This window comes from Hesperophylax consimilis, chromosome 14 (genome assembly GCF_061612785.1).
Source record: "Hesperophylax consimilis isolate HC1 chromosome 14, BYU_Hcon_1.0, whole genome shotgun sequence".
NCBI lineage: Eukaryota > Metazoa > Arthropoda > Insecta > Trichoptera > Limnephilidae > Hesperophylax > Hesperophylax consimilis.
In genome coordinates, this window is record NC_142849.1 from 706,359 (window position 1) to 810,136 (window position 103,778).

Sequence of the window (103,778 nt, forward strand, 5' to 3'; positions counted from 1 at the left end):
CGAGCTAGTTAGTAAGTCAAATAAGTATCAATTTAATGACAATTTCATCGTGCATGTTAAAAATAATAATAATATTTATTATACCTGCTTTGAAAACGGTCGATGCTATCGGCCCCCGCAGGAATATGACAAGCCACTGTGATTTTTTTCGATTTGTCTCTACCGGGCTTGACATTTCAATTCGTGCTATCATCACAACGTCATTAATTTTATTATTTTATAAATAAAAAACAATGATTGTCATCTGTCAAACCACATATTGTCTCTCGCGAGCCACGCTTTATCTCCCTCGCTCTGAACGAATCTCCACTGCTGAAGTGTGAAGAGTGCATTTGTCTTCACTGTAATTCAAAGATTCTTTATACATTTGTAGCGATTCTTATTTATTCCTGGCCAGATGCTTTTTAGCTTTAGATGATAAATATTACTTTTCTAATGTTTATAATTATTTAATATTGAGTTCATTTATAATATTTGGGGCATATCTGTAAAGCTTTTATTGGTCGTACTTTTTTTGTATTTTCGTTCAGTTTTTATGCTATTTCTTTTATATACGCAACTATTTTTTACCGCAGTGGTTTGACGCTGGAAACATTATTGATTTATTAAACTACTGGAAAGTGATAAATTAAATGTATATAAGACAAATTAAACCATGTGTTGCTCTGAAATACAAAGATTTGTTATTTAGTAAAATACTAATTAAATTATCGTAACGTTACAAACATTACCTGAAATACAATAAAACGACATTTAAAGTTTATTTGTCGATCTTTTTATAATAAACAAATTGAATATTTCAATCACTCAAAAGTCAGCCACATAGCGAGTAAACAATAATGCTGTTTAATGTGTAACCAAGACAACACATCAATGACATTTGAAAAGCGCATAAAATAAAATTAAAATTCTTAATTCAAACACAAAGAAATCCTAGGCATTTCTAGGTAGGTACTTATTAGTACCTACTTATTCGTTTACATGTATTTTACAACAACTTTGATGATATTATAATTCCAATTTTGAAAAAGACAATAATAAATGTAATTTTCTATTAAAATATTATATTCTACGTAAGAACTTACTTAATCGCATGTCTGGACTATTCTTCAATAATCAGTTTCGATTTTGAAAATGAAACTTATATCCAAAGCAAATTTGAGTTGATGCAAGGAGATTTCACGTAGAAATGACTAACGCCCATCACAGACAACCGAAATTAGTATGTTTTATGACATGATGGATAGTATTACAGTCGGGTTGTAGAGTATTAGGTTTGTAGGTTTTTCTACTCTTTCTGTTTGTTGCGCTATGTTTTCAAAATATATTTTCAATTCAATTGAATCACTTTATTCATTTTAAGAACATCACAAAATAAAATTTCATTTTGTTTAAAAAGATAAACAAGGGCCTTAGTAATACACGCGCTCTAAATCTTAACAAAAATGACAAACAACCATTAATGTATAAGGTAGTTTTTCAGACGTATGATAATAGACGAAAAATAATGTACTAAATAATAATTTTTTTTTTACACTAATCTAACACAAGAGGATTCCCTCAGGGCCTATGTTATCTTTTCGGATGCTGTGTGGAGGGGCTGTTTTAAGGAAAGGAAGAAGAAGAAGTTCTTAAGGCGATAGTTTGAGAGGCCAGTTGAGGAGATCAAAGGGTCTCCCTAAACTAGCCCCTCTCGATCTGGCACGCCACACAGCTGGCGGCCAGACGCATCCTGAACACACCTCACCCGATGAACCCCCGCACCCTTACTAAATCACCAAACGTAGCAAACCACTTGGGGTGACCTATTGCAGAGGTGTTGGTTATCCAATACACGGTTCTCGGGGCGGCGGTACACAAACCCGCCTCCCAAATGTAAGCCGCCAAGGAATTTTAAGTTTTTTAATGTCATTTCAGAAAAATTCTCCCGTCCTAAGGAGTTATAAGAGAAATAAATATCAATTCTACTTTTGCCTTATATTATTTGCCTTATTATTCTATAATAAATGAAATATCAATACGGAGGGTAAAATAGCAAATGTATAATCATTAAATGTTTAGTGTTTTGAAAGTCGTATCTTCTCCAAACTATATATATATACAGAGATCATAAAAAATTTCTACGTTTCTTATTTTTACGCCTGAATAAATATGGAACATATCCATATTTATATCCATCGAGATTTATTCTAGGTATGACTAACTACCATTCTCTAGAAACTCGTAGATGTTTTGCGTTGCTAAAATATTTCTTTCAATTAATCAATGGCCTCGTCTCTAATGGTGAGATTCTGGCGCAAATAAATTTATTTGTCCCAGAGTCTCACTCTCGGGCACGTCACCATAACATATTATATTGCCGATTGAGTCGTACAAATCTGTACCCGAATTCGCCCGTAGGAAGAGCGATACGCTATTTAAATATATTAGATAAAAATTTCGACATATTCTTCGGAAAATTCAATGAGTTTGTAAGGTTTTTGGCACTAAATTCTCACTGTGAAAATGGTGCTTTTACAATTAGTTAGATAAAATATCTGTAATGTTGTAAATTTTTTTGTACACAAATAAAATAAAATAAAATAAATAAAATAAAATATATATTCTAATCAAAATTTATTTATCTGGCAGGTAAGTGTGTTTTCTCTATCTGTAAATGATAAAATTAGATAGAGCCTAGGAACTCATAATAAAATATACTTCGCTACACAAATTATTATTAAATAATTATTTCATCGTGCTACGTCTCGAAGCGGTATTCGGCTCAGAATTCGTATAGCTCGACCTCAAACTTGACTAGCCTCGGAGTGCGGACGGACCGAGCGCCCTCTCGGTTAGGTAGTTGTTATGTTATGTTATAAATGAAGTTATTATTCCTCTCGCGATGTCGCCTTCCGATTACAGCCATTAGCATTAAGTGGGCGATACGTAAAAACAAGCCTCTGTTCTCTGCTTTCATTCATCACACCCCCTTCATTCCTCTGCGCTCCTGGCTCCTGCATAGCTCCTCGCACCGTTAATACACGGATGCTTGGCACCCATCTCATCTCCGTCTCGAAACGTCTCCGGAGTTGCGATGCTGTCTATCCTACAATTAAACGCTGATCGCTTTATTTATTACTGTTGTTGTCATCGACTTTGGATGATGGAGCAGTAGAAATTTATTGCAGTGACGGTTCGTGGCCTATCTCATTGAGAGTTTAAGCGAAGATTAAAAGAGAGAGAAATTTACTCCGATATATGAAAAAATCCTATTCTGGTCTCTTGTTGATTCTCACTACGCCAATGAACCTGAGATTAGCGACCTAGAAACAAAATACAAATCAGCGACTCATTAAGAGGAAGCTACAAGCCGAAAATGTGTATATTCTTGGTATACCTACCTTAGGTATATATATCATAGGTAATAGGCATTAAAACCGCCTGACAAACGGAGTCTAGTAACGTTCGATTTCAAGCAAAAAACTGGTTTTTATTTATTTTGTAAATAATTTTACAAGAAAGCAAAAAAGTTAATCAAGTGAAACTGTCACAGATAATATAAGCTATAATACTGTATTTTTTAAAGTTGTTTCATATATGCGTTCATACATTTCTATTGAAAAAAAATTTTTTTTAGTAGTTTGCATTTATATTTTGTATCGAGTAATTTATTTTTTATATTGTATTCTACTCAAGCGAAGCGATAGGGAAACCTCCAATTTATCTAAAGCATACTTTTTGGTATTCATAATGTACACCAATTTGTTATAAAGATTAATCAAAATAGTGATTTGGTATAAAGCTTCGCCTTAAAACGTCTGGGCTAAATAATATGATTTACACACGAGAATCACAATTTACGCATGAAAATGTTAATTTTTTATATAAAATAACTTCTTTATTAATTAGCTTATTTTGATTACTGTATGTACACGATAGTCCCAGAAAAAACCAGAACAAATTTGGTGTAAAAAAATCTCAAGCACGCGGTCGGATCTAGTAAAAATCCCAGTTTTACACGTCTACCTCTCTGGCGCCATTATAATGTTTTATGTGAATTATTTATTTCTTTGAACTGAAAATCCCACAGTCGCTAACATTCATAACGCGCAAATGGGATTCATTTCGCACTTACTCTTGTGCATTATAATACAAACGGGTGGATTTTTTAATACGGAATTTGAATGGAGCGCTGTTTAAGTGTGGTCAAATTATAATACAGATTTCCTGTTTTTATTATATTTTTATAAGAGTTCACTGTACAAACGTACCTCAGAGAAAACCGCCACTGATTGTAAGAATTTAAAAGTTCCTAATTCGTACCGTGCGTCGTACAGTTTTGCAATTAGATGTCTGTATTTACATGCGAGCTTGTGTAAATGTCGGTCAACGAGACTGAATATATTTTTTTTATTTTTTTTATTTATCGTTTCTTTACGTTGTATAATTTTTTTAGGTTAGAATTTTTAATTTTAATTCAATGTCAGGTATCCGCAAACTCTGAGGCGATTTTGTAGTTTAACATTTTTCGATTCATGCTTTCGTTTTCGAGTAAATCGAGTCGGAAGTTGGAATTTAACAGATCAAATTTGTGGGGTTAATATCGGCTGTTTAACTTGCCTTTTGAGCAGGCACCAAATTTTTTTTTCAATTTTTTTTTCTTAGAATATTTTTTCCTGAATTCGGATTGCGTCTGGGTTCAATTCCACAGCTGGCTAAGTCCTCCATCACGACACAAGCAACATTTTCAGCTTATTGTGGTGGTAGTAGGAGATTTTCAAATTATTGTCGTAGTCTGAATGTAATGTTTGACTTTCTATAAAACAAAGGTATCATTGGTAGCTACAGAATGCAGTGGGATTCTCTTCTTTCTCCTAAAAACTTGTTCCTCATACTTATGGTAGGTACAAGATTTATGGTAGGTACCGGCGTTCTGACAATTTATGCATAATTCGTTTTGAAAATAAAGTAAGTCAGAAACCTCGAGTATGAAAATTATTGCTCCTTTTTAATAATAAAATTTGTTGGAAATATGAAAATAAGTGTAACTTTAATATCCTAGAATCAGAAGTCGATGAAGCACGATGGTAAAACTATTCCAACCCATTTAATAGTGTAAATTATGTCACCAAATGGTCCTCACTGGAAATTTCAGTACCTTCATCTTGACATCGAGAAAATCTGGGTATTTCCTAAAGGTGAAAACACATCAGTATCTAAGTATCTCTCATCTGATTAGAGTTGCCGTTCTTATTTGATAAATAAATATTATTAGTATTATTAATATAATAAAACGTGACATCCGACTCAATCCAGACCGCACCACAGCCGACCAGTTCGCTATCAGATCGAGATACGAATTAATTATTTATTATTGGTGAATTACGTCACTTGCTGATAAAGACTCAGTAGGCTCCTGTATCTGTCGTTTTGGGGAGATCTGATTTCGGATAGTGATGTAAGCACGTGAATAGTCAAATAAATACATTGTGCAATGAGATTACACCAAATCAAAGTACAGCTGTGTGAGATTGCTAAACACGTGTACATAGATTAGTATTTATATTCAACAATAGACACTAATTTGCTAAATAATATAAGTCTGGTGTAATTTTATTCAGATCTCTTTATAAAATCATATAGGTAATAAAAAAAAATAGTTCAGTTTAAAAAAAATTATTTCAGAGATCACCTACTTAGTAATATTTATCCTACAAAATTTATATAATTATACGAATATGCTCAAAATTGTCAGACAGAAGAATTTTCACTGACTTGGTATTTCTATATAAAATTCTAAATGATTTAGTTGATAGTTCGGTATTGCTAGAATTGATAAGCTTCCGGATTCCACAAAGTAATACTAGAAGTCAGGATTTATTTCAGTGCAGAAATTCTGGGACTAACTACCATACATATTCCTCTTTGCCCAGAATACTAATGGAGGGAAACAATTATACCAAGTCAGTGGACATCTTCAATTTATCTTTAAACAAATATAAAATGTTGTTAATGAAGCAATTCAGTTATGTTTAATAAATAATTTATGTTTCTTAATATTCATATAAAAGCCCGAAAAAGGGCGTTAATTAATAAATAAATCTGCTTCGTAAATTTTATTTCACGTCTTCTTGACGGATGCCTAACATTTTACACAACAGGCACATACGCACTTCACCACATTCCCTCTAAAAGTATAATCCACCTCGGTGAAAAACATATATTTTCTTTGATAAATATTTTCAGAAAATAATACATTTATTTATACATCGTTTATCTTTATCTTTAACTGAAATTAGACGACTGGTAAAATGTATATAACACTCCCAGATATTTCATAGAGTCGTGTCATTGATAATTATTTATAAAACCTTGTAATCTGTTTATCACTGATTTTATCTATGTACTGTTTGTTTCTAAAATAATAAATAATAAAATAACACGTATTCTATGTCCTCGTGTTCCTTCTAATTTTACCCAAGATATTTTTACCAGTTTCGCAATAAGGACTTCAATGGTTCAATAAGCATGAATATTTATATTCCCGGAATAGAAAAAAGCAGTGTGAGATAATTTATTGTAGGTAATAAGAGAGGTTTGCAATTTACAAATAGTCTTGTATTATTTATTTTGACAAAAACGTAGAAATATATTTTTTTAAATTTCTGTGAATGTTATTCATTTTACCAAATTCAGTGACTATGTTAATTGGGTACCTATATGATTCTCTCGGGTATTTGAACCCGGGTTTCTTTATCAATGAACGTCGCAACCTTCAAAATATTATTAGCTGTCTAATGACAAAGCTGTCACTTTACCAAAGGCTCATGGGAACTGTCCATGTCAAGCCCACCACAACCACGAGACAAATTTACCGTTACAGTAACCAATAATACACACCCACCTAGTCAAGAGGAAAACCTTGTGTATTTATTAAGTAACTTGGTGTTTAGGGGAGGGTGAAACATTTCTACCTCCTGCCGCTGAAAGGTAACATGGATATTTGCATCGTACCTGACAGAGGTAGTGGACCTATATCAAAGCAGAGAGAGGTATCTACCTACCAACAGCCAACATCCCGAGGGACCTACTCGCCTTTATCACGTCAAGGTGGACATCGAGTCCTCAAGAATGTCGTGTGACCACTCAGGAATATAAATATATAAATCAAATAATGCTTAGTATGAACGTAATTTCTACGTACATTTTGACGACCTCTGTGGTCGAGCGGTAAGGCTCTCGACTAGGAAGCCAGAGGTCGGCGGCTCATTTAATTTGTCCGGTGAATTTTATTTGATTAATTTGTATTATTTTACAATTGACTAATTAAAAATATTACATAGCATATTCCTGAGTGGAAGATACTATCAGTATCGCCCTGGTGTAAGAGCACCATTCAGAATTGAAACGTTGCTTGAAATGGCTTTGGCCGTGCTAGGTGACCAGATCTGAATAACCCACATTCCTCTCTAACATATCCTGTTTAACGATAAAGCAGTTTTTTTTAAATACCGGTTGCTATATAGTGTTGACATTTTAAGAATATTTTCTTATTCCTACTCACTAAGAGATCCTGTGTTGAGGCCAACTAGTCCTCTTCACTAGCAGATCTTGTGCTGAGGACAACTAGTCGTCCTCATTAGGAGATACTGTGCTGAGCCCAACTAGTCCTTCTGACTAGGAGATCATGTGCTGAGCCAAACTAGTCCTCCTCACTAGGAGATCCTGTGCTGAGCCAACTAGTCCTCCTCACTAGGAGATCCTGTACTGAGGCCAACTAGTCCTCCTCACTGGGAGATCCCGCGCTGAGCCCAACTAGTCTTCCTTACTAGGAGATCCTGTGCCTAGATCAACTAGTATTCTTCACCAGGAGATCCTGTGCTGAGGCCAATTAGTCCTCCTCTGAGGCCAAATAGGTTTTGGTTAGAGAGTTTTCAGTGACTCCAATAGTTAAATTTCAAAGTTTGGGTAGATTATTTTCACTAACTTCAATGACTAAGTTCTTTAAAAATACTGATCATATATTTCCTGATAATCCCTTTAGTCAAGATTTGCTGTATGATTTATGAATGAATTTAATTTGATTGGTAGTCAAGTGGGGGTAACAGTGCGCAATTTTTACATTAGAATTTTTGTATTAAAAAGCTTAAGATTATTTTAAATTTTTTTTGTATTTATTAGTAAGATTGGATATTACGGGTTCATATGTCAAAATAGCATACCGTAGTGTAGTGTTCGTACTCTGCTTGTAATTTGCTCTTGGATGTAAAATGACATATCCGTATGCTTCCTGACTCGGCAATATTTCACAATAAGAATTAAAACATATTTGTACTTTGAAAATCATTTTTATTTATATTGCACACTTACCCCGCACACTTGCCCCATTACACAAACATAAAATTAACATAAACAAACAGATGAATGGTTACCTTTATCAGAATATCTTTTTTGTACCTGTGAAACTAACACTATTTGACTAAAAATTGTCACGGACCAACACAATTGCTTACACAACACCACACATTGGCAACAGAGGCGAAAAAAATAATAACATTATAATAAAAATATTTGTAATTATGATTGAAAATCGCTTCTAAAGGAAACCGAATGTTCTGTTATTTATTTAAAAATTAAAAATTATTTTGATGACTTGTACAAAAACAGCACGATTGAAATTAGCAAAAAATCTAAAAGCAGACCTCATGCCATAAATGACTGGATATCTACGGATGCACTATATAAAATTAAAAAAAGAGATTATTTATATAAACGTTGGAAAAATGCTCCAACAAACAAATATTATGAAAAAGAATATAAGTGTTACCGAAATGTTTTAAATAAATTGTTACTTAAATTAAAAATCACATACTATAATGATAAATTCAAAAACCTTTTTCAAGATTAAAAAAAAACATGGGACGAGTGTAATCAAATTTTAGGAAAGAAATGTAAAAATAATTGTGACCAAGTTGCCTGCAAATATTTGATGAAAGATCAGACCAAAGAAAATGTAAATAATGATTTTATTAATTATTTCTCTGATAGTGTTTGCAATATGTTACATAAATGTAATTACAGGACAACTGGGTTTGAACCAGAGGAGATGCCTCAAAGTATGTACCTACCAAGGGCCAAAATTGCTGATATAGAAAGCATTGTAAGACAACTTAAGAACTCTTCTCCTGGAATTGATAATATCAGAATGAGCGATATTAAAAAACACATATCTACCTTAGGTCCAATTATAACCCATTTTGTTAATAGAATCATATTTGAGTCAAAAATTCCAGATGACTTAAAATGTAGTATCATCCGACCTATTTATAAAGGCGTTGATCACACTGTATTGGGTAATTATAGACCGATTAGTATTTTGCCATCACTCGAAAAAATCCTTGAAAAATACATTCAGCTGAAATTGATTCAATATTTAGAAGATTTTTCTATTATTGATACAAATCAATACGGCTTCCAGAAAAAAAAGGGCACTGAAATGATAATTCAGAAGTTTGCCAGCCTAATAAATAATGAATTAAATAGTAAAAATCATGTATTAGTCTTATTTATAGATTATTCCAAGGCATTTGACACTATTGATCATAAAAAATTATTGAAAATATTAGAAATCATAGGAATAAGAGGGAAACTTTTAAAACTCTTTGAAAATTACTTGAGCAACCGATGCATGAAAATAAAACTTTTGAACACCTTAAGTAAACAAAGGAAAATATTAGCAGGCGTTCCTCAAGGTTCCATATTAGGTCCAATTTTATATATTATTTATGTATCTTTTATTAAGTACATTTTTAAACATGTAAAACACTTTGTATATGCGGACGATACTGCATTGGTGATTTCTCGCAGTGATTTGCAATTATGTATTGAGCTATTACAAAAAGATTACATTGAACTTTTGAAATGGTCTCACGACTCTGGTTTAATTATAAATGCCAAAAAAACTAAATTGATACATATTAGATCACCCAATGCTAAGGCAAATAGTATTACACCTGAAATAAAGACACACACTTCAAATTGCTTACATGTTGGTATTCCTGCAATATGTACATGTGAAAATATTGAACTGGTCACAGAGTATGTATATTTAGGTATTATTATTGATTGTTTTTTCAAATGGGACTTACAAATAAATAAAGTCTGTGAACGTCTGAGATCTATTGTTAATAGATTATATCAATTAAAATTCTATGTTCCAATACGTACACTTAGAATAATTTATTTATCACTAGCTGAATCTATTATAAGGTATGGAATCACAGCTTGGGGACTTTTATGTAAAACAAAAAATATAAACCATGTTCAATCAGTTCAAAATGGACTAGTTAAATTATTAGCTCATAAAAGTTTATACGAACAAAGGCATAATGTTCCATACCTTTATCAGAATCTTAAATTTTCTCTGTAAGATCAATTCTGTGGTATAAAATTATATTTCAGCATATGAATAGCCCTATATACATAAATAGACTGGACCACACTTACAATACTCGTTTTACGATAAATGGAGGACTATTGTACCTAAGCATTTAAACAAATATGGAAATTGCTTAAAAATGTACAAATGTAAAAACAAATATTTTGTTGAAAAATTGCCTCGCTGAAAGAAATAGTTTGTATTAGAGTCTAATACAAACTATAGGTAGATACTATCACTGTTGTGTATATGTTTTTATATTTTTAAAACAAATTGTTATTTTTTATTGTTATCACTGTTGTCATTAAGTAAAATAAGTTTTTATCTTTTTTTGATATTTTTATGTGAAAAGTTGCCATCGACAAACTACTGAAAAGTAGTTTATTGGAACTTTTCTGTATTTTATTTTATTATTTACTGTAATATATATTTTTTGTCTTGCTTTCTTTAAATTAAAAAAAAAATAAATAAATAAAAAAATAAATGAGAAATTTACCCGTCAATTTTTTTTTACGTAGTACTTATTGTTTACTGTTAAAATTATGGTTTGGGTACTTATGCCGCGGGAACCATTTATAGGGTACGTTTGGTGATTTAGCACGGGTTCATCGATTGAGGTGTGTCCAGAATGCGCTTGCCCACCAGCTGCGTGGCGTGCCAGATCGAGGAAAGCTAGTTTGAGGAGATCCTTTGACTTTTGATTGAATTATATATAACACCGTTATGTATAATCTTTCCTACAAGTTGGTGCATATCTTACATGTCTGTTATCAGTTATTAGAATCAAAACCAGTCCCTTGTAATGCATTATGCATCGTGTGGTCGCCCCAGCGCCTGGTCACTGCCACAAATATTGGCTCATTATTTTTCATAAAGAATTATCAAACTCAGGATGATACGGAAAGTGACACCTACATCGTGTCTCGGAAAACCTGCCCGTGTCATTTCAAACTCAATCAAGTGTAAGCGCTTCGCCAAGGAAATATGATCCGTATTCAAAGCGGGTAGGGATCGAAATCGATTGTTTGACTTTTTTATTACGATATATTCTGATACTGACGTTTCGATAGAATACATAATGACATCTGTGAAACATTTTTGAAGTAACATGGATAAATTTATTCATATCTACATTCTTGACTAATTTCTGATAACTGTGCATTATGCTTGTACCCGAGTTAAAGTTAACACATTTTTGACAAAGTTGTCGAAAGGTTCAAAACCTGAAAAAAGTTTTAACGGTAATAATCAGTTTTTTGATTGCACATCAAGGAAACTTAAAAATGTGTAAAATTTCTAAAAATGCAATAAAAATATATTACTATTCTGCTTATAACAAGACTTACGGCTAACGGCCTCCGTGGTCGAGGAACAAGTCTCTCGACTAGCAAGCTGGCGTGCGCAAGTAAATTTTATTTGATCAAATTGTATTATTTCACAATTTATTCATTTAAAATAATATAAAGTATGAGTACATTTGCGGCACCTTCCAGATTGGAAGATACTCTGAGTATCGCCCTGATGTAAGACCACCATTCAAAATTGACACATTGCTTGAAATGGCTTTAGCCGTGTTTGGTGACCAGATCTTAATAGCCAGATACTTCCCCTATATTCCTCTTTCCCATCTCCTTCCCCTCCCCAATACCTTCATCCTCACAACATACCCCAAATTGGGATGACATAATCTTACTTGCTCCAAACGGTTGGGAGTAGTTGGGACGGGAGCCAGTGTTCAACAAAATAAAAAAATGGCTTTATATGAAATGAATGAAAATTAGTATTTACAGACATATGGTTGCTCTAAATTGGTTCGGACTCTCTAGATAAACTTTCTAAATATCTAATACTTGCTTACATAAATTTAAAGAGACGGAATAATCAAATTTGGTTATGAATTTAGTTAGTAGGTACTAAAGGCTAGCTTAAAAATATGGTTTCCAATTAATTTTATGAACTAGATCATTATTCTCCCTTCACTTCATGATACTATTTAGCAATGTTCTCCTGAAGCTCCTAATAAAAGTGTTCCAAGATTGCCCCTTACTTTCTTGCTAAAATTCAAGTGACAGTAATAGTGTCGATGTTTCCATAATGAAACCCAATTCTATCGGTGTCGTCGTTTTTTCTGATCCTGTGCCCTTTAACTGTAGCCTTGTGGTCGCTGTTTACCCGATTTTGTGGTCAATGTTTGTCTCTTTTTAGAATTTCCCCGGGAACTAAAAGGGACTTTGTAGTTGAAATAAATACAAATATGTCACTTACAAGAAGATTTATAATATATTGATGGTGGCATATTGTTTCTTTTGTCAGGTAAAAATCAACATTCGTATTGACGAGTTAAAATTACGAAATTGCTTGACTTATTTTCACTGTGGAAATATCACTTCAAGGGCATTTTGCATAATATTATACAGTAATTAAAAATAAATTATCAATTTTAGTAAAAATAGATCCATTGTAAGTTTACAATAGACTGTGAATGGGTTCAAAGTATTCAGACTTGCTGGATACGATATCGCGGACTGTGAATGGGTTCAAACAGTTCGGACCTGCTGGATAGGATATCGCGAATTGTGAATGGGTTCAAACTGTTCAGACCCGCTGGATAGGATATCGCGGACTGTGAATGGGTTCAAACAGTTCAAACCTGCTGGATAGGATATCACAAATTGTGAATGGGTTCAAACTGTTCAAACCTGCTGCATAGGATATCGCGGACTGTGAATGGGTTCAAACAGTTCAAACCTGCTGCATAGGATATCGCGGACTGTGAATGGGTTCAAACACTTCAGACCTGCTGGATAGGATATCACAAATTGTGAATGGGTTTAAACTGTTCAAACCTACTGCATAGGATATCGCGAATTGTGAATGGGTTCAAACTGTTCAGACCAGCTGGATAGGATATCGCGGACTGTGAATGGGTTCAAACAGTTCAAACCTGCTGGATAGGATATCACAAATTGTGAATGGGTTCAAACTGTTCAGACCCGCTGGATAGGATATCGCGGACTGTGAATGGGTTCAAACAGTTCAAACCTGCTGGATAGGATTTCGCGGACTGTGAATGGGTTCAAACAGTTCAGACCTGCTGGATAGGATATCACAAATTTTGAATGGGTTCAAACTGTTCAAACCTGCTGCATAGGATATCGCGGACTGTGAATGGGTTCAAACAGTTTAGACCTGCTGGATAGGATATCACAAATTGTGAATGGGTTCAAACTGTTCAAACCTGCTGCATAGGATATCGCGGACTGTGAATGGGTTCAAACAGTTCAGACCTGCTGGATAGGATATCACAAATTGTGAATGGGTTCAAACTGTTCAAACCTGCTGCATAGGATTTCACGGACTGTGAATGGGTTCAGACTGTCTAGACTTGCTGGATACGATATCGCGGACTTGTGAATGGGTTCAAACAGTTCGGACCTGCTGGATAGGATATCGCGAATTGTGAATGGGTTCAAACTGTTTAGACCCGCTGGATAGGATATCGCAGACTGTGAATGGGTTAAAACAGTTCAAACCTGCTGGATAGGATTTCGCGGACTGTGAATGGGTTTAAACAGTTCAGACCTGCTGGATAGGATATCACAAATTGTGAATGGGTTCAAACTGTTCAAACCTGCTGCATAGGATATCGCGGACTGTGAATGGGTTCAAACAGTTCAGACCTGCTGGATAGGATATCACAAATTGTGAATGGGTTCAAACTGTTTAGACCTGCTGGATGACAAACCGAATTAGATGACAGACAGCACGAGAATATATTTTTTTAATTTGTGTTGTTTATTGGTCAATGATATTAGGTCATGTAGGTACCTGATAGTTTCTTCCAAGGTTTAGGGAGTGATTACTACTCTGAAAGCCCGATCTCAAAACTCGCGCTTTGGTTTCATCAACTTTCTGATTGTTGATGACCCTGATGACAAGTTTGCATTTTAAGAAATTTGCAGGTATAGCCATGTTGTGTGCTTTTAATGTGTGACTACCATCAAAGCTGTAACTTTTACGGCAGTTGGCCCATGCTTTAAGTATGTTAAGTTTTTTGTGCTGTAACCACTCAAGCTAATTTGTTCGGTTATGGGAACAAACAAATATTTCCCGTAGAGTTAATTTGTTCCATTTTGAGAAGAGTTCATATGATCTCCTCGAAATCTATGTATCTCAGAGAATAAGAGATACATCCAAACCACGCTTTATACTCAAATCAAGAAGTCATACAAAAAATAGTTAAAATGAACACCTCTATAAAACCAAAGGCTACGACCGCACTGAGAAAAAAAATAAACTATGAACCTGAATTATTAATTAATTATTTTCATGTAAATCGACAAAAAATGATGTTACAGTAATTTTATTTAAATATTTGAGTATATTTAGGACACAAATAGTTATACTAGTGAATTAATTCATACATTCTAAAATATTTTACTTAAAAAACTATTTTAATACACGCAAATTCTTCAGGGTCTTTAAGAAATATAACTATCAAAATGCCAGAGGCCTGAGTGGTTAAGTATGAGAATATTTAGTTACGTGCGCTGGTGAACTTATTGGTTGTTGATATAATATGTCAATATCAGTACTTACGGTAATATTATTACAACGTATAATGTTCAGGGTACCTTCCCTGCGTGAACATAAACAGTAAACACACCAGGCAATATTTTGTTGTTCTGTCAAGATTATCTAAAATCTAAAGCTTATTCGGGGCTTACAAAAATTAAAGCAGGTACTTTAATACTAATATGTGGATTTCAAATTCCCATGTAAGTTGCTTAAGTATTGGTAAGTATGAATAACGTGGGAAATTATTGGTGGCCTTATGATCTTATAGAATGATACTCGCGTATTTTATTAAAATTTTAATATCACAAAATTGTTAGAGCAAGTTGGAATGGACAGTGACAAGCAAATGATTTGAGACTGATTGTGGAGAATATTTAATTTATTTTAAAGAAAGACAAACATTCCCGAATTACAAATAACCCGACAAATTTTTTTATTTTCCTATTACTATCATAGTAAGCAGAAAATGTTGCTTGTGATGGAGGACTTGGCCAGCCGAGGAATTGAAATGTACAAAGGAAGTATGGAAACACCATGTATCGAAGATCCTTTTACGAACACATATTGTTGACCATTTTAATTTTAATTTGTAGTCTTTCACCAGGATAATACAAACTGAAAGGAACCTGTGTATATATTATATACCTACAAAATATATCGGATTTAATTAAACCACAATAATTTTGATACTATGAACTTACACAATTCTTGTTCTGACCAAGGGTTTTTCCGATATACAACGCGAGTGGAAATAATATATTTTATGATATCAGTTCAACTCAATCTATTTATGGCAAACCCCAATGTGACTTTTGAAGTATTTACATTTGAGGTCTTTTTGCCATGAGCCAATAATCTCTATTTGATTCGGGATGAGAATATCTGGACCCCGGTAATAAGGAGAATAGAGGAGATAGAAAGAGAGAGAAATACTGTGGGTACTATAATAATGGTGACAGTGTGATGTTATAGGAATTGACAGGTACAAGGGCGAGCGTCTGCGTCTGCCAGCTATCTCCTGCATTCCTTTGCTCTCTGCTCTCCTGGGATCAAACCCGACAATGGCTCAAGTCAGTCGGGCCTTCCAGCCCTATCTAGCCCATGGGAACTGTTCTTTTAGATACGGAGAAGAAAGTTTACAAGCGAATTATTTATTTATGTGCATAAGTATTATTAAAACAAAAGATTCAACCAGCAACTTTTTTTGTAAGTTTCAGAATTCTTGTTAATACCTTCCTACGTTGATTAAACAACTTTATTCACATTTCTAAATTAACTCGGTTGAGCACATCCTTACATAAGTAGGTTAAAATATACAAATTCAACAATATCAGTTTATACCAAACAGGTTTCACTAGCATTTATCTTTGTCTGTTGATACTTAGATAGGAACATCAATATATTCATTGATAAAAACCAATTCTACTCACTTCCGTGAAGAGTAACAAATAGATCTTCCCAAACAAATGTGAATCCCGCACAATACACCCATCAGACGCACAATATAACTCTGACAGTTCCTTTATGGTCCAACTTATTATAAGATGATGGCTGTCTTGTCACATGGAGAAAAGGTTCGATGTAACTCCAGCGTTCTGGACCTCGGATAATGTTGGTATAATATCGGGCTAGAATCTAAACCCTGCGGAACACCCGTACTCCGGGGTCCGGCTACCGAGCCACAAATGTCAGATATTATTATATCCCCGTCCAGGTGTGTCAAAAGAACGTATCATTCCGAATAAGATAATTGTTTTAATTGACTTGGGTCCAGCCATTGACGAGGCCATCTGCGAGAGACAAACGTCAGATGGGAGATTAATTATTCACACTCCAGTGTCAATGAGTCGAAGAGCGGAGCATCAATATCAATTATAAAATCCAATGAGCGGCCAATTATTTATTGCTTGTGGTCTATTTACATACGAGACTTTGTTAACATTCGTTTTACAATTAAGGCTTCCGAAGTCCGTACCGTAGCCCCGCGGGCAGGTGATCGCCACTGTACCTACATACCTACCTACATCTTCATTTTGTGTTCGTACCTACCTATGCAAAGAGGCTAATTAAATTATGTTGTTCAATGGCGCGGATAAATATGCATTAGTTTTAAAATAATTTCGGTTGCATGTTCACAACATATTATTAATGTAGGTAGGTAATGTTTCAAAATGATAACATATTAATCTAAGAATTTCACAACAAGAAATATCTACTATTTTTTGTATATATGAAACATTTTGTTTTGTTTTTTTTGGGATAGTTTTATTTCTGCAAAATATATGGCAAATGTCCATTAACAAATAAAACTCTTCTAAAACGAAATGTCGAGAAATAAAAATAATAGTAAAAAAAAATTACCCAATGTCAAAGTAAAAAGGAACGTTATTTTGAAAAGTTAGTTTGATTAATCTTAAAATTAGTTTGTTCTTCTGAAATTTCATTGAAACGGGTTTTGACTTGGATTGTTTTCCTTTCGTTTTCGTATGTAGGTAGTCTTAGTTCAATGTAGGGAAAAATCTTTACTAATTATATAATTTTTAGCATGGAAAATGCATCTTTCGAAGAGCGTATAATAATCAAGTTAATACCTGACATTCCTCAGCCACTGTGCGCAGTGGACTTGAAATGGTACCGGTTCTGCCCCCTGCAGTGCCTGCCGCCTTTGTTAGCCAATCAAGTAAATCCTTTCTGTTTGTACCAACACATATTTCCAATCCAGATTCGGACGGCAAACGGCACATTGTTCCGTTTTTTTCTCTCTTTGGACAACTGTCACGCGTTGTTCTGCTGTGCCCCCGATGCAGATATTATCACACTGGTCCCGGGAACGAGAGGAGATAGATAATGCCAATTGATCCTTCTTTGCCTCGCAACGAGAGTGTCAGATTTGTCACTCAAAAGTTCGAATCAAAGATAATATTATTATGACAGTACATTTTAATTGATACAAAGTAAATCTTATGAGCTGATTGAAAATGATGAATGATTGAGAGTTGTAACAGTAGGAAGGTGACGATTGTGACTAGATGATTGACTTCGTCTGTCAACTCCGACTACTGGTTTTGTAGTATTACTTCTTGCTTAGACGCATAGTATTTAAGCGCAAAATCAATACGCTGTTGACGCTCCCAGGCGATCATTATAAATAATCACTAAATTTAATACAGTGGACAGTTGTGACAATTTCAATCTGGCGGAATTGTATTAATTGTCGGTCTTCTACAGAAAGCTACTAGAAATTCGAATGGTTTGTTATTTTTTATAAATTGATTTTGTATTAATTTAATGAAACCAGTTTGCTGGTGTTTTATCTGTCAAAATATCAAAATAAATAAATATTTTAATTGATTAGTTTATTTGGGGTTTTGCTAATTAGATATTCTTGTACCTATTTATTAATACGCATGGTAGCTGTTTCGAATTAGCGCTCAGTCTACTATAATGGCTGAAAAGCTGAGCCTATTTCTAAGTAGAACGAACCATAGAAAATAAAATAAATTTCTAAATATTTTTTATTTATTTATTCATGCATTGAAGGTTTTTACATGTATACATTATAATGGGTAAGTTTTACAGAGGAGTAGATATAATAATAAACAAATAACATAAGAATGAAATATATAAGTAGGAAGAATATAGTTAGTATGTGGTTTCATTATTGTAGAAAGTTGTACAAATGTGTTTAATAAGTGTTTATATATAATAACAAAATTACATATAAAATAAGCAAGTAGGTACTGTGAAAATAGTTACAGGGCAATGTGTAGTAAGTAGGAACTGTGAAAATCGTTACAGAGCAATGTGTAGTAAATAAGTAGGGACTGTTTTTTTTTTTTTTTTACAGTGAATGCCTCACAAGAGTCCCAACTGCTCCCGTCTGGAGCCAGTGAGACTATGGCATCCCCAATTGGGGGATGTTGTGAGGCTGAAGGTAAGTGGGGAAGGGAAAGAGGAAGGTGGGGAAGTACCTGGCTATTCAGATCTAGTCACTAAACACGGCTAAAGCCATTTGGAGCAACGTTTCAATTCTGAATGGTGGTCTTACACCAGGGCGATACTGGTAGTATCTTCCACTGTGAAAGCAGTTACAGAGCAATGTGTAGTAAATAAGTAGGGACTGTGAAAGCAGTTACAGAGCAATGTGTAGTAAATAAGTAGGGACTGTGAAAGCAGTTACAGAGCAATGTGTAGTAAATAAGTAGGGACTGTGAAAGCAGTTACAGAGCAATGTGTAGTAAATAAGTAGGGACTGTGAAAGCAGTTACAGAGAAATGTGTAGTAAATAAGTAGGAACTGTGAAAATCGTTACAGAGCAATGTGTAGTAAGTGTGTACTGTGAAAGTAGTTACAGAGCAATGCGTAGTAAGTTTGTGGTTATTATCATAAAAGTTAACAAGAACATTAAAAATGTCCCCGATTCCCATTGTTTAAGACGCCATAGCATGTTTCACCGGAATGCACTCAAAAATAAAATCGCTTATTTTAGCCCTCTGACTCAAATGTGTACACTATATGTATAATAAGATAGAGTGTGATGAAGTAGACGTTCTCGTCGAAAAGTTATACAAATTTAGAAAAAATGTTCTGCTGTTGCTAAAGAATATATCACGCTGATTATATTATGTGTCTCTTTCTTTTTGTTCTGTCATTTAAGTGAATTTTCATATAATTTTGTATAATTATTTTAATCTTTATTTATATATATGATAGTTAATGTATTCTCTGTCTGAGTAGATTTTTGTACCTATTTGTGTATTAAGTGAGTTTTTATAAGTGGATTCTCACGTAAGTGAGATCATATGTAAAAACCCGGTATAAATAAATAAATTAAGTTGCATTGTTACATTTTACTCTTTTTAGTAAGAGAGTAAAATATCATTTTTTAAATATTCTATGCACAATAAATTCTTACCTGAACTTGAAAACTACACACAGCCTACACAGGTCAATGTACGCAACAAATTTTAGTGATCTTTGATTATGTTGGAGCAACGGCTTGACAATACATTCCAAAGGCGAAATAGTTGTCAGGCGTAAAAGTTAAAATACTTGCCATTTTCTACTTAAAATTATCATTACATATTATTGTGTAATGGAGTAGGTACCCGCCTACTTACCTGTTCAACTATTATTCTAAAAGTAACAAAATGATCTTTAAAGGGGACATTTGGTGTGACTCCTGCGTAGAAGTCATTGGCAGCCTCGACCCACGGAGATAAATGACATCTCGCCTTGGATATCTGAATTCTAAAGCATGTTGATCTCCGGATCTCCTTACGCCAGCTTCTGCTGCATCAGATATGAGACATTAAAATGCCGGCGTCGTCTTATACGATCTGTCCATTCATTCCGCCCTGTCAGCTGGAAATATTATACATATATTACGGAATGCCCCGTACACATTGTAATTCAGAGATGCCTGTAAAATACGAACAATTTTTTGTTTTTTTGCTGGTGCAATCAATCAATGAAAAATAATTGTAATTTTTTTTGCAATGAAGAAATGTTTTAAAAAGACGCTTATCTATTTGCTGTAATCATCTCATGTTTTAGCCAATATTGCATTTCATTACCCACAGCCAGGGGCGTCGTCAGCTTCCAAGTTATAGTGGGGGGGGAGGTGCAGTTAATTTTTTTATAGAGTGACATCGTACAAGCAAGGAAGTAGTCAGAATAAACGACAAACATTTTTAAACAAGCGTTGTGTACCCGGCGATGCTCGGGATTATGAACACATGAACAGGGCCTTCTTAAGCCGTGAAAGAGCCCATGGGCATACCGAGTTTGGGGGCCCCCTTTGAAAGCCGTAAACATACAGGAAAACAACAAACAACTTTTTTTCTATAATTTTATTAAAGCGGGTCGTGCAAGACAGTGCTACGCCACCTGATAGTGATTTGGAGATCTTTGAGCTTTTAAAAGTTAAAAAAAATAATTGTAAATACTCATAGACTTTGATTGTAAATATTGCTATTATCATGTTAAATTGTGTATTACACAATTTATTTTTTTAAATTTTTTTATTATTTTAATATAGACCATAGTTACATTAATACATACATATTTTGCAAAATATAATATTTAGGTACATAATTGGTCATGTATACCTTATCAGAAAAGAGGAGCTCTTGTGCCTGATAAGGGAGCCACGATTCTTACTTAGATTCAATGTTATAATATTATGTTATGTGTAATATATAAATATAATATATTATTATATATATACATATATATTTTTTTAATATAAGTTTTTTTGGAAAGAAATTTTGATTTTATTTATTTGTTCTTGTTGGTTCGTAATACAGCGCAATTCGGAAGGGAGATTATTTTAGTTTTTTATGGCTTGGTAAATATAATGGTTTTGCATTTGAGTTGTTTTAAAGATTGGCGTAATAAATTGATTTCCATTTCTCATCAGTTTGTAAAATTCTTGATATTCTGTGTTATTTTTTTCTTTACACATTTTTATAATTGAAGTTTGCTTAAATATATCATCAATATTTGGTACTGGAAACAATTTAAAAAGCAATTTTGTTGGGAAAGTTGAGTTTTTTTTAAGTATTACCTTTATAATAATTTTTTGCGAGACTTTTACTGAGTTTAGGTTGTTTTTATAAGATCCTCCCCAACCTATGATTCCGTAAATAAGCAGGGAGTGGACAAGAGCATAATATACATTTTTTAGTATTTTCACATTTAAAATATTTCTTAACCTAACAAATATATATGTACATTTCCTTATTCTCTTTACTAACTCCGTAATATGGCTTTTCCATTTCAAATTTTCATCGATGATCACATCAAGATATTTAATTTCAGAAGAAGAGTTGATTACAGTACAAATAGGATTAAGTAGTTTACAGTTGACATTGTCACAATTTTCATCATGGATTATGATATTTACTTTGTGCTTAGGTATTTTTTGTAGTGAAAATAATACATAGGTATGTTGTTTTTTTGGCATTAAGTATGAGTAGGTTATTATCAAACCATGATTTTAAGATATTAATACATTCAATTGCAAGTTTGTTAACTAGTTCCCATGTTTGATAACATTTTTTATTTGGAAAAGTCGTATTAAAATTATATATTTTTTATATATTAAAAAAAGACTTCGGAAATAATTGCGAATACTGCACGATAGTCCCAATTCCTCAATAACCTTAGAGCCTGTGAAAGGCAATACAGCATCCACAGCCGGAATAAGTAGCGAGAGCGAAGGAAGTGGAAAAGGAAATACCTAGTCTCCCCAACTTGGATAGATTCCTATGTGGTGTGGTGTGGTGAAGAAGTTCAATGCGATTAAACATATTTACAAACACACGGAAAAAGCTCGGTTGAGAAGGAAACCAATAAAAGCTTTTGATGGAAATATATATATTCTATAATTTCTAGGTCAACACAACTATTTTCAGAGAACTTCTTTTTTATTATCAAAATATGACAATACGCCATGTCATTTGTTCCGTGTTTTTTCACGAATGAAGTCCGGTCCTTAAATCACCGGAAAGGAACCAAAAGCCAGCGAATCTTTGTCAGAGATCCAATAAACAGTTCCGCAGTTAACTGTAGGTAGGTGGGTAATACAATATCCAGATAAGACCAAGGTGCTCACTTGTCCAAACATCTCTCCATTAATTAAGTTGTGACACCGAATAGAAAACAAAACAAAAAAGATTCATTTAACATGGCTACTGGATCAAATTAAACTCGTTGGACTTGTACCAACGGTGATTAGAGTCCGGCTGCTACAGACGTCTCGCGGATAGCTCCATTGTAACCTCTCGCTCTTCCACACACACGATTCCCGTGAGCAGAAAGAGAGGCTGCGACGGGGCTTTCAGTGGCAGGAACATGTAGACGCGTGTAGCCACGGCCTATAGGCTGGCTGTGTTGCGCAGTGTAGTTTGTTTGGCTGGCTCACTGCTCGCTGCTCACTGCCACCGCATACCCCCTCGGAGAAGGGGATGATTGATGGATCGGGGGGACACTTATCGACTGGGCTGCCGGTAGCGTCTTATCTCTCTGAGGATCCGGTCCACGCAGGACTTCAGTATCCCCGTTTAATCTGCTTATTAGCTTGTATGCATAGGTATGTAATGATAATGTGCACCTACATACATTAAAAAAAAAACATCTGTAAAAAATTAATATAATACGTAAATATATATTGATCTATTTGGGAAATATCACCTGAAAGGAACATTTGATACCTAGGAAAATAATAAAAACTATATATATAGGTGTTTGAAAATTTTTGGGACGTGTAATTTGTAGGTAATCTTAATTTTGATTGATTTGTTTACAATTACATTTTTCTGTTGAACTACGGCTTTATCATGAACTGCGCATGAACTGTCCGGCCACTCTATTAAGCTTTTTGCGAAAAGGTTCCACCGATCGCCTCACTGGAGATAGATAGCTTTCGGGAAAACAGAACAGTTAATTAGAAAAATAATTAAATAACTTTTTACTCTCTACTATTACGTAACTACAGTATAATGCAAAATAAAACATTATTTCTAAGAATGTAGGTATGTGAGCACTGAGCATGCACTAGGTGGCTAGAAAGTAGCAATGAATATAAGGTTTTCATCTCCCTATGTATGTATCGAAGGACATTGGGTTTACTTAACGCACACAGGTACACGGAGAAAAATAACTATTGTTAATTTATTAAGAATCTCTTCAAATTATTGGTATTCCGTTTAAACAATGGACAGGCCGTTTTCTGAAAAACTTTTAGTAAATTACAAATATGTTCATAAACCTGCATTTGTCTTGATATCAAGGAATATATACCTACTGACGAAATGCGAAAATATCAGGAATTTTATGAACACATTGAGGTGATTTTTCACAAAAACGGCGCTCTACAAATTATCCAATTATTATTATTATTATTATTATTACGACATCGTGATAAAACAATCGTATTTTACTAACATTTTACAAGGATACCTATCAATTCGTTCGTTAAGGGCCTTCAATCCCGTTTTTAACCAGATTACGAATAATTTGAAGAGATTCTTAATAAATCAGCAATACTCATTTTTCTCCGTGCAGTACCTACCTAATATCTGTGGCTTTCTGAAGAGATTCGTTTGGATTTATGTTCTGAATTCCAATGCCTTGTTTAATGTAGGAGGTACTTCCTTCCAAGCTTTCATCTGTTAGGTTAGGTACCTTAAATCTACTTTAAAAGCTTCACCTCAGAATTTTGCAAAATATGATATGTGCGCTTTGAATCAATTCCCAAAGCAATGAAGTTATACCCTACGTTTAATCTTATCTATTATATAGCTATCTATTTTCTCCTAATAACTATGTTTTTTTTATTAATTAATGATAATGCAAAAACACTTTACATCATGGCCTTTTGTACTTAGTCTCAGAACAATGAATTTTTATCTTACCTGCCTTTGTGTATGACGTAGGTGGGTATGTACCTAGATTGACTACGCAGCACTTTTCAGCATACCGAGATGCATTATTTCTGATATTGCATATGCAAAAAATTAAAATAATCAGCACATAGATGTTTTTAAAAGCCATAATGTGGTGAGATTTAATATTTCAGGACACTCTTTGAAAAATAAATACCTACCCACATTTTTTTTTGGTTAGTCTACTTACATTCCTTTGCATGAATGAACATTTATTACCTATTTACCTGAATTTTGTTGGAATATCTATGTATTAAATATCTACCTACCCAATTATTCCAATCAATAAAGGACATACATGGGTACGTAGGTACCTACCTAATATTATCGCATTACAGGTGACAGTATTTCACAACGAACAAATTAACAACCAAAAACAATGATTCAGGTTAAATTCGTGTTATTGTAACTAGTTATTATAATTTAAAATGTTAAAGTATCCGATAAAGGTTGCTATTAATCGAGAGAAAAGCATTGGTACCTAATATTAACTGTTTGATAATGCATAGGTACCTAATTTAACTGTTTGATAATGCATAGGTACCTAATATCAACTGTTAGATAATGCATAGGTACCTAATATTAACTGTTTGATAATGCATAGGTACCTAATATTAACTGTTGGATAATGCATAGGTACCTAATATTAACTGTTTGATAATGCATAGGTACCTAATATTAACTGTTTGATAATGCATAGCTACTTAATATTAACTGTTTGATAATTCGTAGGTACCTAATATTAACAGTTTGATAATGCATAGGTAGCTAACGATCATGTAACAAGCGAAGTGAAGTGAAGGTCAATTATATGATGGAGAGTTACTTGCATAAAATATTATGCCTCTGGTTTAAATTATAAAATTTCTTTATTAAGATTATTTCCAAGACCACAATTTAACTGATTCAAATCAAAGCGATAACTCGCTTATAGACACATTTGGATGGTGGAGTTAATTGTTTTGATTGATTAGTGGGAAAACTGGCGTATCTATTAAAAGATAAACAAAGGTTAGTTTGGTATCTTTTAATGGAAGGTATCAGATGATAATACACATATCCATATCCGTGTATCATTGATAAGTGATAAATAAATCTTTTCACTTCTAAAGTAACGAGTGACCTTCCATTCGGAGGGACTGGATACAATTCGCACTGGATACCTAGATCCAAATTCTATAGGATTATTTCTTGTAGGTTATAGGTGCAGGCAAGAATAACACTAGTTTAGTTCAGTTTTAGAATGACGGCCGGCATAGTCCAGTGGTAACGCATTGGACTGCCATTCCGAAGGTCGCGGGTTCGAACCCGGCGTGCGCAAATAAATTTTATTTGATCAATTTGTGTTATTTCACAATTAATTAATTAAAATAATATATAGTATATTTGCGGCACGTTCCAGAGTGGAAGATACTACCAGTATCGCCCTGGTGTAAGACCACCACTCAGAATTGAAACGTTGCTCCAAATGGCTTTAGCCGTGTTTAGTGACTAGATCTGAATAGCCAGGTACTTCCCCACCATCCTCTTTCCCTTCCCCACTTACCTTCAGCCTCACAACATCCCCCGATTGGGGATGCCATAGTCTCACTGGCTCCAGACGGGAGCAGTTGGGACTCTTGTGAGGTATTCACTATAAAAAAAATAAAAAAATAAAAACTATGTTAGTTAGGTTTCCCGTCCTCACAGTGGCGGTTTGCGATGTTGAAAATTGGGGAGGCACATACATTTTTTTAAAAGTATTATCTATATTTATACACACACCTCAGTATACTAAAAAAAACCTACAGTATTGCCTACCTCAAACTATAATTATAATAATGAAAAAACATGGTTAAGTTAAAAGGCACACACACAAGATAGACCCCGTCAACAACAAATTCGCCGTACTAAATTAATTCAAACAATAGCCTTACTCCGTGGACACTGCCGCGTATATCAGAAAACGAAAAACATCTTTGTCAATAGAGCTAATCGTAAATGATCGATTGCACTTCGGAAGAATTCATTGCTTGAGGCGCGCCTCGAACTAAACAACGCGCGACCATGTCGGCCACAGTTTCATGTAACTTCTCCACCCCCTCCGCCTAAGTGAAATCTACATGGCTTTCTGAGGCGGACCCTATCTCTGCCTCACTAGGGTATTATTGTGTTGTGTTTTGTGTTGTAGTGTGCAGTAGTTGGACGAGCGGAAATCCACGTGTGGCCGGCCGCGTCACATAAGTATGATGATTTACAACCAGTCATAGAAAAATGAATGGGTAATATTTAAATTGGCTTAAGTAATTGGCTTGTACAATAAAACAATTGGTAATATTTAAATTGAATTTATGTTATATTTTGGATGAATGGATACTTTTTATATAAATATATATTTTTTTCCTTTTCTCGCATATTTTTTATGGAGGCATAACCTTCCCTGCCTCATGGAACGAACCTCCACTGGGATATGGTTATTACTATAAGTAGATATATAAACTAAGACAGTTATCTACATATATACATATTTGTAGTAAGTAGGTAGGTAAATCTAGGTAAGTAAGTCTGAAAAAAAGATTATCAAGTTATTTTTGCATCAATGGGTACCAATTAGGTCAATCGATCATATTACAAGACCCACTGGCCTCGTGAGCGGGTATTACACATGGAAAAATCTTTGGTCACTCTTCTCACCATAATGGCACTGGGTACCCGGGTCGTGAGATTGAGTTGCGAGACAAGTACTGACGAAAAAAATAACCCGCTCACGAGCCACCAGAGTGAGCGGGTTCAATGAGCGGGTCATAGGTACCAAGTTATTGAAAGTTAAGCGACATAGATTATCAGGAAGGTTATATGATGTAGGGACCTATATAATATAGGTAGGTACCCATAATTATGAGGCAGTTAAATTTTATCAAGATAATTAAAAAATACGTGTCTACAGGTTAATAGACATATTATTATTTAAGAGTTTAATTTATCCAGGATACAAATATCAGTGAAAAGTCTGAATTAAAGAGAGTTGGAAAAGGATCATCACAAATAGTGTTAGGTACTTAGGTACCTACTTCTGTAGGTGATAACATAGTGTTTTATCTCCGACTATATACTACCTAATGTATGAAAGTTTTGGTAGGTATAGATACGAGAAAAGCTGAAGATTTTCCACACAAAAAATAAAACCTCTTCTCAGTATTTATTTCTACAGACGGATATTTTTCCTATTCAGATATACCTAATCCAACTGGACGGCTCTTTGAGGGTAGATATATATTGGGGCTCGAACTTATATTTACTGGAACTAATCCTGCCATTCTAGGGAGCAGGGAGCAGGGAGCAGGGAGTAGATGACAACAACGCCAGCTGAGAGATATCTCTAGGAGCTTTCAGCGCGCCCAATACAAGATGGGTACTAGTAGCTATTCCCAGTACCGCCTTCCCATTGGCCGCTATGGCTCCGCCCTCCAAAGCTCCGCCCCACGCTATCGGTAGCGCATTTTCCTCCGTCCTTTTTCCTCGTCCGATTTCCCGACCTAACCGCCGAGACGGCGTATCCAAAAAAACTGACGTGTTTATAAGCCAAGATTCGCCGTATCTCTACAGCTCCGTTTCATGTCCCAAAGCGGCTTTTCAGTGGTTCGAGGGCGACGGGAGACTGAAAGGTTTGCCCGACACGAGTGCTGAGAAGTCGCGAGACGCTTTGTGATTTAGTATTCTCCGTGTCTCGGCAGAGTGAGCACTATGCAGGGGTGTCACTCGCCACGGGTTTCTAATTGTTTACGTGCGAACATTGTTTCTTATCACCAGCTGTCAAGTCTCTAACTTGTGTGCGACGTGCGTGTCTGTCAGCTGCAGACCGACTCTGCAAACCTCCGCTGCGTCGCGAGCCTTCTGCAATCTGCAATCAACTCTAACTCTCGCGACTGCTTTTATTACACTTAGTCAGTCCGTGTCAAGTTTACGCGTGAATAATTAGGTAGTGCTTTTATTCAGTTGACCTTTCAGTTAAAATCAAGTAGACAAGTAGAATTTCCTGAATCTGCCAAGAGCGCCAAGTATTGTTGGCGCGAGACTGCCGAACGGCCGGTGATGTTGGAGAGTTAACCCGGAGAGCGGGAAGAAGGAAGCAGAAAGAAGAGAACAGAGGCCATGATGACCATGGACGTCAGCATGTACGGCAACCAGCACCAACACCAGCACCAGCACGCGCACCAGCACGCGCACGGGCAGCACGCACAGAGCGAGGGCTTCGCGCAGGGCGGAGAATACCCCGAGCACTATTACCCCGAGGGCGGCGAGCTGCACTACTACCCCGACATGGTGGCCAACTGTCCGCAGCTAGAGCAGCAGGCAGACCACATCATCAGCGCGGACAACGGGCTGAGCTACACCAACCTGGACTACGGCTACCAGCAGTACGGGCACCCCTACCAGGCCGACATGCCCTACCAGCCGTACAAGCCCGAGCTGCCCTACCTGCAGTACGGCGAGGAGGGGCCCGGCTGGGCGGGGGGCCCCGGCTGTCTGGAGTACCCCGGGGGCTACAAGGGCGAGGGGCCGGGCCAGGCGGAGGAGTGCTACCGGCCCGACGCGGGGGCCCGGGGCTCCGCGCAGCAAGGGGGCTCGCACCACCACGGAGTGCCGACCTATAAGTGGATGCAGGTCAAGAGGAATGTTCCCAAGCCAGCTGGTGAGTTCCACTTTACTACCCGTATCTACTTAGTGGTCACTTTATATACCTATCAACTTATTATTAGTGTCTCCATTACCGCATAGCTATGTTTTTTGTGAAATATCAATCGCATCAAAGAAAAAGGTTGGTCTAGAAAAAAGTTTTTTTAAAAATATTTTGATAACGTAGATAAAGGATTAAAAACTTAAATAGCTACACCTAATGAAAAAAATGTTTTAATTAAGACAGGTAGGTATAATGCAAACATAGGCAGGATAATTTCATGTTTTAACGGTGGCTTATCCAAAGTTATAATTTCTTAACTCAAACTTCATACATATTTTGAACGGTGACCGAATAAATCATCAAAATGATAATTCATCACATCTTTAAAAAGTTATATAAAGTCATGGAAAGTGATGAAACAAAAACTTTATTAACTGGGTTAAGTACGTTAGGTTAGGTTTAAATTATTATTTTCTCATCGTTTCTAATGACTTTATATCACTTTTTAAAAGTGTTTTGAATTGTCACTGTGTTGAGTAATCATGGAACCATTTTGAACATCCTTTCTAACAGTTCATCATACTACGTACCTACCTATCTACAAAATTTAAAATTTGAGAACAGAGATATGAAGTAGGTACCCGGGTAACGTCCTACCTAACTATAAAATAACTTAATTTTGGCTAAACAACGCATAAAATATTAAAGAAAAATATGTAGGTTCTACAGACCTATTGTAAAGGTATTCGTATACAAGTCTGATGTCAAAAAAATAAATTTTCAATTTGGATTTTGCAAATAATTGAACTCTTCACTAAAATATAATACTATTACTCGAACTCGAATAATAGTAAGCCCTTCGGTAAATTAGTAAAATTGTAGGACTGTACTATTTATTTTTCATCGGGTAATATTTAGAAGCCAGTTTGTCAAAATTTTAAAGTTATCACCCAGTCAGCACTCTCAGCACCCTTAGCACTGAAGCCGCACCAAGCGTTGGCACTAAGGGGAAGTAGTTAGGAAGAAGAGGGTGGAGAACTTTATATTCAAATATATTCACCTCCCTAAATTTCACATCAACAGGTTAAATCTACATCCCTTTAAAGTTCCTATTGAGTCATAACCGTGTCAACTGAAACTAATATTGTTTGGGTAATATAATTTTAGCTTGAACTCCTATAATATGAAACCTTTCGATTTAAATGTTAGCTTCATATTTGGTAAATCGGGGATCCTCGGCGGCATGATAAAACGAATCTTTACTTGTGATTTACAGCCCCAACTTTCTGGTTTCAGGCTGATGTTTGTTTATAACTATACACCTACTGAAAATTAAAAGCAGCACACCTAAATCCTTAAATTCATAAATAATCTTGAAAACTACCAAATTGAATAATAACTAACTAATTTTCAATTACGATATCTTCGAAATGGGCTGTATAAAATTATGTTAATTTAGTGGAATCGTAAACTGTAATTAGGTAGGTAGGTAGTACCTACGTACATAGAGAAAAATGACTATTGCTACTTTATCTCTTCAAATTCCGGTTAAAATCGGGATCGCAAATGAATTAACAAGTTTTCTGATAAACTTTTAGTAAATCTAGAATATATAATCACGTAAATTACCAATAAAAAATAAGGCCTGCTTGTCTTTGTACAAATTCATCTCATTAGATCGATGCGAATCAGATGCTTTGTTCCTAAAAATCCTAAAAAGTACGTACCTTCTTTTATGTAACAGTTGACCAAAAAAATAATAATGTTAGTAACGTTTCTTTCTTTCAATTACCATCCGATTAGTATTATGATACCGCTATTACAATTACTATCCGCTTAGTACTGTGATACCGCTATTACCATTACTCTCCGCTTAGTATTGTGATACCGCTATTAAAATTACTATCCTCTTGGCATTATGATAACGCTATTCCAATTACTACCCGCTTAGTACTGTGATACCGCTATTAAAATTACTTTCCGCTCAGTACTTATTGTGATACCGCTATTAAAATTACTAGTATTGTGATAACGCTATTACAATGATTAATATATTATTTGATCTGTCGGTCCCATGGTGTTCTGTTCCTGACCTCTGTTTCTGTTGACAAACTCTCCAGACTGTGTAATGCTAAGATGCTACGCCAGCATCTGCAAGTCATGGTGACTGGAGTCAACCATAACAATGCCCAGCACAAAGGGAACAACTCAATGATCCCATCGGTATTATTATTGTGTTTGGAGATTCCGCGCCGTAGCGCCATCATGTTCAAATACTTATAATGCTGCTTCTTCAATCTAAATTTTATATCTTTTTCATATTCAACTATCACGAGTACCTACCCAAATATCGGTGACTCTCATTGATCTTTTACTATGACCAAAATTAGGCTGTGTGTGTAGAGTATGAATAAGTTATAGTGCATGCCGTATTTTAAGGACGGGTTATTTCCGAGAATTTGAACAATTCTTCAAATTTCATAGATAATTTTCAAGTTCTGTGAAATATTTTTTCAAGTTCTGTTATTATTTCAGTTCTGTCAAGCAACTAGCCTATAATAATATAATAACAGAACTTGAATAAGATTTTCACAGAATCCGAAAATGAACGTTGAAATTTGATGAGTTGTTCGTATTCTCCGAAACAACCCATTCTTAATGACCGTTTTATTATCTTAGTATAAAGTGTAAAATTGGCCTAGGTATATAAAACCAATTTATCGATGTAGAACAATTGTAACAAGTATGTATAGAAAACATCAATTGAAATTGATCATTTTATATAAATAAAAAATAACCATTTTAATTAGTTACGTTATTTTTCTTTACAACCTACCAGTGTTGTGTCGTGAATTTTTTTGACTGGTTGTAAAACTTTTTCATGAAAATTGTCTTATGGACATTAATCCTTAGAAAATACGTATTAAAATGGAGTTCAGAATACGATTTGATAAAATGCATTGAGAACCGGTTTCCACGATGTAATTTCAATAACATTTAAACAAAAATATTTTTTTTTGTTTAAATATTAATAAATTTTGCTAGAAATAGAAGATTAAATAAGGTTTCTTTCACAGTTGTTAAATCGTTTAACATAGTCTATTGAGTGAAAAGAGACGTTGAAGTATTTACCTACCTACCTCAAAAGTATAATTTCTCCACTAAACTGTAGTGTAGGTACATTATATGATTAAATTGATTCAAATTGAAATACCTACGTTTTAATCGCAAATTATTTTATATTTATTTATTTATTTATTTATGTCTATTCTTGAATACACATTTTACAATTTTTTACAGTGGTTTATATTGTAGTACAGAAAAATAGGTATAAAAAATAAAGAACATAGGTTGATGTAGGTAAAACTGTGTGTGGTTGATATTGTATGTTACGTGAACACCTCACTAGGAGAACCTGTGCTGAGGTGTTTACGTGTTTGTGATTAAGTGTGACAGGTATTTATGTGTTGTAGTAGAAAGTTTTTTTTTTTTTTTTTCACAGACATATTGAAACATGAAAACACACATATATATGTGCGTGTATGTAATTTTTGGATAATTCTTAAAGAACGTGTATAATATTTAATTTTATTTATCATATTTTGGTTATGTTTGGTTTGGAATTATAATCTTTTGAATAAAGTGAATATCTTGATTTTTTATCCAGGCTACGATATGTTTTTTGAGAAAGTTTGTAGATGTATTTGTAGTCATTAGTTGTTTCAAAGTAATGGGCATACTGTTAAAAAGTTTGGTTGCGTAGTATTGAAAGTGTCTTTGTCCGTGTGTGGAGTGTGTTATCGGAATGTTCAGTGTTTTATTTGTTGATGACCTGGTTTTTATTATGGCTTTTGGTTGATTTGTAATATGAAGATTATTATGGATGAGATGTAGGAGAGCAGTTTTGGCGTAAAGTTGTCTTATTGACATATATCCTCTGATAGTTCGTTTTTCTTATGGTAGGCACAGCTTTTCAGCTTTTATGGACTGCATGCCATTGCTAAGTCGGTATATTCCTACGAAAATTTAATAATAATAATAATAATTGGCCGTTTTTGTAAAAAATCAGCTCAATGGCGCTGTATGTACAAATAATACTTGCAAAGATTTATACTAAAATGTACACACACATAAATAAACATACCTGCTTACCCGTTACATTAACAAAGATTCTAAATTTATTATCAGTAATAATAGTTTACAATTACACATTTAATAGTTCATAATATTGAAATTCTCACATTGACTGTGAAAGCTTTTGGACTTTTGTATGGTTAAATAACAGTAGAGCGACGCATTTGTGCATTCAATAATATATGTGTGACTGAATAAGCACCCTTTTTGGGGGTTTTGTCACTGTTTTGTGCTTACATTAGGGTGTCCCAGGACATAAGGAAGAATTTTTTTTTCATGAATTTAAATATGCATACCCTCTTATTTTATTTCATTTGATCCCAATAACTCATATAATAAATATTATTTTGATTAAACACCGGCAACCCGTGCCGACTTGATGCCAAACATATGGTACAGAGTTAATATGGAAGGATTTTCAACTTTCATTTTTGTCGGATAAATAAAATTTAAAAATGCACAAATGTTCAATTATGTAGTATTTTATATTTAAAAATGGTTTATTGATTAAATTTTTTCTTCATAGTTTGTTTTTTACAGTCAGGATAAATCTTCCGGTGGTCCTGAAAACGAGGAAACAAAAATTATTTTTGTTTCCTCTTCGACCGTGAGATTAAGCCATAAAAATCTTGCATTAACTTAACAGTTATTTCAGCTGTATCATTCACTACCTCAGCGGCGACACCTTCTTTCTGACTTTTTGATACGAAGCATTATTTGACCACATCGTAGGGAATTCGTTAAAAAAACTTGCTGTTGACTGAAATGAAGTCGTAAATATTTTTCTCTGAAACAAAAGTCACTAAATTATGATATGAACAAAAACCTCAATACAAAACATAAATTAAACTACTTAATAAACTTACCATACAATTTACCATCAAGATCTTCCTTCAATGGGATGTAACGTTTGTCATGGGTTGATAAATTATTTTTTTTGATATTTCGAGCATTTTTATTTTTGTTTTTTGATCCACAGCGTCGTCAAACAGCGATAAAATAGATCTTTCATCGGTCAAATACCATAACTGCTTACTGAAGAGAAATAAAGCTGCCATAGAGATGTTTTCATCAATTTTTTCTTAAGCTTTCATCGATTTCAAAAAGCACAAGTCCTGGTAAGGTGCTTTAACTGCTATAATACATTGTAACCATGGTTTGACATAAGATGTTACTATGAACAGGCAAACGTCTAAAAGTGCCGCCTTATCCTTACCGGTAATTTTAAATTGCGCACAAATTAATGATAGTTTCAAAGAATAAAGCGCATTTGTCATCCATCAAGCACCTGGAGGCCGAATCTTAAATTTTCTCGCTGTATCTCCTCCTAAAACTATCACACAGAGCTCTAAAAACTCTCAATAGTCATCTCCAAGTATTTTTGTTAAAAGTCAAGCAAATCATCGATTTCGGAAGCGGTTAGGTGCAATGTGAAATTTTCTGTGTAGCACTGAATTTTATCGGGATCAACATTTTTACAGTTATCTTGAAACTTTTTGAATAGTGGTATGTCAGGGCTTGTAGTCACTTGACTGATTTTTACTTCAAACACAGCTTTTAATACCAACTATGGCTATATTTGGTATATATTGACAGTTAAATTCACTTTCCGGATATTGTCGAACAAAACTTCAAGAACTTGTCCATTAGATGGCAGTTTAGAACCCGATATTTGGTGTTTTACGACTCCTATTAAAAATATACTCTTTTTAGAAGTGCGTAAATCTAACAACATCTTGCCTGAACGAGTGATTTTCGTTTACTAACAAAATAGCAAGTTACTACAAGCTCATCAACACGATTGCTCGCTGGCGTCTTAATGTACAAGTACTGACATCTTTCGATGCAAGTCGGCACGGGTTGCAGTTGTCCAAAGAAAACGAAAAAAAAATTATAAGTGTTTTGTCATTATTAAAACAAAATTAGAGGGTATGCGTTCAAAAATAACAACTTTAATTTTTTTGGGACACCCTAGCTTACATGTATATTGCCTAGCAAAAAATAATAATAAAAGGTATATAAATGATGTCTGTAGAGAGTAACCGACTAGCTTAGCAAGTTAAATAGGTTTGCAACTGTTATAATTAAGATATTCTGAACATATGAATGTTTAAACTTTGTTCTAAATAATTATTGTTCTATAATGTCGGTGGCGGTCCGTGACTATTCATGTTTGATGTTTTGACGACATTATTGACGTTGTTGAAGCTGAAAAAAGGTTTTTTTTATGAAGTTTCCATTTCCATTTTTTGTATGAAGTCTTACATGATCAAAAATCTTTATACAAAACATAATAAAAAAATTTTTAAATATATAAATCTGCCGCAATATTTTTTTTATGCACACTTATGTAAAAAAATGTTAACCTCCCCGACATAACATAATATAATGCTGTTTATGTCCCATAACGATACAGTTTGCAGTCAAAATATTAGATAGGTATTATTTTTACAAACGTCCTTATGAAATAAATATCTTTACAGGGTTGAACATTTTCACACTAATGCATGTCAATTATTAGAATCATAAATAATAACAAATTTATTTTAAATCTTTGATGGGCGGACATAACAGTATAACTGCATTTTTGACCATTTAACGATTTATATGAGAAAATGTGTCTTGTGTATGCCGGCATCAATGGTATTAACAGTATAGTTACACCAGTACTCAAAATATATTATGATAGGTGTGTTAGCCCGAGATAGTTGCTTTTACAAATTACTTTTTTTATATATTTGTTCACCACTATCCCGTGTGTTGTAGGTAGGTACTTCCGACCTGTGTTATTAATGGTTTATCTAAATACACTTCAGTGACAGATTGCAGAGATATATCTCTATGGGATCCACTTCTTGCCTTTTCATATTCTATACTCCATAGCGGCATAGCCCAAAGACGTGACGCGGGACTTTTCACTGGAATGTCAGTTCCCATAAAGTTCCATGCACTAAACAAAAAAACATAAGTTAGACTTAAAGTAATAACAGTTAGAAAATAGTAAATAATCAATTTTACAATTTAATCACTGCTCTGAAGTGAGAAGCTAACGGTAATTAAACGAAATATAAAAATAATTATTGTTTAAGACAGAAAAAAAACCTTACAGCATACTAATTACTAATTGTTTAGGTTCATAAAACGTAACAATCAACAACAAACTAAGTACCTACCCATGTCAGACTGGTAGCGCAAGAATGTATATATACACATATGCTTTGCTACGGGAATAGATGTGACTCTATCTATCGATATACACATCACATATCTATATATCATATGTATATTTTTTTTAATTAATTTTAAAAAAAGACAAACATTCCCTGTAACGAAAAACCTGTTAATATTTTAAAATCTCCTACCGCCATCAAAATATTGCTTGTGACTTGATAGAGGCCAGCTGAGAACTCACTACGCCTGGGCGTAAACCGGAAGCGAATCCAGCTCAGCCATTAACCGGTCTATATTTAAGTATTTCTGGTATCAATGTATTTTAAATTTTCCATTGACATTTTCAAATAGTTGAAGAGTCGAAAGACTGCACGACTAGCAAATATTGCTAGAGCTCAGTTTTCAGAGATAATTGTCAATTCTCGGAAAAACTTCAAAACAGTGTAGCAACATTTAATTTAGTTACAGTGAAGAAAGAAGACCCGTTATGCAGTTTTATTAACCCTTCTAGAGTTATGTAATTTAGTTACAGTGAAGAAAGAAGACCCGTTATGCAGTTTTATTAACCCTTCTAGAGTTATGTAATTTAGTTACAGTGAAGAAAGAAGACCCGTTATGCAGTTTTATTAACCCTTCTAGAGTTATGTAATTTAGTTACAGTGAAGAAAGAAGACCCGTTATGCAGTTTTATTAACCCTTCTAGAGTTATGTAATTTAGTTACAGTGAAGAACGAAGACCCGTTATGCAGTTTTATTAACCCTTCTAGAGTTATGTAATTTAGTTACAGTGAAGAAAGAAGACCCGTTATGCAGTTTTATTAACCCTTCTAGAGTTATTTAATTTATCCATTACATTATCAATTATTCCATTATCTAACTGAGTGTTTTATAATGGAAAACTATGTAATGTAATGCATTGAGATTTTTTAATTATGGTTCTCACCCCTTGCTTTTATTTAAATTACCCAAGTAAAGATACAGAATAAGATAGAATAGACCATCTCCAAAACGTTTCTCAGAACACTTTAGAACGTGCAAACACATGTGGTCATTGAGTCAAATCGGCAATTGCCGAGCACTTTGATGGCCTTAAGTGTTGGAACGGCGTAAGGAGCATCAAGCGCACCTAGTCATGGAAGCAATTGAAAGCCACAATAGTGTAGGTAGGTACCTACGTAATTTATTTAAAACGAAGAAGAAAATATAAGGGACTTCGTATAACTTTTGCGATACATTCACATCATATAAATAATATCCCCTACACTAGAATATGAACAACATCGTTGTCTCAGCCCAGTCCATAAAATGGTAATATTTTTATGAACTGCCAAATCCCTTAAGCTATCTATATCAGAGAACGTGTTACAAATCAGAGCGCGATGACGATAATAATATTATATTTATTATTTAGTCGCCGAGTTCAACTTTAGTCGGAGCTGCAGATAAGATTAGCAGTGACATTGCAACAAGACTAGAATAATACTTTATTTTTGGGGATCAAATCTGGCAAGTTTGGTCGCGCGGCTTAGCGCGATTTAGAAAACACCTATTGTTATTAATTTGCCAAGAAATCAATCAATTTCACACTCTGTTTTACAAATCGGTGTATAGAATATACCTCCATGATTAGGCATCTTGTTTTAGTACCTTCTTGTGTATCTTATCTATTCCTGTTGCCCAACACCGATAGCATGATTTGAAGCGATATGTTGAGGATATTTTTATTTTATTACTTTACCTACGTTTAGTAGGAGAGTAGGTATTATATTTTCGTATATGGAGAAGGAGGTGCCCACGAAAAACAAACCATATAACCGAAAAAAAAATATAAAAGCAATTTGTTGAGCTATAAAAGGATATTTAAAGGTCACCGAATTTTTAGATAAGGTCCTAACTAATAAGTGACAATATTTCTAATTTGGTAAAACTTTATTATTCTTTACTGTATTTTAATAATACTACATTTCTTTAATCCCTTATCACATCTTAAATCTTAACGTAATTAATAAAGATAATTATCATTTATTTGCACAAATTCTTTAATAATTTGTATTCATTAATATGGCACAAATTTATAAAATTTAATTCTTTAAAAAGAGAAGATATCAATTTGTTATCATCTACTATCTTATCGACAGCAAAAATCCAATACTCTTTCTGGAGATACGCGCCTTAAAAATGTGTCTACGTGAGATATTTCAAAGTTGATAATTGGACGTAAATAAAATAACTACAACTTGTTATTTCGATTTTTAGTTTCGTGTTTTAGTTTCGTTGGTTTCCAATCAATCAGGTAATTAAAATGATTTGTACCTCACAACTTTCCTCGGTACGTGCCCAACTCTTCATATTACCATCCGATGAATTTCGACATCCATTGTAAATAGTGGTCGAAGGACCATCAAAAATGTTCGTTTCTTCACCGTATTGTAGGTAGGTAGGTACTTTAAATAAATCGTGTAATTTTTTAAAACGATAGGTTTTTATGTCAAATTTTATCGGGGTCCTACTACTGCACATATTCATGCAATTAGATAAGATGTTGCTAATCTTTCAATCGAACGTTCTAGGTCAAATCGAGCCGTCTACTATGTTTTTCGGGTAAAATTCTGCTTTAAGGTGTGGAAAAAGGGGGTGGGGTGGTATTTAGAAATTTCTTGTAGACAGTGACCTTCCTTCTGTTATGAAGGTCAAGTGTGCAAAATTTCATCCATCTAAAAATAAGAATGTAGATTTGTTTAAAAAACAAACCCACACTTGGACTTTATATATAATACATAATATATGTAAACTAAAGATGTTTCTTTTCTTGTTGAATTTAAACTGACTAAAGTATGTTTATATATTATTTTTAATTTATCATAATAAAACGCACTTCAAGCTGCGTTTCGAATTTATTAATTATTATACACATTTTACTATTACAATTAGTACTCAGATCATAATTATCTATTGTATGATCTGAGTTGACATTACTACGTTCCTCTTTTAAGCAATGTTTGGAGAGAAAAGCGGGATTTTATGTTATTAATCCGATAAATCCACTGAGAGAAATGAGCCTCTAGTCCTGTTTTAAACAGGAAAACGAATAATTTGACCAGATTTTCATTAAATTAACAATATTTGTATGAAAACAAAGTAAATTTGTAACAAAGTCTTGTATAAAAATGAAACGGAGAGTTTTCACGTTATTTCATTTCTTTGGCAGCTCAGTAAGACAGCTTACATGAAGGCGATGACCTCGTGTTGATTCAAGCTTCGGTATATCTTCTCTGATAATCATTTCCCCACAAACTAATTGATATATCAATTCATAAGGTGTTGGGTTCAGATGGCAAAAGCAATCGCGATTTCCACGGATATTTGAGATTACCACCAATAATCTTATCTTCAATATGTACGAGTATAACAAACATTCACATTCAACCATCGTCAAACTTGAATAAATAAAACTAATCCAAAACACATTTAAGTGCACAGATGGTGAAAGTGATTTGCTTTGGATTTGGATGAACTTAATACAAAGGAATAATCCTTACTTTACTCTTATACTGGATTTTTTGTACAAATACTTTTTAATACTGATAAATTCCCCTTTTGATTTTCTTTTTGGAACCAGAACATGTCCATCTGAATTTCTCAATATTAAAGAAAAGTTATTTGCTGATCGTTCCAAGTTTGACTTGAATCTCAAAATGTTAACGAAAAAAGCATGTTTTTATTAGTATTATCTCCTTCTTCAATTATTTAAGTTTAAAAAAGCTCTCCTGAAATATTCCTAAAATTAATTTAGACTAGTTCTTTAATAAGAAGAAGAATGTATCATCCTGGTTGTCATCTCATTAATTTTTGATGTCCTTTTAAAAATAATTTTCATTAATAACATTAAATAAAGTTTTCTTCAAAATCACAAAAGCGTTTCTGTTCAATATATTTTTTTTAACATAATTTATTATTAATTGTTATTGTAAAATACATATTTTAGCTAGTTAATATTTCAAATATTTTATAATGCCTCACACAATTGGTTTTCTAAATAAATCGCTTTTTACTGAAAACATTAATGAATCATTTAAATAAAAATATACTTAAGGGATAAATAAAATCATATAAATAAGTTGTCTAAATGTAGCATAAACACACGTTGAATACCAAAACAACCGTCACAATAATGAAAACTTAAATACTCGCAGAACTAAAATAACGCTGATAAGTGTACATTCAATATCTGTTTTTTTAAATATTGATTTGATTAAATTTCCACTCCAATAATCTTTACCTTTTTAATGTTACTAAATAATAATTTATACCAACAACAAACATTCTTACTTTTTTTCATGTATATTTTTTTAATATCTCCATTTTGTTCATACCTATTATACTAACATACACTTTTCAGTTATTTTATACTTTATTCAATTTACAGGTGTAACTTTATACTTATATTGATGACACATGTTCTTCAAAAGAATTTAGACAAATAAATAATCACCATAAAATTTGATAAATAAAAGCAGAGGAAATAATATGTACCAACCAAAGTAAAAATCGTGTCCTCTCATCAACCAAAAGTGCTTCTTAAATGTTTGAAAATCGAATATATTGTAAAATAAATGCGTGAAACTCATATTTTTATATTACAATTTATTTTTAAATATTGAAAAATATTTATACTTACATATGTTTCGTATGAAAATAATTGCCAGACGTTCTTCTTATAAGCCTTCTGGCGTCCAGCTTTGGACGTAATACAAGTATTAAGGCCTCCCTCAAATATCTCTAGTTTTTCTTATTATTTAGGTTTAGGTCCTTCTCACCATGCTTTCAGACCTAATCTCGCCACGGATGCTGGGTCGGCCCTGAGTTAAATGGCGCCCGGCGCTAATAAAAACCTCAAGGACTCTATGTTAGTCGTTGTTGTGGACGGATGAAGAGTGAATAGACCTACATATTTTGTATTAGCTTAGACTGTTCAATATTAGAAATATTATTTAAACTCGAGTAGTAACCGTTTTTGTAAGATAATACCACTAAAATGGATTCGTAAAAATTCGTAAAAACTTAAACATTTTGACGTTATTTAATTTTTACACCAAAACTTTGACACTCACCGACATGGAAAGTTTGGTACAAGTAAGCGCTGAAAGCTCTTGGCAACCCCCGCCACCCCTATTCAAATGAATCTCCTGCGGAGTTCCTAAGTAACACTACAATCTACTCTCGGCTTTACTAAATAACACTTAACAAATTAACCGGAGCTAATTACGGGGTAGAAGGCGGAAGGAGGAAGGCGTGAAAGGATGCGGGGAAGGGGTGGCTCAGCTTGGAGCCAGGGTAGGAAGGTAGGAAAGCAATAAGGTTAGAAAGGAGGAAGGAAGGAAGGCACCGCTGAAATTAATCGAGCTGAAAGTTGACATGTGCTAAGCGAGGTTGTCACGGTAATTAAAATGATGTTTAACCGCGGATCAAGTCTGTTGGAAGTGAGTGTCGACTTGTCGCATGTCTGGGTGGATTGATTCGGTTGACGGAGATCTGAATTAGGGTTTATTTATTACTGGTTGCAAGTTTAACATCATTAATTGTTTAAAACGGTCTTACTGATTTTACGTAGCACAATTAGGTAAGCACCTACACGGAGAAAATTTATTACAATCTCTAATTATTGGTAATCTTGTTAAAAACGGGATTACAGGCCTAAGGAATGAATAAAAAGTTTTTCTGGTAAACTTTTAGTAAATTATTCATACACTATCACGATGTCGTAACACGTGTTCATGAAAAACCGAATCTTTTCGCATTTCTTATTACATTCCTTTGACATGATTAGTATCGTGCCAAATTCAGATGTTTCGACATCGGAACGTGTATGTATCTTCAAATTCACTATCAGTATATTTATATGGGCTTGTAAACTAGATATCTACCTAGGTATACAGGTATATCAACCAGAGGGTGCATCACACAGCTTTGAAATAATTTAATCAACTCAAAAAAACATCATTCCATAAAATAACTTCAGACACGCTTTTTAAATTGATGTGCATATGTGTATTCATTTGCTTGTGAGTTTTTATAAATTTCCTGTTTTTTTAATACTAGGTAGGTACCTACCGTGAACCGTGTTAATTTTGGTGAGTTTGAACTTCAAACCTTCCTTTTTTCCCGTAAATTGTCACGACTCCAATTATTCTTTTGACAAATTTATCCCCCCCCCCCAACTTATTATTTTCTAACATTGACCGGTGATTGCATTTTTCCATGTTTTGTACCTATGTTTAGTGGGCAAGTACCTATACTTTCATAATGCATGTAAACTATTGTTTAGAATTTTCTACTGTATTACCTACCTGTAATTTGGGAAACAACGTACGTGACGTGATCGTTCTAGTATCTTCTTTATTTTTCTTTTTCAAATGAGACGCGTGAGAAGGAAGGTGAAGATCGTACGAGCTCTCGCTGGAACTAGTTTACCAATTTAGGTGCCATTGGTTTTATCAAAAGTTTTTTGTACCTATCATATTGTTGCCCCAAGCGCAGGCTCAGGGGTTACTAAAAATAAAGTGTTTCGTTCGTAATATAATGTTATTTTTAGACCTTAAAATTGTTAATTTTTATAATAGTTTGAAAAGTCTGTAATATTTAAGGAAATATATATAAATTCATTATAGTGAATAACTGAAAATTATAACTTCTAGAACATATTACCTACGTATGATAAAAAATAAAATAGCAGTGTCAATATTTACCTACAGTTCTTGGGAAAATTGCGTAAATATAAGTTTGAAAAAATAATTTGCGAAGACTGGGTAATATTTTTTCGGACTTTTCTTAATTCCTTAAAACGATGTTAATGGAATATGTTTTTCACACTATGTCGGTGAACGGAAAATATAACGTTATTGTGTTTGTGAGTAATGTCAATATTATCGACTTCTCTAATTTTGTATAAAACAATTGTATTTCTATTTATTCCTAAATTCATGTAAAGCTGCCAATAAACTAGCAACCTTCATTACTATCTGCATATATTTATTACACAATAGCTGCCGTACAGGAGCTGTAAAGAAGAGCCAACTGCTATATCTATATTATACGCACACCAGGAGCACAGAATATAATGCGGGTATTTCTATGTATACATAACGTACAATAGTACATCAGTAGGTACTCAGAATATATAACACCCCGCTCCAACAATGGCGGCCCGGATAAAGCCGAAAGCCCGCCGAGAGAAAACAACTTTATTCGAATTCCGAACAATACTCGTATAACACAGAAAGTAAAATGGCCGAGCTGTCATGTCGGCGTTGAATAGGGGCCGGCTGTCACTTTTCTTTTCAGGGATACCAAATCAAGTGGCGGAATAATTGTATTAGACCCTCCCATTCGGATACGCATCTGTGGATAATTCCATACCAACCCGAACCAGAAGACTACCAACATAATCATTCTAAAACTGAAAGCTACCCGAAGTAAATATCATGTATTTATTCAAAGTGCTGTAGATTTTATAACATGAATTGAAATGAAGACATTTGTTCCGCGTTAACCTACATAGGTTAGGGAGAAGTTTTTGAAGTGAATTGACAACAGCTGCTCTACCTGGGTTAGTACCATAAGAACTTTACTTTTGTGAACACAGGTTTTTTTAAATGGATCTGGTGATTCAGAATCAAATGATTTCATTATTATACTACATATGTATTTACGGAAAATCAGTACTAAAACTATACCGCTAGCTACTGCTAAGCCGTCACTATATAGGAATGAAGGCAGTATAAAGATTTTATGTGTAAAGTGGTTGTACGAAAATTTTATAGCCACTGATTGATTTTTCACACAAACTATAAACGGTCAAAGAATAAAAGAGTTTAATGCATTACTATAATTTTATATCGTACCTACCTGTATACAGGGTGTTATAGGACGTACCTGTGATACCTTATCTTAACCAGTGATTCCTGACATTATTATGAACTTTAAATTAAATTTTTCAAAAATAAATTTTAAAATATTATTTCATGCAGTCACTGGTCACTCAGGCGAGTAACCGCCCACAAGGAGAGAAATGACTATGGCTAATTTATTAAGAATCTCTAGAAATTATTGATAATCCGGATAAAAACGAGATTGCGGGCCTTAACGAATAAATTAACAGGTTTCCTGATAAACTTTAAAAATTGATAATTATATAATTAAGGCAAATGCACGTTTATGAACACGCGTTTCGATATATTAGGAAAAAACTAAAAGTTTATATCGTTCTTTAATTTATATACTAATGGCCTGCAATCCCGTTTTATCCGGATTACCAATAATTTGAAGGCATTCATAATAAATTAGGAATATTCATTTTTCTCCGTGCAATCCCTCACATCGACAGGAGCTGTCCAATACCTGATTTTCGATGATACCATAATAATAGTTGAAAAAAAAACATCAAAAATATTACCGGAGACTGAAATTTCGTTTGCATTTTTACTCCAAATGATTTCAGAAATCACTGGTTAAAGTAAGTCAAGTACCTACCTAAGTCCTTTAATATCCTGAATACAATTTTTTGGAGTATCAGGAGTGGTAAACAATGATAGATAGATATATAAAGTTAACAAAACTAAGATAGGTAGGTAGTGTAGGTACCTACATATATAATGTCATAATATTATTTAGTAAATTGCAAATATCTTAAACCCTATAATTAATGATATAATGATTAATATAATTTAAATAAAATCATTGTTACCATACCTCGAAAGTTATATACATAGGATTATATAAAATACGGAAAATACACGGAATAACCCAGTGGCGAAAACATTGTTTATTTATTCTGGGCTTTTACAGATGCTCTCACTTACCAGAGAACAATCCAGTTATAAAAACTCACTTAACACAAAATTTATACATACAATTACAAACATATACTTAGCCATAGGATTTATTTATTAAGAAATATAATTATGTCAATACGTACCTACGTATCGCAGAAAAAATGTACCACTCTGAAGATGGCTGTAATGTGCTGAAACCAGTAGCAGTTGTAAATAAAACGTAGATAATAGTTTTAAATTGTTTTTATAAATCATTTTATTGGAATTCTACAACGAATTTTCAGTGCCAAACATTATTATATTGATATTATGTGTTTTTGTGGGAAAACACTTTTATTTTGCACATTTCAAAATAAATGGTATCTCTGATTTGAGTCGCTACAGCCGGCCTTGTTAGTGGCAGCATTTTTGAAGAATGTACCCACCCATATATATTGCACAATGAACGCTGTTCAATACACAATGTTAGAGTGTCCAATACTTTGCCATATTTCTTAGGGTAGGTATGAATGGGGTGTCTATACAATGCCACCCCTCCACGTCCCTGCTCCGTGCAGCAGCCTGTAGCCAGTAGCCTGTAGCCAGTAGGTATGTACTGCAGGGGGTGGAGATGTGCCTGGACTGTTCCGCCCAACCAGGGAGCGGAGGCTGGGCGGGACTTAGGGGTATGATTCTCTAAGCTCAGTTCAGTTCAGGGGTTGATATAGTATTATCATAAAATCATTTTTATATTTTACGAAGCCTTTTTAAATTTTAATTAAATTTTATTCCCTATACCTACCCACATATATATCATATATCTACCACGTAATGAGATACCTGAAATAAAACCAATTTCAATTTTCTTTCTGTTTTCATCCATTTTTGTAGTGATCATTCAGCAAAAACCTTTGGTAGGTAGGAATACTTATGGAGAAATAAATGATAAATTAATGCTGGATATAGGAATACTGCAGTTTAGTACCTACTCAATATTCATTAATTTTTTTTTTTCAACCAATTTTTATTCTAAAATAACATAATTTAATTTTAGTAAAACTAAAACTAAATTTAGTAAAACTATTTGAAATTTCAATATTTTACTTTCATTGGCTTGGTTTGGTGTACCTTTTTTTTTGTAAAATAGAAAGTTACCTATACCATCAAATGAAAGAAATCAATAACAGGTAGGTATATATACATATTGTATGAATATCATTATCTCTACATGATACTAAGGAAAGAAGACAATAAATCATTTTTATTATTATTCAAATAGTTTATCACTAAATTACAATTTTATCATGTATTGATTGAGCGTAGCGAAGTTCTGTTTAAACTCGACCATTTGAAATTTAATTGGTCTATTTACTGTTTCGAAAATCTGCGGAATGACTTTATTATTCAAGCAAGCCTAACTTTGACTGGATGGTTAACTTTGACAGAGCTTTTCAGTATTATGGTGTGCCTACCTCCTTGAAGAAAGTTTGAAAAAATAATTGTCATTGAGATAGTGCCGATTCTTTTGATAAATTGTGTATTTTCTTGTTTGAGAAATTAAAAAAAAAAGTCACTTAAAAATAATATAGTATCGTGGTTTATAATTATTTAGGTAGGCATTAAGTATCTACTTATAAATATCATATCTCATAATGTCAGGATATCTAGGTTTTGATGTATTAAATGAGAAAAAGTTAGAAACATACCTTTTTCGCGAGGTTCTACTGTTTACAGAACTAGTAGCTGAATACTTGCGGGTATTCAACTAAGGCTGGCCGCATACATACGTTTTCCGTATTCGATTTCCGAACTCGTTTTCCGTATTCGGAATTCCGTGAGACTAGCGCAAACGTTCGTTTTTCTTCATTCGGAATGTATAAACGTCAGTACCAGTGTTGCCAACAAGGGCGACATTTAGGCTACTCAGAGCGAGAATCGGCGCCGAAAAAATCTAAAAGGCGACTGGTCGCCAATTAAGCTACTTCAAAAAAAACATCAATTTTAAACATGTCCCGAAATTCTCTAGCCACCCCCCCCCCCATGAAATTTATTTTTCTGGGGACAAATTTTATATTTTCTTGAAATTATCTAGCCACCCCCCCATGAATATTTTTTTTCTGGGGACAAATTTTATTTTTTTGAAATTCTCTAGCCACCCTCCCCCCACGAAATTTTTATTTTTATTTTCACCTAAAAACATTTTTAACATGTCCCACCTAACAGCAAATTCGGCTACGCTACCTTATGTATGAGAAACGGCGATATTAGGTCAAGATCCGTTGGCAACACTGAATTACTGTACGGAAATTTCCGAACGTTTGCGTCGGCTCAACAAAATGTATGCAAGAGCTGCGTTCCACATGACGTCATTAGGTTTTTTCCATTCGGTTTCTCCGAACGCGCCGGCTCGCATTCGGAACGTGCGTAAGGAATTTGTTCCGTTCGGAACTAAAACGAACGTGTGCGGCAGTTAATGTATTTTCTACTGATTCCGGAAAACGAATTCGGAAATCGAATACGGAAAACGTATGTATGCGGCCAGCCTTAGACTGTGGCTCGCGATCCGCATGAGGCTCTTTGCGTATTCGTTTGCTCTTTCGACATCGACGACATCGACCCCAACAATTTCACCTCCATTCAACCAGCCTTTTGAGATGGAGCTGCCTAACGAACTTTGAATCGAACAGCTTCTCTATTGCCAAGTATTTTAAAGGTTTATGTTATTCAGATATTTCAGCTGATTGTTTTATGCAGATCTCAGAACTTTCATAAGATATGTCCACCCCCTCCCAGTTTCCTTCACAATTTGGTTTCTTATCATTTGAAAGTTTGTCGACCCCTGATATTCATACAACAGCTATTTGATGTACAATCGCATTAGCTAGAAAAATAAGCACTGAGGGGCAGATCCTTGCCCGGAGGGACGAAGAAAAACCTCTCAAGATATGCCAAAATACTATTTGAAAACACTACTCTCAATAGTCTCAATGTGACTCACATTTAAAAAAAAATAAAAAATATTTTTATATTTTATTATTCAAGAAAAAAATTTACAATGTGAGATATACATATATATATTTCACTATTAGATAGTAGTCCTAATAAGATAAAATATATTATGATATGATTAATATTTATTAATTTTCAATGTTCTCCCATAATAAGCAATTGCTTGTGTGTATGGAATGAGGTATTATTTGTTTAGTTTCTTATGGTCGAGAGTTAAGGCTCTCGACTATGAATACGGAGGTCGCTTTTGCAAATCTAGAGCACGAAAGTAAGTTTATTTTATTAATTTATTTTGTTTCACAATCTCAGTATCGCCCTAGTGAAAGATCAGAATTGAAACGTTGCTGGAATGTGACCAGTTCTGAATAGACAGGTACTCAATATACCCTTATTAGGGATGCCATTGTCTTACTGGCTACACGGTTGGGAGTAGTTGTGACTATTGTGGAGTATATATTCACTAAAATAAATAAAATACTGTTTATGCTGGTTGGTAAATTCAAAAAAGCTCCTTAGTGGACATACTTATTTGCGACAGGAACGGTTTCACCTTACTACGGGCATCTTCAGACTTAAAATAGAATACTTACAGACGAAGGGAGAGTAGGTACGTAAGGCTGTGTACAAATAGGAAAAAAATGCTTCATTTATTGTTATTAAGTTTAATTTGTAGAACTCCATTTTATTTTTTTATTTTTTATATATACAATAATATTATTATTGGGTTTATAAAAACAGTTTATTTTTAAACAAGTTCTGCTGTGTAATTATTATTACGCGTGACAGCTGTTTGTGTTACGCGTGACAATCTTTACATCCATGGTCACATAAATTATCTGCCTACCACTCAATGGTGCATAGGCTTACTAACATCCCACTCGAAAAGAAAGCATACGAGAAGGAAAAAAATACAATCCTAACTATTGCTAAAAATAATGGCTTCAAGGGTAGAGACATCGAAAAAATAATTAATAATAATAAACACAAAAATAACCTTAAATTAATTTACCCAACGACTAATAATAAGACGAATAATAAATTCGGGTGTTTAGAATTCATCGGACAGACATCTAATAAAATTGCCAAAGTCCTCAAAAAATGTGGCTTAGATATTGCCTTCCGCACAAAAAACAACTTAGGATCATCTCTTAAAAACTCAAAAAGTAAGGTACTCAAATTACAAAATAGTGGCATTTATAAACTCCAGTGTGACGAATGCAACGCTGTTTATGTTGGACAAACGGGCCGGTCCTTTAACACTAGGTTCAAAGAACATATAAGATCTTTTAAAAATAATAATAAAATACAATCTCAATTTGCCGAACATCTCCTAGATGAAAATCACTCACTTAATGATAATAATAAACCAACTCCGTTACACGTACAAAATAAAGGCCGTAAACTTAATCTTTTAGAGCAGTTAGAAATTAACAAAAATTCTAATAATCCGAAAGCTATTCTAATTAATGAACAAACCAATATAATTCGTTCACCTCTACTAGATATCTTCAAACCTAGTGCAAATACGAGTGCACATTGAAGTACTTAATTATACTATTAAAATAACCCTATGAGTCATCGTTTGGGAATAACTAAAATTAAGACATTCAGTCAAATTTAAACATTACACTAATTGGGGAAACTTTACTAGGGTAATAACCATCAATAATTTCTAACATTTTTACACAGAAATCAATTAAGAAATCAGTAGGTAATTGAAATTAAAATACCTACCTAGAAATAATATAAATGTATCGTCTGTAAGTGGGCTACCCACAGTTTGATAATGCCTTTAGAGGGCGAAACAGCTGTCACGCGTAATAATAATTACACAGCAGAACTTGTTTAAAAATAAACTGTTTTTATAAACCCAATAATAATATTATTGTATATATAAAAAAAAAAAAAAAAAAAAAAAAAAATGCTTCGTTTCTTTTCCATAATTCGTGGGTCGGTTCGCGCATTTTTCTCCTGTTTATACATAAGTAAAATATTGCGCACATCGCACAAAATGGTAAAAATAATAGTTTAGTATTTAATATACCTAAAATAAATTTACAGAGCTATGCGATTCTTTAACCTATTATCATATTTACTTTAGCTGATAGGTATATAAATATTTGCCAAACTAGAATGCATCGTTGCACAAAGCTGCACGGCGCGACCCGCAAAGTGTCATATTCATTATACCTAGTGTTATTGTTGTGGGCCCACCTTAGTTCTGTCAGCCGGCTCTGTTTGTTTGCCCGGCTCTAGTTTCAGAACGAGAAGCCAAAGCTGGCGGCTTTTAGATAATGGAGATATTAGAGATGGGGGATGATGCAACCAACACTGCTCGGGAACGACAGTAATGCTAAACAAATATTATGCCTAGCTTTATAGCACCTCTCCAATTGTTTTAACTACTCGGACAGTGTGGTGCTATATCTGTCACCTTTCCTCGTAAAACTAGTGTCTAAATCTCCTTTCAATTATGTTCAGATGTATAATACAAATTTAGAAAGAGAAAAAGAATACTTACTTAATACTTTGAAAAAATACTCTGCATTTAAAAGTTTGCAATAAACGCTTCAGTATAATTAAAAGTAATTATTTGAAAAGGAAAACTGCCGAACAGTTCACCCAGTCAAGGTTCAATAATTTTTAAATGAAACGAAAAAATGTGAAGTAACAATAAATTGCCTTTGTAATATTTTTGTTAATAGTTAAATGTGTTTTTCCTTTTTGTATTAAGTGATAAATAAAGTCCACAAGTATAAACAATCGGCAAACGATTTCAATAATTTAGTTATATTTGCTTTCAAAATTTCAATAGGTATTTTTAACCCAACTTAAAATTTTAAGTGAAGAGGGAACCTTTAACTGTCAATATTTTTTAATCGAAGCCTGAAGGGTTAATACTAGTTAAATTTTTTAAGAAACTGATCTCCGTCTTATTTCTAACAAATTATTGTTTTTTTTCCCACTGAAGATACTGCCTACTATGGGAAATTTTGTGATTTTTTTCTGAAAATCTCTAGTTGATGGACAAAAAAAAAATTACGTTGATCGATTTGTGACCAAATAGAGCAAAGCGTAGAGATCGCATACGGGCATTACGAGTTCAATACTATGCCCACAGCCATTGTTTTACATTCTAGAATTGGATAATTTATTATGTTTCGCCAATAAGCATAATATGACAAAACATTTAGAAGCATTCTGAGACACCTTCTAATAAATCAAACTGTATAGAAAATGTATAGTAATATATCAACTTACCGGTTAAATTCACTCGTCTCACCCAATCGAGAAAGTTTTTCCAAGAGGTTGATTTTTACGAATGCACTTTTATAATTCCATTAAAATCTATCGTAGAAAACAAACAACATTCCCCCATGTGCATGTGACACGCGATTAATATTAAATATCTGACATTATTTTCAGTAACGCAATAATTATAATAGGAACTCGGAATAATCAGCGAAGGTCATATCAAATGGCTCATTTTAAAATACCGCAAGGAAAGTAGTGAAATCCCACTCGGAGCCGCTAATTGCCGCCTGTGTAAACATTTTTATTCTCCGCTAGTTGGGGGCGGTGGAAAATTCAATAAGAAGTTGTGTTTCCTACAAGTCAGCCTTCAAATCTGTCCCAGCAATCTGCACCCCTCTTTACCCCCGCCCCTATCGGGAGCCAGATCGCACCACTTTACCGTAAAAGCTCGACCACGGAGCGACTTCACCGCCCTCCATAAATACGGAGAATGAAAGTCATGAATTCTGGGCGTTTTAAGAATTATTTTATAAGTCAAATAGTTTTTTCAACCCTACCTCCACACTAATAATATAACATTACAAAGAAAGTCAAATAATATTCCTGAAACTCAACCCTCACCACCTTCTTCTTCTTCTTATTCTGAAATCTACTCTCTCCTGTGGGTCTTTCCTTCATTTCCTTGGACATCAAGTAGGTACCCGCATACAATATAATTTCATAAAAATTTGTCACAATGAATACTCCTTAACTTGGATCACCAGCCAAAACCGAGAAAACGTTGATGCGTGTTTTAAAAATTCTCAGTTTTTTACCGCTCCTATATTAATTGTGAAAAAAAATTTAAATTATAGCTGAATGATTTAGATGTTGATCCATTATTCAAATAATTTATTTGTAAACTTTTGTTTTCACAACTATATTACATATTTAAAGTAACGTCAATTTTTTCTCTAGATACTTGCTTGTAGTATTTAAAAAAAGGAAATCGTGAATTCTGCACCTAGCACTTGTAAATTTTAGAAAATATTTTGGTTCTATTGCACATACGCAGGCAGCGCCTTAGTGGGTTCCCTTCGTTTTTTTTATTTATTTTTAAATAATCATGTGTTAAAGTAAGGGGAAAAATGAAGAGTTGAAAAATTACCAATTGACAGATTAACATTTTTAACATTGCCAGATTAAATTAACGAATTGACTTTTAATTGTAATAATTATTGAGAGGTGTAATGTTGTATCTTGTAATGCTGCGTATACATTTGCGAATCAAAGCCCGAGCCGAGCCACACGGAACGCCGCTTGGGGTTGCTTCGTTCTTTTACCACGGTGTACACAGCATAACATTATATTGTAAACTGCGTCTGACAGCATTCATTTCTTAGCAATATAAGAACAGCACATCACCTACTAATGTTTTAAATCATAATTAATGAAAAGAAAATGTATTATAGATTCTACATAATACCTATATTAAATGAATCAATCACTTCGTTACAACCCCTAACAACTATTACTGTTTTGTTTTTCGTTTATCAGTTTCGATTCACGATTTGATTAAAGTTTATTCTAGCTTTGCTAAATTCGTACATTTTCTTAGAATGGGGTTTTTCACAAACTTTGATATGTGGTAGATATCAAGTTCATTTTTCTGATTGTGATTATAGTACTAAAAATGTGTAATTTTAATGTTTTCATTCATAACAAATTATTTAAAAAACGATATAAAACCGCACATTCCGAAATAGTTCCAACTGGCTACAACGTCAATATGACATAGAAAACGCCACTGGCTGGTAAAACGGCTGTCACCAAGGCCGCCGAATTCATGAATAAAAATGTCATTTGGAGGCTGATCGAAAATAGCAGATTTGAAATCGTGATATATAATTTAAATTATGCAGTTTTCGTATTTGATCTCAGGCCACTGAAATGAAACATCTGTTTGGTACTATTTGTGTGATGTTGGTGATGTTCTCCATACAGATTTGGCCCAACCATGCACCATGGAACTCGCGGGCGGCGGTCACTCTGCCCTTGGGGACTGAAATCGATATTTCAAGGTGTAACAGGTCGAAAACCTGCCTCCTTCCTCGTTCTTCCTTTTTTTCTTTTCTTCTTCCTCCATTCACACAAAACTTAATTTTGTGTGTCCAAACAAAACCAGGTGCATCATCGCTTTATTTGTTTTTGTAAGTGATGACCAAGAAATTTAAGTGGTATTATCACACCCCAAGTATTTTTTTTTGGTTAAGGGAATGGAGGAGGGAAAGGAGAGGTTTAACTGGCGTTTTACACGACGCTTTTTTTCATACCGATCGCGATGCATTTGGAAACTATATCGTGACACAAGAGCGTATATAATATGGGGGATTAAGATTTTAATGAACATTACAAACACACAAACATTACACTTATGTTAAAAAAATGACGGATGACATATTATAAATAATGTCTGCCATCTTAAACAGTACGAAAATCGGTAACAAAATAGAACTTATAAAATTAAGGAGAACTGGTAGACATACCAAGTAAAATGAAGGCCGGATATCTGGTCAATAGACATACGAAGTTAAACGGAGGATAGAGATCTGGTCAATAGACATACCATGTTAAAGGAAGGATGCATATTTGGCCTATAGACATACCAAGTTAAAGGAAGGATGGAGATCTGGTCAATAGACATACCAAGTTAAAAGCAATCGTTAATAAAAGTACTTTCCACTCTGGTAGCAATTGATGCAATAAGTTATCATTATTGATGGAGAGCACATTTCTTTAAATCGACAAAGTTATTCACGCCCTATTTCTATGAATATTGTTTAGCCACCAAGATCCCTCCGATAAGGATATTGCAATGTTACAAAACCACCGAAAAAATTATAATCTTTAAAACAATATGAACAATCACAAACTAAGTATATCGTTAATTGTTACACAATAAATATGTCAAATTGAGTAATTTATTGTCTGTTTGGAAGTCATGATTTGATTAACTGATTAAACTATTTATCTTGTATCATGTTTTACAATAAAATTTATGTTTTAAACAAGAAAGCAAGTTTACTTTGATCAAATACATAGTTACATTTATTTACAAGATTCTGAGAAATACCTCTATTGATCCAAACGGGAATGAAATTCAAACATTTATTTTTTCACTAATTCCCGAGTGATAAAAATGGCAATGCAAACAAATAAAATCAGGTGAACTAAAACTGAATGCCATTTGTTACTAGTTTTATCACATTACTCTGCGATATGATTCAGTAAAACAATATTAGTTTTATTATTATATTTAACCTTATCCAATTTAAAACGCTTCTTTGATTAAAAAAACAAACACGTTTCAATTAGAAAGCTTCAGGAATGAGATTAAAAAAAATCAGTTTTAAATGAAGAAATTAGCACAAAAGTATGAAATCATAACACCAGTTATTTTTAATTCTTTTCAATTTTACGCTCTCCGTTTCATGAAGTGCCCTAATTCGAGCATTTTATTGAATTAACGGCTACCAACTATGTAAGTACTTGAATTTTGTCGCCCCCAATTTAGACAAGAAAAGAGGCAAGCAAAATGAGGCAACTTTACAACAAAGTCACGATATTTGAGCGAGTTTCACACGGATGGTTTTTTTTTTTTCCTCGGGGGTTGATTAATTAGCCGACCGGCCGGGAGTAGTAAGCAGGTAAGGGTGGTTAGAGTTGGGCAGGGTGGTGGTTGCGTGCGGTGAACCGGATGCGACTGTAATGCCGGCCCTGGCTGGTGGGGATTTCTGTAAATATGATTTGAGAGCCCTTTTTTACCCGCCACTGAAGGCACAGAACCGCAAAACAAGGGTATCGCGATACATTTATAATTTTTTTCAAAAGATAAAATAATCAAATCTCTCTATTTTATCCCTCATGAACCTAACGATTTCCTGCATAAACACATTTTGTTCCATTTATTCTCACGGCCAGTGGCGGCCGAATTTGGCGGGGCACATACAGGTATTGATTTTATAATTAAAATTATTATGCAATTTTTATTCTACTGTTTTTTTTATCGTACAAGTTTCATCCTGCTAATGCCATCTTTTCTTTCTGTTGTATACTGCAATTCAACCATTACAAAAAGGGATCATACATATCTAAGCCTAAAAATTAAAGCCATATCAAATTGCATGCATCAACATTGTTAAGTTGGTTGTGCCCTTGAAATATCAAAAGCTAGTATTTGCGGCCTCGCGTTAAATTTAAAAAAGAAGTTAGCTAGGAAGTAAAAATTGTGTTTTTTGACATAAAAAAGTTGGGGTAAAAGTTGGGACTATAGAATTTGAATGGCTGTAGGTTTAGTTCTACCCACCATATTATAAATAGTATTCAATTAATATAAATCGTTGCTGTAGCATTTAATTAAATATCTGACAAATCCTTCCATCGATTAATTTCACCATAACTGAATTTTATATTTATAAAAAAAAAAATCACAGTGCTTGTCCACTTATTCATAGCGATTGACAGTGAGTGCCCACTTTAGTTATTAGAACAAATAATAATAAACCAATCTTAAAATGGTGCATACTTATTGATATTGTTTTATTATCAATGAAAAAAAGATAATATAAGAATATGTTTCTGCCGATATGGAAGTTTGTCGATTTACATTGAAATAAAAGAGATATTTCAACAATCAAAGTATGAGTGGGCAATCACTAGTTGCGGGTAAGCGTGGTCCAGTTTTCCCTAATTTTAAGAAAATAATAGGAAATTAACCGAAGTTATTGAAAATATATAATTGTTGTCACAACCCTGTTTCCTTGTATCGGCTCGCATTAGGGCCCGGCTCTCTCTCTCCATGCACGAAATGTCTCCAAGTCGGTGACATCGACCCCATACAAATAGTCAAATAGGAACCATTATTGCCTTTTACAGCCGGCTCGGGGTTAACTTGACACGACACCCCCCTCCCCCAACTAGCACCTACCTAAACCTAACTTAACTAGGTAGCTACTTACTGCCTACCACCTACTAGCTAGTACCTACCTGCCTGCCTAGGGCTACACAGCTGAGCACGAACCGGGGACAGATTTTAAGGGAGCTACCTAATTAATTTAATCTCAAACTATGCAGGTGGAGAATTTCTTTATTGGCAGGTGCAGTAATTTTTATTATGGAATTTTATTTTTATTACGTTTGTACTTTTCATTACAAACATGGATTTATGCAGAGTGCAAAGTTCTTAGTACTTATGAATATTTATTACTAGTTTTCTGAACCGGCTTCATCCGAAAAATCAATAATCTTTGTATATTTATTGAATTTCATGGAATAAAAAAGCTTTTTTAAATATTCTTGATATTTTTGAGTTATTATGCCGTTTTGAATTTCCTCCTTATTTAGTCAACGTTTCGGACCACTTTACAGAATCCACCATCAGCGCAGACGTCATCATCTGTAACATGTCATCTGTCATGATAAACGTTGGTAGAAGGAGAAAACGCAACACGGCATAATATTTGATAGGACGGTTAAAGGTTTGATAGCACATTTTTTAAATGACGTTTTGAGCTGATAATAATAATTCAAGACAGATCAATCAGATAACATCATAGCTCACTGTTGAATTGTTTAGATGTTTTTGGGAAACAGATTTTCTTTACTGATTGGTTTGAAATTGCTTTAGTCGTATTTATTGACTATCTTTACCTAGGTACCTAACTTCTCCTTTGTTTGTTGCGTGGATATAAAACGACACAATATGAGATATAAAATATATAATATTTAGTATTGATAAATTTTAAGATATCACTCCTTTTAATCAGAAATTTATAGCAAGTTCTACAAGGAACAATAAATAGTTGCTAACTTATAAATGTTACAGTTTTTTCTATTTATTTATTTATTTATCATTGATATTGTGACTATGATGTAATAATTTAAGTGATGATTGATTGAGGATATAGGTTATACTTGCTGTGATATTGCTATCATTATTTCGCAAAAATCAGACATGATTCACAAAGAAAGTCTTCCAGATAATTGAAATAGTTATAAAGCACGAACAGGTAGGTAATATTGTTTGCATGATGTGTGTGTTTGCACTAATTGGCTAACAAACCTTTTATAATCTTAAAGTGACACCAAGGAATTCATGCGGAACAATGGCGTTTAGTTTTGACGGCCTCCGTGGTTAAGTAGTTATGATTTTGGATGTAAATCCAGAGGTCGCGGGTTTAAGTCCCGGTGTAAGTCATTTTTATTTGATTAATGTTGTGTCTCCGAGGTTATCTCGAACTCTAAATAAAAAATCCGGGGTAAACGAAACATTTTGGACTTTATTGTGATGCATTGGCAATGGGCTCAGATATTTTAATTAGCGGTCGGAATAATCCGGCCCCCGACCTTGAAGTTGCCACCTTATTGATTATTTAGTATCATGGATGAGCTCACATACTAATATTAAAGATATCATAATTAGTTTCTGTTGGTTACCAATTTATTCATTTAAAATAGTATGTAGCATATTTGCGGCAGTTCTTTAGTGATGATTTTTGTAAGTATGGTTAGCGATAGTGATATTGTACGAAGACGAACTCGGAAAGCATATTGCTGCTAAATTTGGCACCTCCTCCTGCAATGTAACCGCGTGATCTAAGGTCGAACAAGATCTTCGCACCATAGTCAGGTGCCTCTAGGGATCGGTACTTGCTAGGCTTTCACATTTATCCCAGATCCGCAACCATCTAGTGCTACGATCGAACCTCCCCAGGGTCCAGTACACTCCAAATTCCATCACCTCCGGATCTACGACTACTGAAGCGAACCGGTTTCGTCTTCTGAACAATCATATACTCACGGTCTTTTGTAATTTCTTAGTTTAATTGTAATTTTAAGTTTTCTAGGCTCGCCACCACTCCAAGAAGCGGTGTGACATGACCATCTTAGGCCTAAAACGCCGACTGTAGGCGGGTTCACATCTCTTGAGTTAGTGGATTCTCCTAGTGTTCGAGACTTTCCTTATAGCAAACTATAATTGGAAGCATTGGGGATGTCATAGTCTTACTGTCTCCAGTCGATTGGCAGTGGCAGTTGCTAGGACAATCTGGATTTAGATCTACTCACTAAATATGGCTTTAATCAATTTAAGCAACACAAATAATAAAAACCAAAAAAAACGGTACGGCCTTAAGGCAGTATTTATGTATAACCAGTCTAAGGTAGAGGGATGTAGAAAGGCAATCCCAGTAATGGATATGGGATGTTTGTGCTCCGACAGACCACCCCATACAACCCCCACAACCCCCCACTCTGGTAACTGGGAGGTAATACTCGCATAAAATGTACAACGCGTTTATTTTTAATAATTTCGAAATTCCGCCCCAGCCATGACAGTTTTAATATAAAATTCATGTTCACCGTAATAACCTCCCCGCATCCTTCGTCATGGAATGTTACGATAAGAATTTTTTAGAATATTTTTTTAGATTATTTTTTACTGCATGAACGGAGAAGGCTTTTACTCAGAAACCTGCCGTAAACTTTACCACGATAATAAATTATTATTCACTTACAATATATTAAAACCACCAAATAATCACAAACGAAAAATTAGAATTTCGATTTGGTTTCCATGATTGAATAAATAAATTAGTGAGTATTTTAAAAATAAATATTGGAAGTGGAAATTAATGCGCTTTTTACCCACGCGTTTTTTCTGAAATTGAATGAATTTAGATTTTAAAATTTACAGTAGTTAATATACGAAATAAAATTTGGTACTATGCAATTAGGATTTGGCTTAGATATTAGCGGTGTTGACTCCAGTCCTTGGGGAGGACGGTTCAGCCCTCAGTCAAACCAACTTTTTTTAAGTTTTAAAGGTTCACACCAGTTTAAGAGTCAATCCCTGTGGATGAAGATTCAATCCTCAGTCAAACCAAAAACATTGAATTTGACTACTAGCCGGCCCAAGATATGGCACAATCAGGTCGAAAATTTAAAATAGATCTTTATTTTTCACGAGTTGATTTTTTAAACATCGATTTGAATAGAATTTTGAGCTACCAGATCTATTTCGGATACCTACATGTTATTTCTCCTTGACATACTGCTACGTAAATTACACATTAATATAATTCATGTTATTTCTCCTAGACATAAATTACAGATTAATATACCATATTATAGTGTTTTCATTTTATTTAATGTTCAAATAAATGGATATCAATAAGATGGGTTAGATGGTCGGGCGGTGCAACGTGTTGAGTTCTTATTTGATATCGTCATACAGAGCAATGCATTTGTACTAGCAATATGCATTTTTTTAAAATAGATACCGAATAATTATTGTCATTATCATATTATTTTTTTTCTTTAGAAAAGTAGAAGACATATTTCTTCAGCATTCGTAAAGCGAATCGTTACTAGATGTGGAAATATTGCAATAATATATAAATAATTTAATTAATTATTTATTATAATTAATAAATAATAGTCACTGTTCACTTTCTACAAAACATGAAGGTACTCTGCTTTGCACGGAGAAAAATTAGAATGGATGATTTTTTCAAATCCTGTTAAATACGTAATGGCAATACATTTCCTGATAAAATATTGTTCATGCAGTTGTTTTCCTGATAAATGTAATGACGAAATGCAAAAAACATTAGATTATTATTATTCAAACGTGTTCCGCCGTCCTCATAACACATTCGCTTTTTACTGATACTTTGTTGGGAAATCTGTCAATCCATTCGTTAAACGCATGCACTCCCATTTTTTTACGGGAATACGAATAATTTTCACAAGATTTTTAAAAATTACTTAGCAATATTTTACATCAGTAAGTTTTCTCTGTGTACATTTAACACAGCTTTGGATAATTTCCGATTAATAATTCATCTATCTACCGATCTAATTAGTTTTCTTTTTTAACGGGCATTTTTTTATTGTTGTAAAAATAGAAAAAAAAATTAAAATGATAGTAAAATTACCTCTATTCAAAATGAAAATAATATTTTTCAATTATTATAGAGTGGTGCGACGAGATGTTATTAAATTAAAATCGAAATCGTCGCAGCGCGTGAAAATGTTTCAGATATGATGGTAAAAGTCACTAACGTTCGAATAAGTGGTTCTATATGCTGTCAAGATTTGAAACTGTAGAAAAAATCGTTATGCGTGATACTTCTACTCTGTGATAAAAATTCATCACATTTGTAAATTATATTATGCGTGGTACTTCTACATTCATCCCTTTTGTAAATTCTTTTACCGACATTTTGAAGTATTTCCCTCGGCCAATAGACACAGAGTGTTGAATAAGGGACGCATGTAGGGAGAGGAGGGGGATTATTAAAGGGGAGGGGGGGACAAAAAAGTCCACAAAGAGTTTCCTCCCAGGAATAGGTGATCAATCGTGTCGGACAGCGCTGAGAGATTCCTCTGGTCCTGTTCCATATAACAGGGGGAAACACATTTATTTTATTATTTTTAATGTGAATTCTATACAAGTGTCCCAACTGCTCTCAACCGTCTGGAGCCAGTGAGGCTATGGCATCCCCGATTATTGTATTTGTGAGGCTGTAGGTAGTGGGGAGGTGAAGGAGATGGGGACGATAAAGGTGCGGGTATCTACTAACCTGACTGTTGAGATCTGATCACCAAACATGGATAAAGTTATTTCAAGTCACGTTTCTATTGTGAATGGTGGTTTTTCAACTACGAAGTGGAAGGAAGGAGCCACAAATACATTAAATAGAAACAGCACAAATGAACGAAATTAAGTTTACTTCTGCACGCCGGGATTTCAACCCGCGACTCAAGAGCCTTAGCCCTCGACCACAAATATCTGCTCCGTTACTTGGACTAATGTATTACTTAGATGCCCCACATTCCGCAATGAATATTGATTTTGGTCTTTACACGAAAAAAATAGTTTTCCGTAGTTGGTAAGTTCTGGTAAGTGGATAAGGTAGGTAGTAGGAAGATATTTTTTGTAAAATAAATATATGTACGTATATTCTTATCGTTTTTATGAAACCTTATTTGAGTTATATACCACAATTATACCACAATTTCCTCTGCCTGTAAGCATACTGGTCATGATGGAGTCACTGTCTTCTTTCATAATACTCTGAAAAATGTTGCCACTGAATTTATTGAATTTAAGTCAGCCAATGCAATAAAATTAACCTTTTTTCAAAACAACTATAAATATCATGTACTAGCCATATACAGATCCCCATCATTAAATGATTTTTTTATTTGTAAAAGAATTAAAATCTTTTGTTAGAAATCTTGACAGAAACAATTTTACTTTTTCCATTTTGACAGGTGACATTAATATAAATATATTAATGATAACAATATAAATGTAAATTGTCAAAATGATATTAACTCACCAACTAGAGTAACCTTAAGTAACTCTGCATGTTTAGACCACATATTTGTCAAGTCGCACAAGGCGACCAATATTATCTCTTCAATTTTTGAAACTAATATCACAGATCATTACCCGACCTTTTATGGACACCATTTCAAAAATACACATTTACACCAAAATTCTGTAACTCTAGAAAAAGTAGACATTGATTATAAAACTTTAAACTCTTTACTTCAGTCAGAAAACTGGGAAAATGTAATATCAATAGAAAATCCACATTTAGCATTAGAGAATTTCTATAATACTCTTAGAGATTATATTCTAAAAAGTGAAAGTAAAATAGTTGTCACTAACAGAAAATATAAAAAAATTAAACCTTGGATTACAGTTGGATTAATTATATCAATTAAACAAAGGGATAAATTATATAGAGAAATGATAAAATATCAAATGGATTGCCAAAATAATAATCTCAGAACAATGCCTTATCTGAAAACAAAATATCTAATGTACCGAAATTTACTAAATAGACTGATACGAAACTGCAAAAAGAAATACTATTGTGAACAAATTGAAAATGCTAAAAATAATACTAAAAAAATTTGGAATATTATAAATGAAATTGCCAACAAAAAAATTATTTCTTCAAATATTGTAAATGAGGTTAAAATAAATAATGAAATAATAACTAACAAATCGACCATTGCATAATGTTTTAATAACTTTTTTACGAATATAGTAGACGAGGTACTTGAATCTTCCGGCATTAATGTTAATCATGATTATATGGAGACATCTCCTCAAATAGATTCTTATAACGATTCAATTAACTCTATAGAATATTTTTCTCCTATTAAATTTAAAGAAATTGAAAAATATATTGATAACCTAAAACCATCCAACTCTAAGGGAAATGATGGACTATCATGTGATACATTAAAAAAAATAAAACAACATGTATTAACGCCTTACAACATATTTTTAATATATGCCTCAAAGATGGTCATTTTCCAGAACAATTTAAAATCTCCACTATAATACCTATTCATAAATCTGGGGATACGCATAAATTAGACAATTACAGACCAATATCCTTTGTTTCAAACCTATCAAAAATATTCGAAAAATGCATCAAATTTAGAGTCATTGAACACTTAGAAAAATATAAAATTCTATCGAAAAACCAATACGGCTTTCGTAAAGATCTAAGCACTGAGGATGCCATATATGAATTGACAAAAAATATTTATACATCTATCGATAAAAAAAAGAAATGTCTTGCCATATTCCTAGATTTAAGAAAAGCTTTCGACACCGTTAATCATAATTTACTCATTGAAAAAATAACTCGACTGGGCTTCAAAAAAGACACACTAAAATTACTATCAAACTATCTTAAAGACAGAACACAAAAAACAAAAATTGGGAATAATTATAGTTCAGAGACACAGATAAAAAACGGAGTTCCGCAGGGAACTGTTCTTGGCCCAATTTTATTCTTAATTTATATTAATGATTTATGTAATTTTGTAATCCATGGTAAAATTGTTTCTTACACCGATGACACGGCAATAATAGTGGATGGTAATAATTGGACAGAAACTTTTTCGAAAGCTACTGTATGTATTTCACTTGTTTCAAAATGGTTAAAATACAACAAACTTGTCTTAAACTACAGCAAAACATTTTACTTACCTTTTTATAAAAACATGAAAAACAAACCAAAAGACAACCTTAAAATTAGAATCCATAATACAACTTGCAATCAATAATTGTGCTTCCTGTGCAACGAACTCGCTAATGTCAAAAATATAAAATATTTAGGAGTATCAATAGATATTAATCTTAATTGGAAATCACATATTACTCAAACCACTTCTAAACTAAGATATCTTACCTACATATTTTATAGACTCAAGGAAATTTTAAACGCTGAAAAATTGAAAATGATCTACTTCTCTCTGGTGCAATCTGCAATCACTTATGGCATAATAGGATGGGGTGGTGCACCTGATACATTTATTAAGCCTCTACAAATAATTCAAAAACACATAATTAAAGTCATATATAACAAAAATAAAACATTCTCGACCGACCTATTATACAAGGAATCTAAATTATTTAACATTCGTTAATTATTTATATTACAAACTACGAAATATTTATTTAAAAACAAAAATAATTTCAAAATAAATGAAAACAGAATGAGCAAAAGAACAAATCATATATTTTACACCCCCCAAACCAATACTAAATTAATGTAGACACATAGCAGTTTCATTGGTCCTCGTACATTTAACCTTCTACCACTGCAAACTCAAATGATAAATAAAAAGATAGAATATATTAAAGAGGTAAAATTATGGCTAAATGAGGCAGATATTGAAACGCTTTTACTATAAATTTATTGATCCTTTCTACAACTCACTTGCTGAAACTTTATAAACTATTGTACATAATGTTTTCTCTTTACTTTTTATAATAACTATAAACAAAAAAAACTTTTCTACTAATGTATATTATACTTTAGGTACTTGAAATATAGTAATCGTTTTATATTACCCACACTCAGGCAGTGCCTTAGTGGGTTTTCATTTCTTGTGTATACTATTTGGTATTATATATTGTGTTATTATATACTATCTATTAATATGTATAATATGTGTAAAGAAATGAAAATAAATAAAGTAATAAAAAAATAAAAAAGTCAAGTATGGTGCATAACCTCGTGATTCTGGGTAGCCAAATCATATTATTATTTTTTGTTCTATATTTTATTAAAAGTATCAAACATTCATGATATAAAGAATGGAAATTCTTCGAAAAAATAAAACTAAATACCAACCGTAATAAACCAGATCCGAATGGCCAGGTACGTCCCCACCTTCCTCCTCCCTGTTTCCTTCCCCTCCCACTACCGTCAGTTTCACAACATACCACAATTGGGGATGCCTTAGTCTGACTGGCTTCAGACGATTGGGAGCAATTGGGATTGTGGTATTCAGATCAAAAATAAAAATTAAAAAAGGCACTGTTACATTCAAAACAAGTTTATCAAACTCAATAAGTGGCAAAAGATACAAAATGTAAAATATCTACATCAAGCCTATTTCTCGATCAATGTACAGGTAACCTATCCAATCCACACTCTAGGCTAGGGATGGGGAACTATTTCTCAACCAATGTACATTTAACATATTCAATCCACACTCTAGGCCAGGGGTCTCCAAAATTTTCAGCCGGAGGGCCACATTGACTACTCCAGTGAGTTCAGAGGGCCAAAACCGTTTTAATTTCTAGACACCCATATTTTCTGTCCTAGGGAGGGGGGGGGGGGGGTAGACAATAGAATTTTCAGGGATGAAAATATAGCTTTAGATAACGTAGCTTTGAAGATAATTTTTGATACTCGTTTCTCAGACCTTGATATCATTGCGAATCAAATAAAGATTTTTCAAAAAAATCGTCTCGATATATTCGCGCGATACTTGTGGACGGAATGTATTGGTGCCAAGTACCTCGCCAAGGAGCATATTTATTTATTCGCACGAAAAAATTCGCGGAGTTTTCACCCCTTCTGAGCAAGGTCTTAGCCATTAGCTGTCACGGGTCCTTGATGACACTGGTCATTAGATGTCGCGGGCCGGATGGAAGACACTGGCGGGCCGGATACGGCCCGCGGGCCGTAGTTTGGAGACCCCTGCTCTAGGCTAAGGATGGGGAACTATTTCTCAACCAATGTACAGGTAACCTATCCAATCCACACTCTAGGCTAGGGATGGGGAACTATTTCTCAACCAATGTACATGTAACATATTCAATCCACACTCTAGGCTAGGGATGGGGAACTTTTTCTCAACCAATGTACAGGTAACCTATCCAATCCACACTCTAGGCTAGGGATGGGGAACTATTTCTCAACCAATGTACATGTAACATATTCAATCCACACTCTAGGCTAGGGATGGGGAACTATTTCTCAACCAATGTACATGTAACATATTCAATCCACACTCTAGGCTAGGGATGGGGAACTATTTCTCAACCAATTTACAATTAACATTTCCAATCCACACTCTAGGCCGGGGATGGTGAATTATTTTTCCATGGGGTGCCATTTGGATTTTAATTTTTTGGTTTGTAATATAACCCTCCCGCTTCCTAACCTGTAACCATAACAAATATTTGAAATGAAACTTAACTTATTTATTTTATACTTAACATCTTGATTGCAAAATTAATTCACTTGTATAACTGTATGTTTCCAAAATATACCGATATAATTTATTTTCTTTAAAACCCGCTATCCACACTTAGTTTTTGGTTGGAATCCTCCATGTATTATTATAACATCATTTTACCAAGTATAATAATTTTATTTTATTTTTATGTCACACCTGAAAAGAATAAAAAATGTAAATTGCATTACCTAATAACACGTTCACTAATGAGTCTACTATTAGAAATTTAAAACAGCACCCGCAACGCGAGAACGGTTTCCCTTGAAATGCGTCAGCAGATGAATCTGCAGTTGCAACTTTAACGCAAGACAAAACTGCTTTTATCTTAAGATTGAATCTTTATGCGAATCCACAGCCTTTCATAAAACTTCACCCAGAGAATGGTTTCCTCCGATTTTTCAGCACATAGTCTGCATCTTGGACTTTATAACTGCACTTCGAACACGAGAATGGTTTTCTACGAAATGCACCTGCAGATGAATCCACAACTGTAATTATATAATTACATTTTGAACATAAAACTGTTTTTATTCTGAAGTGTATGAATCCTTGGGCAAGTCCCCAACTTTAATTAAATCTACACCCAGAACACGAAAACAGTTTCCTTTAATTTTTGCAGCATCTTTATTCAGTAGAATTTTAAAAGTTCACTTCAACTACGAGAATCATTATTTGTTTCGAAAGTACTTTCTAGTAACGTATGTGTATACGTAAGTACCTGTCAGCGATATTATACCTTCCCCTGGGTGTTGTAATAATGTCTTAAAAATGAATCTGAAACATCTTTAAGGATAACCGTTCTGATAGATCGTAGAGCCATTTATATAGATTCGTTCTTCAGTTCAACAACTCGGCAGTGGAACGATTTGCCGGCCTTTCTGTTCGTTCCCTCCTTCAAGACCCATGTTCGCTTCTCGATGACATAGTCCTTGAAGAAAATTGTTTTCCTCAAGCCCTTCTATGTGGAGTTATCGTTAAAAATAATTTTATATCATTTTAGATTGACATTAGATTAAGTGTCATTTTTAATTATAGCACAAGCAGAAAAATGTGTCGAAGAAAATATTTCTCTTATATACTATTTATACAGTCCGAAGGTACCTAAACCTACTCGATTTATGCACTCTAAAGTAAAAAAGGCTTATCATTAAGATTCTCGAAAGGCCACCGCTGATTGGAAATTACGATACAAAATAAAGAAAGTTAAATGACTTGTATCTAATCCTAGATTTGATCTCAGATTTTCTGAATGAATCCTTCTTTAATTGGTTTTAATTGTGCGAGAGCGTGTTAGCAACTGTAATTAGAATTAGTAATCTAGACACGACAAGTACGAGTATAAGTGTACCTGAGAGGGGCAGTCACCAGACATCTGGATATATTATTATAAATTCATTTTCATGGTACATTTCCTCCATAATTTATAACATGATTTAGCAAAATCCTACATCGACAATAGTAAATATTGAAAAATAAATTCACATTTCATCCTATCACGTTGGATCCGCTAAAATCCAAAATCTTCACCCCCTCCCCTATATGAACACTCGTACCCCTCCCCCCCTGAGCGATCCGTCATCTCCTGTCACTGCCCATAATGCGCTACTCCCGCCGATGAAATGATTAACATCTCTCACACACTCACAGACACACACGTATACACATACATACACACACACACACAGGACGCCGGCTGCAGCGCCAAATTAAGGCAAATCTGCCAGAATGGAGACTGGCGCAGTATTTACCTTTACATAAGAATTATAATCAATGGCGGTTCGTTTTCTATCTTATTAGGAGTTCAGGCGGAGATTAAAATAGAGAAAAAAATTCCCTCAGATGTATAAAAAAATCTCAAGTCAATCTTTTCCATATTACATAGATATAATTTTCCCTAGACTACAAGAATTTCACAACATCACTTCACCAGAGATTAGCGACCTAGCAACAAATAAAATTCGGCATTTGATTAAAACGTCAGTGGCTAAAAACTATTATGTCGTGGGTTACAAAAAAATAGTTTAAATACGAAAATCACAATAATTTACCGAGATACATTAATGTTCTGATCGAACAGTTACATCTTCATTTATTAACTTATTTTAATAACAACTTGAAAAGCGATAATTACGGAAATTAGTTGATTCTTTCAAAATACTACAAAATACGAATTTGGTGTTACAAATTTCGTAGGTGCTGTGCACTAAGGCAGCTAATAGGCTCCTAAGATTTGCAGGTCTATATCGCTCTGGCGCCACTAGTACGTTATGTACGAACTTAATAAATACGACAGAAGGTCCCATAGATGCTGGTATTCATAACGCACTTTTGGGATTTTGAATTCATTTCGGACTCGCTCGTAGGCAGTGGAAGGATGGACGAGTCATCTTTTTACCACAGACGTCTCATCGTCACATTCCTACCAAAGTTTATTATAATACAGCGTTTTCCAATAAGAGGTGTTATTTTGATATTCAATCGAAAAAGATCAATGGTTTCGTTGCTTGTGTGGCACGTAGCGCCGTCTTGTTGAAAGTAAACGTTTTCCAGATCAATACCATCCAATTCCGGCCATAAAAAATCATTAATCATCTCTCGATAGCGCAATCCATTCACCGTAACTGTTGCTCCAGCCTCATTTTCGAAAAAGTAAGGTCCAATTACTCCGCTGGACCATAAACCGCACCAAACAGTCACACTTTGAGGATAGAGAGGCTTTTCAACAATAACTCTTGGGTTTTCCGAGCCCCAGATGCGACAATTTTGCTTGTTGACGAAGCCACCGAGGTGGAAATGGGCCTCATCCATTTTAATAATTTCAATGCGTTGTTGAAGCGTGTATCTGAAAAGAAACATCTACCGAAATGGCGGGCTATTCAAAATAACACCTCTTATTGGAAAACCCTGTATATAAATTAATTTTGTACGTGTAATTGACAGTACCTGCTGAACTAAATTAATAACGTTCGACGGTCTGAACTCTAAACAATATATATTAAAAAACAGTAAGTTTTTATTTGACCTCGTGTCTTCCAGTGGCGTATCTACACAAATCATCTTATGACCGTAACATGTGAATCCTTGTAGGAGCGGGCGGCGCCACTTAAATATTATTATTTATTATTGACGGTGATAGCAGGTCACACCGCAAAGTGTTTGATATCTTCATGTAAAACTTAAGCAAACCCTTGCGGGATAGCGCGGGATATTATGTTTACCGTTGGTAAACTTGAAAAATTACGAAATCAAATTTGTCAAAAATTTAAACAGTATAATTATTAATTATCTATATTATTATTATATGTAATATACATAAATAAAAATATAACGTTCGTTTGTTCAAAATCCCAAATCTCCGAAAGATTTTCAACGATTGCTTTGAATTTTTGAGATAACGTTGCATTCGAATAAGCGTGTGTTTTTATATACCTATATTATATAAATGTCGCCTGTGATAGGTAAAAATTAAGGTTGTTTTAAAAACAGCACAATCTGTTGGACAAACATGCATTTTTTTAAAAATAGCGCCATCTGTTAGTCGTAAAAGCAACGATTCTTCTTCCATAAGTCCCATTTTTGTAAATGACGCATATTTTAAAAAAAGGTCAAGTTCTAGAGTTCATTGAATCCATAGAACAAAGAATAACACTATAATAAAATAGAATAAGCTCAATTTGGGCCCATATATATTAATAGAAAACTGTGATTAGCCATGATTACAAAATTCAAATAGGATGGCGTTATACAATTTTAGGCAACTGTAAGAGAGACAGATCGCGTGCGAAGTGTCCTAGAACTAAAAGGTACTAAGTATTGTCACATTTGTTTCCATTCAAATCTGCAAGGAAGACACAGGAAGAAACCGGAGTTACACACAGTCAAAACCGAAATTAGTATGTTTAATAACAATACCTATATTTATGATTCATAGCTTAGGATCGCAACCACTCAACTACGAAGGCTGCCAAATATAAATATATCATTAAGTAATCCGTATACATAAAATCCCCCCTTCAAAGTTGATTTGTTTTTAATTTTTTAAAGTTTAGTATACAGTTATTCCAGAAGAAGTGGACATCGTCACCGAAATTTGTTGATGATGTACCAAAAACCTCCAAATACATTTCTTCGAAATTTTTTTTTAGAACTATTCAGTTCTCCTTGAGTTTTAGCTATCTTGGTGATGGTAATATTTTTCTGGCAATCAATGTCTTCCCAGCCTCTCCCAGATCTACCAGAACGTAAACCATCCGTAATTATTAATCTTTCAAGTCCGATAAACACTTTCACGCGGTATTATTTATTTTATTTGGAATTCAATACAAAACTTTAAATATTTTGTTAGGTATGGTAAAATATATATAATAATTTAATCTTTATTAGGTTTTCTCTGACGTTGCTTTAGTAAATTAGTGAATTTAAAAGAAAAAAAGACTAATGGTGATGACGATGATGAGATGGTGGGAGGGAGAGGAATGAGATCGATCTAGTTTGTGTAGAGTAATATGTATTGTGTGTAGTATTATTTATTGATTTTGGATTGAAATTGTGAGGTTCTGAGTTGAAGAAATCAAATTCCCTGTGTGAAATGTTGTTAGAAACTTATCAGACCTACTGCTACATGATAAATATGTAGATATGGGATAGAAAAAAATCACTGACGAAGGCACAGTACCTTCCACATATTATATTTACGTTACCTACTACTACATCGTGTACAATTAACACTGTAGATATATTTAGTATATGTAGTCGAGTTACTATGTAGTTGGTAGGTGGAGTTGAGTTATAACAGTCAGAGTCAGGAATCTGAAGTCCAGTCAGCGTTCGTGTTCATGTCGGTAAGTAAACTGTCGAACTAATTCAAACAGCTGGAATTAACGTCTCATTGACCTTAGTTCCAAAGTCTTCCAGGGGCGGAATGTTATGAGTTAACAAATAATTATATCCATTACCCCAAATAATAAATATTATACATTAAGTAAACAGTATCTATTCTCCACGTTGCTACCTTTAAATTATTTTGTACTGTGATTGTGAAACCTAAGTTATTAGTAGGTACAAATGCCATACGAATATTTCGGCTTACAGTCTGCGGGGTAAAGAATACCGTAATTATATTTATCAACAATTTTCGTAGGATAGGAACTTGTATTGTTTTTTTTCAAATTTTTAAACTTTTATTTCATGGTGGAATTCCATTTTAATATGATTTTTTTATGGATTAATACCAATGAATAAAGAAAATACCCTTAGAGATTAAAACGCTTGTATTACTTTTTTCCACACTATGACAGGCGTCTTCAGACTTTTTCAATTTAGGCTGGCCGCATACATACGTTTTTCGTATTCGATTTCCGAATTCGTTTTCCGTATTCGGACCTCCGAATGCACGGAATCAGTAGAACATACATTAACTGCCGCACACGTTCGTTTTAGTTCCGAACGGAACAAATTCCTTACGCACGTTCCGAATGCGAGCCGGCGCGATCGGAGAAACCGGATGGAAAAAACCTAATGACGTCATGTGGAACGCAGCTATTGCATACAGTTTGTTTGTGCCGACGCAAACGCACGGAAATTTCCGTTCGTAATACAGTGTTGCCAACAGATCTTGACCTAATATCGCCGTTTCTCATACATAAGGTAGCGTAAAGTAGCCGAATTTGCTGTTAAGTGGGACATGTTTAAAATTGATGTTTTTAATTGATGTGAAAATAAAAATTTCGTGGGGGGGGGGGGGGGGGTGGCTAGAGAATTTCGGGACATGTTTAAAATTGATGTTTTTGAAGTGGCTTAATTGGCGACCAGTCGCCTTTTAGATTTTTTCGGCGCCGATTCTCGCTCTGAGTAGCCTAAATGGCGATATATCGCCCTTGTTGGCAACACTGGTACTGACGTTTATACATTCCGAATGAAGAAAAACGAACGTTTGCGCTAGTGTCACGGAATTCCGAATACGGAAAACGAATTCGTAAATCGAATACGGAAAGCGTATGTATGCGGCCAGCCTTAACAAAATGTATTCTTTATAGCACCTACATATGTCAGGAATGACAGTCATTGGCTATATTTAATATTGTCTTCATATATTATGATCTATTTTGTTTTTGGCGTAGAGGTTTTAATGTTTGAACGTAACTTTTATGTTTGTTACCTTCTGAAAGTTAGGTTAAATATGGATTTAAAAAATAAAATTTATACAATACTATTTTTTCAGTTTATTTTTGACAGTTTCTCGATTTTGCATTATTATTCGCAAAATGTCCAATACTATTTGTCAGAAATAAATTAAACGTACTTCACCAGTCCTTTTTAAAGTGGGTAGGAGGCTCCCCTCTTACTTCCACGGTGGGAGTCCAGTAGACTGGTTGGGGGGTTTGCCCCCTCCTAGATGGTGGACAACCTGGTGGCACTTTCTAATATGAGGTTTTCCAATAATATACGTCAAACACTTTTGAAATATCTATCTCTAAGTTGCAACGGATTAATTAATTTATTTATTTATTTATTTAACGCCCAGAGGGCTTTTTCATGTGGGTGGTACAAATTTAATGACAGTTTTGAAACATAAGAAAGAAAAGAAAGAAATAATAAAAATAAAATTACATAAGTATATGCGAGAAACAAAATTAAAAATATCAAGAACATAAATTAAAAAATACAGCGATTTGACTGGTTTACAAAAATATAACTTCCATTTAGGAATAGTATTGAAATAGGTCTTTTACATAATCCACAAAATTCGCAAAGTTAATGTTAAATATATCGACATCACCTAAGTATTGGTTTCCCATAGTGTGAAACCGTTGTATTGGGGAGTTCGCAATGTAATTTCGCTTATGTGTGTTGCAGTGGAATAGTGTATTTTGTCGTGTTGTTATTGTAGGTATTCGTAAGTTTATGAGTTGCAGAAGTTCGCAACAGTCATTAACATTAATACCTACAAGCCATCATAACATTTTATACTACTCGTATCTATAGAAAATCTATCCTGATAAACAACCAGAAAAAGTTTTTTAATTATCTTGAAAGATTTTTGTAGAGATCCAAAAGATTTAACTTGACCTTAATTTTCCCGAATTATTCTAAAATAAAAATAAATAAAATTTTTATACGATAATTTTCGATACCCACAGCAGGTACCACCCATTTATTTCCACTTCACATCATGTTTTGTTTTAAGATAATTATTTTATAATTCGCATATTGTTCCAAATTATCAAAAGTATACTCACCTACTTTTTTACAACTAATCCGTTTCAACATCCCTTCCCATCTTCTTCTCCTTTCCACACTGTAAATAAATGAACTATCGCTGTTACTCGATAATTAGTAAATTATGGTTACCATTCAACTTTTACCAGAATGTCGAGAGTTGTAAACTCAAGATCGCATTGATGATGTTTGTCAGTCGTCATAACGACTAATACACACAATTATTGCGCACAATAAATTAGTATTAGTATTTTTTTAATAAAGTTGATAAGTCCAAGAATTGATTCCGATTTTTTATTGACTTTTTCGAAAACGTTTTCAGGCTTTGATTTAACATTATTTTTGTCATCTCCGTTTTTACATTCGTTTGATGTTATATCCATGAACAATTTGTCCGTAAATAATAAAATTCTTAAAATAAAACTAAATGGATAGACTTTTTTTAAAAGTCAAAAAGCAGAGCCTTTAATATTATTTAGGTACTCGTTCACTCCTGTCTTCCGTCAACCATTCTGAGTAATAATGTAAGACGGACGTAGACACAAATATGGTCAAAGGTAGCCACTCTAGGTTTTCACAAATCAAATCCCTGATCAATAAATAAACATACTTTCCGTACAACACGCGTGAAACGAATTCTTTCAAAAAATATCTCACGATTAGTTCAAAGACGTAATTTTTGTAGAGGTTACCTACCTAATATAACTATATATGTGCTTAACCAAAAAGAAGGGTGAAATAATTGTTTGATATAAATTATCGTTCTGCTAAAACACCCAACGTTATTCGTAGGAATGTAGAAAGGATTCAGAGTTTGATTTATATTATAGAGGGAGCGTTTGGAAACTTTGCGCAAACCTTGACACCCTTTTCTGCAATTTTCTCTGGCTTTTTGTTTTCCGCTGCACGCAGTCTTGTTGCATTTCCCCGGATCATTTGAATTTATTATAAATATAGCTGCTTTAGTCTGAGATTCTAATCTCCCGGTGTGATTGTATCTACCCTCCACTTCTAACTTCTTGTCAAGTCCGACAGTCAAGTGGGCGCACTAGTAGTAGTACACATTAAACAGGGTCGCTTAAATAAGATATTGAAACTAAATATATTTTATCAATTATTAATTATTTTCAAGAATAGATTAAATTTCATCATTGGTAAGCCAAGATGCAATATCTATGTTTGTATTGGTAAGTAAGCCAAGATGTAATTAGGATGCAATATCTATGTGTGTATTTGTGAGTAAGGCAAGATGTAATCAAGATGCAATATCTATGTGTGTATTTGTAAGTAAGCCAAGATGTAATTAGGATGCAATATCTATGTGTGTGTTTGTGAGTAAGGCAAGATGTAGTCAAGATGCAATATCTATGTGGGTATTTATAAGTAAGCCAATATGTAATGAAGATGCAATATCAATGTGTGTATTTGTAAGAATGATAATTTACTGGTCAACTATTATGTGTAATTGTTTTATATTAATATTATGATTAAACGTGTTTTTAATGTTTCTACGGTCGCATGGAAATCGATATTTATCGTACTTGCATATTATTAGGTATATATTTTCCCTCTTTAGAGAAGCTGAACGAGAGGGAAAGACGGAAAATTTAAGTTTTTTTATTGTAATCAATTTTACTTTGTAGAACTCGTTTTAATTTGAATTTTTTAATAACATTATAATATTATAAAATATTTTTTTAAAAATCTGTAAAAAACATGACGCTTTTTTGAATTTATTTATATTTTTGAAAAACGTATCTAAAATTTGATCTTATAGTTTAGCTATACCAGAGTGAATTTCAATTCTGAACAGAACCTTACTCCAACCAACCGGGTGACTACTCTAAATTCCAAAATATAATGTTTATTTTTTAATTGTTTCAATAGATAAAATATGTCTCAATTCTTACTTCCCTGGTCCTTTTCTCCCCGCTGCCCCCTGCTACCCGCTCCCTGGCACAAGGCAACAATCCCCTCCATGTGCCTGGAGCATATCTCTCCATCGTCACGCCACCTCACGCTCTGCTGGGCTGTGGGCTGTGGGCTGTGGGCTGTGGGCTGTGGGCTGTGGGCTGTGGGCTGTGGGCTGTGGGCTGTGCGCTACCGAGGGTCTACTGCTCGCCATACAGTCCAAGCACACGGGCAGTACCCACAACCAGCACCGCAGCACCCCTGCTGTAGCGAGTAGCCGCTTCAGCCGTGCTCACTTGTCACTCTTGTCAACTACACTGACGGCCGCGGCTCCTTTTTCTACCACTTGTTTAGCTTCAATTTACTTAAAACAGAAATAAACTCTTATTTAGATAGGCATAAATTACCCTAATTTCAAACATATTACAGATTATCTAGTAGTAGGTACTGTGGAACAGTATATCTCGCGTCCAAAACCATATTTCCTCTGAAATCAGTGGGTAAGTACCTGCTAAAAATACCATGTATTTTATGTGACTTTTTTTCAAACAAGAAATCACAGAATTTATCCAAAGAAACGTCACTATCTTAATAAAAATTCTATTTTCAAACTTTCTTCAGGCAGGTAGGTACCATACTATTTAAATAATATGAACGAGAAAGTACAAATAAACACGACGATTTCATACTCGAAAAAATAAACTGTATTGAAAAATTAAAATAGCCACCATCTTGAAATGGAAACGAAACGTAGAAACAAATTTGCGAAGAGACGAAATGCAAAACGGTCGAGTTAAAACTCAGCCAACCAATATTTAATTGGAATAAGCCCACGAATTATTCAATTTAAAAAGGTAGATAGCGGAGGTTATTGAATGATTGATTTACCCGCACAGATAGGCAATACAAATACTCAAGCCCAGTCAGGTCAACAACACATTATCAAACTGATGTTTTTCTTCACTCATGACCTACCTTAATCCAACGCATTTGACCTTGAGTCTGGAGGACATGGGATCGATCCCGGTGCACACTGAACGTGCACATGCCACGTGCACAATATTTTCGTTATGGATTTCTAATATGAATTGAATTGAATGGGTAATTGCCAATGTGATTTTAGAGCTTTGGTTGTGTCCTCACAGATTTACACAGGATTTGTTAATTTTCCTGTTCAAACTTATTGCCACTTCCTCTTCTTGATCTGAGAAATGCAGAATAAAGTGCCATAACCTTCTAAATTATTAAATGTACCTATAATTAAAAACTAATTAGGTACCTATTTAATACCATGGTTCCAGCTGCCAATACGCCATTTAGCATGAACTAAGTGTCTATCGATTACTGATTGTTTCAATAATTTCTCGATAGGTCCGAGTATTTCCGTAATTAGTGACTCGATTTCAAGTTGATCAAGATTAGACAGGAAGTTTTAAAAACGTTTCGAGTATTGCGTAATACATCAGATCTTTGTCAGAACTTAACTGGACGGAAAATGTCTCTTTAAATATAATTAGCAGGGATTTCTTAAATTTTTGTTTGAGGTACAGAAAAAGATTTTGTAACGGATATACTAGTACTACAGATTTAAAATTAAAATGGTAGGTACCTTTTAAAAAATTTCGTATTGTGAATAATTGAAAATCGCTTTTTATTGTAAGCAGCCCCAGGCGCCCGGAGATTGGTAGATATTTGCCATTAGTATTTTCAGATGGTGTAATAGGTGCTTGCGAATAGCAATATTTTAAGGTACCGAATAAATTCAGAAAGCGTCGTAGCACCGTAGTTTGCCGCGCCGAGCACTTCTATCCCTTCCGAGCCGTGAACAGCCACCCACCCACCCACCCCCTGCTCTAGGGCGACACGCTGAACAAGTTGTTAACATTCTGCCACTTGACGGACGTGATGGCAGATAAGGCCTGCGCGTTTACTGCTTTTCTAATTTGACGAGGGAAAATTATGAAAAGTGAGCAGGTTAATAATTGAATTAATATATACATTATTACAGAGCTCGTCAGAGATCAAAACTAAACAAACCGGTTTGATTTTGGTGATAAAAATACATAAAAAATTACAATTTAGATTTCTCCCCATTTTGGGAGGTTCCTCGATGCGAAGAGTAGAAAAAAGCAGTTTTAAAACCTAAAAAAATAACAAATTTTTTTATGAATGCTTGAACCATTATTGTATTGATACATTTTTACGACGCGTTTGCTAATATCATTATTTAAACTAATTATATTGAGCCCAGAATAAAGAGAGTGTATTATCTGAGGTTATTAGTTATACCTAACCCTTTCAAGAACTATGCGGAATTTTATCAGAAATATAATGTCGGTACCTACGACACAATTTCTGTACCTACCACACAATGTCAGTACCTACCACACAATGTCGGTACCTACCAAACTAAAAATAAAATAGATAAAGTAGCAAAAATAATAAAGATTGTGTGATTGAACAAAATTTTAACTTGGTACCACCAAATCGGGAGATAATAAATTTTCTCTTGTCTTTCTACCTAATAAATAGCTTGATGCTATAGTATTTATTTCCTACATAATTCTCATTTCTGAGCACAAACTGCCTCCTGTTTTATATTATGTTTTAGTTTTAATATTCTTATTTTGTCCTGTCCTACTGTTATTGTTATTCTAAGTTTTATCATCACTTTGTATAAACAGTGTATTTAGTGTTATAATATTAGATCTGTATTGGGTAAGGCACACTGTAGGAATAATTTTAAGAACCATTAATACTGAATTACCTTTTTTTAAAGTTTGTTATACGAGTAGTTAAGCGCACTTGAAGTGAAATGGCACTAAACTGCGCTATATAAATTCCATGTTATTATTATTATTATTATAAATAACAGGACCTACTCTTTTAGTGGGACCTAATTGAATTACATATTAGTTGAGTTCTATGAAATGTTTGAAATATCTTTCCTTCAAAACTCTCATTTTTATACCTTTCAGCTGCAACATTTCATCTACATATTTGGTTTATTGTGATACATTACTCTAAGACAGCTGTCTGTTAACTAATTCCAGACGTGGACACGCAGCAGTCGCAGAAGTTAAGGCAATAATAAGCTGAAGTACTTACTTTAGATTAGGGCGATTTGTCCAATATCCAGAAAGAAAGGGTAGAATTGGTCAGATGCCCGATCCTGGGTATGGGGTGTCAGTCAATATAGAGACTAATTATCTTCATTTGTGATTCTCAATGTGAAAGATCGTCTCGCATCCTTTACTTTTGGGTAGATCGGTAATCCTCTTGGGTCTCGACACAGAAATCAAAACTCGAAATATGCTGGTAGGTAGGTAGCTACATAATACAAATATAGTACATATAACGAAAAACAATTTCTTTATCGAAATCACATTTAGGTACGTAATTATGTATAAATATACAGGGGTTTTTTGAACAAATGGAAATTAGACAAAATAATATAAACGGGGTTTGTTATTTTGTTGATCATTTTTGTCTCTTGACTGTGGTATGTTTTAGTTTTAAAGTTTGCAACATAAATCATTAGAAAAATATCACGACTAAAAGCTTGACCGTAATATAATACTACGTTTGTAGTATTTCAAAGGTGTTGTCATCTATGTATATAAATAAAAATGTAAATGAACATTTGTTAAAAATCTTAAATCTCCGAAAATAAAAATTAAAAATTAATGGTAAATTAATACAATAAATAATACTACATAGGTCGAGATAATACGTGATATTTTCGTTACATTCAATATTTGGACAGCTTTCGTCTGGCTGTTTGTTTCTAAAATGTGTCATCTTAAATGGAATATCTTGGTCCATCCGACGGCAGCTGTGTGTGACTGGACTGACCAAATTGCGAGGATTAGCACTGGACATCGGGTACCCCTATTCAAATCCCGCCAAATTGCCTTAACTAATATATAACCCTAGCTAATTTAGGGACTGTTTAGGGTAATCTTGTTACACTGAAAATTGATATACACATCAACTGCACGTTGCCACATTCCATTTTACCCCTTTATCGGGGTTGATTTCAGGAGATTTTACGACACTACACAAAATGTACGCTATCATATTAAAACAGGGACAACACGTCCGATGGTAATATTATTATGAGATACAATATGAGAATGCCGAGGCAAATAAATTAGTCGCTACCTCCTCCATCTTGAGCCAACGTTTCAGACAATCTTTCAGTGGCATCATCAGAACAGATCTTGAAGTCGCAAGAAGGATTAAATATTAATTATTGATATAATCAGAATATAATTGCTATAATGTATTAACTCAAAGTCAGAGACTAAAAGTCAGACTATCAAGGATAATTAAAATATACATAATTTTTCACAGTGTGGTTGGGCAAAATTATAATTTTAATGAAAAAAGGCTAGGTTACATTGTTTTTTAATCAACATTATTAAAAATATATCTGTAGAATGTATTTACCATATCCCTGGCCATTCAGACCCGAGCAAAGTTTTGGACTTTTTTTATTAAATTGGTGCATCACGAACACATTTTAAAGAAGGATTATTTTGTTCGTAACGTACTTGGTTATCATCAAAACAGCACTGTTACATTTATAATAAATACATTATAAATTATCAGTATCAAATGGTAGAAAAATGTTTTTGATAAATATTAATAAAGATTATTTATCATACGTACCATTTCTGCTCAAATGTAATTGAGACAAATATTCTGAATTGAAAGGTTGGTACGCATATTATCTTTACAAGGACAATGATCAGACAGCATAACAAATAACAAGAAGTTATGTACGAGATATCATAAGTAGGTACCTACAAATATAGCAATTTGACGAGTGACAATCGAAATATCGTTGGTCATTCCCGTCGCCAAAGAATCCGTTTAGTCACATTTCTTTCGGCGGAAAGTCTTTGCCTCTCGAGAGGTCCCAACTAGAGTTATTTTAGTCTCGTTTGTCGGCAGCCCGAGTCATCCCTCACAAAGCCACCGCTTCATTGTGTTGAAAGGTGAGCACCAGATATTGTATCTCATATTATAATGTAACTCCGGGATTGCTTGCACAGGCGCTAAATCCCTTTCGCTCACATTTGCGCAAAACGCACACAGAATTAGAAAGGGAAAGTCAATATTTCCACAGGATGGAGGGTCATTTGTTTAGGACGAAGGGTAAATAGGCCGCAACCCTTTTTACCGGACTTGCTTCGTACTTTGTTGCAACAATGTCCTCGTAATCCTGTTGACAAAATCCGACAAAACGATAGTTTTTTTTTTGATTTGTGGTCGATTGCTGAAGCGAAGAATTTGTTAAAAAGACCAAAATAACTCACAGTTGGCTTAAAGGCATTGGTATTGAATCTCCGTTTACTATCTTTCGAATAAATCAAGAAAATTTGATCTCACACTATGAAATATAAAAAGGTCTTTAGAATGATAAGTGTTAGAGATGCCATATTATAGTTACACAATAAAAATTGAGTTCCTAACTAATTTTAATCAAAAGCTGGATACTATCATTACATGTTGTAGGAGAGCCGCTGAAGAAAAATAAAGTAAAATACTAAAAAATGTTCATGGGTAGGTATATAGACAACATTTGTGGGATCAAGAAATGGAATATTGTGTGAAATTGAAATTGTGTGAGTAAGAATGTCGCTCTCACTGCGTTTAACTTGTAGTGTGGCCGGTGTTGGAGGTAAAATAAGATGTATCATCAATTAGGGAATGACAGACGACCGCCCCCCTCCCTGCGAGAGATAAATAATTTACACGAACAACCAAAGACACCGAGGATTACCTGTTAGAAGTTGGAAGCAAGAAGCAAGTAGCCGAGGACAGGGAACTTTGGTAACTAGGAATGGGAAACAAGATCGATTTGATTGAATCTGGGGTCCAGTATAGAAGAACTTTCGTTTTAACTTGGGTAGACGCTTAATTATCATCAATAATGAGTTTTACGACTGCGCTACGGCTTAAAGATATACGATAAGTACCTACCCACAATACCTACCTATTATCAGAAATAATCATATGAGGCGAGCTACACAGAATAGAGGTACAAGGACCTAAAGATGGTCAACAATTATTATGCTTACCTACTTTCCTCAAATATAATATAATACCAAATAGATATTGTAGGGAGATAGATACCATCATTTCGTAACGGGCAGGATGCTGTAGAATGTGTGCATGATCGTGGGAGAAATGTGGAGATTCACAAAGAATGCAAAGCTAATGTAAGCGTAATGAGTAAGTTTAAGAAAGGGACGCTTAGATGGTTTTGGCGTGTAGAGTGAATGAACGAAGAAAATAGTTAAAGGAATATGACGCGAATATGGACAGTAGAAGAAGTCGGGAACGACTAATGAAGACATCAAGTGAACCAGATACTTGAGTCGGTCCATGTCCATAGTCGGAATATCAGATGGGTGAATGTGAATGAAACATGGAGTACTAGCCAAGACCGAGTTGTTTGGCGGTCCGTCCTCTCTGCCTATCCCCGCGGAGAAACGGCGTGATGGTTAGTTGGTTTTTTTACCATGATTTTATGTGAATAGAAGAACTTTACGGAAAATTTTCGGATTTGAGAAATATTGTTCTCTTCAAATTGACAGCCTGTCATTTGTGGACCTCTTATTTGCTTTCCCAACTACTAAGGATGCCAGGCGATGATATCTACCGTGTGTGTAACTTGAGGTTGGAGATTGTGAGTATAATGTCAAGGTTAATACTAATCGAAGTGTTTGTTCTGTTCCAGCCCCAAAGCTGCCGCCCCCGCCCCTGGAGTACTGCGGGCCGGGGATGGAGCGAGCGCCCTGCATCAGCCTGCAGCCCGCAGCCCTCCTCACCAACTCGCTCCTCAACATCAACAACACCGGCAGGACCAACTTCACCAACAAGCAGCTCACAGAGCTCGAGAAGGAATTCCACTTCAACAAGTACCTCACGCGCGCCAGACGCATCGAGATCGCATCCGCGCTGCAGCTCAACGAGACGCAAGTCAAGATCTGGTTCCAGAACAGAAGAATGAAGCAGAAGAAGAGGATAAAGGAGGGGCTGGTGGTCTCAGCGGAGGGGTCCACTGGCTCTCCTGCAGGACCTGCACCAGGAGAACAGACCATAGGGGGAGGCTCTAGTGAAAACAGCAGAGAGTCTAATTAAAGCAAGAACAACGCGACTGTGAAAATGTGTATAAAACTTGTAAATACTTTGACTTGTAATTCTACCATGACAATATTGTGATTCTTTTGAACGTTCTAAGCACAACCTTCTTATTGTAGATAATAATATCAACGCGTCATTAAATTATATAGAATGATGAACAGTGAAAAAATACAAATTTTAAAGGTGAATTTAGTGATTTCAGACAAACCCAAAAAATTTAGTTTTCTTGTGATGTAAGCGTGGTCCATTGGATATTTTATTTTTAAAATACTGTGACGGATTATGTTGTACTTAGGTAATTTATTTAAATAGCTACTTACATTCTTTTTTTTCTGGGAGATAGATTTTTATTATGTTTGTGTTTTTTTCTTCATCTTCTACTGAGATTCTTAGCTTGTAGGCAATTAGCAAAATGTCTGTACATTTTCAACCGTCAAGGCTGTCGACTTTATTTTAGGCATCGCCCTTTTTATGTAAATACATCATTTTCTCCATGCTCAAAATATGTTTAGGTGAACAAAACAAATAATAATTATTGTAAGGTTATTTGGAAAAAATTAGGAGCCTATTTTTAAGTGCATATTATTACAAATAACAATAACTAATTGAAAAACACTAAATCCGTCTCATTTTTTCATTACATTTAAATTATGTATTTTGTTAAAAAATATCTACAGTTTTTGTATGGAAACTGTGTGTGATTATCAACTTTTTTTACGGGAGGCCCCTATGAAAATAATTTCCTTGCTAAGTCACCAAATGTAGCGAGCCACTTGCGGTGACCTATGGAAGAGGTATTGGTTATCCAATAAATGGTTCCGTGGGCGGCGGTATCCATGCCTTCCTCCCAAATTGATCTAACTTTTTTAATATCACGTGTTATGAAGTTTAAAAAATAATAATTTGATTAAGCAGGTTTCAATTTGGCAAATGTTATTTTGAAAGTAAATCCTAAGTCCCTCGACACCTACATATCTCATCCATCATTTAGTCATCAAGTCCTCAAAATCAAATTTGATAATTTTATTTAATATTGAAGATAATCCAAGAAAAATAAATGTATTGATTTTCAACGCGACAAGGATTTTAAAATAGCCTTATCTTTCCAACTTGTATCCATGTACTTATTCGTTTATCTGCCTACCTACGCGGGTAATCTATAAATCATATAAATAAAATGTATTAATAAAGTGTCAGATCAGTGAGCTCTGATAATAATATCTATGATAAGCAATAATAATTAATTCTTGTAGGCATCGTGATATTGGTAGCACTATTGGGTATCGGGTAGGCATGCTTTATGGTGTTTTGAAAAGAGTTTGCTTGATTATTACAAGCAAATATATCTAAACTTACAATATTAACCGACAGGCGTTACACAATATATAAATAATATTATTATTTATAATGTAAACGAGACGAAATTACGTCTAATTTGTATTAATGAAGGGATGAATTAAAATATGCTTTAACGAAATGACAAATAAGCTGAACTTTTTGCCCTTGTCGTGTTTTTTAATATCTATCTATTGGCATTATGTTCTTAGCTTCAACCTTTCTTTGCAAGATAAGAGTAGAAACCAAAGGCGACTTTTCGTACTTAAAAACTAGTGCCCGTCCTTCCTTTTCTTCCGTACACAGAATTTATCTAATCATCTGTGGGTACTGGGTAGGTACTTAGTATTTACATAGCTACCAAGATATATGTTGCGTCTGATCGTAGGCTCTGTGCAGGTGCTTCTGGCGCCAAATTTCCAAGGCGACAAGGAGCCGGTAATGCCTAACACGTATTACAGCGCCCTTGAGGTTATTAGCGCCAGGCGCCGTTTGTCTCAGAGCCGGCCCTGATCGCATCTAGGTACCTACTGTCATAGACACCTTCAACCTACACATGATATTTTATAGTTTTCCTTATTCCTGTGTATCTTAAAGATGTTACCTTAAAGTATGTAAAATATTGAAACAGCATTTAGTGATTTAACAAAAGACTAATATTTTGTTGTGAGACTGTTTCTTCTCGTCATCGGAATTAAATTTCCTTTTATTAATAGTTATTTATTTCAGAATCAGAGAAAATTATATATTTTTTGCATTTTTAATTTCACAAAAAATAAATAAAAATATTTATTTTCACAAACCATGAACACTCTTATTATAAATGTGTGAAAGCCTTACTAATAAATTTGGTGATTATTAAAATAAAACAGTACCTACAGTTATTTTTCTGATTTTGTTAATTGTACTAAAAATGTGTAATTTAATATTTGTATTCATAATTATTGACTTTAAAATAGTTAAATCCAAAACGGTTTCAACTGACTACAATGTCTTGACGCTATTAAAAACGTCAACAACCTTACCCGGGTGACGTCAATGCCGCCATATTCACGAATAAATACGACATGTCGTTTTGGCAGAATATTTAAAAAGGCACATTTTAAATCGGTATAGAAAATTTATTCATAAACATACAAATAAAATTAAATAACTTCATTACCGTTTTTTACAATAAAAAAATCAGTGAAAATACCCTTCCGACGACATCTAATTTATTTCAAATTAAACTATGTCCTAATTAATGTTCGTAGAAGGTTTCTTTGTGTGTGGTACTTCTTAAAAATATATCAGTTCAGGATTAATTATTTATTCGTTGAATGTTATAATGTAACTTTTAACCTGTACAATTACTTGTTTTAAAATAATATAAGTAAATATCTACCTACTGTACATGACATTTATTTTCTTTCGCGATAGAATTTTAGAAGAATATTCCGTTTTTGGCCTGGATAGTTAAAATGTCTTTTTAGAAGTCCTCATCTGTTGTGACTTTATTTGTTAATTCCACGAATGACTCCAAGGCTCTGCTGACATTACATTGACACGATTTCTACGAGCTAAAATCATTAAGCCATTTTATAGGTGTCATGTTCCTCAAATACAATTATTTATTTACTAAAATGGACACAATGTGAATGTATTAATTAAATATTGCTACATTGAAGCATTGTGAAGAGTATAATATTTATTTTTAGTTTTATTCCCAATATTATAATAGATATGAAATGTGTAATATATGATGTAAGGTGTACCTACTACTTACGACTAATTGAATGAATTTGATAAAGTTTGTGAATAGCTCAATAATAATATTAGTTGTACAAAGTTATAAGGAATTTATTGTATTTAATAAATTATCTGTGTATGTTTTCGTGAGTTATTATTTTTCCTTTAAGACGATTTTTTATTTACTATGCAAGAGTCCCAACTGCATCCACAATTATATACTCTGCAAGGGTCCCAACTGCATCCCCAATTATATACTATGTAAGGGTCCCAACTGCATCTCCAATTATATACTATGTAAGGGTCCCAACTGCATCCTCAATTATATACTATGTAAGGGTCCCAACTGCATCTCCAATTATATACTATGTACGGGTCCCAACTTATTAAATTACTTACTATGCAAGAGTCTCAACTGCATCCCCAATTATATACTACGCAAGGGACCCAACTGCATCCCCAATTATATACTACGCAAGGGACCCAACTGCATCCCCAGTTATATACTATGCAAGGGTCCAACTGCATCCCCAATTATATACTATGCAAGGGTCCAACTGCATCCCCAATTATATACTACGCAAGGAACCCAACTGCATCCCCAGTTATATACTATGCAAGGGTCCAACTGCATCCACAATTATACACTACGCAAGGGACCCAACTGCATCCCCAATTATATACTACGCAAGGGACCCAACTGCATCCCCAGTTATATACTATGCAAGGGTCCAACTGCATCCACAATTATATACTACGCAAGGGACCCAACTGCATCCCCAATTATATACTACGCAAGGGACCCAACTGCATCCCCAATTATATACTATGCAAGGGACCCAACTGTATCCCCAATTATATACTACGCAAGGGACCCAACTGCATCCCCAGTTATATACTACGCAAGGGTTCCAACTGCATCCCCAATTATTGGGTTATGTTGAAGGGATAAAGGTGGGAAAATACTTGGCTATTCAGTTCTGGTAACCAAACAAGGCTAAAGCCATTTCAAGCAATATTTCCATTCTGAATGGCAATCGTTCACCAGGGCAATACTGAAACTACCTACTACTTCATGATTGACTGAGAGGGGAGGGGAGGGCCTACAATAAAGTTAACATTAAAAAATATGTATAAAGTAAAATTATTACCTTATTTAAAAAAAATACACTCTGTTTATTGCTGGGAAGAATTCAAAAGTGTTTGCATTAGCATACTCGCGCCATAAGACAATGGTTCCACTTGTGTACTTTGCATACTTGCGTCGTAAGACAATAGTTCTGCTTGTATACTTTGCATACTTGCGTCATAAGGCAAAATTTTCACTTGTAAACTCGCATACTTGTGCTATAGGAAATAGTTCTGCTTGTATACTTGCACCATAAGACAATAGTTGCACTTGTATTCTTCGCATACTTGCGTCATAAGAAATAGTTCTGCTTGTAAACTTCGCCTACTTGTGTCATAAGACAATAGTTTCACTTGTATACTTCGCATACTTGCGTCATAAGATAATATTTCTGCTTGCATACTTTGCATACTTGCGTCACAAGGCAAAAGTTCCACTTGTATACCTGCGTCATAAGAAAATAGTTGTACTTGTATACTTCGCATATTTGCGTCATAAGGCAAAAGTTTCTCTTGTAAACTTGGCATACTTGGGTCATAAGAAATAGTTTTTTTTTGTATTAGGCAATTCACCCTAAAAATAGTGCTATGTGCCGTTAAAGTTAAGGGAGATGGTTATAATTTTATGGGAAATCTATACGGGAATAGGAAATCTCAAATATTGAAGTCATTCAAGTCTATGAACTTGTATAGAACTGAGAAAATGCGAGAATTGTTGAGAGAAAGTAAATAAGGAATACTAAGGGGAGATTGGTGGGTGATTTTTATAAGTAAACGATAAATGCCTTTGAAAGATGAATGATTTTCACAATTAAAGAAAACATGATCAAGAGTCTCTTTTTCCATGCCGCACTGGCAGAGTGGACTATCTAGGACCCGGATTCTAAACAAATGGGATGCAATGGAGCAATGACCAATTCTCATTCTCGAGATACAGGATATAAATCTTTTGGATTTTTTCTTGCCGTGGAAGCAAGGTTTACTTGGTATATGATTTTGTATTCCAGCATAAAAAGCTCCAGTTCGGGTTAGTCCAATTTTCTTCCCAGGAGCGAATCATGTTGGATTTAAGAATTGGGATGACGTCAGAGATAGGAATTCTAAAATCTAAAGGATTAGAGCCAGAAATTGTTCCAAGTTTAGCTAGAGAATCGGCTTTCTCGTTACCCTCAATTCCTAAATGGCCAGGGACCCAAACCAATATTGTCTCGAAATTAAATTCATTTAAAGATTTAAGGGTGTTTCTGATATTATAAATAATATAGTCTTCTGGTTTATGGATATTTGAGGAAATTTTCAACACTGCGCTTAGTGAGTCAGTGCACAGTAAGGCTCGTCGAATATTGAAAAGCTGGATTTGACTCAAAGCTTGTTCAATTGCGAAGCATTCTGCAGTAAATATAGAAATTTATTTAGGCAATTTATAAGACAAATCTAAATCGAATTCGGAAATGTGTACCGCAGCTCCACAATCTTTGTTATCAGACTTAGAACCATCTGTGTAAATGAGTGAAAATTCTGGAAACTTAGAAGATGTAATGTTTTTAAATTTTTCCTCAACATTTTGATTAGATGAGGTTAAAATATCAGTTCGGAAGTCTGAAGTTATAACGTTGGGGATATAATTGATAGAATCAAATGGGATGGTGAAAATAGGAAGGATAGGATCTTTTTGTAGATTTTGGAGGGAAGAAGACAGAGATTTGAATGAAAGAAAACTTTTTACAAGGAGAGGAAGTCGATTTTTATCTGTCGATCTGTTTTCGTTATTTAAGTTATTGAACAAATAATCAAGGCTTTGTTCTAAAGGGTGACGCGATACAGAAAAGGATTTAAAAATATATTTATCAGCTAGGAATTGTCTCCTCAAAATTAAGAGGGGATCAACACATTCTACCTGGAGAGAATTAATTGGAGAAGATTTCATCGCTCCAATAATTATTCTGAGCGCTTTGGACTGAATTCTTTCAAGTTTTTTGTCCAAATATTTAGGAAAAGGATCGAAAAGAAATGTTCCATAATCCAAATGGCTTCGCACTAGAGCACCATACATTAATTTAAGAGTAGTAGGATGAGATCCCCACCACACTCTGGAAACAGCTCGCATAATATTTAGCCCCTTTTCACACTTAGCCGAAATGTTCTGAATATGCGGGAGCCAGGAAAGTTTATGATCCAAAAGTAGTCCAAGAAATTTAATTTGCTTAACGATTTGAAGAGGGACATTATCAAAGCAGACAGAAAAGGGGGGTATTTTTCTTTTGCGCGTAAAAGCCACTACTTTGGTTTGAGACGTAGCTAAATTCATCCCATTAGTCAACAACCAAACTTTAATATTATGTAAAGCCAAATTCAATTCCTTCGCAGCGCGCGATAGATTTTTGTGTGATAAATATATAAGGAAATCATCAGCAAAATAAAGTCGCTTGATAGATGAAGGAATTACACTGTCTAAATCACTTATATATTGTCATATAACAGATTTTAGGCGCAAAGATCCTACAGTTGCCAACTTGAGTAGCGGGAATTATCAGGTTAGTTGCTGGGTCAAACGTAACGCGCAAAAGATCCGCTACAGTTCCCCCCACCCCCGGCGACCGAGCTCCTCGTTCCTCCTTCTTACGCGCCGACCTCTGACCTAGCTGGACGTGTGTTCGTTTCGGCGCCCGCGTTCCAATTCACACCGCTCGGTCGAGAAGCCAAATGTACGACAATGTCGCGCTTTGAACATCGACAGGCTGGCACCGTTTGTTTGAAACACGGCGCACAGTCCTGCAATCAACAGGATACCCCGACAACACCATGCTGTGAGTCTCTTACATTTCCTATTACCCTTGAATGTGTCCGCTAATAACCTAAATTCGTCCACGCTGCCTGTCGGTCTAGAGAGAGCTGTTAATTATTTCCCAGAGAGAGATTAGGGAACCCTTTGATGATAATTCTAGTTAGGATATAACAACCTGTATTCTATTGTCATTCACCCATGTAATGTCCATTTTGCCGCTCAAATACAATGTTGATTTATAAAAACCTAACCTCTTTCATTTGGGGATAGCGGTTGTATGGGAGTGTTTTGTGTAGACGGTGGGATATGGATTCTTTGAGCCTCGCGCTGACCCCGAACCCTGACTATGAGAGAGACGTCTCATGCCCCCGCATCTGAGCTGGCCGAGGGTAAGTCAGGGCCCCCCCAGGTCCGACGCGCGACACTGGCGACCAACTTAGGGCAGAATTTTTTTTTAAACATATCCTTCCCGACTGCACAAAATTGCCTTTACGATTGCCCCCAATTTGAAAACATGTACTATGCAATTTTGTTGCCAAGCGCATTTTCGCCGCGAGAACTTTTGTTTGTTGTCAAGCGCATTTTGCCGCGAAAAAATAACGGTAGGAATCCTCTCGAACGAATAAAAGAGACGCACGAAATTCCCGCCAAAACGCTGTGATAACGAAAGTTTGAACATAATGTTTCTTCAATAACATAGATTCTGTGTTCTTTGTTTAAACAAAACAAACCCACTGTTTTAATTTCGGCATAAATTGCACCGTAATAATAACAGTCAGGATTTAGAACTGTGAAGCCAATTTTTACACCGGAAGTGATTTTTTTTAAAAAAAAAAAGCACAATACACCCAACGGCCCATCGAAGCTGATTTCTAAAAAGTATATCAGCTACAACCTGTAAAACACAAATAATTCTTTATCCCGATTAATTATATAGGTACGGTGTTTGTCCATTTTCTTGTTTTTTTTTCAGCATTGACTGTTATAAAAGTGATTTTAAGTGAATTGTTTCAAATTAACTTCAGAAGTGCAGTGTTTTTTGCAAAGAAGTGCTTTCTCGACGCAATAATAAGAACGTGTGTTCAATCTCACGATTTAGTGCCAGTAAATGAAGCAAATATAAAATCTTTCCATCAAAAGTGTTTTTTCGCTTCTAAAGTGCTGTTTTTGTGCCTTTTTTCGTGCCTTTCCTCGAGTGCAGTGAATATAAGTGCGAATAGTGCCCACAAAATTAAATAATGCAAATCCTAAAGTGTCCCCCTGGCCAAATTTTCTTCAAAAAGACTTAGAAAAATTTCGGAGTTTTTTTTTTTCCTTTTTTAAACCATTTTTAACAATGAATTCCAATCAAATGGCTACATCTTTGGACATGGGTGTCATTCCCAATGTACACAACTTATCCAAAGTACACCTACAAGCCGTCTTAAAAGACAGAGGAATATCACCACTAAACAAATCAAAGTCAGCATTGAAAGCATACGCTTTGTTATTCAACAAGAAGTTCATCAGGAAAATAAACCTATCCGTTGCAAGTGAAGACAAGGCACCCAATACCCCAGTTTTGGAAATCCCCGTTTCTAACAAAGAAACCAGGACACATGTTACAGTAAAACAAGACAATGCACCCATCACGGCACAAGAAAAAACATACGATCTCACTCCTTGGAAGATCAAATATAACGGTGTTTCTGATGTACTGGATTTCATTGACCGAATCGAAGAAACGGCCTCAATTAAAAATGTTCCATTTGACGTGCTGCAGAAAAACTTTATAGAACTAATATCTCCAGAATTAATCCCGTGGCACCGAATACAAAAATCAAAATGCAAGGACTGGAATAAACTCAGATCAGCCCTGATCACTAGCTTCGGCAAATCAGAGGCCCAACACAGAATTAAATTATCGTTACTATCCATTAAACAATTAGTAAACGAAACGGTGGCAACATTCATAGAGAGGGCCGAGTCCATCAACATCAAACTTTCCCACCCTGTCCCGGAAGCCGAATTATTACCAGTTATAACTGATGGCCTCCTACAAAGATATGAAAACATTATCACCTCACAGAAAATTGTGTCGTTGACCCATTTAAACGAAGTTTTCCTCATTTTGGAATCCCACCAAGACAGGAAAAACAACAAAACCACCACGGACAATATCACTGTACCAAGCCGTCCTTCTGGATTAAAACCAGAATTTGACAACAAAAAAGTTTGCTCCTTTTGCAAAAAAGTAGGTCACCTAGCTACCACTTGTTTCAAGCAGGCCAAATTTCTGGAAGCTAAAGAACCCAGAACCTTAAAGAGACATCGCTCCAGGGATCGTTCTCCTCCACGCGACGAACTGCGTGAAATTTTCAAAAAATCAAGAAATAACATGGAAAGGTTGCAAGACCCTCACTTTGTTAAACCTCAAGTGGATTTCTCTAAACCCCCACCGAATTTTCATGCAAGAAAACCAAAAAACTAAATAATAACCTCTCAGGTATTCATTCTGTACCAAGGTCTAAGGAATGGACTGATTGGTTATCACACATTAAATATTTTAACCAGACCTTAAATGTTTCTTCGGTTTGTTGCAAACAAGCTAAAGATGGAAGACCTTATGCCCTTTTCTCCGTTAACAATGTCCCCTTCTCTGGACTACTAGATAGTGGTGCATCTGTTAGTTGCCTTGGCAACAATGCCCACCTGCCTTTTGTTAACAACGGTTTTAAAGTTTTTTCCAAACCTACACTCGTGACAACTGCGGACAATGCTCCCCAGACAGTCATCGGTACTCTGCAATTACCAATTAAATGTAACAATAACACAGTTACAATTAACTTTGTCTACTGAAGCCGAAGAAGCTTTTACGACTTTAAAAAATGCTCTTCAAACAGCCCCTGTCCTGAATTGTCCTAATTTTGAACTACCTTTTACCCTCCACACGGATGCTTCTAACGTAGGGATCGGTGGAGTCCTAACTCAGGAATTCCCCGATGGCGAACACCCGGTAGCCTATTTTTCCCGCACCTTGAATAAACACGAGAAAAATTACGGAATCACCGAAAAAGAGTTACTGGCAGTATTGGATTCTGTTCACCATTTTCGCGGTTACATAGACGGTAGCAAATTTACTGTAGTCACAGACCATAGTAGTTTGAAATGGTTGATCTCTCTAAGTAATCCCTCCGGCAGACTCGCTCGCTGGGCTTCTCGCTTGTCCCAATACACTTTCGATGTCATCCACCGTAAAGGTGCGGACAATATTGTCCCAGATGCCCTGTCAAGAATTGAACTTGCCACATTAAACATCGATACAATTGCCTCTACCCCATCCACAAAAGATGAATGGTATCTCAAAATCTATGAAGGATGCAAAAACAATCAACAAAAGTTTCCCAATTTTATTATAAAAGAAGGACAACTATATCGCAATTGTAAGGCCCCACTGTCCATCCTTGAAGATTACTCTTGGAAACTCGTTGTGCCCCTCGAAAAGAGAAAACAAGTAATCATCAACAATCATAGTGCCCCCGACTCTATACACCCAGGAACCTTCAAGACGTATAAAAAGATTTCCTTGAAGTATTACTGGCCTGGTCTTTTCAAGCAAGTTCGCAACTACATCTCCAAATGTGAAACATGTAAAGCTTACAAACATAGTACGGCACCCCCTGCCGGCCTAATGGGAAAACCCAAACGTGCTGATAGACCCCTCCAATCGTTATCTATGGACCTCGTCGGACCTTTTCCCAGGAGTTATTCTGGACACATGCATATACTCAGCATTGTGGATATCTTTACCAAATTTTGTTGGATCTTCCCCTTAAAAAGAGCCAACGCCGCCGCCATTGTCAAACTTGTGGAAAAACACATTTTCATACCCTACGGAACACCCAAAACCGTAATAGTTGACAACGGAAAACAGTTTATAGCACAAGAATTTAAAGATTTCCTTGCTAAATACGGGATTAAAGATATTTATTATAATACCTTGTACACTCCCCAAAATAACACTGTCGAAAGGTATAACCAGACTATTAACACAGCTCTGGCCATTTTGGTTGACAAAGACCAACGTAATTGGTGTAAGAATTTAGATAAAATTCAAGCTGCCATGAATAACACTGTTAACCTAACCACTGGTTACACCCCCTTCTTTTTAAAACACGGTATGGAACAGGTGGTACATGGTTCATTGCACTGGAACACGAATTTCCCCACGTCAACCACCTCCACAAGCAATCCTGCCGTTGATTACGCTCATCGTTTGGAAGAACTTACTGCCATTTATAGTGAAGTTACTGATGCCCTATTGCTGGCCCACCAAAAAAGTGCGGACAGATATAACCTACGTAGGAAACACATCACTTTTAATGTAGGCGATGTTGTCTGGAGAAGGAATAACACCCTCTCTCAAGGAGCCCTGTACTTCTCTGCCAAGCTGGCACCCCGTTTTGTCAAAGCCAAGGTTGTAAGAAAAATATCGGACTTAGTTTACTACCTGTCCGACTCCTCTGGCAAACATACTGGTAATTACCATATTAAGGACATTGTAAAGTCTGGAAGTGAGGAGACAGTTGAAACTGCCCCACCACCCCAGCAACTTTAAACTAACCCATTGTGTATTATCACAAACTATTGTAAGCTTATGAAGTCTTACCATAATTAGGCGTGTAAAGTGTCAACTACATGTCAACCTATTCGTCAAAAACGAGTTTACCCTACCTTTGTAAATAAATGTATATTAACATATTATGACCATGAAATATTATTCCTGTAATAACGTTCTTTCCCTCACGACAATCGTTTTCTCTCTTTTTACGTTTTATTTTCTCACCTGTTCTGAAACTGATCATTTTAGAATAGAGACACGTTTTCGAGTTACAATCGCCGGGAAGTCGCGAACCCGCTTTTGCTTCTCAACTTCTACACTATGCAATGTTTATGTCATGTCACCCCATTTTCGTTTCATTTTGTTCCCTTCGTCGTGTTAGAAAGAACCACCCCACTTTTGTTTTTGTTCCTTGTAAAATAACGATTGGTAATCACTCATAAGAGTGCCATCCAAAAGAGTTCGGATTTTGTAAATTCCAAAGTGTTAAATACCGACCCCTTTTTTAAAAAAAAAAGAAAACCTGTCAAGTACAGCCATTAATTCTTTCTTGTCCAATTCAACGTTACCTTGAGTATGTAAAACCCTATAGTGGTCTCAAAGGCAAGAACCAAGTAGCAATTAATCACATAATTGTCTTCTTTGTATGTACATAATTTTTTTTCATTTTTTTCAATTTTTTCCTTTCAAAAATTGATGGCGTCCTACCCAAGCTCACATTTACCAAAAATCGGATTTTGACACATCCATTTTGGGAAATTGTATTTATAAAAGAAAACCAAATGTCGGTCCTATAAAACCACATACCATAACTGGATTCGATTCAACTAAAAGTATGTAAAACCCATTAAGGTCTTTTATTGTATGACGAGATCTCGATTTCTTTTCTCTACTGTTACGTCACGTATGTCTCGTACCTCACGTTTCAACTCTACGGGACAGGTTAGTAAAACCTTACGGTTATCCTGATCTTCGAACGCAAATAATTATATCACAACGTAAATCAACAGGACTTTGTTCGATCATCGTTGCATAATATAAACACCCAACCTTTGTCTCACCATTTAACCAAGTGTTTGCAACCCAATTGCACGCTACAATGAACAGTATGTAAAGCCATTATGGGCCTGTTCTCACCCATCGCACGATGTAAGTAGAAATACCTCCTACCATCATCTTGCACCTTGTAACAAATGAAGTAACATTGAAATTGTTTATCTTCTCTATTGTTCCATCGTACGCCTCTCCAGGCTACGGAGTTAGTCAATCTAACAAATCTTTGCAAACAGTATCAAATGATACTGCTAGCTTTTGTTGAATTATATTTAAATGTAAAAATTGTCACGCGATAGGAGAGATCCTTAAAAAATCCACCACTACACGAGAAGTTCGTTACAATTACTTAATACTTATAACCATGTGTTATAATTTGGTCGTGTGACATTAACTTGCCATGAGTACCGCCTTTGTGTATAATTTGGTCGTGTGACATTAATTTGCCATGAGTACCGCCCTTGTGTATAATCTGGTCGTGTGTCATTAACATGTCATGAGAACCGCTTTTGTGTATAATTGTGTACAACCCTGTACACGAGACGTGGAGACGTAATAATAATACTTACCGTGATTCGTGTGAACGACATAATATCGACATCGTCATCTCCTTTAAGGAACTGTTTTTACACTCTTTGACTTCTGTCTATAATTGAGTTGTACCTTGCATATACTGCATACTCGTACACTATACGTGAAGACGTTACAATACTCACCATGAATCGTGCGAACGAAATAATATCAAACCTTTATATGTGAACTACGTAAGTATTTCACAGAAACCTCTTTGTTCAACGCCAATGCCCGTGGACTTCCTGTTTTTGCTGCTTTCCAAAAAGAAAAGAAGCCCAGGAATATCTACTATCCCAAAAGGACTAGTTTTCAGCTTCACTGTCAATTATGGGGCATAGTGCCGCAGGAGTTAATCGATGGGCACAAAACCACTAAACTCGTCGTCTGGGAAACGAATAAAAAGAATCCCAGGTTTGTGAAATTGGAACTAGGGTCTGTCTTTTCTCACAATCATGTAGAAGTTTAAAACGACCCCTAATCTTTTGCCAAATACACGCAAAAGATTAGCCTCTTTAGTACAATGTGTATTCAAATACTGTTTAAAATTAATCCACTTTATTAAAATGTAAAGAGTCAGGAAATCTGCTGGTTGAATATGTTTCACTCTCACATAGAGGTTGAATTGGAAATTAGTCCAGTCTCTAGCAATTTCGTAACTCAATTCCCGTCCTTTTTCCTCCCCCTCCCTACCCCCATGCCCTCAGGCATATGTATGAAGTGGAAAATCTGTTGTCGACCATATTTCGCCCTCACTTCGAGTTCGAATCGGTAATTGTTCCGGTCACCAACAGGCTTCCTACCTCACCTTTCACGTATGTTGTCATTTTTTTCTCTCCTCAACGAAACACATTCATGAATTTTGAATATGTATGATACGCACTTGGCGTATCGTCTGTCTTTTCTGACAACCTTTATTCATGAATTAGTTTCCCTGCTGTTGCCGTGACTCGTTCACGAATTTTTTGTCTTGTTCTTTGAAATCCTACGAAAATGTTACCACCTGTATGTTAACATAGGCCAAAGAAGGCCGGTTGTTTTTTCAACCAAGACAGTTTGTCATTCGGCAAACGCCAAGTCATCCTAATAAAGGATAATGTTTATGTAATCAAAACTAGTTAGGAATCTCTCTACCTCTCTCTCACACTCTTCGTCACTCTCTGGACCGGCAGTTAAACCTCGTTTGTTTATTTTTTCTGGACACATTTTGTTTCTCTCCAAACTTTTCTTCATTGGTCCCTAGGCAGGTAAACTTCAAGAAATTTGCTTTAATAATAATTCCCCCCGGATTTAAAAAGAAGCCCAGGCGGATGCCATCTCCAGCAGCCAAGCTGAGCCTCACCTCCTAGCAGCCTGCGCTGTGGTTACAAAGGCCCCTCGACTACTACTCGCTACACACTTGTTCCATCTTGTTCCATCTTGTTCCTGAAAGCACAGACAATACCACTCATATGTATGACGTTTGTCACACCACTGCAAGCCGAGTTGTCCCACTATACTTTATGACACTCTGAACTACCTTTCGGACACGCTAGTCCCGGAGTTCAAATTTCTTGCCCTCAATGCCAATGCCAGTTATACCGTCTCTTGCTCTGTCATGCAGTGACACATACCAGGTCATGGGTGAAACATAATTACCCTTTGCCCCTCCAGTAAACACAAACTGCGCATCTCTAAAAAGTTATCCTGAGCTACATTATGCTCCGATAACCAACACATACGATCCGTGCCCACCATAATAGCACATAGGACTCGTACTGGCATAACTACGGAACCTGGACTACTCTCTCCAATGACCACTGTAACCATAGCCGCAGCCCCGCAAACCACAGCCTCACTTCACAAACATCAACGCCCACAACGAAGCAAAGTGTTTTTTTTCCAAGGCCTAAGTGTACTCCTGAGTGTTATCTCAATGGGTCAGATTACAGTGATAATGTAATCTTTTAGAGTCAGTGAAATCTCGTTTCCTTCGCAACTCTTCGAAACCAAAAAACCAACGCAACGCAAACTTAGCTTCCAGACCAATGAAACCCTAGAATCACACCTTAACATTCCGTCTCTTGTTTTTCAATTGTATAATGTTGTCTATTGTTTTTTCAATTGCATAACCATGCCCTTTTGTCTTTCAATTGTATAATGTTGTCTATTGTTTTTCAATTGCATAACCATGCCCTTTTGTTTTTCAATTGTATAATGTTGTCTATTGTTTTTTTCAATTGCATAACCATGCCCTTTTGTCTTTCAATTGCATAATTTTGTCTTTTGTCTTTCAATTGCATAACCATGTCTTTTGTTTTCTAATTGCATAATTTTACTTGTTGTTTCCACACCTGCTCTCTCCCCAAAATTATTTGCTCCAAACATGCTATGTACCCTTCCTCATTTCTCCCCACAAATATTGTTACCTAGCCTATGGCATAAGCTAGTCATTATGTTTTAGCTAGGCATCTCTCTGGCCATCCAAGTCTCTCAAACTAAGGGCAACTTTTGTTTTGTCAAAAAAAACCCCAAGGGAGGCACATAGAGGATCTTTTAACCCTGATGCTCCATTACCACGTCGCCTTTTTTACGAGCGCGGGGGGAGGTGTCATATAACAGATTTTAGGCGCAAAGATCCTACAGTTGCCAACTTGAGTAGCGGGAATTATCAGGTTAGTTGCTGGGTCAAACGTAACGCGCAAAAGATCCGCTACAGTTCCCCCCACCCCCGGCGACCGAGCTCCTCGTTCCTCCTTCTTACGCGCCGACCTCTGACCTAGCTGGACGTGTGTTCGTTTCGGCGCCCGCGTTCCAATTCACACCGCTCGGTCGAGAAGCCAAATGTACGACAATGTCGCGCTTTGAACATCGACAGGCTGGCACCGTTTGTTTGAAACACGGCGCACAGTCCTGCAATCAACAGGATACCCCGACAACACCATGCTGTGAGTCTCTTACATTTCCTATTACCCTTGAATGTGTCCGCTAATAACCTAAATTCGTCCACGCTGCCTGTCGGTCTAGAGAGAGCTGTTAATTATTTCCCAGAGAGAGATTAGGGAACCCTTTGATGATAATTCTAGTTAGGATGTAACAACCTGTATTCTATTGTCATTCACCCATGTAATGTCCATTTTGCCGCTCAAATACAATGTTGATTTATAAAAACCTAACCTCTTTCATTTGGGGATAGCGGTTGTATGGGAGTGTTTTGTGTAGACGGTGGGATATGGATTCTTTGAGCCTCGCGCTGACCCCGAACCCTGACTATGAGAGAGACGTCTCATGCCCCCGCATCTGAGCTGGCCGAGGGTAAGTCAGGGCCCCCCCAGGTCCGACGCGCGACAATATATTCAATGTTTGATTTTTGCAATGTCGCTCCATGCTAATACGGATGTCTGTTGTTAACACACTTAAATTACTATGGTTGATTTCTTTTTCCGGAAGCCATATTGATTAGGAGAGATAATTCTGTGATTTTCAACAAACCATTCCAATCTGTTCTTTATCAAGTGTTCTGCTACTTTCATTAAACATGACGAAAGAGCAATAGGACGGTAGGATGAGATTTCAGATGGATTTTTGCCTGGTTTTAAAATCGGAAGGATTTTTTGAACTTTCCAGACTTCCGGTACAAATCCTGTTTCGAACATGTAATTAATTAGGGATAAAAAATATTCAACCGACATATCTGAGAATGCTTTAATGAAACTATATAAGATTCCATCAGGACCAGGAGAAGAGTCTGGAAGGGAAATGATTAGTCGATTTAATTCACTTACTGAGAAAGGAGAGTCCAGCCAGCTAGAGTGAGATGGATAAGAAATAAAGGAAGGCATTTCTTCACATCTGGCAACTGACGGAGGAGCTATCTTATCAGAAAAACCTATAATAATTTCTTCTGGAATATGTTTGGAACGCTGGGGAGTATATGACGAACCGATTTTTTTAAAATTGGACCATACGGATGACTGGGGAGATTCAGGAGACAAGCGTTCACAGAATTTTCGCCATCCAGACCGCTTTTTGTTTTTCAAAACGCGTTTCGCTTCTGCCTGGGCGCGTTTCACAGAAAGGTAATTTTCGAAAGACATACATTTACGGAAAATGGAAATTGCTTCTCTTCTGGATTTAACGACATTAGTGCATTCTTCATCCCACCATGGGGTGGAATGTTTTATCTTAATGTTAACATTACGTTTTTAAGTGTTTTTTCTGCAGCTTTTATTATCATGTTAGGAAATAATTCACATTGTAAACTAGTGTTGACAAGGGAAGACTTAGATGCTTGAACAATGGAGTCTAATTCTGAAGAAAAATTTCTCCAATTCGCGTCTTTCGTTTTAAGTTTAAAACTATTGTTTATCGAAAAGGAATGCGTGGAAGATAGATGGTGGAAGGTAATTATTATAGGAAAATGGTCACTAGAAAGTGGATCTTTAAGAATGTTCCAAGAACATATGGGAATCACCGAAGATGTGCAAAGAGATAAATCGACTGCACTTTTCCGATGTTGAGGGGCAGTGAAACGAGTTTTGAGATCCGTCATTTAGAATACATAAATTATAGGTATCCATAAATTCTAATATATTATAGCCAGAACGGTTTGTTAACTCACTGCCCCAAGAAGGAGAATGAGCATTGAAGTCCCCAAGTATCATATACGGGGGACGAATCTGGGATATAAATGTTGACCATTCGTTTTCAACAAAAATTGTAGAGGGAGGGATATATATTGATAGTAATGTAATATCAGATACAACAGCTGCTACTATCTGAAAATTATTGGAGAGAGTGTGGAAAATAATTTGTGTAAAAGGGATAGAATTATGTATAATAAGAGCAGTACCACCTTTGCCATCCAGTCTATCATGTCTTAGACAATGATATCCAGGAATCTTAAATTGGTATGAGGGTTTTAACCACGTTTCGGAGATGGCAGCAACTGAAATATTATGTTCATCAAATAACTGTACAAGATCAATTTTGTTGGCGAATAGACTTCTACTATTCCATTGAAGTATTTTGCTCAGTTGCGGATACATCAGGAAGGCTAGAGAGTAAAGATTTCATATAATCGGCAGCGTTGGACGGTACTTTATTGTTATTTGAAAGGATCGTAATTAATAGGGTAATTGAAGTTTGAATAAAAGAAGAATTTTTAAAAGAACAGTTTTTTAAGGCAGTCACATTGGGAGCCTGGGATTTATTATTCCCATTCGGGTTAAGTATAAGATCATTATGTAGTTTTTTATCGAAAGAAGGAATAAATTTTGTAATTGTAAAAAGCATTCACTTTGTGGCTCATCATAATTTATAATAAAAACACATAAATTTGTTTTTGACCACGATAGTTTTATTTTCACTCTACCGGTTTCGGAAGAACCGAAAACCGGTAGAGTGAAAATAAAACTATCGTGGTCAAAAACAAATTTATGTGTTTTTATTATGAATAAATTTTGGATTAGATTTTATCGGTTTGAAAATTGTTTCTTTGTGGGAAGATGATAGAGGGGATTTAGGGGAAGAAAAATGAAAGAGAGAAGCGTTAGACGTTATCTCTGCAAAAGATTTTTTCGTAGGAGGGAATAATTTAGAAGCCTGAAAGTAGGAAATGTTGTCTGCAGCCATTGACTGTTTGATATTTCTCTGTCTAGATAACTCTGGACAGGCCACACTAACAGCAGTATGGTTGCCCTTACAATTAATACAAATAGGGTTATTCGTATTATTTTGACACTGTTCAAAGGGATGATCCTCTCCTCAATGGAAGCAACGAGGAGGGGAACGACAAATAGGTTTTAGATGGCCAAAACGGCAACAGTTGAAACATTGGATCGTCGGGAATCTGTATACTTCAACGGGAAGAGCGTAATAGTAAATAAATACACGGGATGGTAATGTTTGACCTTCAAAAGTAATAACAACGGATTGGGAAGGTTTCCATATAGTGGTGCCGGTGGAAGTATCCTTGAAATTCAAACGACGTGCTTTTAAAACTTTTGGAGTTAATTGAGAGTCATTAAGAGCGTCTACTATTTCTGTTTCTGATAGATCGTTTGGGATACCTCTACTCTGCCCATTCTGGTTAAATTGAAAGTAGGTATGAAAGATTTAAATTTATTATTTGAAAGAGAACCTATTTTTTTAACAAAATCATTAGCTAATGTGGCGGATTTAAATTCTATGGATAGTTTGTATCAACCTTCCGGTTTTATTGATCCATTTATAATACCGAGGTTATTGAGTTTTGAGCTAAAAATAAATTTACCAAAATCCAGGGGATGAATTATTTTCCCCTGTTCAGTCCTTTGGACACTAACAATAAATGGAGCTGAAGATGAAATATAATACATAAGCTCAATGGCTTTTGCTTCTGTAGGAATGGTATCATTATAACTTCCATGAGAGATTGGGGCTTAGTTTGTTTGTGAAAGAGATTTAATTTTAGGAGGTACATTAAGGCAAAGCGGAGGTCGGCGTTTTCGGGAAGGAATGGTTACAGAAGTTTGGGAATCGTCAGAATCGTAGACGTCTGCAATATTAGAAATGGACTCAGGGTCTGGAGGTCGATTTTCATCCTCCTCCATTTCAACAAATTAAAAAAAAATTAAACAATAATTATTATTTTAGAAATAATAAATGATAGAAATAATACACGCAACTGCGTCGCAAACCAATAACAGAAGCAAAATAATGAATACGAAAAGGTAACAATAAATAAATCTTATATGTACGCCGCGCCGTCAGCAAGCCATCAAACACAGAGTACTGGAAGTAAACACGACTGCACACTACCGAGGTTCGGTGACTACTCTAAGAAATAGTTCTGCTTGTATATTTCGCATACTTGCACCATAAGACAATAGTTCTGCTTGTATACTTCGCATACTTGCGTCATAAGATAATAGTTCTGCTTGTATACTTTGCATACTTGCGTCATAAGACAATAGTTGTACTTGTATACTAAAAAAGCATCCACTGCTTGATGTAAGTAACATGCGCATTAAGGTTCAAACAAAATTCATACAAAATGCTTCACCGTTCCAAAGGCATCATGTTTACATTTTTATGCATTTTCGAGCTTATTTTGTAAAAATTAGTTGTTAAAAATGTCCATCCTGGTTACAAGTTCCTTACAGGTTTCCGCACTTTTGAAAGATCTGGTGCTGGTTGTGATTTGCAAAGGAATGCGGCAAGAATCCCCCAGGAAGATGAAAATAAAAGGCGACTGTTCTAATAAATGTCTTTTTGTATTCATAGTATAACTTACAATCTGAAACATGAATAAATACAGTACCTTTACGGTTTGAGACAATACTCAAAAATACTATCCGTTGTTTAATGGCTCCACTATCTGCCTCTAGACATGGAAAAATAGTCTCTTCATAAATTAATATATAATATTTATAATCATTACCATATAGTGAATCTGCAATACTTTATAAATATATATTATGTCCGTTATGTAAGGTAAATTCAGGTGTATTAAGTTTAGGTAGGTACGTAGCTTGCATTGTTCCTTGTAATTTGTAATAAATAATTGTATTATATTTCAAGCGGAAGAATCTATGTATTTGATTAACATATCATTTGTGTTAGTTACTGTATAAGAAGTGCACGAATAATTGTAAGATATCTTATTAACATATTATTATATGACATGAAACATGCTGACTTATAGATCGACTTTAAACCTATATTGCTAAATTTATAATATATTTTCATTGTTAGCTTAGGAAATCTTATAAATTAGCACACATTATTCTTTATGAAAATATCTCCACAAGTAAAATTTACTAAATCAAATTAAAATTTTTTAATTTTTAAATCTTTGCCAACAGTAAAACTTTATTAAACTGAAGCGATTTTGCTCATTAGTGAAACCCAGTAATATGTATTTTACCTGCCGTGGTAAATTGTGTACTTTAAAATTGGGTGGATCTTTAAAACGCAGGGAGTTTTAATTTTTTCAAAAAACTACTAAGTAGGTACCAAGGAAAATAATAATAATATTTGGCAGATTTATATAGCGCCATATTTGTGACTAATCACCTCAAGGTGATAACAGGAATATAACAATTTTGAATGAATTTAAATTTTTAACTTTGATTAGTATGATTAAAATTTCCCCCAATTTTTCTGTTAAAAAAATATCTACAAAAAATATTTTGGGCGGAATAAAATATTTGGTTTCATATAAATAAATTATTATCT

The 103,778-nt window shown here is 34.7% G+C and overlaps 1 protein-coding gene across 1 annotated transcript; it reads left to right on the top strand.

Moving 5' to 3' along the window:
• Window positions 1-28,581: 28,581 nt before the first annotated feature.
• On the top strand, window positions 28,582-84,096 carry LOC149417742 (uncharacterized). The gene is made up of 2 exons (XM_089639842.1): window positions 28,582-29,119; window positions 81,974-84,096. The coding sequence occupies exons 1-2, from the start codon at window positions 28,582-28,584 to the stop codon at window positions 82,375-82,377; spliced, it is 942 nt and encodes a 313-aa protein (XP_089495968.1). The 3' UTR covers window positions 82,378-84,096.
• Window positions 84,097-103,778: the final 19,682 nt, after the last annotated feature.

Bases quoted from the DNA above. Each gene is read 5' to 3' on its own strand.
- LOC149417742 (XM_089639842.1), top strand. From the start codon at position 28,582: ATGACCATGGACGTCAGCATGTACGGCAACCAGCACCAACACCAGCAC. The intron at 29,120-81,973 runs GTGAGTTCCACT...GTTCTGTTCCAG, and splicing joins GAATGTTCCCAAGCCAGCTG to CCCCAAAGCTGCCGCCCCCG.